The 144,179-nt window shown below is 40.5% G+C and overlaps 2 protein-coding genes across 2 annotated transcripts in view; both read left to right on the forward strand.

Annotated features, from left to right (window-relative positions):
- The window catches only part of LOC147242751 (uncharacterized), a 4,028-nt gene extending 3,662 nt beyond the window's left edge, over positions 1–366 (forward strand). The window contains exon 3 of the mRNA XM_086189885.1: positions 1–366. This exon is cut by the window's left edge and continues 825 nt beyond it. The gene's annotated coding sequence lies outside the window, so the exon portion shown is untranslated.
- Positions 367–7,914: 7,548 nt separating this feature from the next.
- Positions 7,915–105,614, forward strand: rngtt (RNA guanylyltransferase and 5'-phosphatase). The gene is made up of 16 exons (XM_086189092.1): positions 7,915–8,369; positions 9,907–10,016; positions 10,106–10,209; positions 10,302–10,390; positions 13,445–13,520; positions 14,318–14,567; positions 16,813–16,922; positions 19,759–19,860; positions 33,637–33,772; positions 37,524–37,595; positions 51,463–51,627; positions 68,730–68,798; positions 84,952–85,052; positions 92,249–92,315; positions 102,612–102,735; positions 104,402–105,614. The coding sequence occupies exons 1-16, from the start codon at positions 8,306–8,308 to the stop codon at positions 104,560–104,562; spliced, it is 1,800 nt and encodes a 599-aa protein (XP_086045218.1). The 5' UTR covers positions 7,915–8,305; the 3' UTR covers positions 104,563–105,614.
- The last annotated feature ends 38,565 nt before the right edge of the window (positions 105,615–144,179 follow it).

Consider the following 144,179-nt stretch of genomic DNA (forward strand, 5'->3'; position numbering starts at 1 on the left):
TCCTGGGGGTCCGATCCACCAGAAACATACAGAGAGTTCTTGAGCTGTGGAAAAGGAGGCTCACAGAAACAGAAAAACTTCTCTTGGTAAGGTATGGCAGAGGGACGGAGCCAAACCTAGGAGATCCTTTCCCTGAACTCCACCTGACTCCCCAGCTTGGTGAAGCCTCCGGCCCACTGCTGGAGAAGGCCAGAGCAACAACCCTCCAAAACAGAGAACAAAAAGACCCTCTACTACAATTGCGTGAAGGTGATCTGCAGGAGAGAACTGGACAAGAAGGCACTGTGCGCATGGAGTGGCAGGCTCGGTGGAGATGGAGCAGCTCCATGCTGGGAAGTTCTCTACACCCCCCCATCAAAAAACAGATGGCAGACCTCCAGTGGAGGATACTACACAATGCCATTGCCTGCAACGCCATTGTCTCTGTCTTTAACCCTGCTGTGTCAAACGCCTGCCCGTTCTGTGGTCACTCTGAAACAATTTTTCATGTTTTTATTGAGTGTGAGAGACTGTCGGGTTTCCTCACTCTTTTAACTCATATTTTTTATTTATTTAATGTACAGTTCTTTGAGAAGACATTCATTATGGTGTTACAGAAAAGAAAATAAGGAAAAAAATGGCAGCTCCTCAATTTTGTTTTTGGCACAGCAAAGCTGGCCATATACGTGTCCAGGAGAAACAGAGTTGAGGAGCGGCCAGGTCAGGATGCAGCCTCAGTGTGGCGCTGCAACGTGAGGTGCAGACTGAGGCTGGAGTTTGGTTTTTATAAAATGTCCGCTAACCTGCAAACTTTTATTGAGACCTGTTGCCATCATGGTATTTACGCTATTAAAGACAACAACATTTTACACTTAACTCAATTTTTAAAAAACTAAATTATTGACAAATTGTAGAAAAATAATGTTTTAAATGTGTTGTTTTTAATAGTGCTTTTAAGTTTAGAAACTGTACATGTTTATGTCTCAAATAAAGTTGAGTTAAAAAATCAAAATCTTCTGTGAAAAAGCTGTATCCTCACATTGACTGCATCTTATAGACTAATAAAGCACAACAAATACCTGAGAATCACGGAATAATATCGTTACTCAAAGTGTTACATTTATGATTAACTCGCTTTTCCAATAACCAAACGGTTTAAATCGCTATTTTACTGTATCACATGAAAAGTATGAAACTTTTTTTAATTAAGAAGCAAACACAACTTAACATAAAGGCTCTCTTTAAAATGAGATGTGTATGTGAGATTTTCAGACTTGTTTTTAGAACCAAACTCTCCTTGATAACGCAAAATAAATTGCTTTTATGTTCCATATTAGGAGCTGTGCTTATATAAATATCATGGTGTGAAAATTATGAGAGTCTGCTGTCTCGTTCATTTACTGGAGTTGACGGTATTATCATGTGACACCAGCGTTAGGAAACATATCAATTCAATCAATTCAATCTCCACTTTTTTATTTTAAGTATTTAATTTTTAAAAATAAGAGGCTAATTGATACTCTAAATTGACTGTAGGTATGAATGTGAGTGTGAATGGTTGTTCGTCTCTGTATGTTGGCCCTGTGACCCTCCCCCTCTCACCCGTTGCCGCTGGGAAAGGCTCCAGCCCCCCGCAACCCTTAACAAGAATAAGCGGAAGACAATGGATGGATGGAATTTTTAAAAATTATTTTTGCAACAATGGCTGACAAAAACTATTGTGGAAAAAATTCATGCAATTTTCCTGATGTCCAAGGGGTTTGTTTGCTGTTGAAGTTTCGGCTGACAAATGTGAAAAACAAAAATCTGAAAGCCCAAACGCTGCACGGTGGTGCAGTGGTTAGCACTGTGGCCTCACAGCAAGAAGGTTCTGGGTTCGAGTCCCGGCTCGGGCAGGGGATCTGTCTGTGCGGAGTTTGCATGTTCTCCCCGTGTCTGTGTGGGTTCTCTCTGGTACTCCAGCTTCCTCCCACAGTCCAAAGACATGCAATTTGGGACTAGGCTGATTGAATACTCTAAATTGACCGTAGGTATGAATGTGAGTGTGAATGGTTGTTCGTCTCTCTATGTTGGCCCTGCGATGGACTGGCGACCTGTCCAAGGTGTACCCCGCCTCTCGCCCGTTGACGCTGGGATAGGCTCCAGCCCCCCCGCGACCCTTAATGTGTAGGAATAAGCGGAAGATGACGATGGATGGATGAAAGCCCAAACTGCAAAATGAATTGATTGAAAGACTGGTTCAGAAGTGCTGGAACCCAAATGCACTGCATAGGTTCAAGTCAGTGAAAAGCAATATATTATTTTATCTGAACAAATAAATACAGTCCTGGGTGGCACAGTGGTGCAGTTGTTAACCTTCTTGCCTCACAGTAAGAAGGTTATGGATTCTAGTCCTGGCTAAGGCACAAGATCTTTCTGTGTGGAGTGTGAATGGTTGTCTGTCTCTATGTGTTGGCCCTGTGATGGACTGGTGACTCATCCAGGGTGAACCCCACCTCTCACCTGAAGGCTGCTGGGATAGGTGCCAGCCCCCCGTGACCCTTAACAGGATAAGCGATAGAAAATGGGTGAATGGATGGATTGAATACAGTCCAGGAAACAAAGGAGAAAACACAGAGATATGAATGCAACTGGAGGGAACATGGAGGAACAAGTCAAAGAATACTCAGCTTCAGCAGAAGACATTTCTTCTTTATTAGTGAATTATCACAAAGACAACCTCAAGCCTTTTGTAATTCACCTCAGAACTCGAGTTTATCAAATCAAGGACTTCATTGTATTCACACTCAAATTTCAGGGATGCCAGAATTCTTTCTATGGGAGTGAGACCAGTACGTGGGAGACCGAGCTTGAGACAGATCAGCAAGCTACCAAGCCTTTAGCCAGACTGGTCATTGACTTGTCACAGAGTTTAGTTAGAGAACTTTTTTTTTTAAAGCCTCATCATGTATGTCATCAATGAAAGGGCGTTAAGAAATACTACAGTACCATCAGTGAAGTTACGGATATGATATGGGAGCCAACCCCTGCCCAAAAAAACAACTTTGTTTCTATTGAAAATAATCCTTTTAACAAATTTTGAGCAAACTAAAATGCCATGTAGAACACGATACAGATACCAAAACCTGCCCCTGAAATCATCCATTATAGTAAAGACTGTCGCATCCTTTACCGAAAAGATCCTGATGCTTTACATAAAATATTTTTACGAGTCATTGTAGAAAAGTTCATGATGCTCCTTACAGGGTAAATTGTGGCACCAACGGTGAGAGAGACTGCAGCTACTTCATGGGATACAACATTGCACCACTTCCAAGAAAGATCAATTTTTGGCCTTTAATCTTGAATGTTATCATGCCAAAAGGACCCACGTGGCATGCTGTTCTTCAAAGAATGTTTAGTGGTATCATTCAGATGTTGTTTTGTGGAACCCATCACAGGAAACATTTGTTGTATCCATACAGTAATCAGTGTGCTGCCACACAATCGTTTCTTTTATTCGAGAGTATAAACTCTCATTCAGCCAACATTTTTGATCGTGTGTGTGTTTTTTTATAAACAGTTTTGATTGGTACTTAAGTGTGTTTGTTCATTGCTGGAATTTATAATGCACCTCAAACTGACTGGATTGACCAGACGGCAGGTAAAAACAGTCAGGTGTGTTTTTATGCAAATATGAACTACAGCGAAGTTATTCATTTCCTAAACTGTATTTGAATCTGTTATAAATGCAAAATTGAGGGGCTACAGGGAATAGATTTTTATTCCAAACTATACTAGGCTTACTTTTAAAAGATTGTAGACATAACTTTCATATTTTCTGACACCATAAGATAAGGTAAATACACCATTTGAAATTACATCCTGTGAAATAAACAGATATTTGTATGACATAATGTAACTTAGAGGACTTCGTTACTGAGGTCAGAGGTCAAGAAGACTTCACCACATTGCCACTGGTTTTATCATTTAGGTTAAAATGGCTAAACATGCAGCGTTAATCAAATAGGGGCACCACACACTTGGGTAAGAGATTCAGCACTTTATTAGCAGAGATTTGCAAACAATAATTTGCAGAGAGTGTATTTGCACATTAAATGGTTTAGCATTTTTGTACTTGGGGATACCTGTGACGGGCTTGAACAGGTTTGTGGTTCCTGGAGAGGGGGAGTCCGGTGGTTGTTGGTTTCCTCCACCTGTAAGAGAGTGTGCCCAACATAATTGATTAAAAGTGAGTGGGTACTGTGAGGAATCAGTTCATTTTAAATGGTTCTCCTGTTGTGAAGTAATGTTGGTAGAAAGTGCTAATCAGTGAATGTACCTGTGGGTGTGTGAAGACTTAACTGTCTGTCTGTTCCAGGGCACACCACTCAAAGGACTCCTCCAGGCATAAGAGCCGCTTTAAGAGTGTTCCGGGAGGGACCGTGTGTTATTTAGGAAGAGGGGTGTGTGGAGCCAGGAAAAGGTTTTGGTGATGTAAATTCTCAATAATGTTTTAGTGTTGGTAAAAGTAAATATAAACATAAGAGGGTCTTCACCTGAAGTACCTTCAGGCTCAGGCCCTAATAAATGTATTTGGGGTATTTTATCATGTATAGATTTTTGGAAGGATGTGTTGTAGGAAAGTTTGTTTGATCAGCACTGGTTATGGTGGGTTCCTGTCTGTTAGTCTGTCCCGGGTAATCAATTAGTGGCACAGGATTAAAAAGGCACCAGTTACCATCAACCTGTGGCTGTCGTTGTTAAAGAAACTGGATGTAATACAAGCAAAAGCTCTGAGAGTATGCTGTGGGGCCCTCCGTACCACCACAATCCCAAGCTTTACTTGTCGAGGTAGGAGAAACACCCCTATCATTGAGAAGAGAGAAACTAGGAATGCAGTATGGCGTGAAATTGAAAGGATATCAAGGTGAACATCCAACAAAATCTGTGATGAACGATGCTTGGGAGTGGGGAGCGGCAAAAGTTAAAAAAGAAAGTTTTGTGTTTAATATGTGCAGAAAATTGGAGAAGCTAAGATTGGGAAAGGAGTGGCCCCTCGTATCCTCTGGCCAATTGTACCGCCATGGCTCCTGCCCACTCCAGAGGTAGATTTTAGTATTTTGAATCATATGAAATCTGTTCAGAGCATTGCTTATAAAAGTATGGTGAAACAAAGGTCGGAAACTAATTGGGGAGGTTTTCTTTAAATTTATACAGACGGGGCTAACGATCCTAAGAGTGACAGAGCTGGTTTTGTTTTTTTTCATTCCAGAATGTGACATTATGAAGCTCATCCGAATGTCTGAGGGGGTGTCAGTCTGTACAACACAGTTGACTGCAATTATCTGGGCTCTAAAGTGGGTGGAGGAGGTCAGACCTCCTTGTTATCTGCTCTGATTCAGCATCCGTCTTAGAAACTTTGCAAAAAAGAAATTTAGGTGCCTGGCCAGACCTTGTGATAGAACTATTGATTCTGTTGTATGGGATTGAAAAGGCTGAGTGTGATTGGGGTTTCTCTGGGTGCCTGCCCATGTAGGGGTGGATGGAAACGCGACTGCAGACATGGCAGCTAAACTGGCTCTAAGAAGAAAGACTGATTTGCTGGTGTGTATGGGGGTGAGTGAATGGCGATCTGTCATCAAAGACAATTGCACAGCACTGTAGCAGAAGCAGTGGGAGAATGAGGAGAAAGGACGCCATTTTTTTCTCCATTCAGAACAGTGTAACCATTAAACTACACTATCTTGGAAAAGGAAGGAGGCAAACTGTAATTATGACAAGACTCAGGTTAAGTCACTGTGGACTGGCATGGGATCTTTCAAAGATGGGTAAACACAAGGATGGACTCTGCAGGATCTGCAACAAACAACTGCCGGTGGAACACGTCTGGATGGAATGTCCATTATATAAGGAGCAAAGAGGGAAAATGTTTCCTGTGGTATCAGATACAGGTATAGGTCATGTATCTCTTCAGCACCTTTTAAACCCATCAGGAAACCAGTCCATAATTATCAATGCAGTACTGGATTTTATTTCAGCAACAGGAGTTAATTCCATTTGAAGCATTTCCGTGATTAACCGGTGAGAGGCAGCAATATGCCACAAGGCATCTGGCCTGCCGGAAATGAAGAAGAAGAAGAAGAAGAACCTGTGGCTGTCATTTCACTCAGGTAGTCGTCAGGATGTTCTGTATTAGGTTCTTCAGGCAGTCACTAGGATAGTTCAGTGGGGGCGGGGGGGGGGGGTCAGGTTAGGTTTTTATGGGTGCCAGCACATGTGGGGGTGGGGGGGGGGGTGAGAAGGCGGATGAGTTGGCAAAGGGGGCATTGGTGAAGAGGACGGTGGAGATGAATGTGAGGGTGAGGAGGGCTGAGGTGAGGGTGATAGTGAGGGAGAGGGTGATGGACATGTGGCAGGGAAGGTGGGACAGAGAGAAGAAGGGTAGGCACTTTTATAGGGTTCAGAGGAGTGTGCGGGCTAGAGGGTGTAGGGGTGGAGGTGGACAGAGGAGGGAAGAAGTAGTGAAGGTGAGGCTGAGGATGGGACACTGTGGGCTGAACGGGACTTTGAAGGTGTTAGGGAAGCACGACACTGGGCTGTGTGAGGGGTGTGATGAGGAAGAGTCGGTAGAGCACGTACTTCTGAGGTGTGGCAGGTATGAGGTGGAGAGGAGGGTGTTGAGGGACAGGTGGAGGAACATGGGGAGGGGTGAGATCAGTCTGGAGGGAGTTCTGAGGATGGAGGATAGAGAGAGTGTTAGGGTTCTTTTAGAGTATTTGAGGGAGACAGGACTGTTTGATAGGATTTAGGTATAGGGATTATGTTTAGGATTTACAGGTAGAATTTAGGTGTAGGGGTTAGACGTAGGGAAAGTTGGTGTTCCGTAGTGGGACAGAAGAGGGCGGTAATGCTCCAGGTAGTTGGTTGCCAACCGCCATAAAACCCCAGTAAGAAGAAGAAGAACCTGCGGCTGCTGGTAAGAAATCCTGGGCCTGACAAGACTTACGTGTGACCTTAAAAATAAAAGAAATTATGTCAAAGCACTGTCTCATCTCCTTGCTGTTCTCTGACACACCACTGCTACGATCATCCTAACATATACATTACCATGTTTTCGAATGTAATTTTGTGATAAAGGGTTAGGGGAATTGGATGAATATCTTCAAAATGACAAAATTAAAGACTTTCACTTTACTGGTCTGATCTTTTTTCCCTTCCTTTTTTGCAATTTAGAATGGTAAATACTTTCATTCTTCATGAATGTTTGGTATCAAGAATTAAGCGCGTACATTTGGTTATGTGGCGTTCACAAGAGTGATTGTCGATGTCTGTAAAAGGTTGTTCATTCATCCATTTTCTTCTGCTTATCCTGTTAAGGGTTGCGGGGGGGGGGGGGGGGGGGGGTGGAGCCTATCAAGCAAGCGGCAGGGTTCACCCTGGACAGGTCTCCAGTCCATCGCAGGGCCAACACATATAGACAGACAACCATTCACACTCACACCTACGGTCAATTTAGAGTATCAATCAGCCTCGTCCCCTCTTGATGTCTTTGGACTGTGGGAGGAAGGTGGAGTACCAGAGAGAACCCACACAGGAACAGGGAGAACATGCAGACTCCACACAGAAAGATCTTGTGCCCGTGACATTCAACCCTGTAAAACCATAAGACAATATTGTTCTTTTAAGCCTTAATCACGCAAATAAATGTTAAACACTCCAGCAAAGATTAACTTTATTATCATGCCTTTGCCAATGCAGAAAAATGTATCTTTTTCAGCAAAATACTATAAAACAGTTACATTTACAGTACAGTTCAATTTATTTCGATACCTGAAAACACCACACATCACTGCCATCTGTCTGATGTGGAAAGGCATCGCAGAGATGTGTTCCTTCACAATTTTGACGTTTATGTCGTTCGCTCCACACCTGCAGGGGGCAGCATGCTTACAGACACTAGCACCCACGAGTGAGAAGGCAAGCGAGCTGGCCTGTTTACTGTTGTGACGTTTTGCTAGCTAATTTGCTAACAACCTGCCTGTAAGAATACCTGGCTTACAAAACACAAGCCTAATAATAATTTGGGAATGCGTTTATGCTGTGAGTAAACACAATATACGTTTCGTTTAAGTGTCTGATGGCACTTCAGAAAGTAAGTCGAGCTTAAACTGGTCGGTCGATTCTGCTACATCAACTGTGTCAGTAGCTGCAAGGCCTCAAGCGGCGTTGGATGAGTGAACGACAACCGTTTATCACGGTTCTCTCATTATTGGAGCGTGAAACCACTTGCGATACGAGGTTTTAGTTATTACCAACGACACCAAGCGCTAAACCTCTCCCGAACATGTCACACAACGGACCGCCTCCCCGATGGCGGAATTGCCCTCGAAGAGGACAACCAGTAGCAGGTGAGATAATGAACGCATTAGCTGGATTATCCAGTTTAATGTACATACTCTACCTAGATATGTAGCTACAACATGGGGCAAGCCTCAATTCCGGAAGAACATAACTCAGTGTATCTTAAAATTATGTGAAATGTATTTATTTCCCCTGATATTAGCAACAAGGTCTCGTTTATCTTCAAGAGAAATAGCATTCTAAGTTAGCATCACAACATGATTTCCGAGCCGTTTCAGTCCAAGTGGAAATTATTTTCTCTCAGTTTAGCGATTATTTGTGTCGTTGCAAAGTTTAGGGAATGCCACTATATAATCATAGAAGTTGAAAATGTCTGTAGTTGTACCGGTTTCAGTGAGCTAACCTCATTTGCTGACTATTTGAATTGAGATTATTACTCCGATACTGTTTACTTGTAAATTTAGCTGGCTGTAGCACGAGCAAAACGAAACACGTAGTCATCCCAATTATGTGCGATACTTAAGTTTGTGTGTCGTGTCGGATTTCGCTTATTGATGAAAACACAGTGGCTTTGAGAGTCACCAAACAAACTGAGCCAAAGCATGTTTAGCCCTCACTAGCTGCTTGTTCGGCTCACAGTCACTCTACATCTGATGTTGTTGCTGGAGTCCAAGCAGATGTTTTCTTTACAAGCACAGCTGGTGGCATTTTAAGATCTGGACATTTTTACCCTCAGAAACATAGCCAATAGATAATGTATTTTGACAGTTTCAGAATACTTTATTGAATACTAACAGATTTTGATGGGCGAAGTATACATGCTCTTTTAAACCAACACAACCTCAGTATTTTCTTGCATTTCCATTTTTCACCCTTGCTCACCGTGGACCCTTGAGGATCTATGGGGGCAACGCTTGGTCCACCACAACAAATCCCTGACTGTTGACCCCTCATGATTCAAGGCTAGCTCCATGTCATAGTTTACAGTGTCCCAATGACATAGAACTCCCATCGCAGTTAAAGCCATACTTTATCCTATAAGTGTATTTTGCCTTTCTAGTTCTGACAAATAGGTTTCGAGAGCTATAAAAGCAGTTTTCTCAGCACATCTTTGTGACTCCAAAGTGCAGAGCGAGTCAGTCATGTTTATTTTGAAGCTATCCAATGGTCACCAATTAAAAACACCAGAAAAAACTACCCAAAAATGTTCGTTAAGAAACTTCTCCTTGCATTCCTTTCAAGGATATTTACAAAGAAGAACAAGTAGTAGTGAAATATCACTTGAAGTGCTATGAGATGACCTTTTCATCTACGGGATCTGTTCTAGTTTTCATGAAGCCCAATATTTGACACTGTTGTCTTTTACCTTAGCCTGACGCATTTGGAAAATAAATACACTGCGAATGTGTTTGGATCTCATCTCAACATATCTGCATGGATGATGAAATGCTTAATCAAAAGATGTAAATGGTAATATTTAGGGACCTGAAAGAGTGTAATTAACTTCATCAGATCATGACGTGCAATAAAGTTATCCCATTTTGATACAAGACAGTTGCTTATTTATGTGTTGTATTTCTCCAGGTAAATTCTTGCCAATGAAAACAATGTTGGGTCCCAGATATGATGACCAAGTTGCTGAGGAGAACAGATTTCACCCAAGCATGCTATCAAATTTCTTGAAAAGTTTAAAAGTAAGTAATTTTACAGTTTTTGAATTTCTGAACTGCTTTGCCAGATAAGTGACATCTTTCAATAGAAAATGCTTATTTGTTTTCTTCAGGTGAAAATGGGTTTGCTTGTTGATTTGACCAACACAACTCGCTTTTATGACCGCAACGACATTGAAAAAGAGGGAATCAAATATGTAAAACTCCAGTGTAAAGGGTATGAGCAAATTCACTCATTGTCCTCATTTATTTTGTTGTAGTTAATTCACTGTTAATGTTCTAAGACCACGGTTGCTCTGTTCATTGTAGTCATGGAGAATGCCCTTCAGAGGAGACGACTGCCATGTTCATAAGGCTTTGTGAACATTTTATTGAGAAGACTCCTACAGAACTGATAGGTGAGGTGCTTTTGTCCTTATTTTGTCTCACAATGTTACTCATGCCAGATTCTGATGCTAAACAAGGCCAGAATTTCAAGAGTAAGTCATGATGTAATATTGTCACAATTTTTTGCAGAACATGGCACTGAGGTGACAGTTTGAAAGATAATGATACGTCTTAGCTTACAACTTGAACACACACACACATACACACGTGCCTCTGTATGCATACGGTAAACATCTCATCAAAATGGCACAAGGGGGGAATCAGTTTAACACCGGCAAATGTAATAACACAGTTGTAACGTTTGGTATCATTCTATTCGGCCATTTTCTGGTTTTGTATTTTTGCTAAAAAGATGTGTTTTGTTAGTTAATTTGTCAAATTATGTGGCTTCGACACATTTTTTTTTTTGACACAGTGGTAACAATATTAATGATCTAATGGAGTGTAAAGTCTGGTCTGTTTCTGTGTTGCACTTTGTGCATAATACCATATTTATACTGAACTGAACTGAAAGTACTTGAAGTGAACCCCATACAGAACCTTGTATATCCTGGGGGACAATGTCAGTAAATTCAAATAAATAACAGACTTGGCTGAGCTCATACTTGCCCTTGGTGGGAGTGGCTGGAGCCTATCCCAGCTGACACTGGGTGAGAGTGCAGGGTTCTCCCTGGACGGGTTGCCAGTCTGTTGCAGGGCCATTAGGAGCAATTAAAGGCTCAGTATCTTTTTCAAGAATACTTCGACATGGTCGCAGGATAAGTCAGGATCGCAACCCTTTGGTTGCTAGACGGCCACTTTACCTCTGAGCCATGCCACCACTACAATGAGATTTCAAGTTTTATTTTAAAAAGGTTCACTTAACTCTTCACTTTCTTTATGTTACTGTTGCATTTTTGAATATCAGACAGATTTTTAAGCTCCATGTAGCAATTTCCATAAACCATTTGCGCACTTCAAAATCTGGATACATGTCTTCCAAAACAACAAACATGCCTTTTTTTTGACTCTGTCAGGATGTAGGAGTTTTGCATTAGTAACACACTTACACATATCCCAGTGAAAATGGTCCTTGAGTGAAAGGATACCTTGGCAACCAACGGTGCAACCATGCTCATTTTTTTTTCTTAGTTGCATGGATGTTGTTTCAGCTGTAATTCTTTCAGAATGGATGGATGGATGGATGGAGTATAGTGAGCAATATCACTGCGTTTATAATCATCAATCAAATATGCATTATTTTTCATGCATTCCTGACACGTTAAGTCACCCCTAAATTGCTCAGATTTCTCCGCATAGATGGACACCATAACGTCGACATAAATATTGTTTCCATCATAGGTGTGTAAGTTGTCACATTTCAGTACATTACACTTAAATTGACAGGAGCATCTATTAAGCATTACTTAGCTGAATATGTTTTCTCTTACTTTTAGATAATTGTGTTGATATCAGATCTGCATGGTATAAAAATGAGTTGTTTCAAAGTCATTTTCAACCTCCAAGCAGGACTTGTGCTGTTTTTGTTGAAGATCAGCATGCTTTTCTCCCCCCCTCCTGGCTTGTTTAAAGCAGTCATTTTCATTCACTCTTTTTTTGAAAACATCTCGTTTGGGATAATATTTGACTGGGACACCCATCGAAGTTGCACCATTACCGTAGTGACAGCAGGGGGCTCTCTAACACCTCCCTTAAGTATCATGCAAGTCTATTCAGATTAGCTGCGTTTACCTAAAAACTGTCTGGCTTGTAATTCAAATTGCTGGAACATCAGAGCAGAATGTGTGAATGTCATCTCAGCAATGTCCAGTCCTTAGCCAGCTGGTGATTAGGCTTTGTTATTTCTGTGCTACACATGTCCAAATTAGACAGCTGGGCTGGTAAATGTGATCCCCGTCCTCTGATGTTAGTTCATTTCATCTTCATTAGTGTGTAGCGTTGCCAGGCAAATGTCCAATGCTGAGGGAGTTTGAGAGTAAGATGGCTTCATTTAGGGATTCACGATGATATCGCTATGTCATCGATATCCGTAGATATTTACTATTTTTCTTTTTTCTTCTTTTAAAATGGCAAATATCGAGTCCATTTACCTGGTTATCAAAATGCACAAATTAGAGATAAACTTAAAATGTGTGTTTCTCAATCATGCATACAAAATTAAACTAACATGAAAATACAAAAAAACATTTGGGCAGTTTTCAAAAGTGTTATTTAATGAATTAAATTACAGCAAAAAAAAAAAATTGTGAACATGGATGCATTTCATTTCTTTTTTTTTTTTCTTTTCTTTTTTTATTTGGTTAAATAATCACACCAGCTAACATTGTGATATGATTACCTGTGCAACACTATTGATAAATATTGGCTATAGGTCATATCAGTTGTAAAACATCAGCATGGTCTCTGCAAGAAATCCAACATCGCATCTCTCTTGCTTTATTTTTTGTAGTTTGTACACTACCATGCCACAATTAAAGGTTCTCTTGTGCTTCTTGTTTTGGTCTTCTTTAAAAAAAAATTTGTTAAATTGTGTGCAAATGGTTAACAAACCTGACTGAAGTCTTCATGGTGCTTATTATGGCCTTGGGAAGCCTTTCACCTCCTGGAATTCAGATGTAGCCATACGCTACTCTCATAAAAATGAAGTGGACATTTTCTCTGTTCTCATTTTTTGTCCATTTCACCGCCCACTCCTCCCATAATGTTTCATCCAGTCAGTCTTTGTGTTCAACAGCTGGTGTGAGACAGATTTTTGATGCGGGTGTATAAACAGGATCACTCCCCCCTGAGAAGTGCAGGATCTGTCTGTGAATCCTTTTTGAGTGTGCGACTTGATGCCCTTGCTCGAAACATGGACTCAACCTCAGAGTTGTTTGAATTACGCCTCACTCAGATTATCCTTTGTTGCTTTTACTCCTTGTGTTAAGCATAAATAGGTGGATGGAAGATACGTGAATGGACGCATGTCCTCCTGTAACACTCCTGTGTCATTTGATGGAAATGTAAATTAAAAGTAGAATTTAAAGTTTTTGACATCTGTGTTGCTTTTTCTCTTCTTCCCGAAGGTGTTCACTGCACACATGGCTTCAATCGGACTGGCTTTCTGATATGTGCATACCTGGTGGAGAAGATGGACTGGAGGTAAGGTTTGACCTCCCTCCAGCAGTCCTACTGCTGTGAATGCAGTTTCATTCCATAATCTTAACAGTGGATCAGGGGACATCTAGCATGACCGCACAGACCATAGTAGTTAGCATTGTCACTGTAGCTAATAACACTGTCTTCTCCTTACAGTTTCTGTGTGTTTGATGACACGACACCAGATGTAACATTGTCAGTATCAGTCAACACTGGCTACATAAAGAAGCAGAATGGTTAGCAGTGACGTGACAGAGACGTTAAATGATTTACAGCAGCTGGTGGGAGGGCGGGGGGGGTGTCTTTACTGAGAGGTGGAGCAGCAGTCTGACAAGACAGAATCCCTGGAAGCTGCTGTAGACAAGTAGGCTGAATAAAACCCTCCCACCGCCCACTACTTCCTGTGTAATGAATATTCTCAGAGCATTAGCCCCTCATCCTTAATCACGCGTGCAAGATAATGTGACTATCAGACATCATCCATGGATGATTTTTTTTTTTCCCAGTGAGCCATTGAACACGTCTCCTAATTAAAGGATTAATGCAATTGTTTTTTGTGATTGATAATCAGCTGGTGACAATTTACTTGAGCTTTGTAATGTATTAAAGTTTTCTGACCAACAATCCAAACTATTAAAATATTCCATTAGCTTTTTATTAATGATAAACACATCAAATGAAAAATCTAGCAAAACATGGACTTATGTGCACATTGCATCAAATATATACGTTAGTTTAGTATAATAGTTGGCAATGGTGGTGACAAAAAATAAAATCCTGTGTTTTCTTCCTCTTATCAGCATTGAAGCAGCTGTAGCTGCTTTCGCCCAGGCCCGAGCCCCAGGGATCTACAAAGGAGACTACCTCAAAGAGCTTTTCCGTCGCTATGGTGATGAGGAGGACACACCCCCTGCCCCTGCACTTCCTGATTGGTGCTTTGATGACAAGGATGGGGAATTGGATGACGATGGTAATGTGGTTGGCCAGGAGTCGGGGCCAAGCTCCTCGGGGTCAGCGCCTGGCAAACGAAAGAAAGAGAAGCTAAAACTGGTAAGCATCAGGAAATGGACTATTAAGTAGAAAATGTCTTGGTCCCTCTCTGCGTGACGGGGGTCTCATGCAGTGATGTTCAGTCTGTAGAGAGGCCTGCATAAGTCATGAGACTTTCATTTGAATTCTAGGAACACATATAGAGAGAATATGCCACTTTCCATCCCTCAACCTCAAGGTGAGGTGTGATTTGATGAGATAAAGTGAGTCTCCCTGTCTTGGTGTAAGCTTTCATCAGTGTGGATTGGTGTAATTAGAAGTGCTGGATGATCTCAAATGATTAATACTAAGCAGATGTTATTATCTGCACTATATTGGATAGTTAGACTAGGAAAAGAAGTCTGAAGCATGTTCAGCAGCATCAAGAGATTACTCAAACAGCAGAACATAAGCAAAAACAAAAACAAAAAAAATCTATCCAGTGTATTGATATGTGTATCAGAATGGGGACTGGATATTTATCAGGGCTGACTAAAGCCCTGAATCAAAGCAAATCCAATTGTTCGTAATGCGATACAGCAGATGGGAGGGAATAAGCCAGACGAGAAAGGTCTTAAAGACTGTATAACTTCAATATTATCATTAAAGAATACTGTCTCTTGGTAGAGTGGTGTGCTATAGAGTCTGACTGGTTGGGGCCCCTGGGCTGTGATGAGACGACACGTCATTAAATCCGCTTGGATAAAACATGTTGAGTTATGAAGAAAAGTTAAAAAGGCAGCTTTAATCCCTTATAAATTGTGATCAGCCTGTGATGAGTGTAGAACATCTGTTTACAGTTGGAGTATTTGCTGCCATTCATCCTGTCCCACAAAGTTGTTGGTATTCTTGCTATAATATGGTCAAAACATAAAGGAGGAGAAGCAGAATATACAGTATATAGCCCAGCATGAGTATCAGTGATAAGTTGAGATGGAATGACATTGTTTTTGAAGGACCGATCCGATTACAATATATTATATTATTATCACAGTTATTGTTGTTGGCATTATGTTTGTGGTTGCACCATTAGGCTGTAGTAAACCACACAACACTTCATTTCAAAAGAACTAAAAAAAGACCCAAAAAACAACAAAAAATATTGTCACATGCATTGAATTGAAATGTATTCCAAAAAAACAACAACAAAAAAGTTATTTGAACTGTAAAGATCGGCGATGTCCTGATGTGAAGGTGCTAATCCAGATTGAATTCCTTAGCTTGAGCTGGACCATCAACCGTTCTTCTGATTTGTTAATAACATCAGTATTGGCACTTGATTCCAATGTCTTTTGTCTGTTGATAATCTGTGATTATGATTTACTGTCATCATGTGTCAACTTTCACATGAATCATTGCATCTGGTGCTGATTTGATATGATTTTTACGTCCCACAAATTAATGTTGTGTGAACTATAATCTTAAACAGACCAGGGCTGCATCTAACCCATCTGGATCCTATAAGACTGAGTATAAATATGAATTTAACATTATTTGATGTGATTACATTCATCATCCATTCATTATTTGTTATAAAGTTATGGGAAAAAAAACTCCTCTCCTTTTGATACAAAAAAGTGTGGTTCTAGATCTCTATTTACAAAGTGACATGACACAGCTGTTGTTGTGATTTGGTGCTTTATAATTAAAAAAAATGTTTTGATTGTTTTCCAAAAAAAATAAATCTGGAAGCACTAAATATTTAGTTTGAAAAATGACTTTTGATGCAATCCAATTTCTGACAGCTAACAATGAAAATAATTTGCACTAATTGCGCTTGGCGTGACGTGAAGTATACTATGAAAGAGCTACTTCTGTGGTAGATATTCTCATGCGATAATCATTTCTGAGGCTTTGGTGGGGAAAAAAATGAACATGAAAAGATTATATCAGTGGAGAGAAAAGTGCAATTTAGAAATATTGTCAATGAGAAATAAAGGATTGTTACACATGTCGCTTCCATTTAAACGAGGCTGTATCCAGGGAGAGAGGAGGTAGTGCTGTCTGGTTTCCTGTTATTTGAAGCAGATGGGCAGTTTTTTAAATATGAAATCCTTTTGGAGGGAATCGCTATGAAAGTTGAGATGTCAAAGACAAAGCCGGAATCACGATATTCCAACCAGTTGTGTATACACAGGGGCATCTATAAAGCAAAGAAGCAGCTGCTCGGAAAATTCTCAGCTGCACTGAGAAGTATGTGTAGGAGGGAGGGTATGGATGTTTGTTCAAAGTCCAACCTTCTTTTTTCTTTTGTTTTTCCTCCCAGGGTGCAGTATTCCTTGAAGGCGTAGCAGTGAAAGGCGTCACACAGGTCACCACACAACCCAAGCTAGGCGAGATCCAACGGATGTGCCAGGAGATGGCCGAGTGGGACAAGTAAGTACCTCCCTTTACCTTCTTCATACTCCTCTGGGAAACTGTGTGTGTATGTGTGTGTGTATGTATAAATACACGCATATGTGGGTGTATTGTGTGTGTGTGTGTGTGCGTGTGTGACTCATTTGTCTTCAATCACCTTTTTTTTTTTCCCTTTTCTTTTAGATCTTGACACTTTCAGACAGTGGAAGAGTCAGGAATAGATCTCTTATGAGAGAAATATGCCACTGCAGCTTTTTTAATGAAATTCAGCTTGACTGCCTTACCTTCAGCAGAAGGAAGTCAATAGCATTTCCATTTCCTGCCGCTCTATTGCAAGTTATTTCATTTTTATAGCTATGTGAGTGCTTGTATATTACATCCTTGAATGTTATGTTTGCTACAAATGACTTTTCATTTGTTTGTGGACCTATTTAGCTTCTACAAACATAACAAAAATATGGAAACCTTTTATTTAAGGGATGTCACTGTCATGTTGCTCAATTTCTTGTGATTGTGACTTTGGATGTCCATGAATACAGATGAGCTGCTGTTACTCGTAGTGACTAATTTTGATGAAAGCTGGAAAAAAAACAAACCTTGAACTTTTCTTGACGATGGCAATCACAGAGCACATACATCTGCCAATTTGAGATGAGGTCATCAGGTGCGGAACAATTTCAAAATGTAGGCGCTTGTTCCTCAACCTATATTCTATCATTGTCTTTCATTAAAATCCTTGCATAATCTGATTCACTGTTTTAACAGACACACCAATTTTAGTGACTACCTTATTGGCAGAGGTAATGAAGTAGGACTTAGCAATGAATATATAAATATCTATAAATAAAAAACACAAGCGTATTCAAGAAAGTTTGGACTTTGAGTTTTAGCTGCAGGGGCTCCTGATATTTCACAAATGATTGCGTACTAACATTCAAAAAATATTATTGTAACCAGAAGGCACTTGGAGTTTGACTCTGCCAAAGCAATCTCAGCCAAACCCAGTTTATAAAAAAAGTGCCATTTTTTCTCTCTGCACCAATATTTAATGGGATTGTCCCCAGCCCATCCTTCTCTGCTCCAAGTTTTGTGAAAATCAGCCACGTACTGTGGGTGCGTGATCCTGCTAACAAACACCAAATATCACACAGCCACAAACGGCCCAGGAACTGCAGTGCACCAAGGACTGATCTGAACTAAGACATCTTGAGGTCAAACCAAATATTTTTTTTTCAGGTACTTTTTTGTTCTGACTGAACTAAAAGTCAGAAACCTGGACGAAAACTGTAGGGGCAGGCACACCTTTAACAAGTAGGTTATACCGAAGGTATTTTCTTGATAATTATGGCGTGCCAAAGGAAAAGCAGATGAAGGTTGAAAATTTTACAGTTCCGACAAAGTCCATGTATTGGTTAAGACCAGCCATGACCCTGACTATTACTGGAGGTTGTATTGTGACGGTTTTCGGGGACTGGGTTGTTCTGGGGTGCCAGCCAGGCATAAAGCCTGACAAGTAAATGGTATTTGATTATTTTGACTTAATTTTTAGTTTTTGGTTTTTTTTGTCGGTCACATTTTAGTCGCCCTCACACACGCACACAAGGGATCATCAATGATAAACCTTGATGACCGAAAATATATCAACCCTGAATATAAACAGCAAACAATGAAACCTTCCCTTCACCAACTTGCAAGTACCCAGCCCAAAACAACAGAAATAGTCAAACAACAACAATATAAATTTGTTTTTAACACAATTATATTTCTCTTTTTTTTTTCAGTTCAGTTCGGAGTCAGTTCAGTAGTTCTTTTGACTATTTGTATTAATCCCAAAAACAAAGAGAGGGGGAAGAAAGAGGAAAAAAAGGATTATAAAAGAATCTCAGTCCCCCCCAAAAAATTAGTTAATCCAGTCCCCCCCCCCCCAAAAAAAAGGAAGGTAATCCAGAAGGAGTAGAAAAAAATAATTCAGTTCACTCAAGGAAATTAATCTAATCCAACCAAAAAGAAAAAAAAAACCCACACTCTCATACAAGAGAGAAAAAAAAACAGCTCTTATAATTAAGTAGCCAACCCAAATACCACACACTCTCACTGGCAGAGATGCGTTATGTGTCAGTCAGTTAGGCAGCGATCAGTTAGCTGTTAGCCTACTGGGGAAGCGATGAGCTAGGGTGGTCGATGATTGGAGATTGTCGTCGTTAATCCACCGGCGGTGGCCGCTTGGTGACAACCTTGGGTTAAGAGCCTGATCCCAAACCAACGGCGATCCGAACGAGGGACTCACGACCCTGACTGACGAACCTAGCCACTGGATGCAGTGCTAACGCGTCCGTTAAGGTGCTTTCTCCAGTTGATCGGAGCATCATGTTTAAACAGTCCCCTTCATGCAAATGGGGGCCTGGATTGGCCATCCTGCCAGCAAATCAGGAGTGACGTTACACCCGCCAGCCAATCCGGGGTTACGTTACAATATGCTGCATTCAGCACAACTTTGACATTTGGAAAAAATGAGCTGTTAGATTTGAACAATACATTGAACGCTGTCTAAATCAGAAATTACTGATCAGAAACTGTAGTATGGGCGAAGAGCTCAGAATTCTTAGGCTCGACGTTACTTACAACAAGATGGCCTCAAGAATGTTAGAACTGTTACAGTTTAATGTCATTTTTGACATTTTGGCTAACAATTCAATGTTTGCTTTGTGTATTATTTCAAAATTATTCATACATTAATTTGATTATTGTTGCTTAGAATTGTGACTCCTGAGTTGTCTTGAATGTCGCAACAGTTGTTGCTCAGTGACCAGACATTCATTGTGTGTTCATTTTTAAATTTTTTTTTTTTTTAAAGATCTGGTTTTCCTGGTGCCCAGCCTGTTTCCATGGACAGACAAAACCTTCACTTCCTGAGACAGCAGCGCTACAAAGTCAGTTGGAAAGCGGATGGCACACGGTAGGTCAATTGTTAAGGTTTTGTTAACCATAAATGACTTCTTGTCCATAATTCAGGACTGGATTTGCCCTTTTAGTCTCTGACTGGACAGATGGCTACTTTTCCCAGCCATTAAGCTTATTTATGACTCAGTAAGTTTGTGTCCATGGGAGTTATCCAACAGAGATGTGTGTGCAACAGAGGTGTTGATGTACCTCTCTGGCCCGTTCAAGAACATTGAGTGGAATAATGACATGGCGTTAGTGTCTTGTCTGTGCTTAATTACTTCCCGTGGCTAATTATCCCGGAATGATCAATGTACAGTCATGGAGATGTGATTTATAAAAAGGCTTCACTCAGGCAGCCTCAGACTGTATCTAATCCTCCCCCATGTAGAATAAGATATGCTACAAGATTATTTTTCTTTCTTGTCACTTATCTGTGTGAATTTGTTTTCTCTCTAGTTTTGTGTCTTCTTTGCCAAAAGCTAGCGCAGAGGGGGAAAGAGGTCTTCAGTATTCCAGTAGTCAGCTGTGAGGCACCGACTCTCTCACTGGTGCAAATGTGCAGTATGAGTGTGAATAATTAATGATTGCAGTCAATTTCGGAATTTAACATATCGGGGCATAATTTCCTGTGAGATGGAGTCTATCAGAGCACAGATTTGGCTTCTGACCAAGAGGTTACGAATGTGTGTAATTGGCTGACATTACAGTGTTGTTAGAGAGTTTTGTTCTGAAATTACAGTGCTCTCTCTCTCTCTCTCTCTCTCTCTCTCTCTCTCTCTCTCTCTCTCTCTCTCTCTCTCTTTCTTTGTCCTTCATTTTTCCTCCATCTACTTTTAGTCTCATAGAGTAGTGTTATCACATATTTAGAGAAACGGAGAGATGCAGGAATCCAATATGCTGCATATGAGTCATCACTCAACTGTAAGATATATGTTATATTGAGAATATGAGTAACATGGGTGCTTTAGTTTATATTGAGTCAACTCCATTTTGCTGCCAGACATGCCCTGAGTGCAACAAACTGATATTTATATATTTCTGAAAATTTTTCCATCTAGTTTGAGAATCAGTTAGTTGACTTTTGTCTGTCACAGAAAAAAAAAAAGTCGGCTCCATGTTGTTTTCCATCCCCGTCAGGGTTGTAGTTAACCAAAGAAAACCTGGGTCAATCAAAATAATGTAACGTCTCCAATCAGTCGTTTGCGTAGCTTAATGCTACCTCCTATTCCACCATACCTTTAGGGGGAAAAAACACAAAAACGCAACAATGCTGTATCCAGTGCTTAGAGGATAACTTCTACACTTCCTCTTAAGCTGAGGTGCATTTAGAATAGCCTGCGTTTATTAATTATTATATGTCAGCTTTTGATTTTCAATTTCACAAAGGAAATATTTACATACACATCTTTATTGTGTGGGGAAAATCCCATTTATATAAACACTTCGAACCGCCATCACATTTTTTTCATCTCACACACCCACTAGTGGCAGCTCACGCACCCCTGCCACACTTAGAGAATCTCTGCTAAACAGCATGTCTGACAAGAAGCTGCAGGAATTTTCAGAAAGAATGAGCGTGTTGTGTAAACTCTCTTTGCATTGTGAGCTGCATATGGTTAATACTGCAAAGTCAGGGTTGGGGGTAAGCTTACATTTATAAGCCTATGTTGAAAAAGAATGCTCCTTATTTTGCGAGGGACTGGCTGTTCTGATGCTGCCGGTCTGATGTTTCTTTCTTCTATTGAGCTAAGAAATGGATCACAGCTCCTTTTCAAGAGCAGCACCTTATTAGGGCTTTGTCTGAGCTTGTATGCAGTTTAATTCATCCAGTAAATTGCAACAGCCCTCTACTAGTTTGGCTTTTGTGTGAAATTGAATTCGCCCAAAAGACAGAATGATGAAAAGTAAAAAAGAAAGGAAGAAAACACAATGTAGGAAAAATCTGTGACACGAAAATTCCACGAGTGTGGGAGTTCATTAAATGTGGAGAGTATGTCGACTTGATGGACAACAAGTAGATATCCATTAACGTATTTGTTGGTCTCCTAAAATCTCTAATTTTGAATAGATTAAGACTCAAACAGTGATTTATGATCCTTTTGAATACATTTGCTGAAATTAGTGACTGTATTTATATTTTTCATGAGATTTATTGATTTTGGCTGCGCAGAGAACTTTCACACTGAGTGCCCTGCTCTCCTGCGTGTTCTAACTTTTAAGACCTGAAATGAGTGTCCTCAGTAAAGTAATGCATGGTCTAAATGCGCTTGGATTTCCTTCCTTCTTTTACTTTCAATTGAGTAATTTATTTTACGCAATGGAAATTCCTCACAGTCTCAAATAGACAATTCCATTCTTATTTGCATTCTCCTCTAATGGCCACTGAGCAGCGAATCAAGAATTGTAACTGTTGAATAAGTGTGAGCATGTAGATAGAAAACATAGTGCAGCCTATTAAATACAGAAACTGTCACATTGTCCTTAATATTTGCCACGAAGGGGGGTTTTGGATCACCAAACAAGGTGAGCTCCCAAAAAGGACAGAGATGGGTTGAGTGGTCTTGGCTCTACCTCTGTTACGGCTGGATTTGTTTGTGCCCTTTTTTGGAAGGGGAGGGCCAGAGGCCATTTATGTCCTTGGGACTTTCACTCAACAGTGCTGCTCAACTTTATTTGGGAAACTTCTCTGGGAACATGAGGAAATTATAAAACAGGTTTTCTTTGACCTTTCACATTAGACCTCCTCAGAGAGGGAGGGTTTCTTCATTTTTAAGTTTTATTTTTATTTCTATAGCATCAAATAAGTTATCTAATTTTTATAGCAAATTCAGACAGCAATTTGGCAAACCAGTTTAGAGGTGCATTCCCACTGCCTAGAGGACTGGACTCTCCCATTTGATCTCACAATGTTCCATTTGGCAGCAGCTTCTGTGTCAAGTGCAGCAACCTGAAGGTTAATTTCGGTACCATTCTGGTCTGATGGCTAACCCAACCCTATTAACTGTCTAAAAATGGCACAGCTGTAAGTGCTAAATGAATTGTTAACACCCCTTGTAGGTGTTATTTCACATCTGTCAGTGGCTCTGTCAGTTATTTTGTGAATTTCTTTCCTGTTTTGTAGATCTCATCTCTTATACACCACATTGCTCCATATATCCAGCTCCCTTTTGATTTTAGTATTGTTATTTAAAATTTGTGGCGCTTATTTCAACTTTTTGCATTTGCAATTAATGTGGGATGAATTTCAGCCCACAAATGATGCGACCGTGTAACACCGTGAATATAATTGTTCATGAGATCTCCTGCTCTCCTAACGTGTCTTACCAAATGTACCGTTGGGATGAGAAATACACAAATTTTTAATGTGGTTCAGTTGAGCCTTGTCTCATTGAAGTACAAAATCAGAGGCTGTTGAAGAGACGGTCTTAACGTCTCTGCTTCCATTTCAATTCATTTCTTCCTTCGTAGACAGAGTAACAGGCTTTTAGGAAATATGATGCAATTGGTCTCTCCTTGGTAATTGATAAAGTTAAGGAAGGGGGCTTTGTTCATGTTAACTTAGGTTATAGCAGCGTGACACTTTTTTCATAGTTGTCTTTGTTTTGCCTTGTTTTATTACTTTTTAGAGTTCATGTCAGATGCTGCTCCATTTAGACATGCAAAGTCAGAGTTGCTTTTGGGCAAATTGGCTGAATAAGCAAGCAGGGGTGTTCATTAGTAGGGATTGGACATTTCGCTCTGCTGTCGTGATTTGTGATTTGACTTGGCTGATATGAGAGATGCCGTTTTCAGGCCAGTTCATCTCTCACAAACTCATTCAGTGTGTTCTGAAATCCTTTTTCAAACCAATGGTGATATGCCCTCTATGGTATAAATTGACTTTCAGGCAAGGCAATATGCCCTCAAGTGTATCCATCATTCCTCCCTGTTGAATTTTGTAGCTTATAAGTGAGGTCTGAGAGTTACTGCAGTGAGCAGGAATGAAGTACAACAGTATATCTGCCTTCTGTTCTTTGCATCATACACTGTGTGTTGCTTTTGATTATCCTGTTAACGCTGTTGTCTAAAGCATGATACAACCTGGAATCCTTCGCTATAGTGAACAGTCCCTCCCGTCGACTCACCACTAATGATGTGCAAAGCTGTTAGATTTGATCTAAGTCCTCCCCTGGAGCTCAGCTGCCGTCAGTCATGCTGCAGGACTTGACTTGGAAAGACGACACAGTGGCTGTCTGTGCCTCATTAGGGCTGAAGTGCTTGGTTGGAAGGGCTCAGGGATAAGGATCAAATCGCAGGCTCACAGCATCTACCAGAAAATAGGAGTGCAAAAAGGTAGCAGTAAGGGAGGGGAATGTGTTTGTGTGAATAAATATATTTTCCTATTGGTCATAGAACGTAATAAACTGTCTGCTGTTATAATAATTTCAGAGAGAAGGAGAGAAATGACAAGGACGGCATTTGACAAGAGGACCAGCAGTGGTTTCATCGCATTAATGGTCTCCTCCTGCATTCTGGGGACCCTTCTTGACGGGGTTAGCCACGGCTAAGTGGCCAATTAGACAGCAGAGGAATTACTTCTGCGCAGTACTGACCTGTTGTGTTCTCGATGGTTGACAGACCCTCTCTGTGATGACACCAGCCCTATCTGTTTGATCCTCCCAGACACAGACACCTACAGAGGGACAAAAGATAATATCACTTTGCATTAGAAGACCGTCTTGTCTGTGGGGGCAATCGTTATTGTTTGAACTACTCAGATGTTTGCAGTTCTGTTTCTTTGTGATCACATGTCTTTTTTGGTAAAATATGTGTTTTTTAATGTCTTTTTATTTGGTTTATTGCCATTGTTTCTATATTTAAATGCTAATTTTATGTCTTTTTTGTAGATTCATGAGGGCATTTTTTTTGAAAACCAAGTGGACTAAAGATCCAATTTGTTTATTGTGTTGCAATCACAATATTGTACACAATATTTACAATATACAGGGCTTCAGACAAACTTTTTGTACTAGCAGCGCAGTGGCCCCTTACTGAAACTTTTTTTATGGGCACGAGCAGAAAATGTAGGTGATCCAAGTTTAAATGAACGGGTGATTTTATGAGCAAGGATGTGATTCCACTAGGTTTTTCATTCTGTCTAAGTCCTGGACTACACAATTACAATATTTTTGGAAACGCTCATTTTCCCCTCCGATTGGGCCTCCCAACCACACAAACATGGCGTTTTCATCCATTTAAACAGAGATTTTTTTTTAAATGGATAAAAAAAGTGGAGAGGTAAAAAGATATCCAATTGAGTGGCTCCCTGTGGTTATATTAAACGGAGCTGGTGCTGATGCAGTGACGTCAAGCGTCAAGCTGTTCGCACACATGCATTGAAGCAAAACGGAAGTTGTCAACAATGGCGGACATGTACCGTGTTATTTATGTGTGCTTTGCACGTCTCGGTCTCATTTCAGCTCTACATGCCAAATTTATGTTGCATCAACTGCACTCCACCAACACGCAAAGGCATCGGGCGTTTTTCTGTTTTGAGTCACTGGCACCTTTGATTACAACTGACTAAGCACATGCTTATAACGTTCTTTTAATGACATTTTGCTTATTGCCACCAACTGGCCTGGCATGGCATCGCAGGCTTTAAAGGCGATTGTATTCAGTTTGGGCTGTTGATGTGGACAGAGGTTTTTTTTGTTTGTTTTTTTAAACAAGGAAGAAAATATCCAATTAAAAAAATATCCACATACGTAATGTCGACCCGAGTGAATTACAGAAAATGTCAGGTTCCTTCTCCGAAGAATGAACCAACCCTTAGTTAGCATAAGCGGACTCAATTCCAACTTTTCCAATTGCTGTGTTTAGTTTATGTGTGTGTATTTATTGAGGCATAGAACGGAGCAGCTAATAGTGTGAAAAAAATGCATTGTGTCATCAACTGCAACGGATAGCATGACCACTGACACACGATGTGTACGTCCTCTGTTTAATGGCGACAAGAGTAGTCAGTAGTAATCTTGTTACATCAGTCTATTTTGATGTCCATTTCAGAGTATTAGAACAAGTAAACAAAAGGCAACGTTCTCCATTCTTAGACAGCTGCAGAAGAGAAACCGACCTATGCATAGTCCTCACTCGCCTTTTTGTTGATCTTCTGCAATTGTAATTTAATGCAGTCGCCATGACAGTGATAGTGGGAGAGGATGAAATGATCTGTGAGTCCATTCACCAAAAATAGACAACAATTGTCATCAATTGTTGAAGGTAAATATCGCCCAATTTTTTTTTACAATGTGAGGAATTCCTGCTTTTTTAATCCTAACAATTTAATAATGCCGGTTTGATTTTTCCAGGATATTGTGACTGATACTATTTAATGATATAGACAACACGTTATTGTACTTGGCAGAATAATCAGAAATTTAAACAATGTGTTACACAATCGGACAAATGCTTTCACAATTGATTATGATGGGCACAATTCTGCTTCAGTGCTTGCTTTTGACAGCTTGTGTAGTATTCTATACACACTCTCATTCTTGGCACCATGTCAGGTTTCCCACTTTGAATCAGCTGGTATTGATGGCATATTTCTTACATCTAATCCCTTTGTGATAATGGTTGTGAGTCACAGAAGGAATGAGAGATGCATAGCTTTGTTAGGGGAGCAGTAATCTTGAGGTCATTTTTCTCATCAGACTTTGCTCTCCCAAGAGGTGTATTTCCTGTCAGTCTGGGGGGTTTCTTGAGTTTGTCCACCAGTAAAGCTATCTGTCGATTCCCATGGCATAAATCCCCTTGTATGTTAAAGTAGCAGGATAATTACCTTCCATTTTGAAGTGCATTGATGAGGATACTTAACCTTTGGAAATATAGCAGGACTGTGGTTGCTCGTTAGGCCATTAGTTCATCCTGCTTTAATCACCACTTGGTATTTTACGTTAAAGCGCAGCAGGCAGCCTGCAAAGTCTAATTGAGTTTGTAATGAAGCCACCAGATTGCTTAACATGAACATTTGTCAAAAGCCTTTAAAAAAGAAAAGGCTGATTATTATTGTTCACAGCCAAGTCAGGTACATTGTGTTACAACGCACAACAGCATGCCTTGAGGACTCGATACTGACAAGTTTACGCCAGTCTAAGTACTTACAAATTGACCAGAATGCGATGAAATTAAATCTTAATAAGTGCTGCAATATTGATTAAAATAATGCATCATTTGATCAACAGAAAAGGTGATTTGTTAATTAGGCAGGCCATTGATGCCACTTTGTAAGGGTCTTGCAAGAAGCTCATTTTTTGTGCTGTTAATACTGTAAAGTATTTGAAAATTAATTTTTTTTGTGTTTGACAGAATGAAGTACATTCGTTTCTGTGCAGAATTCCCCGGCAATTCAGAAGCTGAACTATGTCACGCTCCGCTGTTCGCTTGCATATGGTTTCAGATAACTCTAAAGTTTGCTTTTGTAATGGAGACATTTCTCCATTTTCTAACATTTTATTGACTGAAAAAAAGAAAACTTAGATGTTCATCAATCTTACATAATTGGCCAAAGAGGCTACGTGGATACAGAATATGAACATGGTGTCATCAAAGTCAGTTCTTGCATTTTTCTTTGCAATTGGCAAAAGTATAGCAGGTCTTCCAGAACATGCTCTGTACGATCTCCAAGAGCCTCACCCTTATCTCTTTAATTGAAATAAACTGCTTTAACAAATTTTTCAAAATGTGCTCTTTGATATGATGTCATCAGATCAGTTTCCAGATAAATATCAAAAGTTCTATCATTTTATCAAGTTTCAGCAAAATCCATTTACAACTTTATGAGCACAGATTGAAATGATTTAAGAATTCTGGTAACAGACAAAGAACCAATCCTGGAGATAACATTACTTCCTTGATGGAGGTAATTAATAGATTTACATGTGCCAGCATCATGTTTTTTATTACAACAACAGGCTGCTGCCCAGCTAAACTGCATAATTTTGATCTTACAACGAATACTTGTTGCTGTGCTGGGTGATCTACCGGTGTGACCGGCAGGGAGGAGAAAGGTAGTGAGTGGGTCTGACGGATCTGAGAATATAGCGGCAGAAGGACTTGTGAAGGGGAAAAAAAAAAAAATCTGACTGCCCCTGTCGAGGATTATTTTGGCTTTGATCCAGATGAAAATGGTTAAGCAGCTGACACAGAGGAAGCTGTGTGCACTATTTGCCTTAAACAGGTTGTGGCTTAAGACAGAGGAGACCGTTCCACCGTGTTCTGGCTGCGACGCCGTTTACCTTTATCTTCTGTGTAGTGGAAATTTCCACCAACAACCTGTCAGACGCATCACATTTTGCAAGTCCAGGATTATAAACTTGCTCAGATTATGTTGACGTGGTGGTTCTCCCATCAGTTTCCATGTTTCTATCATGTTAACGTAGAATATGGTACTACATTGGGTCTGTTTTGGCGATGGTTGTCTGCCCATGGTGTTTTAATTTGAAAGTTGACCGTATCTACTATGCTTGTCAGATGGGGGCTTCCTGTCTGTTGCAGTCTGCTCTGACAGATAGTCATTCTAACCAATCAGAAGTGTCCACTCATCATTTGTCAGTCAGTGCTAACCAATTAGAACTGACCCAAGGCAACTGCATACACGCCCACCAAACTACAATTTAGCAAGCAGTGCCGAAGCAGAAAAAGGAAAAAGAAGATGCTTTACTGTGGATCCCCAAATGGTGGCTCACCATTTCCTTGCTTTATTAAATCATCACTTAAATAAATAAAAATATATTTTTCTGTGTAATTTTTGATAATCCAGCTCTGGAACTTCAAACTTTGCTACCTTGCTGCCGCATCCCGAAAGAGAGCCAAGACGAGATAGACAAGAGTCACAGATAAGTGGCCAACATGAGACAAGTACATGGCGACCACCCAGGAGGTGTTCTGGTACATTGTTGAGCATAGTCACCTGCGTTAAGGAAGCATGTGCATGTGGTTTTGTGCGGTAAATGGAGCAAATACCTGATTGGGTCATATTTCCTGAGACTGTGGCAACTATGAAGAGTAAATCTGAACGGAGGATGATATAAGAGCCACGCCATGTATAAGGGAAGCTGAAACTAATCCCGGTCTTTTATAAATTCAATAAATCTTGATACATGCAAGAATGAGGACGAACTCAGAAATCTTATTTTTTTTAATTATTTTTTATGTTTTTCTACATTTTACCAATTAATATTTTTATTTTGTTCTCATTTTTATTGTCTTTGTCAAAGAAAGTGACCATCACTTTCTTAAGTCTTAAACTTAAATTCTTATCCTTGCCGTAGCATATAGAGTAGGTAATAGTTTGATGGTATCTCTGAAAAATACCCGATTTTTTCCCTCAATTTTTCAGACCTATTAAGGACCATTGAATATTCCCTGAGAAATAAATGAAATATTCAAAGACAACAGTCACGACATTACTAGTATATATATATATTTTTAATAAAAAATAGAAACCTTGCATGAGTGTCAGTTTGTTTGGCTTATACATTCAGGCTTGATTTTAATGAAATACACCTAATTCCATTTTGTTTGGCCACAACTTTAATATTAATGTTATTTTCTGAATTAAGTTACTAGTAAATACCTCATCTGTGGTCGTCCGCTCATCCCAATCACAGTGAAACATCCAATACACTGACTAGATCAGAGCTGCAAATGATAACTGCTGTCACAAACGATCAGGGGAGATATCCTCATCTTGTCATCCTCATGCTCACCACCATCCACATCATCACCCCTTCACCATCACCCGACACTCTGAGATTGGGCACCTTGCCCATGTGACACAATCCTTCAACAAAAAGGTGACTGCCCTGTGTTTGAAAATCACGACTAAATTGGATACCTGCCACGCCTGTAAATTGAGGCTAAGTGACAGAGAACCCATTTAGGTTTAAAAATATCTCTATGTATAATTATAATTTGATCTGGGGGCAGTGTGATGTCTGTTTGATCAAATGAAGTAAGGGAGAAATGGTGAAACTGGTACACAGACGAGCCATTTCAACAACACGTATTTGCTCTTGTACTTTACTATTAGGTGTCAGCTGTGGCCTTCTCAGGGAAAAAAAGTTTGGGAATTCTTCGACTCGATATTAATTGATTAAACTTAATCACCAGAAGAATAGATCGATGATTTGATTGCTTAAAATTGTAATTGGGTTTAAAATGACCTGGATGACTGCTGAGTTTTATAATATTACAAATCAGCTCTTGGTACGAGAGCTCTTAATGCTCTGTTTAGAGTTTACACATTTGGAGATTATACCTAAGAGTACATCGGAGATCACTCATAAAGTGTGCTCGTGTTATTTAACATTCCTCCTCCACTGCTGTAGAGAAAGAGGAGTAACTCGGGAAGATAAACGTGTTACACTTGTGCTCATTCAACATGGCACACCTGCAAGCATGAAGTAAAGTCTAACTATTATTAGTAGCTGAAGCCTCATATCTGGTCCCATGCTGGTAAACTGGCCCCATTTGACAGGTATTTAAAGTCCAACTGTTTCTGCTCTCAATATTTTGTTCTCTCCGTCAAGTGTGCTCATTGATAAAGAAGTACTTGTCCAGCAAAATTCTATCTTTGCCCCCCCCCCCTTTTTTTGGATTGATTCTACTCAAAACATTTTTTCTAATCAACGGCAAAAGCTGGATTATCCACAATGTAATGGCCAAAAAAAAAAAAAAACAGTAAAAATTTTAGTGTTTCACATCCTAATCCAATAATGACACAGGGTGTGACCCCTAGAAGATGGTAAAGAGCTTCAACATAGAGTGAACAATTCAAACTTAACATTATAGGCCAACTGAATTGGATTTGTTTGGTCAAAGGTGTTTCAAAGTTAACTTTTTACAGGATTTGAATTTATGGAAGACTGTGCAAATTGTTTTTTCTTTCATGTCCACTTCTAACTAAGTCTTTATCTCACCTGCAAAGGCTGGCCATGGATTAACTGAGCTTTCCTCTCATGCAGACCATTGGCAATGTATGCATCGTGAAGATAGAGTAATCTCTTACAAGCTAAGAGTTGGGCAGGTTGAAAAAACAGGCGAAGGCCATTGTTATTTCTAAAGTGAATTTAACATCAAAGTCACATGGCCCCGGATAGTTCATTTTGTGTCAGACAAGGACTGAAATTGTCGAAGTGTGTACGTGTTTGGAATTTAGTGTTTGTGTCTGTGTGGTTTTCAGTGAAATCAAACCTTGCAGTTGTGAAAGTTGATGGGCAAAGTTGGCATCTTGCTTCCAAATGCTTCTCTCCAAGTGCTTCCCAAGTGCAGCAAGCTGCAATGGAAAGTGGTTACTCTGATAATATATTTTAATTACTCTTTGTTTTTTCCCCACATTTTAATGGACATTATAAAAGCTCTCAGGCCTTAATTTTCAGTTTGCTTGAATTGAACGTGCTAATTTGCTCTTTAGAGATTTACAGCCTACTTGTTATTTTGCAGTTCAGAATGAAACTTGAATCTCAAACGATCCTTCTCGTCTCCAGCAGTCTGGATTTAGAATATGATCACAACAGTAGATCCTTCCAATAATTAAAAGAAATTGTATGCAGCATTTTATTTTGCCTGGAGAAATGACATTTGAATAGAGCAGTTACAGTCAACGGTCGTTGAAAAACTATGATTCAGTACTACGAATTAAAAATTGCACTAAAGTGTATTCATAAATGTGCCACATCTATCAATTCCATTTGCTTTTAAAAACTTTTATTTAAAAATATTCAATATAAAAGTTGTGATGTATAAACACCATCATGAGAGAAACAAACTTGTATGAGAAAACAACCATTTCACACATCCTGAATATTCATGCCTACCTATCTTCTTGTCGATCAGATGAGGAAAACTACATTAAGCGTGACCGTCCACCTGTGCTGCAATTCTATTGTTTCTTATTATTGCCTTAAATTATTCAAGTATTGAGTCCCTGGCCTAGCAGATTACTTCCATCAACTCTTTTCTCATAGTCTGTGTTGAGAATGATTAGATAGTGTTGATGGTATTGTCACTTTAAGAAATGGGTTCTTATTTAAATGTACAATTTGTATATTTTTATATGCAACATCATCACACCCACAGAGAGTATTTTCTGTAATATGTCATTGTGGGTTGGGTACCAAACTCAGAGACAGCAACTGATTTACTCTGGCACTTCGGAGTACTGATTCCCCACTAAATGAACTGAAGCTGAACGTTGATTCTGAAGAGCACATCCGGGTGAGAGAGGCCCCTTTCCTGCTACCACCTGTGAGCATCATGCTTTTGTTGCATTGCGAAGGAAGAGCTTTACATCAGTATTCACTCCTGGGTTAAATTAACAAGCTGTTGACACAGTTATTAATCATCTCCAGCTCTGGTCATTGTAGAAGGGAACACAAAGCTGGGTGAACATGATAATTTGCGGAGCTCCACAGTCAACAATATGAAGGCAATGAAAGCTGCAACTTTTTTTTTTTTATCTCAACCAACGCATTGGCATTCGAGCAGCGGCACACTCCAACATCATTCATTCAACGAAAACCTTTAAATTTCAGACTGGAGCAAAAAATGCAACAAAAAACACTGTCACTGTGTTATTGTCACTCCGTTGCTGTTTTCCTTTGTGGTGACTACATTTGTGACATCAAACATGATGAACCTTGAGAAAAGAAAAAAAAAATTGACACTCCCCTACTCGCAGTAGGAACAGGGCCATTCAGTTTTTTCAAGCAGGTTGTCTCAGGTTAAAAAGGTGGGCAAAGTGTATCACTGGAAGGGAGTGCGTGAGACACTGCCATGTCAACTCCTGCACTGTGTCATAGCTCATCAAAATCAAGACAACCGAAAGCAGGCATGAGTTACTTTTTCACTTTTCAAAAGTTGATGAAAAGAGTGGTATTTGCAATATTTGTGACCATCGCATCTAAACTAAAGCCTGTCGTCTCATAAATTGAAAGCCAAGTGCATGCCAGCGGCAGCCTCAGGCAGCATGGAAATTGAGAAGTTTTTTACTATTTGTTAATGACTGAAATTACATTTATAGTGATGGACCAAAAAAGTATCAGCCAATATTGGTTCAAATGGGAAAGGTACCCAACCCTAATATTGTAGTAATATACCTGGTAGCCAATAGTGGGGAGTTGCAAGTAAACATGCAAGTACATTATCGGGCTGACTGGAGAAAACTGATAATCGTTTGGCTGAGTATTGGCTTTGATGATTGTTATTTTTTTATATTGACAAAGATATCGGCATATCTTTATCTGCCATATAGCCATACATTATACATTTATTAATTTTTTTACTCAGTAATGCATAAATTGAAGGGAAAACTTTTTTCCCCCAGTAAAGTCTGTAAAAATTTGATCGAACAATTTGATTTTTTTCATCCAATTCAGTAGACGCCTGGTGGGAACTTATTACACTTTTAATGTTCATCCAAAATATTTGTTTTACTCAAGTAGCATTTGCATTTTTCAGTATGTTTAAATTTTACTCTTAATGCACCTTTTAAATTTATTGTTCATAACCAACTTTTAAACTTAAAAAAAGTTGTTGTTTTTTTTAGTCGTATGAATAAGTGTAAGTAAAATTTTCCCCAAAAAGGGGTTGCATATGTGACAATTTTAGTTGCAGTAAAGACCCCTATTACTAATTCTGAAAAAAAAAGATGTGTTGATCCTGATTGCGGGCCATATTGACAAGCTCAAATAAAAGTTACAAGTTTGTATGTACAGTGACATCACGGTTCCCTCTCCTCCCGCAGGTACATGATGGTGATCAATGGGAAAAATGAAGTATTCATGATCGACAGAGACAACACTGTCTTCCACATAGCTAATCTAGAGTTTCCTTTCCGGAAGGATCCAAGAGTCCACTTATCAAACACTCTATTGGATGGGGTGAGTTATCTTCCATGTACTACTCTTGTGTCTTTGTAATTGTTATGTCTTGTGCCGTGCCATGTTACTTCGATATTATCTGAAGGTCCGACCCTTAATTAAGACCCTCCTTTGACTGCAATTGCGTGCCTCTCGCCTTCTCCAACCTTATGATGTTCCCACCCTGCCCTTTGCACTTATGCAGTCTTGCAGGTAATTGACATGAGTTGCCAAGCCTAAGGTGAAAAAAAGAACATTTTCCCAAGCTCTCAGTTAAGCCACTCAAATATGGTTGACAGGAAAATGATCATCCGTGTTCGAGAGAAATATCTAATGGAGTGTTTTACAGTTTTCTGTCTGTTCCCTTTTGCTCCACACTGCGGTGTTGAAATGCTCAGCCGTGAGCTCCACAGGGTGTTGGCAGGGTGCTGGTGACTTATCCTCACCCTTATACTTTTATTGGCATGTTTTTGTGATGCAGGGCACACAGGTCCCAGGTCTCCTCAGCAGCAGGTACACATACATGACTCATTAAGGCAATCATATAGGCGAGGAAAGTGCTGCATGCCCATGTACTCAGCAGAGATCTGATTAGTTACGTCTGGCCTTGTTTTTGTTTATTGTAGTACTGCAGATAACAGATAAGTGGTCTGCTATTCTTTTTGTTTGCCTCTTGTCAGAGTTGACCAATTTTATGTAAAATAGGTATGTACTTCCTCTTTGCTAGCTGATTGATGTGGTGATTTTAGTTTCCTCACTCTGGCAGGACATCTAATTGCAGTGTTTTTGTGTTCCATTGAAGGAGAGGTGCGGATGTGTGTTCAGATTGAGACAAGGTTTGTTTTGACTCATGTTTATTCGTCTGTTGATGCTTCTGGCTCTTAGTTTAGAGGGGCTGTGTTTTGCTGTTTATTGTGAGCCCTGATGAGGCCCAGCTGTGCTGTGTGATACGTTTCATCTTAAGCCCAAAGGCACTGGTCTTTGTCTTTACATGGTCTTCTGTAATACACTTATAATGAACTATACATCCAATATTAGCTGACTGCTTAATGTAGATTGAATTTCTGGTAGGTTCCGTTGGTCATGTAAATGCATTCCATCCATAGCTGTTTGTCTGCATAAGGGCTCAGTTCACCAGATACATAACAATGACAGCCTTCTGAAATTCTTTTCTTCCCTCCAACCTCTCCTACAATAGGATGGTGGGCTTGACGTGTGAGTTAGGAAGTGAAAGAAAGAAATTGGGAGCAACAGTAGGAAACTGAAGGGCTGAGCTAATCAATGCGCCATGCTTGAAACATATTCACTGTGTCCACATCTTCAAATGGCTGCAGAAAATTAAGATTCTATAAGTTGATGGATTTCGGAAGGCATTGTTTGCTTGGATGGATAGAAGAATGAATATAAATGAGAAGCACTGTAGAGGAGTTGTAGTGTACGGGCCATTTGATCTGTCAGTTCATCCTCAAAGCTTAGTAGACGGTTGTGTCAAATTTGAATTAATTTGCTTGAAGCATTCCTGAGATATCATACAAATAGGAGGTGACCACGACCTTTGATCACCCAAATCTTTTTAGTTCATCCTTCAGTTGTGCCAAATTGGAAGTAATTTCCTTAAGGGCTTCCTATTATCCCATTAACAACAATGGGATGGATGGACAACCTGAAATAGGGGTCGGTATTGACCATGGCTTCATGATACATATCACAACACTTGGATCAAGATACAAATATGATATCCTGATGTACAGAGATATTCTACAGGAACAGATCTGGTCTCTTGCTAGGTGAGTTCACAAATAGGTTTTATTCCCTGAATATCCATTTTGCTGCCATTTGATTTTCACATTGCAATTTTTTTTGTCAGACTTTTTATTTTTAATTCCCTCTTTTCATTTGGAAGCCAAAGTGCCTCCGATCAGCATTTGGAATTTTCTCTGCCACATTGGCTTCTGACTGGCCACTTCCTTGACTGCCTCACTCACTACCAGAGGAAATGCCACACAGTCAGTATTTTCCCACCCCTCACCTAAAAGGTAATGCCCCTGGCTTGTCGCTATTGCCGGCAGGGAGGCATATGAATATCTAAAACTAGAGAAAATTGCACACCAAACATATACATTACATATACTTTGGAACTTTAAGCTGCCGAATCATTAGAGAGCGTAAGAATATTTACAGTTTATTATGTATGCTGTAGCAAGATAAATTAGACCCACCGTAGTCTAAGTACTGAGAAGTGGGAAAAAAAAACTGTGTGATTATATTGATAATTGTTAACTTGAACTCACGACAACAGTTCTAGATGTAGAAGTCGTCAAATCCTGTGGTAAAGTACTTCTTAAATTAATATTAAAAAGTCTCTCCTTCAGAAAGTTGCGCTCTCATTAGTTCACGTTGACCTTTTCATGTACGACCGGATTCAACTTGATTTGTTTTATGAGATATTAAAGAAATACCATAGGTTTGTTTTTTGGGTTTTTTTTTTTTAAGATAATTGGCCTCTGCTGGTATATTCATATTCACCCTGCAGATTTAAGTTTTTTTAAAGACTCAAAGGGATGTTTGATCTAGTTGAGATGTTTTCTGGACCGACAGGTGGGTCTGGTCGTCACAGTTGGCTGTGATAGTCTTGCTCTGTTCACCTTGGCTCTGTCTCAGTCCACCTGACTTCATCTTCACCACTACTTTGATATTGATGACAGGACCGTGTTACCCACATGAAAAACATTTTAACCTCATGCCTCTTTTAAGGGACATGAGTGATGTGATAAAAGAGCATTAATCGTTTGGGTCAGGAATGCATAAAGCTATCCATTAGTATTTTTTGTAGTATTAAATCAGCAAATTAAACTCATAATTTCATTATCTTTATTAATCTAACCACTCTTGTTTATTCCTCTTACCTGACCATAACACAAATATCCTTCCTCATTTGATTGAAAAAAAAGAGGATCTTTCAGTCTCTAAAACACACAGAAGCTCAGCCTTTAAAGGACCTCCCACCTGCTTTTACCTGTCAGTTACAGCACTGGAACACAGTATTTGATTAAATGTTTAATGAGAGAAAGAGAATAAATGAATGTAGTGCTGAAAATGCTACAAGTGAAACATCAGAGCAGGGACTCTTCTTTTAGTTACTACACAGCAGTGGTGATGAGTTTTCGTCTCTGTGGTCACTACATTGCGTGGTTGTGTAACAGTTCTTTGAAAACTAATCATGTCTCTGCTAGGTGTCCTGCACTACTGCTGCACCTGAATCTCAACTTGAGAGGCTTGCATAATGGATGTGCAGTGCTATTTCTGCTTCATGTCCCTCTTTTCTAGACCCCCCACCCTATTCCCCACCCCCAACACACAGCGCTGCACGCACACACACAAACACACACACATGCACGCGCACAAACACACATGCACAGGCACACGCACACACACACACACACACACACTTCCCCAATTTCTTGCTATGTATCCCTCCCTTCGCTGCAGGCATGTGCCTCTCTGAACATCTTCCCCTGAGAATTGTCATCCTTTAGTGTCCCATTGTTAGTCTTCATCCTGCACAGCTACCCTCAAAGAGAAACTGTTTCCAATACTTGAGGACTACTCATAGATAAAACTTTTAATTACATATACTTATACTTGTAATATGCATGAACTGCTCGGGTATACATCTTTAGCTCAAAAGTGTGTCTGTGTGAACCCACTAAGTATACACATCTGACTTTCTTTCCCCTCCCCTCTCTTGATCCGACTTTGTCTTTCTCTGCAGGAGATGATCATTGACAAGGTGAACAGCCAGCCTGTCCCCCGCTACTTGATATATGATATCGTCAAATTCAACGTGAGTTGTCAAGCCATCTGAGACTGTATTTGTTTTTGTTTTTCCATCAATTTGGAATGCACTGATTCACTTTCTCAGTTCCAAGGACTGCTACAAAATATTTAAAACATATCTATTTCCAATTATTTTGAGTGAAATTGTGATCTGATTTTCAATTTTATAGAGAATGTTATTTAAAAAAAAATATTACTCTCATTTAATAAAAAAAATAACAGTCAAATATTTTTGTGGGAATTTGTATGACTTTGATGACAACAGGCAGGCAGCCCCTCCATGATTGCCACAAGGGGTAAAGCTTTGCTTTAAATAGTGATGATGTCCATTTTGCTTACCAACTTGCAGACATTATCCGGCATAACAAATAGAGTCAGCAGTTTGTTATTGTTAACAGTTAGCCTTGCTTCCTCATCCTGTTGCAGTGCTTCTGATGATTCTGCTCCCATTCAGTGTGTGTGTGTGTGTGTGTGTGTGTGTGTGTGTGTGTGTGTGTGTGTGTGTGTGTGTACCCCTGGCAAATTTTGACTTAATGTAACTTTTATTCAACCAGCAACTTTTTTCTTGATTGGAAATGACACAGGAGTCTCCCAGAAGATAATAAGACGATGTACAAGAGGTATCATCGTGCAAAATTTATTTCTCAGCTTTAATTTACATTTGAACAAAAAGTGGCGTGTCCAAAATTAATCATACCCTTCTCAATAGTCAGCAGAAAAGCCTTTATTGGCTATTAAAGCAATCAAACACTTCCTCTAATTGCTGAACAGCTTTGTGCAGGTCTCCACTGGTATTTTTGCAAGGGATGCATCGATTGATTGGCTGGTGACCGGAAGGACTGGCGACCGGCCAATCAGACAGAGATATGCCGATTTTTATACCAGTCAAATTCACTCACGCACCACATGATCAACAGCACACAGCATCAGCAGCACACATGCAGTGTTGCCAACTTGGCAACTTTCTCGCTAAATCTGGCGACTTTCCTCTTGGCAACTTTTGTTATGAAAAGCGACTAGCAACAAATTTAGTGACTTTTTGCGGTCCTGGTTTCTATGAAAAATACGTATCGCTGCCATCTTCAGCGAGTGCTGCCATGAGCCCCTCCCCCATCTTAAAGCACTCAAAGGCGGTCAGTCTCACTCAGAGAAGTGTCACAGAGCAACCCCTGCTGCAGTCAGAGACCTGCACTGTGTCCAGGCTGCAAATGAATCATGCATGCGCGAAGCTGTTAGATCCAGATGGCCAACTGTTCAAATTAGGTGATGTCATTTAGCGACTTTGAGCGTGTTTGCAACACTGCGCACTTGTAGTAGAGCACACCTCGTGGATTATTGTACTTTCACTTAGACTTGAAGAATTTGTCTGTTCACCTGTACTATTTCTTTTAATTGGAATCGGCTAAAATCGGTATCAGCATGTCAAACTCGAAATGAAGAAACGGAAATTGGAATCTGCCCAAAACATGGCAATTGGTGCATCCCTAATTTCTGCCCATTCATCTTTTGTGATGAACTCCAACTCTTTCAGGTTGGAGGATCTCCTTGCCATCACCCTGATCTATAGCTCCCTCCACAGATTCTCAATTGGATTCAAGTCAGGGCTCTGGCTGGGCCACTGTGAAATGTTAATGTTTTTGTCTGCTAATCATTTCTTCACCACTTTTGCTGTGTGTTTTGGGTTGTGGCTCACGTTGGTGCCCAAGGCCAAGTTTTTCTGTAGACTGCTTGACATTGTCGTTGAGAATCTTGATATATTGCTCTTTTTTCATGGTGCCATGTACTGTAATTAGGTTCCTGACTCCATTGGCAGAAAAACACCCCCGCTACCATGTTAGACAGTAGGGATGTGTTCTTAGGGTTGAAGGCTTCTCCTTTTTTACACCAAATGAATACGTCATTGTGGCCAAACAATTCAATTTTTTTTCATCTGACAATAAAACAGAAGACCAGAGGTCTTCTTCTTTGTCCGGATGAGCATTTGCCTAGCAGGTTTTGTGTGCCTTATCTGGAGAAGTGGCGTCTTCCTTGATGTGCGTCTGTGGAACCCAGTAGTGTGCAGTGTCCTTTGGACTTTCTGCCTGGAGACATTGCCACCAGCAGAGCCCAGATTGACCTTGCTGGTGATCCTTGGATTCTTTTTCACCTCTCTCACTATCCTCCTGGCCAACACAGGTGTCACTTTTGGCTTCCAGCCACATCCTCTGAGATTTTCCATTGTGTGGAACGTCTTGTATTTCTTGATGATTCTTTGCACTGTAGCCACAGGAATTTGAAAAAATTTAGATATGGCCTTATAGCCCTTTTCTGACTTGTGAGCAGCCACAATGCACAGCTGCCGGTCTTAAGTGAGTTCCTTTGTCTTAGCTATGACTGTCCACAAACCAACTGGAGAGAGCTGCTGTTTTTCACCTGTTGAGTTGATTAAAAGCTGTTCCCAGTGAATCAGGGTAATTAGGATGCTTTAGGACAGCTTGGACTATTTGGAATGGTATAGAACATTGGATTTTCCCATTGACTGTGAGAGTTTGCAAAGGGAATGAATAATTTTGGACATGCTATTGTTTGTTCAAATCTAAATAAAATGAAAAATAATTAAATGATTTTTTTCCGCATACCTCTTGTACATTGTCTTATTGTCCTCTGGGAGACACCCTTGTTCTTTCCAATCAAGTAAAACTTGCTGTTTAAATAAAAGTAACTTTAAGACAAAATTTGCCAGGGGTATGAATAACTTTGGACTTGATTCTATATGTCTATCTATACGCATACATACATACATACATATTTGTATGTGTGTATATATATTTATACACAACTGTTCAAAAGTTTGGGCACACCTTTTAATGGTTTTTCTTTATTTTCATGACTCTGTTGTAATTCTCACTGATGGCATCAAAACTATGAATGAACACATAGAACTATGTAGTAAACCAAAAAGTGTGAAATGACTCAAAACATGTTTTATATTTTTGATTCTTCAAAATAGCCTCCCTTTGCTTTGATGACTGCTTTGCACACTCTTGGCATTCTCTCAGTGAGCTTTATGAGGTCATCACCTGAAACGGTTTTCCAACAGTCTTGAAGAAATTCCCAGAGATGCTCTTTTTTGGGCTTTTTTGTCTTCACCCTGCAGTCCATCTCATCCCAAACCATCTGGATTGGGTTTAGGTCAGGTGACTGTAGAGGCCAGGTCACCTGGCGTAGCACTCCATCACTCTCCTTCTTGGTCAAATCCCCCTTACACAGTGTGAAGGTGTGTTTGAGGTCATTGTCCTGTTGAAAAATAAATGATGGTCCAACTAAACGCAAACTGGATGGGCGAGTTGCTGCAGGATGCTGAAGTAGCCATGCTTTTTCAGTGTACCTTCAGTTTTGATCAAATCCCCAACAGTGTCACCAGCAAAGCACCCCCACATGGTCACACATCCTCCATGCTTCACGGTGGGAACCATGCATGTAGAGACCATCCGTTCACCTTTTCTGTATCGCACAAATACACAGTGGGTGGAGCCAAAGATCTCAAAATTCTGACTCATCAGATCAAAGCACAGATTTCCACTGGTCTGATGTCCATTCCTTGTGTTTCTTGGCCCAAAGCAGTCTCTTCTGCTTGTTGCTTTTCCTTAGAAGTGTTTTTTTTAGCAGCTATTCGACCATAAAGGCCTGATTGGTCTTCCTTTCCTGGGGCGGTCCTCATGTGAGCCAGTTTCGTTGTAGCCCTTGATGGTTTTTGCGACTGCAATTGGGAACACATTAAAAGTTTTTCAATTTTCCAGACTGACTGACCTTCAGTTCTTAAAGTAATGAAGGACTATTATTTCTCTTTACTTAGCTGATTGGTTCTTGCCATAATATGAATTCCAACTTTGACAAATAGGGCTGTCAGCTGTGTACCAATCTGACTTCTGCACAACACAACTGACGGTCCCAACCTCATTAGGAAGGCAAGAAATACCACAAATGAACCCTGACAAGGCAAACCTTTGAAGTGAAAACCATTTCAGGTGACTGCATCATGAAGCTCATTGAGAGAAGGCCAAGGGTTTGCAGCTGTGTCAACAAAGCAAAGGCCGGCGGAATCTAAAATATGAAACATAGTTACAGTTATTTAACAATTTTTCTTTGCTACATAATTCCAGATGTCTTGCTTCATATATTTGATGTCTTCAGTATGATGCTATAATGTTGAAAGTATTAAAAATAAAGAAAAAAATATTGATTTAGAAGATCTGTCCTAACTTTTGACTGTGTGAGTGAGAGAGAGAGAGAGGGAGAGAGAGAGAGAGAGAGAGCGTGCAATATCATTGTCAGATCACCCCATCAATACTTTCACCCCACTTTTAACACTGTGGACTCTTAGACCTTTCTGTTTTTTTGTAATGTTTTGCTATCAGCAGTTGGTAGCACAAGTAATCCCAGAAAATTATTGGTCTGTACACCAGGAAACTGCATTCCTCAGACTTGCAAATCAAAAGTTTTGGTTGGGTTCCTTGAAGGCTATAGCTGGCAGTGCTCATTATAGCTTTGCCATATTTGCACAGAGATGACAAAATTTGGTTGGCCTTCATACTGGAAGGAGGAGAATGGCTTTGCTTTACTATACACCCTCTGCAGATCAGGGGCTGGACTGTACTTGACCCATGCTGAATATTACCTGTTTTGTTTTTTTTTACCACAAAAATGGGATACTTTAATCACTTTTTATATCAAAGTTTAAATTTGCTATACATCTGAATATGAATATTTTTGTAATATCTGTAGTGTATGTAGTAAAAGTGAATTGCAAGGCCATATTTAATGTCCCACTGTAGTTTGCACTAAACGTAGGCTAAGTGAAACCTAAATTCTACCTGCAGACAGAGTTTTGGTTGGAATAACAAAGGTTTGTACCAGCCGAAATGGATTCAAAGTGGATAATTTGGATGATCAGGAGGAATAAAATATGCCAACTACACTGCAGTTTCAAGGCTTACACACTCAATATCATTGTTGTTTTGTTAGCAGATGTTGTAGGCTAGACATAGCTGCTTTTGGCTGCTAACACCATTGTAATATTTTGGTAAGCTTGGGTTTTGCAGCAGAATAATTAAGATGAACCCAGATTTAGAAGTAACTAATTTCAAGGTCACATTTAGTGTGGACTGAACAGCCTTAAGGGACGTATAGACGTATGTCTCGCTGGTGCAATGGACTGCTGGTCTGTAAAATATACATTAACCTTGTTAAATTATTTCGATTTTGCCATTTTTCTTTAACAGCCTGAAGAAAGCCATAGAAGGCTGTTAATTGCACCAGTGCACATCACTTTCAAACTGTAAATTAATTCACCCCATTAACCGATCTGCATTTTACTAACAGCTGTCAGGTCGAGGCACAGAGACAAATGAGTCTACAGTTTGCCCTTAGCAAGCTTCTGCTTTCCTCCTTATAAAATCTTGATGAATACCTCAGGATCAGAGGACCGTACAAGCAAGCAGCTCAATGAAGAGTCCAGTAGTGACAGGAGCATCTTTGTAAGATGGTGCAGAGATTATCAACACCTCATGACTTCCTCAGGCCATTGCTGATGCGCTGTGGTATTGATCTTCAGTTGTCCATTATTAGCCTTCTCCATTAACTGTGGTGAGCAGCTCCTCGGCACTGAGGCTCCATCCTGAGACTGAGGAAGGAAATGCAGCAGGAGGCAGAACACACCACCTGCTTTCATTTCTGTCCTATTATGATACTCTGGTTGTTTGGACAGTTGAGTCAGATGGGTACGTGCATGTATGTGCTTAATTGGAACATAGAGGGAGGTGTGTGCCCTCTTGCCATGATGGGTAATTTAGGTGTTTCTGACTTTTATTTTGAAGTAAATAAAGGAGTGTTGTAAATATATTCTATTGTCTTTCTGACAGTCATTGGCAATCTTATGGATGTAATACAACAGGCATAAAATAAAATTAGTGCCATACAAACCACTGGGGCTGCATGTAGCAACACACTGCAGATTTTTATTTTAGCAAGGCTTTCCTTAGACAGCTTTTCTTTTTAATCACACAATAGAATTAGTCATTTAGATTTATTTTTAGAATTAACAGCAAATGCTAAACATTTTCTCAGTAACCTGCAAAAAAATCTCTTGTGCAAAAAAACGTGTGCATAGTAAAAAGCCATTTAGTGCTTGCGTGATACACAGTACACTGTACATTCCTGGTGCATTGCAAGGGCAAGCCTACAGAATATATTTATGTATGTTGTGTGGCTGGCTATGCTGTATTATCTTTACTACAACGCATTTTTTCTCTCTCTTCCTTTAAGAGAAATTGTTGCATCTTGTCGGTCACTGTTGGCTCCTGCTGTTGCACCTGACACAGTTCTTGAATACATCAGGTTCTTCTGATGCACCTGAACACATCATCAGTGATGTTATCTGAGATCATCAGATGTTTCAGGTCTTTCAAACATCAGACATCCTACTCAGGCGACCCAGCCACAGCTGATCAGACTGTGACTTGTGTTCAGGTGGCATTCACTTGTCCCCATGGTTCTCCTCTCCGAATCCAGAGCCATCTCGATGCTTTCTCAGCTGCTTCAGTGATGTTCTTGATGGCTTTGCTCCTTGCTGTTCCTGTGATGCTCAGGATACTTAGGGCTTTGTGGAGTGAGTGCCCCACAAATCCTCTACTGCCAACTTCGATGGGCATGCACCTTGCCTTCCAGCCCTGCGCAAAATGACCAGGTGTTCGTATTTGGTCCTTTTCCTTTCATGGGCCTCCCCTCAGCTCCATGATTATGATGTTCTTCGAGCTCTCTGAAACCAGAAGGATATCTGGCCTCAAGGCGGAGCAGACAATGTGCTGGGGAAACCTGGTTGTGGCGCCAGGTGTAACGGCCCCGTCTGAGCGCTTTTGGGCAGCAGCTCAGAATGTGTTCCACAGTGCCTCTTGCTGAACACAGTTGGCAGTTCGGGGTCTCCTCTTTCCCCCAGGTGAAGAGGTTCGCTGGGCTAGGTAGAACGTCATAAACTGCCCGGACCAGGACACAATGTTATAATCTCAAAAATGTCAACAATGACATGTGATTTTAGTTTGCTAAAAGTCATTGTTTTTTAAACTGTTTTATGACAGTGTCTTCTTTTTACTTCTGCTTGAGAAATTTGTCTGCGGGTACAGCCTGTAGCTATCTTGGACTTTCTAAGCCAAGAATAGTCTTTAGGCTGCATCATTCCTTTTCGAACTACAGTAACATCTCTCTGATGATGCACTGTCACCACACTGCAGTTACCAACAGTTGTTGAATGTTGTGAAGCTGCAGTACAGCAACAGCTATGCATACACATACAGCTACAGTACACATATCGTGGCAGTAGTTCTTTTCCTTAATAGGATAGAGTAGTATGAGTCAGTAGATTAACAGCAACACCAAAAAATAAGTATGACCTCATGATTTTGATCGTCTTTCATGAAACCTCTACAAGTTCAGTAAGTCAAGAAATTACTAGTTGCTCAGTGAACAAAACCTTTGTCATATTAACAGCGATGCAGCCCTTCTGCTCTTCCTCTCACCCTTTTTGTAAACCAAGAGTACATTGCAATAGTACATTAACCCATTTGGGCTGACAACATTTGGAAAGTCCATAAGAGCAACATGATCATTATTCAGTTAAGGTTTCACAAAAATACTGTCAATTACAAGTGACAGCAACAGCAGTACTTGTGGAATTAATTACAAGACAATATGCTTCTAACTTCTCTTTGAGCTACCACCTTATCGCTGTGGAGGATTTTGCGTGTCCCAATGATCCTAGGAGATAAGTTGTTGGGGGCTTTATGCCCCTGGTCGGGTCACCTAAGACAAACAGGTCCCAGGGGATGGACCTGACAAGGAGTTGTTGAAAAGACCTCACTGATGAGATGAATTGCAACCTTAGTTTGAGTTTTCACTAGTCCAGATGTGGGTTACCCCCCCCCCCCCCCGACTGTTGTTTGCGCTTACGTGCCAAATAGCAGTTCAGAATAACCCCCTCCCTTTAGGGGGAGTACTTCAGTACTCACATGGGGACAACATTGAGACCTAGATGATTGTGAGGAATAACCCCCGATATGAACCCAAGCAGTGCTTTGTTTTTGGACTTCTGTGTGGGTCACAGATTGTCTATAACAAACACCATGTTCAAGCATAAGGGTGTCATCATGTGCACTTTGTACCGGGACACTCGAGGCCACAGTTTGGATGATCGATTTCTCGGTCGTGTTCTCGGACTTGCTGTCATGTCCTGGACACTCGGTTGAAGAGAGGGGCAGATCTGTCAACTGATCACCACCTGGTGGTGAATTGGCTAGGATGGTGGGGAAGGATGCCGGTCAGACCTGCTGGTGACAGGCCCAAACATATTGTGAGGGTGTGCTGGGAACATCTAGTGGAGTCTCTCATCAGAAGGAGTTTCAACTCCCACTTCCAGGACAGCTTGGACTGGTTGGACTCCACCAGAGCTACTCTTTGTCACTGATTCTGTTCACAACGTTTATGGACAGAATCTCTAGGTGCAGCCAGGCTGTTAAAGGGGATCTGGTTTGGTCGCTAGAGAATTTGGGAGAATCTGGTGTTTGTGTGGTCCTGCTCGCTCGCTTCATCAGGCTGTGACCTTCAGCTCTTGCTGGATCGGTTTGCAGCCGAGTGTAAAGTGGCTGGGATTGGAAACAGCACCTCCAAATCTGAGCACAGGGTTTTTGCCCAGAGAAGGGTGGAGTGCCATCTCCGGGTTGGGGATGAGATCCTGCCCCAAGTGGAAGAGTTAAAGCACCATGGGATCTTGTTAATGAGTGAGGGAAGGTGGATCGTGAGATTGGTGCGGTGTCTACAGTGATGCGGAATCTGCATCGGTCCATCTTAGTGAAGGCTGAGCCAAAAGGCAAAGCTCGGAATCTACTGGACACTCTATGTTCCTACTCTCACCTATGGTCATGAGCTTTGGGTAACGACTGAAAGGGTAATATTGCGGGTATAAGTGTCCGAAAAGAGTTTCCTCCGGAGGGTTCTCCCTTAGAGACAGTGTGAGAAGTTCTGTCATCTGGGAGGAGCTTGGAGTAGAGCCGCTCCTCCTCCACATTGAGAGGAGTCAGATGATGTGGCTTGGGCCTCTGGTCAGGATGCCCCCGTGGGGAGGTGTTCAGGGCACATCCGAATGGTGGGAGGCCTCAACTGTCCTGGGAATACTGCGGGATCGCCTGTGAGGAGCTGGATGAAGTAGCCAGGGAGAGGGAAGTCTGGGTTTCTCTGCTTAGGCTGCTGCCCTTGAGACCCGACTCTGGATAAGCTGAAGAAGATGGATGTGCTTCTTAATTCCTGCAGAATAAATCATTCCATGTGTGTTGTGGCTCTGTGACGCTAACGGATAAACAGGATATACGGCTATAGAAAGTTGTTAGCCAAAACAGTCAATGCCAAGAAAGCTTTGATGATTTTAATTTGAACCTCTCAAGGGAAGCTACACATTAAGCCTCTGATTTTGTCACCAGTGTATATAGTCATTTATCCATCCAAAATTAGCCCTGACTTTCACACATCTTTAAACACTATTCCTAATCTTTTCCCTTGGAGGAACTACTTTTGCCGTATTTTTATGTTCTTACTTGTTACTGCAGCCTCACGCTGAAGAATGCTTGCAGTCTGCAGCACTCTGCTTTTAAAAATTTAATGTGCATTTATATATAGAATCTTTATGCACTTAAGTTGAATTTGCACATAAATGCGGTTATGTAACATTCTGAATTGTGAAAACTGAGTCTTGCCATCTTTCATGTCTTGAATTGAACCGTCAATCTGCAGACGTACAGTATTTGTAAGTCTTTGTAAAAATCTTCGACTAGTGTACATGTATGAGTGGAGCTGTACTTTTAAGCATCGTGTTATTTTCAGTTACTGACAGCAGGTCAATCTTTATCCATAAGTGACTGAAGTTTTTATTGACTCTTGAAGGCATTTTCTGTTTCAGCGCTATGACTATCAATTATTCAAAACAATCTTTACTCCCATTAATGTTTGATTAATAAGATTCATATCTGCTGTGTTTTCCTGTAGAGCTGGCGTGGACAGCACATGCCTTGAATCATCCACACTTACATCTTGCTCTGTCCTTATGACACAGCTGACAGATGGTGTGGAATGTGTGGGACATGATACCAGCTGTTGTTCCAGGAGAATGTTGCGTGTATTTTGCAGAATATAAAACAAGTCTTCGAAGTAACGTCTAAATAAGTAACTTTATTTGGCTTGTGACCTTGTTTTGAGGTGCCAAATTGTCCTTATACTGTTGTATGAAGGTTGCAACAAATGCACAGAAGCCTAGTCATGGCATTATCAGTTTATTACAGCTCATGTGTAGGCAGACTATTGCCTGCTTACACATCCATTAGACTCAAAACAACATGAGCATCCTAATCAGGCCACCAAAAAAACAGCAGTGCAATGTTTTATTTCAGATTTCCTGTTCTCAACACAGCTCGAAAAGGAGTAGATAGGGTTTATTGGAGAAGAAAAAGAAGTCTTTTTTGTCTCATTGCACAGCAAAAATTTGCCCTCTGTATTTAATCCGTCCTCTACGGGGCAGTGAGCACAGAAACCAACTCAGGATCTTCTGCCAGGACCTTGGTCAGGGACTCTCAGGATTTGAACCAGGGTCCTTCTTGCCATCAGGCAACAGTGCTAACCTCTTTGCCACCATGCTGCCTAGGGGTTGAGGTAGAGATCCATTGTAGAGGTCTTTTCTTTTGTCAATGTGGTTCAGCGCATCTTCTAGATGGAGAATCTGACAGCAGTGCAGCTCCGATGCTCAGTATTTTACTGATGTCACTAAAATATAAAAAAAAAAATTAAATACTTGAAAAAATGAAACACACACCTACAGCAATTTATATCAGTTTACATGTACACCATAATTATAACATTTGCATTGTACTACTTTTGTCATGAGACAGTCTTCTATTGCCACTACATTTTTCAACAATAGAACTTCCTTCATATTCCTATGTATGATGCACACCGTTTTACTCCACAGCCGTGCCTTCAGATTCAAATAGCTCATTCGTAGCACTAGTACTATGTCACAGTAATGCGCCTATAATTGTTATAAATGTCCTAGATATGCCATACATTTAATATGTGTTGATTCTGTTAATTTATTTATTATTTTGGTGGCTGTTCATTCAGGTTGGTAAAATATGTTGCTTACAAAACAAAAACAAAATCAGAATCCTGTTCACCGCAGTACAGTGCTGAGCTTCATCTATTGGGTTGTTTGCACAGAAGATGTGCTGACAGAATCTCTTTAAATCTTTCTGCTGACTAACTGACTTGAAGCTGGTGAGTAACTGAAGATGTATCTCATACACTTAAATGATACTTTCCACATGGCAGTTCATCCACACAGCCTGATCCTGTTTTTAATTTCCTTGAACATCTGTATAATTCGCAATACAATACAGTCCCTTAATTACATCTAATTTTGAATAGTTATTGGCCCTTCACCTTCTCATCCACTGGGAGCAAAAATTATATTCTTCCTCCCATCTCTAATAATTCAAAAAACAAAAAAAACTCTTGAAGGAAGAAGTAGCGTTTACCCAGTAGTTGACATTAGAATACAAGCACATTCATGTCACACCTTTCTGCTCAGTGCCCCTTGGTTTATATTAGGAAATATTGATCCATATTCTAACAGTGTAAGTAAAGCTTTACTTGTATATATGTTTATATATAACTAGAAAACAATTACATAGTGCTTCTCAGACATCCAGAAATATACTTAACAATTAAAAGTAAAAACTGCAAATGCACTATCATCTTTTTTTAATCTGTTAGCCCTCAGTGTTTGAAACAAAAATGATGAAACATGAAGTTAATATTAGATATAGAAGCACACTAAGAGAACCATTTTGTTAGAAACTGAAATCATATGTTTTGATTGTTTTGTCTTTTCAAATGCATCCGGTTGTAATATATCATAGTAGGTATCAGTATTTTTGCCGCTGATACATCCACAAACACTATGAGCAAATGATTTTATCAAATAATCCATTTAATTTTATTGATTTTAGTTGTACTAGGGAAATCCTAATTGAGTTTGTTTTTTTTTTGTTTTTTTTTAAACCCAGTTGACATGAGAGGACAGCATTTTTTTTCCAGCTCCCCAGACGATTATCTTTTTTCCTGCCATAGTTTCTAGCACCTTTGAAAACCATTGCAGAATTGGACTGGTGCTTGAAAAGTTGATGGCGCTTGTTCGAACTCACCCACAGAGCTGATTTGTCAGACTGGAAATGTGAAAATATGTCAGGCGATACTTGAAAGTGTTGGTCATAGCCAGGTGATTTAAAACAAAGATGCTTCCTTTTATCATTTGTCAGTGGCAAAAAAGAAATGGCATCTTGGTTACTGAGTCTGAACTTCTGTTTTTCTTTTCATTTTTTTTCTATGATGATTAAACTGGATATATGTTTAATCACCTAATTTATTGAGCAGTGTTGCTTGGGCGTTTGAGTTATCATATAAAGATTCATTATGGAACTGGGGCAGGATTTTTTTTGCCCCTTGTCACAGACATTCCACCAGATGGGTTAAGCAACACGTTTGCTTGGCCTTAGTGGCCTTGTCATTTTGAAAGTCAGTGCTGGCTCAGGTCACCAGTGCTTATCTGTTCAGAGCAGCTTTGTGTGACCAGCCATGGGAAGAATGTGTTGTCATAGTAACAAAGGAGAAAAAAAAAAGATTCTGGTGGACTGTGTACTTTTGATGTTGATTTTTCACATGTGCTTAGCTGGTTTCAAAGTCTTATTTCTTTGTGTTTATTATGTTGACCTGCATACTGCTCAACTACAGATGAAATGCTGTGTATAGTGACTTAAAGAACTGATGAACTCCGGCATTTTTGGATATGTGAAAAGCTTCAGAGACATTCACACAGACTTTTTTCTGTCGAGAATGAACCAGGTTTTCAACCGCTCCCTGCAACTCTCATTCTTTATCCAACAATTTAGGTCACTTTTTACATGCCCATTGCAGGACTATACCAGTTATACTTGAAATCTGCCAATTTACTTTATTGATCCTTCTATTTGAACGTCTAGTGCAATGTCCATTTTTTGAGGGGCTATGAGTTGTGCGACATCACAAAACCCCTGACTCTGACCTTGATCTCTGAGGTCAGACATTGTCATTTGGGGATGTGAATTAGATCTTTGATGGGTCATATCCCACCGCTTAATCTGTTGCTGTGCCCAACCATTCAATTGAGTATGATATTAAGTCATCCTTTAGAAGTATCATTAGCTTGACGAACAATAAATACTACAACAGATGGTATGAACCCCACAGTGCTCCGGCTTTCAACTGTGACTATGGGATAGCTTGAAGAAGCAAAAGCAACCAAGAGCCTCTATCTATAGCTGAACTGTGGCCAACTGTGTTTGGAGCAACCTACCCATTAAGTATCCCCAGAATCTTTGCATCAGGATATTTATTGCTTTTTTAAAGGCAGTGGGTAGTTGCGCCATTGACTTGATCCCTGCCCAAGGTGAAATAAATAACTGTGAAAAAATAAACTGCTATTGGCTTGATGCTTTAAGGCATCCTCTGTAAAGCTTCAAAAAAGTGCCTTAAAGATTAACTTTATATTGTATGGTTCTAATCTAAACCTGGAGAAATCATGCCATTGCATTTAGGAAAAAAAAAGACTATTCAGGTATTATTTTGCCTTGTTGCTTTGATACATTTCAGGAATAATAATTGTTCTATTTATTTATGTGTCAAGTGCAACATAATTTTAATCATCACATTAATTGTCAGTGTACATTAATAGTTGACTCACTTTTTTTTTTGTATGTGTGTTACAGGGACAGCCTGTTGGCCAGTGTGAGTTCGTTACTAGGCTGGTATGCATTGAAAAGGAGATCATTTTCCCACGGTTGGAAAAGATGAAGACTCAACAGATTGACAAAACCAAGGAGCCCTTCAGTGTCCGAAATAAGCCCTTCTTTGACATCCATGCAACACGCAAGGTAATCTGAAGAAAGAACCCCCCCAGTTCCTTTCCTTTTGCAACGGACTAGTTAGAACATGTACTGTTTTCAAATAAAAATATACCGATAAGACATGACACAAATTCTACAAATTCTCCTGTCCTATTTGCCTCCCTGGAAGAAGTGTACACCAGGCTAACAGTTGGTAAACTCTGCCAAGGTTAATTAGCTTGAGAGCGACTACGTCCACAAGCACACCCACAATTGGTGATCCGTACTATGCCTAGCCGCTTGTCCCCTATAATCTGGTTCATGTGACTATTGTGAATACTCTGTACTGAACCCAGACATTGAAGTTTTCCCTGGCCCATGGAGGGCTACACAGCTCTGTTCACATCTTAAGTAAAAAAAAAAAAAAAAAATCAGTTGTGCCAATATGTCACTTGATCCAATTAATTCTTCGCCTTTCTGGCCTGGACATGACTGGAGGGGCATGTCTCTTGGATACAGCATCATGTTTGTTCATGGCAAATCAGTCTGAATTCAGTATTTAGTCCACCATTCTCCAAGAACCACAGTTGTTACTGTCATGGCTGCCTTGTACCTGCTGTACAAAGCCCAGAGACACCGGAGGGCCAAACAACATCTCCCCCACCTCACTGGACACTGCTGCATTATGTTCTGGCAGATCTTGTCCATCCTCTGTTGGGTGCACAACGTCCTTTCTCTTTTTTCTATGTCAAAAAAATAAGAAACCGTAACTGTAAAGTATTGAACAGAACTGTGAATTTTATGTATTGTTGCACCCCTAATGTGTGTGTGTGTGTATGAAATATTTGAAATCCCTCTTCAAAGGTCTTCACTTACACCCTAATAACAGTTCTGTGGGAGGTCATTGATTCAATATTTTGGTCAAGATCAGTTGGAAATCTAGGCCTGCTACATTAACAGCTGAGGATGGAGTGATTATCTTCCTTTGCCAACATTGATATCCAAAAGTTCTTGTCTATATGCGTCATAAAATTCATAAACATATGAGTTGCTCTGTTACCCTTGCTGTGATCCCCCACCCTGTGATACCCATTTCTCTATAAGGGGTCACCCTCACCCTTTGGGGTCCATGTTGATAAAGATATTCTAGAAATGAAGTCACTGGGACTTCAGTGGTTTCTGACTGCTCTATTGTGCTGGTCAGTGGCCATCTGCTCCCCATACAGTCATATCTCTGTTTTACAGAACATTAAAAGAGGGGGCTGGAATCTGACTCTTAATTCCTTGCAGTACAGCCCTCCTTTTCATGGCATATCGAACACAAGGTCTTTTCGGTACAGTGCACTCACTGGCTTGATTTGTATGACAGCTTTTGTCTGTTGCTAGGCTGATGGTTTCCATTGCTGACACATGCAAGACCCTATTTCCCCACCAGTTGTGTCCATTTATTCTTTTTGCTTCCGCCACTTGTCCAATTATCTTACAAAGACCCGCTTTTGTCATGCACAATTTGCACATTGGCTCAGCCAGTTAATATGTTTGTGGAAATTCCCATCATTCAGGGTGCCTGTGGGTCCTTAAAAGGTCGCAAATTAGATTTTCAAAACTTGAGGTCATTACATGTCAGTAATGTTTTGTGTATACAGTATGCATATCAATCTGATGGGCGAAATGGTTGAAAGTGAGGCTTCACTTTACCAAGTACAGCTAAGTGTAACATCAGTAAATAAAGTAGTCTTGTGTAAAGGGTTATATCAGGGTTCCCATGCTTCCTGGAAAGCCTGGACTAGTTTTCCAGTCATGAAAATGCCTAGAAATTGATTTAAAAAAAAAAAAAAAGTACCCAATATCCCTGAAAATAACATATTTTGTCCTGGAAATTTATTATGGTATTTCCTTTCACTTTGAACTGTTACTATGCTAGCAGAAGATGAATTTTCAGTGTGGCCAAACCAATGTTGCAGTTAGATGAGAACTGTGGTAAACTGCCGTCATTTCGCCAGAGACCAAAAGGGGCTGTCCACCAGTAAGATACAGTAATAAATTAACGTACACTTTAGATTGAATACTTTTGTCAGGGAATATTTTACCTTGTACTCTATAACCTTTGATAATGTCCATGGCAAACAAAGAAAAACTTACAGCCCTTCACCCCAGATGAGTTGGTGTTGGTGTGCTCAGAAACCAAAAGTTAGCATGTTATATAAGTAGCTAACTGCTAGATGGCCCAGAGTTTGAACCAAGTAGCTACATGATTTGAAAAGAGGGGAAAAGATCCAGTGTTATTACTTTTATGAAGAATTAGGAGCATCATTTTTATGAGTGTGTAGAAACTGCTGCTGATGCCGCTATCAGAAGCTCAACGTTAAAGAATGTTTTAAATTACACATTCAAAAATTGCCCTTAATCTTCTCAGAGGCTGATAAAACCAGGTAGCAAAGGACATGATTCAAGATGATGTGTAAAGCCTTTTGAACATAAAATGTAAATCAGGATTTTTTTTTCATAGTAAAGAGTTAATATTCTCACAAGCCGAGAACTAAAGTCCCTGAATTAAACATATTGGCTGCTTATAAACTACCTGCTTATTGAGATGAGAATTGCCTCGGTACCTTTTTTTATGTCACGCCCTTATTTTATGTACTACATTATGGACAGTAGTATCATGAAGCTGTACTGATAAAATTCCAAAGATACCTTTGTGTGTTATTTTTGCTACAAAAGAATTTTTAAAAAAAAAAGGTGCAACAAACCTCAGGTTTATTTCACTGACGAACCATATTTTAAGTTTTATCTTAGATAACAATTTTATCATGATTATTTTTCATGTTGTATTATAAGACCATTTTACGAGTCACAGAACACTACAAGCTCATATCCTTTATAAGTATAAGGTGAGAGTGAGCCAGAGACAGAAGTTGTTGCTAACTCTTCTTGCCAAACTCGACAGCTTGGCTTGGCTTGTGAGAAATTCAGTGACAAATGTCCTAAACTGAACACATACAGGTCCATGCATGGTGATGTCATCACTTAATGATCACAATTTATTTTTTCAACCTTTTCTTTTTTTCATCTTAACAGAAAGGCCCACTGTGCTTGATTCTCTGCAATGGATGGAACCTTGACTGTAGCATGATACTTACGATCCCTCAAAACAAGCAGGTCATGGACACATTCGAGTCCTTCACAATCTCATATGACACCACACAACCTTTTTAAAGTTTAAAAATAAATAACTGGATGGAACCTTTTTGGTACTTCGTTTGCCCTACTTTTTTATCTTGAAAATGATGTCCCCCTTCAGTCTTTACATAATATTTCTCCAAAGACTGACGAGGCCCCTCACAGATGTGCACCACTTTGTTTTTCTGAGGCAGAATTAACAAGTCACTTTGATCTTAATGTCCCGATTGCAGTCTTGCGAGTAATTTAAAGGTACCATCTTGAATCGCAGCATATGTTTGACATCTTGTTCATCTCTTCTATACAAATCTGGTTCAATAAACCAGGAAACACAAGGATTTAGAAGGTCAATCCCGTCTTATGTGATCAATCAATAGAAACTCCTTCCCTTTAGGAAAAAAAACTGGAACAGAAAAGGTCTAAAGAAAACTTCTCAATCTCGGAAGTATGATCAGCTGGCCCTCTCCATGTTTAAACTTTTCATCCATGCCAGCTTGAATAATTTTATTCATAGCAAAACACGTTAAATATATAAAGCAAGTAAGAATTGGAGAGATTAGACGGGAAAAAACATTAAATATACAAAATCCCAAGAGGCTTAAATCATTTCTGAAGACATTACTGTATTGTACTGCTCTGTGTGCAAAATTCTGTTGTGATTTTACCATCACATAAGGCTTGCTGTTTTTGTTTCCCCTTTCATGCTACACTTGTGTCCGAAAACTTTTATGTCAATGTACTTTTTTTTTCATAAAGGAAGTTGGTCTAATAGTCTGTAATTGCACTTATCTTAAATATGTGCAGCAGTGTTTGATTCAAAATACATGAAATGTCTTTCCTGTTAATTGATCCTTGGAAGTTCAGAGAATAGTGTATTTGGCAGAGGTATGTATTCCTTTCAAGAAATTAGAAATCTTAAATTCATGTCAAGATTTCAGGTCATTTTCTTGCTCACTGAAGGCAGCAGCATTGGCAATTTGCATGGATAATCCATCCATAATGTTTATATTCCCTCTGGGATTATAGAAATGAATGTTCCAGTTGTGGGGCTGCTGAGAGGTGATGGCAATGCTGGCAATTTCCATTGAAAGTAGGCTTAACAAGTGAAAGAAAATCATCCAATTTATTTTTATAAGGATTCATATCTTTGGATATGATTTTGGATATGCAAAGTTTTTTTTTTCACCATCAAGTGTGGTTTTTTGTGGGATTCATTGTTGTCACACAAAAAAAACAGTGAGTGTGTTTTGTAATGGATAAATAAGGATTTTTTTTAATGTTTTCAGTTTAGGAAATTATACATTCTTCAAGTTAGCATCGTTTGAAATTAGCCTCATATTTTCAGAGTATTCTTGTAATTAAATGTCACTCATAGGTGACCCAGATCCAGTCAAATCAGAATTAGGTCCCGTCAAGATTATGAAAAGAAATTAGTGTTAATTTGTCTTTGCCTTCACATTAAATCTGATACCCTTTGCTCATTTATCATATCTCCCAAAGAAATTTGTTCTAAACGGAAAACCCTCCTATATATTGATGAGAGCGCTATCTGCCGTCGAGCTCAGGGCATCACCCTTTCATTTCCAGCCCGTCCCAGGAGTCCTGATAGAGGGAAAAAGTCTTATCTTGAAATACTTATTTCCAACTGAAATTGCATTTAAGGATCCACAAAGTACGTTTTTGGATACTTCTGTAAGATTGCGGTCTTTTTCATGGTGCCTCTTCATGCTGAGTGAGATTAAAGTTGAGATTATGTACCTAATACAAAATGCAGAAAAAGAATTGAGGACTTCTCAGAATGTAAACTGTAAAGTAGACTTTGGGGCCAATGCATCATAAAGTCACAGTTTTTGGTGAGTTGAAAGGGCTTGTGTTTGATCCTCACAATTGTATGATTGCCAGCCAAGTGCTCAAATGTTGATGTACAACAAATAGGGGCGCAAGATGTATCGGTCATCACATCGGTATCAGCCTGTGTTTGTCATGTTTTTATTCATCGGCATGGGTCCGATGTCACCATCTTCTCCTATGTGAACAGCTGACAATTTAGGCCTATATGTGCTTGCTGCTGTGGTACAGTGAGTGTGTGGGGGCAGGTGTTGGTTAGGCGTCGTCGTGTCTGTGGTCTGTGTGTGAATGTGCTGGGAGGGGCGTAAGGCAAAACTTGTTGAGCACCGCGCCATCGCGAGATATGACAACGCGCTGAGTAAAGAGGCAAGAAAGAGACAGCATGGCGGCCGTCTGGGCATATTTCACATTACAAAAAAAAAGATATCAGAATTCCAATATTCAACAATTGCAAGTGCGAAGTTATGAAAGGAGGAAGTTGTTTTACATATTTTATATCGACATCGAAATATACATAATTTGAACTAACGTCACACAAAAAATAATAATGTATTGGAGAACTATTTATGCCCTTCCTTCATCATGAATTAGTACATTTTCTGTCTCCAGTTTACAAACTTTATGTTCCCTTATAGGTCATACTAGTGTAGGCTGTGTAATTATGGCCTAAATTATCTTTTTTATCAATTAATTTATCATAACTATTATTATTATTTTGATTGTAGTGATGGGTGAAAATGGGTGCAAACTAGTGGTGGCCCCAAAAGGGTGATATTTATTTGCCTAAAAGTGATCAATGTGCAGCAGCAGGCCCTTTCCCATGATGTAACTAAATTTTATTAACAATAAGAAACATTCATTTGTGTCAGACAGTGAATATCTGTCTTAATATTAAGCAGTGTATTGGCCATGTAAATTTAATCGCAGGAGGCCAAAATGGTGGTCACGATTATGCTTGGATTAATTGCTCAGCCCTACCCATTTCCATGCAGAGTTTGTGGTTAAGCTCAAGGTTAATTATCAATAATTATGTATTCAAGAAAAAGATGTCACTGGTTCACTGCCACTTGTTGTTGTCTTGTGGCCCTCAAACGGCCGCCGCTTGTTAAGCTGTTTGGTGGTTGTAGAATGAGTGCAGGGATCTCAGCCCAGCTCCTGTTGCAGTAAATACCCACCCTTTTAAATCCATTCAGATTCTTTTTTCTCCTCATAGCCGATGGCACTCTCTCTATGTTTGGGTTTCTTTATGAGGTGTCACCAAAGGAGATGAACTTGTACCGGTCAGTCACAGATGGCGTTCAGGTTCAAATGATTAAAATGCTGAGCCCGACGCTGAGGTGAAAAATTTGAATGGTTCACAGCAGCAAAGCCATCAGCAAGGTTCATCACTTTCATCCAACAAAGGCAATTGCTTGGGTGTCAAAGGCCCAGGTTTTGATACCAGAAGTTGTGTCGAGTAACTGCAACCAAAGACATAACTGATGTCCTGGGGCTTTTCATCCCTGCCTGACTCACCCATCTCTCCACTGGGTTACATCATTATTAGTAGTACTTCATTCCATGTAGATGTCCATTTCTCACAGCTCTCCCCTTACCATCTATCCCCACCCATCAATGGGAGTCCTGTTTTTCTGTCTGAGCAAGTTTGTAGTGACAAGGCCAGAAGAAAATATCTCTCCCTCAACAGCATGTCTCATTAGCTGAGTACTGTCAGTCTGCAGGCTCATTGATGCTCACTGACCTCACACCTCCGCTGTCTAGTCTCCTGCTGTTGGAGATGGAAAAGCAAGACCCCAGGACCCCATTTTAGTTGCCTCTTTTATCTTGTTTTTAAAGAATGAAAAATCAAACTATTGTGTATAATCTGAGGTCTTTTTGATTTAATTTGTGGCGGTTTCATGCCTTCTGTTTTAACATCAAAACAATTTAATCTGTAAATGACGCTTTAAAAATTCTCCTTTATGTGTATTGGATTTGACAGCGCTAAACAGCTCACACAATGAGGTCGTGAAATGGAATACTCTTCTTCATTTGTATCTCCTGCCTCACCCACCCACAGAGGAAAGATGCTCAATGGCTAATGTTTGTTTACCTAAATTGCTTTTTTGTTGTTGTTGTTTTGTTTTCCTCAAAGATATTATACAACATCTGATGCTGTATGGTGCATCTATATAGTAAAGGTCATATTCACTGGAGAGCAAACCACAGAATACTTGTAGGTATTGAGTGCAGCAGTTCTTTTTTTATGTGTTCTGCTTGTGCGCCCTCCATCAGCCCGGGATGTCTGTTCACTCAAGGAAAGAAACATACATCCTTGGTTCAGGTCAACAGGGCTTCAGTGTTTGTGCTGCCTCTCACCTCAACTCTGCCTCATTTGCTTCCCATGGTGATGTCATGGCATCCCTGCCTCCATTCCGCTCAGCATTTGGTCCTCTGAGATAATTGGCTCAGCTGCTACAATGACAATACCAATCCATTTTCTTCTTCAAGAATAATTTTTTCATTCATTGTAATCATTTCTGTGCTTTGCCCACCCACCCCCTAGTTTTGTTAGCTTGCTCAGACTCTATTACTTGGGCTGTTTTCCCGGGGCTTGCGTATTTCTATCGTGCACGTGGTTACATTGTGTCCTTTTTGGTCTGTCAGAGTCTGCACATGCTGTTTTATTTTGAAAATCGAGTCAATCCACTGTCTTCCTGTCTGGCCTCCTAATGGTGTGCAGCCTGATACACCTTCTTTCAAAGGTTGACAAGTCCCAATGTAGTTGGTATTTTAGAAATAAGAAAAATTACTGTAATATACAGTAGACATTTTCATATGTTTATAACATTTTGATGCATTGTTTTCATATAAATTGTAAGGATTTGTTTGTTAAAATCTCTTACAGTTCTGTTTCCTTTAGTAAAAACACACAGTTTTATAAATTTGCATTGTGGAGCTCAGCTTCTTGTTAAAAAGGAAATAAAACACACTTTTTAGGTAAAGCATGAGGGTAACATGACCCTTTTCCTGTCTTCAAGGTATTGATTTATTCTTCTCCTTTTTTCTAATGGGTTGATGGCTCCCATCAACTTTCACATTAAGGGAAGCAAGTTCTTCACACACACAACTAGCGAGTTCATCAGGAATTTTTTTTCTCTGACCTACCACCAACTCCTGAACTCTGTAGGCCAGGGTAGACACTGTACCCTCTTGTAGTGTCTCTCAGGCGTCCCAGTTTCAGCAGCATGTGAAGAGCTGCCTACTTCCTGGTTGTTACAGCTTTAATCTGTCTGCATCTAAGTGGCTGAATGTGTCTTGAGAGTGTGGGCTGTGCTCGGCTTGCTGAGCATTTATCTTTTCTCTATCAGAGGCAGTTCAGTGGTGTGTGTACCTGGCAGTTTCGTAGCTTTAGCAAAGACTCCATTGTTGTGCTGTAGCCCGATCTTAAAAGTTGATTTGGGTGTCATTTCCTGCATCAATGTCCATTTCACTTTTCTCTTTGGGGGATCAAAGATTTGTTTTGTCTCCACAGGTCACATTTATGTTTCAGGTTATGTGCTTAAACACTTGATTTAAGCCCCCCTGGGTGTTCCACTAATACATACACAAACAAAATGCAAAATAATGCAGTCATTCTCTCCAAAATATTCTAAGATCTATCCTTTGCATTTCACAGCAGGTTGTCCTTATACCTCAATTCGATTTCACACCGTGCCTGGATATCTCTGCTCACTCTTGGCTGGCTGTTCTACTTTAACGCCATCCCTTATTGGTTTAATCCTCCAAATGTTAATGTCTCTCGTCAGCTTTCCCCGTTACAATAAAAATCGGTGCTTAGAATTGAATCTGGCATGCATGATTTAAAAAAACAAAACAAAAACTGGATTCATCAAAAGACAAAAGATGTTACACTTACTCAGAGTGCATAACCTTGTTTGACCCACGGGCCAGCCAAAGGTGCAGCAGCCGTGCCCCGACACTCTGATGTGGGCTTTTTGTTTAATAGGGAGCTGCATACAGGTTCCATTCACATTAGGGTTGAAAGCAGCCTTCAGCAACAGCAGCCTTGTGGTCTGCCTGGAATATCAATTCATCCTGTCTGCCTTTGATTCAACCCCCACATCTAAACCTCAGAGCAACACGGATGAGCAGCCAGCAGGAAAATACAAAAATGGAAAGTGTATAATATCAATTTAGGTGTGTGGTGGTTTTGCATGGAAAAGGAGCCTCAGCACTGATGTGATCCTGTGCTGCTAGTTTATACTTCTGATTAGTTTATAGAAAAGCAATAATGTTTTACATTAATGATGCCAGGGGCTGATGGATTTTCACAAGTTCTCACTCGAGAAGAAGCTAGCCACGAAAAGACAATTTCGAGCAAGCATTGTAGAATATTATATATATTATTTGCCCATAAAATCACAGGTTACAAAATCAAATTTTTAAACAAATTGCACAGAAATATGGTTTGCAAAGTTGTTTGGAGTGAGTAGCTGTTCGACTCCTGAGGTAATTATGTGCAGTCTTCTACCTGTCCCTTTTTTCCATTTCCTGTTACCTTTTTGCACCTAATCATATTTATTTTGGTCACAATTTGTGTGCTTGCTGGTTTGCTTGGTTCTGGGTAAGGCTAAAAAAATTGATCAGAATATCAAAATTTCGCCGACTGCAGTTGTCAGATTGTACAAAGGCGATGTTTAAGGCTAACAGCTTTGTTTGGCTAAATCTTTGTAAGAAACAAATTACCTCAAAATCAAAACATCAACATTTTGATTGGGGTGTCAGTGAAAATTAGACTTTCGATATGATGAACATTCTTTCTAATTTTGCGAATGGTGTGGCAATATGACATATCATACTTGCAATTGTATTTTTTTCGTCACTCATACAGTCCTAGTCCCAGGTTAAAAGTCTTTGTATAAGGCTTTGCTTTAAAGTTAATGAATAGAGAAAATAAATTGGAAATTTTCTCCGGAACCAGAGCCACTCTAAACGTGGGCAGCCCTCACTGAGTTTTATACATGCCGGAATAATAAGTTCAATTAAAAAAAGTACATTTCCATCATATTCCATTTCTTTCAAATGTCAAGTTTTAATTGGACCAACAAAATAGTTCAGCTTTTTCTGAAGCTACTCCCCCAGCCACAGTGGAAGCTTATTTCAATTGCATTTTCAGTCACCAACCAAATCTTGTGATCGTTACTGAGTGCAAGAATGGAAATTGTCTGAGTTTCACTCTCATGTCAGATAAATAAGTTAGCATTTCAATGCAGCTGGATACCTGGATACTTGACTTACGAGGCAGTTGCATTTGTAAGATCACCCAAGAATCCACATTGCGTAGCTTCGGGGCTACGAGCTTGTGTCATCACCAAAAGAATTGTCTGCACTAACATCCAGAAGAAGTTAACGCAGATGCTTCTGTTACATCAGTGTCATGTGAACAGAAGAATATTTCTTCTACTACAGATGAGCAAATAAAATCACTGAAGGCTCCCTCTCCATGGTAAAGCTGGTTCCACTTCTATTACCAGCTGGCTTCAGCTTCTGCGTGAGTTTGTTCATCTGATTGGTCGAAGTTAAAGCGTGATTGTTGCTGATAGACAGAAGGTCCATCCTCTAACCTGCCAAGTTGTTGTTGGTTGTTTTTTAACTATCTGCCCTTTTATATTTCGGGTTTCTCAGATGGTTTTGTGTAACAAACTGTCTGAGGGGTCAGGTTAGAATGTGAAATAGGACACACTAGCTTGTTAGCTTTGGATACAAGTTTTACCTTTTAAACAGAAAGAGGTCAAAAGTACCAGAACAGCTTTTACTGTGTTCAAGGATGAGCTTCGTCCAATTTGTCTCTGAAAATTATTGTGTGTATTCAGGCCAATTTATTAATTACTTAACTGAAACACACCCATTACTCTGTGTTAATTATGTATTTTAGTTTATGTATTTATGGTGTGTTAGTTTGTTATTTTTATTCTGACCTGAAAAATCCCATCAGTCTGTCAGCAATTAGCCAACAGAAATTGATTTTTCGCTCACAGTGTGATATGTGCGTATTGATTTATTTTAGTCACTGACCCTGTTATCGTAGTGACATTGATTTATTTGGTGGTGCTGTCTGCACTGTATATGGTTGGATTAAGAGATTAAATCTTGTCGAAGAGATTTAGAATTGAGTTGAAAACTTATTTTGCATTACCTTCATTTCATCTTTTCATTCTGTTTAGTTCAGCCCAAAGAGTAAAAGAAATAGACTTTCATAGTCAAGATTAAGTTTAAAAACCAGAACACATCACATGAAATGCATTGTTACTCAGCAAAAACTAAATGCACAACACAATTTGAATGTTTTATGTATATCTGGAACATCTCAGCATTGAACACAAACTGACCCAAAAGTGATAAAGGTTTTTGGTGTTTGTTTCACAAATCAAAAGGAACAGAACAAATTTATTTCTCCTTCATCTTTTTTTGTCATCATTATTTATTGAAATGAGGCAGCAGTGGTCAGCACTATTGCCTCACAGCAAGAAGGTTCCGGGTTCCAGCCCCGGCTCCAGCACAGGGTCTTTCTGTGTGGAGTCTCCATGTTCTCCCTGTTCCTGTGTGGGTTCTCTCTGGTACTCCAGCTTCCTCCCACAGTCCAAAGACATCAAGAGGGGACGAGGCTGATTTATACTCTAAATTGACTGTAGGTGTGGCTTTGAGAGTGAATGGTTGTCTGTCTATATGTGTTGGTCCTGTGATGGACTGGAGACCTGTCTAGGGTGAACCTCGCCTCTCAAAAAGCCTGAAAGCCGCTGGGATAGACTCCAGGATGGATGGATGGATGGATTTATTATTGAAATGAAGAAAAAACAAGAATAGGTGTTGGGTTTCCAGTTGAGCTAATATAAATTCCTCTGTAAAAGGAAGACCACATAGCACTGAAGGTGAATGGCATCCTTCACTGTCCTGATACGTCCAAGCCATATATCATCAGTCATTGTGTCCCTTTGTGAAATGAGCCTAAACATGAGACTCCGATCCAACTTCCATCACCATAACATTGGCTCTCTTGAGGGGAAAGACACTGCTTAGTATGTTAGTGGTTGATTTGTCTCCCTGAGTGCTTGAGTTTTTCGTCTCTAGCCCGAGGTGTGTAATGAAGGCTTGATTTCTTAATGGGGCTGTGCTTTTCGCCCCCACCCACACAATCCTGCATCAAGCACAGCTTTGTGTTTCCGTCCACAAGAGGTTTACCTTGAAATCAGGCTTGCTGCTACCTCTCTACATTATTGCTCCAAGGAACTTCCTTACTGTAGGTGGGTGTGTGAGTGGAAGTCTTCTTTCTGCTCATCTCTGCATCCAAGGTTCACTGTGCTTGGCGAAAGTGGTGGGTGGATGTGCTAAGATGGCAAGAGCACTGAAATGGAACTCCTAGATCTTACCGCCTACATGCCATTCCCTCATAAAGGCACCCGTTCTTTTGAGTCTAGCTATCTCCCTTCTTCATGTCAGCATGATTTTCGAGTTTTGTGTGATCTGTTATGATCTGTTATGACATCATTCAGAGGAGCGCTGATGTTACTCAGGGAGCAAACTATATTCTATTATCTTAGGTAAATGTATGCTGCACCCAGCGAATGGCTCAATATTTCACATATGTCCTCGGAACTCACTTTTTGAAGAATAGTAATGTCAAGCTGGTGAGCCATGATTTGCTTTCAACTTGTCCCAGTTTTTGCTTCTCCTCTATTACCATTTTGTTTAAGTTACACAACTAAATCTCTCTAAAAAAAAAAGAGAGAGAAAAGAACTCTTAGAGGAGAGTAAATACTGTTCCACAGGTGCAAACATGGCAGAATATGGCTTCCTTATTTAATCCGTACAAATTATCAGTTATAATTGTAGAACCAGCGCAGCTAATTTTGTATTCACAAAAAAAGTCATGCAACTGTTATACCATCAAAGCAGCGTCAAAAGTGTTATATCTGAACAAGCAACGTGATCCAAAGGGCAAAGGGTTGTAGGTTTGGAAGAGAGATTGTCTTCTTGCTGTCTCACTTGCCCCATTTCTATTCTCTCCACCACAGCCCTCATTGATTTGAGTTTTCTTAAGCTTTGCATGTCTCAGGTGTCTGCTTGCAATCAAAAACGAAGGTGGATTTCTCACATTGTGGATTCTTAAGAGGTTATGGCAGTTGTAGTCTGATTACGTTTTCATTTTAGGAGCTCTGTCCACCAAAGCATTGTTTCCTGATACCGAAACACCTTTTTAATTGTTTTCAATGGGAGCACTGCCTCTCTACACGATGCTACAATCAGCAGCAGAGTCTGTTCTGCACTGAGCATTTGCTCTTAATACCTGAATGCAGTGATGTGAAAAATATATAACTTCACAACCTCACAGTGGAGTCCAGTCCATCTTTTCCCTGTGTGAGCCAACCTTTCTTTCCAAAGTTTATATCAGTTGAACTACCTGCTATGAGAGGGCAGACCATTGCCTTGTCAGACTCGGACGCAATCCTTCAGCCAGTCAACGTTACAAAACGTGACACCATCACATGTCAAATCCAGTTTGAAGAACAGTGAAAAGGTATTTTCTGCTGAGGACCTCCACTGTTACTTCCTCCTGTTCATGTGGAATTTCTTAAGCCTATTTCAACAATAATTACATTTAAATTAATGTTTATTCGACTAACGTCGGTGTTAACATTTTCTGCATTGAGAGAGCCCACTTCCTACCACTCTGTTTTGCCTGCTGTGTCATCAACTTCCAGAACGAATTAGCAGCTTCATTTCTTTTGCTTGACACAAGAGCAGTTAGAACACATTCATTATTCGCTTTAAGTACTTTAAAAATTTCCATAGTGGTTCTCGATAGGCCGAGAGCCAGAAGTAGTTCCAGGGCTCTACTCTTGAGCTTGTGAGATGATGGTCTCACCAGGTTAGCACTTGGCACAGAAAAATTGTGCATCTACCTTCGACTTATTGAGGGGTGGCCTGCATTCATCAAAAATTGCTCTTGAATCCAATGCTTTACTGTATGATTGCATAGGAATGGCTAAGTGCTTGAGACCTTGGGTTGTATCGACTAAACACAGCATGGAGTGTTGCATTCCCAATAGATTTGACTGAATAGGTACGACATTTGCGTATTTGTATCTCCATTTATCTAAAAATGTGAGCAAATGCAGTATGTTTGAGCATATTATGTTATCTGCTGTATCTTATAGTTGATTTTGTTTACTTCAAAGATATTTTTGAGGAAGACCAAGTGTCATCATAGGTGGTTTATCTACTCAGCATCTGAGATATGCCAGATTCATGCATTAGAGATATATTGTGTTACTTTTTGTTCATGCTTTTTTGCATTTGTGACTGAGCTTCTAATGCCTGTACAGTGCCAGGACAGATGATGATCCGTCATTTCCTGCGTCGTGATTGTGTCACGGCTCATCAGAGCTCTGATTGACCGCTCCGCTAGCTACTCGTCACAAGCGCGAGGAATGTCCAAGTTGGTAATTGAAATATCAGAGCTGGAATGAATGGAGAGATGCAGGCATTTTTAATTCGATTTTTATGTTGAAATTCTGCAACACCACCATAAAACTGAACCTGCCATTATGTCGTTTTTCTTTTTTTCTTTTTTTTTAATACACTGGCTCAAACACAGCTGGTGTGAATCGGGCCGGGCACGTAATTTAACTTTGGATGGCATGCAAGCGTTCCATAACGAATGATGTGAAGCGTGACAGTATCGCCATCTGGTGTGAGGCTATCTCACCGTTCCAGTGCTGACTTCGGCTGCTGCGAGCTTAATGACGGAACATTCCCCTCATTTTCTGCGTTCTTTTTAAACACAACAGCATGGCGCAATAACGGTGCAATATTCTTATCTCGAGCAGGCTGTGTAGAAAAGGCTACTGTCTGGAAGATTCTGGAGATGAGATACGATGCTATTAAAGACCTCTCTGAGTGCAGTACTGCTGCACTGTCGTATTATTCTAAAAACATATTGGTTTCTGTTTTAGTTTGTCATAATGGGATTGACATGATACCCGATATCCACTATAGTGTTCACTAATGCATTCGCTCTCTAATTTATCGACCGAGGCCATTTCCTGCTCACCACAAATATATCTACCTTCTTTATGAACAAACAGAAGCAAAGATCAGTTCAAGTTTTCAGTAGGTTATCATAAAAATGTTATTGTTATTCACAATATCTTATTTACTTTTATCTTAGTAATAGAAGCAGAAGTTTTGTAGTACCCTGGACAGACTTTTAGAAATATTTTTGAATAGTTTCTTATTTCCTTTTTTGGTCGTTCAGGAATGAACTGTTAAGCCTTCAAATGTCTCTAATCAAATGCCGTGTACTGGAAGTATGATAAGTGCTATTATATATTTATCGGGCATTTAGGATCGCATTACAGTTGAAAATCTAAGACTTGTACATTTTAGGAGTCAACCATCATGGGCCTCTTTGTTACCTGTGCAGATATTTTAAACAGCAGAATGGTCAGTGACCAATAAATATGATGCAGACAACAATTGGGGCTTTTTTTGCACCTGATTTAGAATACACTGATTTAATTATACCAGTCAATGTAATGTTGTGTTTTGCTTTCTGACAGCAAAGAACTTATTTAGAAATCTAAGCATCTATTGTTTTGTTTTGTTTTTCCTGAGAGAAAAAAAATTGTAAACCCAAATAAAACAAAACATGGTTTTAGTTACTTAGCCTTGTGAGCGTAGGCATCGGCCAGTTATCTGAAAATTGCAGTCAATCGTCCCATTATTAGTACATTTACTGCTTAATTTCCTGCTTTCTGAGCAGTAGCAGCAGGTTCCTCGCCATGCCGCAGCAGTATGGAAATCAACCTGCTGCTGATTGGTAATTCATCTTAAAGAAAGCGAGACGCATTAGTCGTGCACTGTCACAACCATCCCTAGTTTTGTTGTTGTAAACAACATTTAGTTGAATAAGCCAGCAAATGCATTTTCATCTCATATCTTCCTTGTTTTTCAAATATGACTGAGGATGTTGTATTCAGCTCATATCTTTCCTGGTACAGCGCAAAAGCATAAAAGTCTTTTTATTTGATTCCACCATCTTGCAAATTTGTTACTTGTTTGGAATTTAATCAAAATGCACCTGCTAATTTTTATAGTTGAGCCAACTTTGGCTGTATTTACTATACTTTCTGTCTTTTTTTTTTTTACAGCACAGTGTTGTTGATGATGTGCTTTGTCTTGCAGAAAATGCGATTGTATTGTAAAAGAAGCTCTGTTGTCTCGGAGGGATCCTCCACTTAATACGGTGTCATAGGTTGATTTTAGGGATGCGCGGATCGGCTGTTACGCCATCCCATCTGCTTCTCCCCATAAGTCAACCGGGAATTATTTTCTTCATTTTATTACCCTCATCTGCATGGACATTTCACTCCACTTCTATAATACCTCTTGAATTATGCTGAGCAGCATCTGGTCTGCATGAGATGTGCACAGTCTGTAGACAGTTGCATGAAATACCTCTGCCTGTATGTCTGTTTTCCTTCAGAATGTTGCAGAATTCATATTTTTCCCATTAATGATATCTGGTTTGGATCCCCCCTAAAGTTCATTCTCAGGATGTTATTTTTCATGACCTGTGGATTAACTGCTGGGCCCACAGTTATAAGTACCATTTGCGCATCACTAGCTCCTTTTCTCTGTAACAGCTGTTTGGTGATAATGGAAGTGATGAAATGCATTCTTTACGCTCATCTGGAACGAAATGATTTGCTGCTGATCTCATTTTCAAGCTTCTCTATCAAGTTCCAGCTGTACAACCGTTAGTCATATGTTATCGTTCATGGAGATTAGTGCTTATTTTTAGGACCATGCAGTGTCAAAAAAAAACACTAAGGCGTCAGACTTTTGCTTGTAACCCACCAGCATTTATCTGGTGAAAAGCCTTTCAGTTATGTTGTAATTCAATACTTCCTTTACTTTCAGAGGGTCAGATGTTGTAGGCAGTGTCAATACTATTTACTTTACAAATCAATGTCCTTTCATGTTCCCAGCAAGAGCTTCCCGCTACGCATCTTGTCATTTATTAGTTATGCTAGACTGAAATGGTGTCTTTTCTAAAACGTATTTTTATCTTTCAGCTACTGGAAGGCAGCTTCACATCCCAGGTCAGCCACGAAGTTGACGGACTTATCTTTCAGCCAAACGGGGTAAGCCTTCATCTCGGTATGACAGTGTGTCATTTTTCAAAGCCTTAGCTTTTTTTCTCACTGGTTGGTTGGTAGTTTTTTCTTCCCAGTGAATGGCTGCATAAGAACTGGACAGCTTGTCATACCACCCGCTGTTGACACTAGATCAGTCTTACCCCTCTAGTATTGTAAAGGAAACCACACTCCTACATGAATTCACAGAAACACAAGGCTCTCGGTAAGATGTTGCACAGTCACACAGACATGGCAGACGCATGGCACTTTGTGTTTCGACATAAATGGCCTTGGTTGCAAGACTGATATGCCTGGTTATCAGTAACACAAAGCCTATTCCTTCTCTTCTCCTGTGATGGACTCATGGATCTATAATTCATTATGTTACAGAAGAAATATCCCATCACACATAACGTGAGAGAGCCTGGAACTCTGTCTTCTTTTGGTCTCAGCTCCATGTCTGTATGACTTCAAACCATTTTGGTCCATTGGCCTGAGACACTTTTACTACTTCTAATCATCAACTTTTGGTATCCTTTTCTTGGACTACACCCATTTCTGGCAGGACCAAAGGCCAGCCCCCTAAGCTCTATTGACCAATAACCAAGTTTCTCATTGGCTGCTGCTTTTTGAAAAGAACCAACACAAATTGATGTGTAGTACAGCTCAAACACAACAGCCAAGTAACAAACTTTTTTTTATAGCTTAACAGTACACCAAAGTATGTTTCTGAAAACTTCTGAGTCGTGAACTTGACAATGTAGTAACAGAATATTGATTTATGTTTGGCCAGAGTCAGATTATTTGACTGGAGTGGATCGCCATGATTGAGCACTGATGTACTGGGATTTTGCAGCTGCTAACAATGTGCTTTTTCAGATAACAGCCATGTTGGCACATTGGGGGGGACGTTAATGGAAGAACAATATCTGCAGAGAGCTACTGTGTTTTTTTATTCAAGAACTTGAAACATGGATAAAATTCACAGTATCGGCCAAAGCTCATTAAAGTACAGTAATATGACTAAACACAGTTTACGGCTGGGCTCACAACCTCTGAGAATTGCAACTCTTCCCGGAACCCCCCCAAAACTGCACATGCACATTTACAATACGAGAAATCAAATTCACACTGGCAACTCTTGTGACAAACTTTGCCAAAAGACGCTCCAGCCATGTCAGAGGTTGGCCTAGTTTAGCAAAGCCTCTCTGCAACACATCAGTAAAGTTTCATGACTGCATCTTACACATTTCTGACACATTTCTTGTTTTAGTGTGTTGTAGTAGTTTTTGTATATGTGCATTTATAGATAAAATGCCACTGGGCCTTAATGATTGTCATCTTATCGGCCAGGTGTCTGATGGCAGTCAACAAGGTGAATATCGACCAAGACTGATATGGCTGATGAATTAGACCATCCCTAATAGATACATTTTCAGTTCTGTACTATGGGGAGAATATTGTGAGTATAAAGTACAGCTGATTATTTTACCTAATAGCCCACCTTGAACAGGAAGAAACAGCATTCTCATTTTCCCCCCTTTGGACTGAAGCTAACACATTTCTGTGTTAAAGAATTGATTTCAGGTACAAATTCTTTTTTTTTCTGGACACCTGAGTTTTTTTTACTATGGAAATATCGAACCTCTCTTTGATGAAACCTTAACAGCCAGCAGGAGACTTAACAGCTGCCTCATGATGGCGTTGTGGACTAAAAGCATTTTACTTCTCTGGCCACAGCCCAGATAGAGATGTGAAATCAATTTTGTCTCAGCAACTGTGGTTTATTTTACACCAAAGACTAATCAAGCATCTTCTTTGTCGGGAATACAATCGAAGACCAACTGGTGTGTCTGTTTGCAGCACAAGCAAGCAAACTCGTGTTGTTTTTGATCAAGACGTCAGCCCAAAACACTCACAATAATGATTCTGATTTCATTCTGCAAATACAAATCCAGCGTGAGAATGGCAGACTCTGCAATGGTCAACGACATTGACTGTAGAGAGCGGTATTTGCTGAATGCATTAATTTGCTGTTGATGAAAACCAATCTCCCTGTATGAAAGCTACATTCTCATGAACATAGCTGTACGGAATTATTGATCGTTATTGATTACTTTTGATTGATTGGGCATCCTGACTGTACAGGTATCTGTGTTGCTCACTGCGAAATAGGTCTTGGTTTGCACCTGTCAACTGTGTCATGGCTTCCTCCCTAACTAGAAGGTTCCATTAACTGGAGAAGTTGAATTACCTGTAGGCGTGAGTCACTGTTTGAATGGTTGTGCTGGCCATTTGCGTCAGCTCCTCCTGTCAGCATGCCCAGGTTGCAAAATTCCAGAAATACATGCTATATTTGCCTTTCACATAGAGACATAAATATTAACATTTTGTATTCTCAAATAGATATTCATGCAACACCCTAAAATGTCATTTTTTTCCCCAAAAAAGGAAATAAAAAGGGGTAAAATTCTGAAAATTCATTCACACAAAAACATTACCCTTGAACACGCCAAAAACCTTCCTCCCTGTCGTAACCCTGAATTCACTGATGCAAATGTTTTTTTGTTTTTTTTTAATTACTGGTTTCATATAAACACAAGAGCCAAAAGCACATGCTCTAAAGCTTATACGAAGTGTGCCCAAACATTTATGTGTATGTGTCAGAATAACCTATTGGGTAATTCTAAATTGTTTCAATCCTGTGGCTCAAACTCGGCCCCTGGAGCAACCAAAGCTCACAGAGCTTGTTTCTTCCTCTCGTTATTGAGCATTTTTCAATTTTTGCCCCTTCACTAGTTGGACAGAATTATAACAGATATAACTGAGAATATAGCCGTCAGGAAGCAACTTCCTCGGGACAGCTGGAAGGGAGGTTTATGGGTATACAGAGCTGCAGATTTCCAGACTTCCATTTTGAGTAAAGACAATCTGCCTCTCAAAGCAGACATCTCTCCAAGGCTCTTTGATGCATTACTGTCTTGCTCAATATGGCAACAGATTTGTCTTCTGTCTGGGGTGCTTAGAATTCTTGCCCCATTTTCTTTTTATTTCTAATACATATCTATCTGTTCACCTTGTTGTTGTTTTTTCCATGCACCTATTTGATACGTTCAAACTTGGGCTTGAGATGCTCTGTCCCTCTTTAGGAGGAAGGATGTTAACCACATGTAATGTTAAGGGTCCTATTTAAGTGATCTAAAGCGCATGGTCTAAGGTGCACATCGCTAGCAGTTTCAGGGCATGTTCTGTGCATTCACATCAGTTTGCTGACTGATATTATGTCATCTCCCATTTTCTTCGAGAGCCAGGAGCATCTGCCCCTCAAAATACTGTTATTAGTCGACAAGTTTGAGAAGCCATTTTATTTGATGTGGAAAAAAATGCTCTCACTTGTCTGTGAACGATATTTCAGAAGTTTAATTCATTCTCCGCTTTACTGAAGGTTCTTCTGTCAAGTCAAATTTTGAATTCCCACTTTTCAGTTTTGCTGGTTTGATGTCTCGCAATATTTTCTGCATGTAGAGGTGTTCATGCACTCATGGAAAGTTTGCATCCACTAAAAGCCTCCTGTCTGATATTCAGAGTAAATAATTGAAGAGACAATAATACTTAAGTACAAACACATTGTAAAAAAAAATCCCCTGAAAAAATCCTGACACACTGATCCTGTCGGACATCTTTGCGCTGGGAACAAGGAGTAGTCCTCAAGTCCAATGTGTCAAACTCTGCGGAAAAGGATCCTGTATTAGCTTATTTGGGAAAGATCATTTAAAACTGTATCACCCTTTTTTTTTAGCTGAGCTTCAAGCTAGAAATACTTTGAGGAAGAAAAAAAACAGATTATTTTGGGAGATTCTATTGAATTTCCAAATTGTAAACAATCCTAACCTGTAATTGGTTTTCCGATCTAGAATTGGTTGCAGCTGGATTTAAATGCTCATAATAATGCAGCATCATTCAGGCTTTCTATGAAATCTAATGTACCAGGAAATTATATGATCTTATGGAGTACATCAAGAATTAGAAAAGTGTCTGCAGGTTGTTTCATATTTACAGGTAATAATAAGGAAGTATTGATTGCAGCCTTCCGGGTGTCTACAGCACACACAAATGATGAGCCAACAGTGCTTTTGCAAACGGTGACTTTAGATGTAAATTTTGTCTTGATAAAAGTCCTGACATTGTTTGGTTTAGCGATTGAATTCCCTTCTTAAAATGCATGCAATTTCTTGACCTTTAGCTTTTGTCATCGGCTTATTGATTGACACAGCATTGTCTGCCTATTCAAATAAGCCATTATGAGTAAATAATGCAGAGCAGTGAGTGTTATTATGTTGGATTGTGGATTTAGAACCCATGTGTAGCTTTGATGCTGCCCGCCATGAATTGGGAGGCATACTGTGTGCTTGGTGAGTTTGATGGATCAAATGTGATGAATCATTGGTCAGACAAGTTGTTGAAAGCACTGCGGTTGTCTTTTAGGGTCGTTAGGATGTACGAAGCTTTTGTCAGACTGGCTGAGGAAATTACACCAGAGGCATCCATGTCCCAGTCATCTGTCAGGAACATACAGCTGCCCACGGTTGGCAGTTTCCTGATGATCACTCTTCAATAGCGCTAATAGAATCTCTATAGGGATTTTACAGATGTTCAGTCAAAGAGACAAGTGATTGCATTGTCGAGCCGTTGTTCAGGCAAATCCATTTTGTTGGCAGGTGCCTTTCTCCATCTCCCTGTATAGTTCTCATCTTCGTGTAAGGGTACCTACTGTTCATTTCATAAATTAAGGCCCCCAAGAGATTGTTCTATGTGCCCTACTTAAGCTGTCTGTGTGTGATAAGAGATGGGACCCAATCACCTGTCAGGAATATGCTTTAAACACCAGGAATGTGACACATTTCTAATGCAAATAGGCATCTAGTGTTAATTAAAAACAATTAAAAGCAGCGCTTTTGAGAAACATCTGATGATTGCTCTTTTTGTCACACTCCAGTCTAGAGAGTCTCAGGTATTATGGTTGTTCACAGACAGTACTAACAGAGCCAATGATGCTAATGCTAATAATACAAATAAGAATAGTAATTTTTTTTTTTGTAACAAATTCACTGCATTTGCAAGAGCAGAATTGATCACGTGCATCTAACCACAGCCAGTGTGACAGTGGTCTGAGTATCACCAACACAGGCCCCTCACCCAATTAAGCTCAGCATCACAGACAAGTTGAAACACTGATTAAAAACCCTTTACAGCTGCAAGCCTGGTGGTGGAAGGATGACCAAAACAAGATAAGCAACATTGCACATACAATAGACATGAGGATGAATTGATGTTTGTTGCTGAAAATAATCTGTATTGTATTGATATCAAGATGTCCGATAACAGCGTGAAAAGAGGTCATACCGTATAAAAGAAATTCACATTGTCCTGGATATGAGCTGAGCAATTGCTGTTGCAGCCATGATGTTATTAACTACAAATCATGAGGGGGATAAACAAAAAAACGCTTTGTCTTAATTGTGCCCTCAGTTTTCCCAGTTGTGAGATTCTGTGGGAGAGATTCCCAGAGCAGAGCAATCATTACCCATTCCTCTCACAACTTTTTTTTTGGGGGGGCCTGTGTGAATCACAGTATTCAGGTTATGAAAAGTAGAGCCCAAATGAATCATCAGCCCACCAGTATAAGTATGACTTGTTCTGGTTTTGCACAGACTTTAGTTTTATAAATTATAGATTCATGGTTCATTTCTAACTGGTTTGAGAAACTGACTTTGTGAATGTGGATTTACTCTGTTGAGTGTTAATTTAAGAAAACGTCTCGGTTTACTACATCACCAGTTTATACATGTTTGTCTATTAAAATGTGGATAATGACACAACAATGACAATTCTCTCAAATAGTGTGAATCACCCTGCAGTTGCAATGTCAGTCAAAATAATTGCAGTTTCAGATTTTTAAGTCCTTTTCAGAACCACACTGCCGAGCCCTAATATCTAGCTTGCTAGCCTTTTTAGCCACTACCCTGACATGTGAGTGAAAGCTTGTGTGCGCATCTGTAATAGAAATGCAGCTAATGGTAACACTGCATGTATTATTCTCTCCAAATCATGTTTCCTGCGACTGCATTTCAAGTTTCAAAATCTGGTTTTTCCACCTGACATGACGACATGAACAATGAACATTCATACATTAAACGCAGGCTGCACGGTGGTGCAGTGGTCAGCACTGTCGCCTCACAGCAAGAAGGTTCAGGGTTTGAGTCCCGGCTCCAGCACAGGATCTTTCTGTGTGGAGTCTGCATGTTCTCCCTGTTCCTGTGTGGGTTCTCTCTGGTACTCCAGCTTCCTCCCACAGTCCAAAGACATCAAGAGGGGACGAGGCTGATTGATACTCTAAATTGACTGTAGGTGTGACTGTGAGTGTGAATGGTTGTCTGTCTCTATGTGTTGGCCCTGCAATGGACTGGTGACCTGTCCAGGGTGAACCCTGCCTCTCATCCGTAGCCGCTGGGATAGGCTCCAGCCCCCCGTGACACTTAACAGGAATAAGCGGAAGACGATGGATGGATAGACATTAAACGCAGGTCACATGTTCACTTGGCAGCACAATTGCTGCTTTACATTAATAGCATATGATTGATAGCCGATGAGGTAAAGTATTTTGACAAGCAAAAACAGGTCACATCTCAATTTTCCACTCCACAGGGTAAATATTGGGCACATAATCAATTTGCGGTACATGCATTGTCATAAGTAGGTGACAACTCCACTGTATCACAACATGAAATGTACTCCACCATGGCAAAGTGCTGCAGTAATGAAAGGATAAATATTATCCTCTTTTTGTAAGAATTGATTTAAATCCTTGTATTCAGCTTTGAAAAACACAGCATAATTCAGGCTCTTGATTCTATGAAATGTGATAAACAAGTAATTATATGATCTCATGAAATACATCAAACATTGGAAAAGTATCCTTCCGGAGGTAGTTTCATATTTACAGGTAATAATCATAAAGTATTGGTTGCAGCCTTCGGGGTGTCTTCAGTCACACCAATGATGAGCTATCAATGCATTTGCAAACCATGACTTTTGATGTCAATTTTATCATTTTGCACACGAAAACTAAAGTCCTAACATTATGAGGTTTTCGTGATTGAATTCCCTTCCTAAAATGCATGCAATTTCTTGACCTTTAGCTTTTGCCATTGGATTATTGATTGACACAGTAGCTCTTGTTTGAAACATCCTTGATGTCTGTCTATTCAAATATGCCATTATTAGTAAATAATGTGGAGCAGTGGGTGTTACTATGTTGGATTGTGGAGGAACTCTTAATGTCACCCCCAAGAGAGAAGACTCGATGTTCTCCATGGAAACACATTCTCCATGGAGGCATACTGGAGCTTCATTTAGTTTCACTTCAGAAATAATAATGTCAGACGATAAAATTAAATAACATTCTGTGTTGGCTTGAGAGGTGTTTAGTTTTCAATTTTTTTTCTTGTCTATGAATTTCCCCTTGTAGTCAGGAAGTCTTTTAAAGAGTAATTCAAGATCCCTTGAAAATCCTTTCTTTGCCAACCTCCAGGGGTTTAACTTCTCACCTTGCTGCAGTGATGTAACTCACCGCTCCAGTGTTTGGGGCAGTTAAAGGTATAAAAATCTCATTTCTGACCCTAACTAAGCACACAGCCGAGATGCTGGGTGAGTCAGAGGTAAAACAGGATTGAAACCTTCAATCAGACAGTGACTAAAATGGCCTTTCATCCTGACGCTAGGATCAAAACCGCTTGATTTTTTCCCCTGCAGAAGGTGTCTGGCCTGTGGTCATCCTCAGCCTCAAACTAAATATTTGATAAGATGTCAGCTGTCAGGCACACCAGGCTCCTGTTAAAGGTGTATTCACAGCAGTTTAAGGCAACAGAAGAATAAGCACTCTTTCATCACTGCTCCTACCAGCAATCATTAATGGGTAAGGGACACAACAGCACCCACCGCCTTGTACTCAAATCATTTTTCAAAGTCATTGATTTTTCTTGATCTCTACACAATCTGCAATCTTAATCTTTTCTTGTGTGAATGGGATTAGAGCGGCCTCTGGGTTAATCTCAGCAGGGTCTCACGACTGTGACCATTAATATAAACACAAAGGTTTCCACCGCAGCAGCCTGTGTGTTATCTCGCCGAGCACACACTGTCCTCGGAATATATTTCCTTTATGAAGCTAATGTTGAAAAGGTTCTGAATTTATAACCGAGCCATTTCTACAGATGGCAGAATTACTAATGGGAGAGCGCTCTCGATGGTGGTCGAGGGATTTTAAAAGACAGTTTATGTGTTTTCTAATCAGATCATTTCTGCTGCACTCGCAAATCAGAATGGAGTGTGTGTTTAAATTTTGTTGTTGAAATGAAGTGAACCATATTCTTAAAGATAGGCGAGTTCAAGAGGTCACACCCTTGTTATTTACATTCTGTGTCACATCAGCATGCTATTTAACTCCTGAATTTTTTTCCTCAATCTCGTTTCTTAGAATCTTTTGTGCCACTGTGTTTTTTTTGTTTTGTTTTTTGTTGTTGTTGTTTTTTACATCCACACCAAAACACCCTAAAAACATACACCATAATACTGTGACTCCTGAAGAAATGGGCCAGTGTGTCTGAGCTGTAACAGAGACAGATTTTCCCTGGAGAATGGACTTACTCAGCCTTTTGTCTATAATCCCCAGCACACTTAAACAATAAGTCTGCCTCAGAGTTAAAAAGCTGCTATTGAAATGAGACTCGCTAATATTACAATCAAAGGACTTATTGTACAGCATTTCTTGTGGCAAGTTTCAGTTTCGTCAATGGAAATATACTTCCCTCACTTAATAAGCTCTTGTTTATAATGGAAGGGCTCCATTCAACAACCATCCACCCAAGTATTTAGTAATAACTGTGTTGCAGAGTTCTCCTTGATTTTTTTAAAATTTGTTTTTCAATATTTCTAAAGAACAATATTTTGTAAAATGAAAGATTTACTTAGTTTGATCATTTTTCATATGTGCCTGCATATGAAAAGTTAATGCAGTTCCTCTCAGTCCGCAGCTTTGCACTGCATTGAAAAATGATATCTAAATATCATAACCCCTACATTTTTTTTTGTGATTGTCATTATAAGTTTTGGAGTAATTTCCCACCAAAGATTTCAAACAATAGTAAGAGGATGTAGTATTTCTATCCACGTCAAAACAAGCTACTCACAGGAATAGTTATTCATTTAAAATAGCATTTACATAACTGTGTACCTTTGATGCAAGACATCCATCCATTTTTTATACCACTTATCCGTCAAAGGTCACGGGGGGAGGCTGGAGCCAATTCCAGCTGACACATTGGGCGAGAGGCAGGGTTCACCCTGGACAGGTCGCCAGTCCATCGCAGGACCAACACATAGAGACAGACAAACATTCACAGTCACACCTACGGTCAATTTAGAGTATCAATCAGCCTCGTCCCCTTTTGATGTCTTTGGACTGAGGGAGGAAGCTGGAGTACCAGTCGCCAGTCCGTCGCAGGGCCATCAGAGGCAATTAGGGATTCAGTATCTTGCTCAAGGATACTTCAACGTGGTCAGCGGGGGGAGTTAAGATCCAACCAGCGACCCTTGCTAGACAGCCACCCTACCTCTGAGCCATGCTGCACCTTGGATGCAAGATAATCAAAAATAATCATAAATTCAGGCCAGATCTACAGTAGCTCGTTGTGATAAATGAAATAAGAACGCATTCACAATATGTTCTTTGAAATCTTTTTATGGTAGCGCCTCAGTTAATTGTTTTCCTTGTGTAGTTTCAGGAAAGTATCATAGAAGGCACAATGTTAAACTTGACCACTGGACATCAAAGCGTGCTGTTTTTCTGTTGTCATGGCAACAACATCACACATAGCCCGCCTTTCATCAGCAGCCTCTCAACAACATTGCTGCAAAGGAACCTAACATGACTTCCAAAGGTATATATGGTTTCTAAAAAACTCCATGCTTCTAAAAAAAACATTTTGACATTAGATATAAATGTTAAAATGAATTCATGGTTCATCAACACATCGAATCTGTGCAACACAGCTAATTGCACTGCAGAAGTAATAATACAATTACTAACATAGACAGTAATTGTAATTGTGAAGCTGAAAAGTATAAATAAAAGACCTTTTTTGTTTTAAAAGAAGGGAGATGACGCGCTTCAGCCGGCTGCAGAGTGCAATAAAGCTGAGGATACTCACAGATTTTTAACTCCCCCAATCAATTCCTTATAAGCATGTTGTTAAAACAAAAATGATGGCTCTTACCAAGGTAAACCTAGTGGTTCTCAAAAATGAACCGCCCTCTCAGGTGGACAGACGAGTGAGTGGAATCGCAGGGAGCATTTACTCCTGTAGAGTCACCAAAAAAACTCTAGACTTCAAACACAATGGTCTCTTGTTGACTATTAGAACAGTTCAGCAACAACAACAACAAAAAACTTGTGTGTAATTTAGGGGGATTTGACTCATTTGGCCATAATAGATCAACTCATCACTGCCGTTTAACCAGTCGAAGACGATCAACAATGTTACAAAGTAGCTACTTGTTTTCTTCACATACATGATATTACAGTATATTTTTGTTCAAGACAAATACTTCAGCCCATGGATGCACTAGTTTTAACCCCCCCCCCCCCCCCCCCCCCCAAAAAAACAACCTGTCACATTCATTAACTGTAAAATTGAAGTGGATCACATTTTCAATGGATTTACATTTCATTCATTTTAAGTAACTGGTAACTGTCTTTTTTTTTTTTACTTGAGAGGATATTTTGGGGAAAAAAAGTGATTGTGGGGACCCCCCCCCACCCACCCACCCACTGACTTATAAATGTCTGCAGAATTCACACAGCACCAGCAACATATTTTTAGCCTGAAGCTAACAGAGACTAATTGCGGCAAGCCAGCGAACAGACAAATTCTGGAAAATGTGTGGTTCAACGCGGTCAAAAACCAGCATGACGACAGCTAGTGCATTCTGTTGAAGTCATTCAGCCACTGAAATCAGCTGCTCATATCAGAGTGTTTTCTGAGTATTGAGCAATCTGGCTGGATAAATAAAACTTGGATTGTATTGGATGATGCATTTGAGACTAAATGGATGTTTTGGACAGTTTAGCTGTCGTTAGTTGTCATCCTCCATCGGCTTCAAACTCAAAATATGTGTCTAGTGTTTTCGGAATTCAGGAGTCACCTAGAAGTCATCTTTATAAGATTAAGAGACCTAATGGTGAGCCATTAAAAGTTATATTTTAGTTTTTTATGAAGTATTGCTTTAATATGTGCAAGAAATATGATGGCAGTTCAGTACCACTTGTGGTTTATAATGGATGCTGAGACATACTGCTACTTTTGTCAAACCTTTGGGTTTATCATGAGAAATCATCAAAGGCTACGCAACTCTTTCAGGAGAAGACCAAGGAAACCAAAGTTGCAGCTATGCTAGTGGCGGTAACAGCATGTTAAAACGAACAGAAAGAATTATTGCTAAATCAGTGATGATCCCTTAAATATACTATAATTACACCAGCAGCTCAAGATTTCACCTGTGTGTTTTCTGTCTTTTCCTCCCTGTTTTTTGAAGGAAAGTGGAAATGAAAGAGGCCGTATTTCTGTCTGTAGAAATATTGTTGTTCAGGATCAAAACCACCTGAGCTATTTCAGGATTTAAAAAGGGCAACAAAGCTCTGATCTGCAGCCGTTCAGTAGCTTGTCATATTCTCCGTTTGCTGCTCTAGCCGTAGAATATATCACATCACTTCCCTCCCCCATGTCTTATCTCCCTGTATTGACATCAAGGAAGGGCCGTGGTTGAGTCCCTCCACTCACTACAACATCACAATAGCAACTCTCAAGCTGTTTGTTTGATAACCTGCCAAACACTGACAAGAATGACGATGGTGGTTTTGATTGGCCTGTCTTTAATATCTGTAGCTGTGATGTCGTATTCAAACTAAAAAAAAAATGAACTTATGGAGAGAATATAATGACAGCTTACAGGAAAACACAGAAGAAATGTAGAAACAACAAATTTAGATGCTTCCATTTGGAACAGAAAGGTCACTGAATGAATCTCAACCTTAATCATCCCTCTAGTTGAGTCCCAGAGACCCGAAGCCAAGCCACACTGACACTCCTCCAGTGACTTGGGGCACTTTTTGTTGGTTTTTACATGAAAAATTTCATCCACTATTTAGACATGCAGGTGAAAGTTAACACATTTTTAGTGACTGTTGCCCCTTGCTTTTCTCAGTTTTTGTCTCTGTCAGCAAAAACCTTCAGTTGAAGATAAATCAGGAGAGCTGCATCGTCAGCGGTGTGAATTCTGCCCGGGGTCAAGTCATTCTGCTATTTTAAAAATTGATACAATTGAAAGTTGGGGTTTTTTTTTCAGAAGACTGAAACAAGAAATAAGAGGACAGATTTCTAGGGGCGGTAAAAGTAAGGTGCAAAAAATATTCCATACAAGAGTAAAATAAAAAGCTAGCTGCTCAAGAACTGTTTGATCCGTTTAATGAGAAATTGAGTTGACTAACAAGTTCATCATGGCCTTAAAAATAAAGTGCATGCCTTCTTGTCTTCCTGTGGGAGCTACCATTGCGCCCCAACACTGCAGAAGGGTTGTTTTTGTGTTGTACTAGCCAATAGCGCTGAATTTGCACAACATCCTCCGCATGATGGAGCATACACACTGGAGATCTGCTAACAAATGTAGATAAAAATTTAAAAAAAATATATCGTGTTTTCTCTACTGCCTAAACATTATCAGACCAAATGGATAGTCATTATGTGGGGGGCGGTATGACAGGCAAAATGCTTTTTTCTCGGTGTCATTCAATGGGGCAGAACCACAATCCATGATGGTTGAGGAAGGACATAAAAATCCAAGACAGCATTTTCAATGGATGGCCCTGAGTGCAGGATGTGCCATCAAACATTGGGACAAAGGATTTAAACTGGGATAAATCTCTCCCCCCCCCCATTTCAGGGGTCAGTTAAAATTCAAAAGCATGTCTCTACATGTGTTGGAACTTGTTCTAAATGATTGGTCATTCTGAGCAATCTGCTTTCTGTTAACCCATTACAAGGAAAATGTGCTAGGCACTTGAAGTAATAGACTGATATTCAGCAATTGCAGTAATTTGTTCATTATCATAAATGGCTTTTTAATTGTATCCATCCATATAGATTCAAATGTAGCAGAGCATACAGCCTTTCGCCTTCACTGAGCGTCTCCTCCAGTTTCTGTACTCTGACTGTCACAGTCCCTGCATCACTAACTTGAAACAGCAGGCAATTTATATGCAATGGAGCATCATTTCATGGAAATGAATTTGATAGATGTGCTCTTGAATTCAGTGTCGAGTTTGAAGGTCTGTTTTCCACCTCAATCATAAAGCCCTTGTTTTCTATGGCCACTCATTTATTGACAGTATTAATGGAAGTGGAACCGGCTGCACTTTTACATCTAGGAATTAATTTGAAGGGCACCGGTTTATTTAATCTGGAGTCTGATTGGCTTTCTAGCATTTTGCTTCTACAGTTGTGTTTGCGTGGATTCATCTAAAACAAATTTCACTTTGGTTGAGAGTGTAACATGTAGAGAAGCTTTCCCAGTGATAACAACAAGGGATACTTGAACAGTTACTGGCTTGCGTTGTAAAACTTTCCGCCTTTATATATGTCATCTCCCCCAATGACGCTATCATTTTTATTTTTCTGTCCATTCAGCTGATCTCTAAAACGGTTTGATCACTAAAAGTGTGTATCTGTTTGATTTTGGTCTACATAAGTGTAGTAAGAGGTTATTTTGATGCCAGCACACCACAGCATAACTCCCAACATTGAACGCTTTCAACACCCACGTTTTCAGAAGAAGAGATCGAGGCTCTTCAAAAGAGACATGCTCTGTTTCTCTGCTCTCCGTCTAACTGCACTGAAAAGCCTTTGTGGTGTGTGGAGTCTCAAAGGCACATGAAGGCCACCTCCCACACTCAGAGTTCCATAGCAGACGCCTCACTCTTAGGTTCCCTTTACTTCACAACAAAAATGTTCAAGTCACTCTGCCACTGACTCAACCAATTTATTAAGTTAGAAATTCTCAATTTTGCAGTAAACAAAGGCCCATTTCACATTGACGTATATTCAAGCAAGATTTGGATCGTGACTGAGTATATGGTTATTACTGATTTTAAACATTGTGCCTCCATATCAACTACAGCTGTGATTTGCATTCCTATTGTCATAAACATGGTACCATATCTCATACTGTATCTCACAACCCTCAGGCAGTTTCTGCAAATTTGGCACAAGCATCCACTGGGACCTGAAAAATGACCTCAAAAGATTTTGGTGGTGAAAGGTCACAACTTGTATTAACAGACATGCAGTAACCTTTCAGTTTTACCTCAAGTTACGGGGTGTTACGAGCTTACGTTGGTTTCAGCAAAGACATTAAATCACTGAAAATACTGTCCACAACCAGTGCTTCTGTCAAGGTTAATGCAAAGATCATACAGTAAGTTTTCAAAGATACTATTTATAACACTCCCCAACTCAGCTAATCCTTTGAATCTTGCATGTAGTTTGATCGAATTAGATTCATCCCTGTCAATCTTGACAGGGATGAATATAATACTGCATTGTAGTTGTTTGCTTTCAGGAAGTGCGCTTGTCACCTTGGACTCAAGGATAGTCACCTGTCACCTGACCATCGTTGAGTCCCAGGTGGGCAAAGTCGCAGGTGGCAAATTTAAAGAAATATTTTCCTTGTGTTCCTGAAATATTACAATCATCTGGCCCACACCTTTTGCTGGCTTGGAGGCATAAAAAGCCCTATTGCTGTTATTGTAATTTTGGTTTAAATATCGTTGAATCCTCAGTGGTGCACAGAAGTAAATGACATCACCTTTTTCCTATTTGAAACAAAAACACCAAGAAACAGACATCTTAGATGTGAACTAATGAAACTGTTATAACTTATGAAGGAAATGGTGTGTCCCTGCGGGGATCCAATCATTTATAGTACAAAGCTGGATGACAATTGAGTGGCTTCAGTTGTAAGACCCACTGTAAAAATCACGCTTGTCACCTATCCACCCTGCCTGAATCAGCGTGAACATTTGTGTTCAGAATCGTCTGATATGAACGTAATTTCTAGAGCTTCAACATCAATCTGGGCTGCTACATTTTGAATTAATTTTATCCAACAGCTTGCCAAGTCATACCTGTTTTTTTTTCTCTCAAGCCACCGCCATAGTGGCATACGTGGGTGCAGCCAGGAACTCCTGCTTTGGTCACGTAGTGTGACAAGGCAGGATCTCCTGAGGTATCCTGTTTTTGCTTTCCACACATCTCCACACATTGAGTAGACTTCTGTTACTGGGCAACCTGACAATGACAGAATCTGGTCATCTGTTCCCGCCTCCGCCCGTCATGCCTTTACATTTTTTCATGTTACAGTGCTCTTGTTTCATGTCCTCTTAAAAGTCAGGCACGCATAAATAATCAAGGCAAAAGGAGGACAGCATGTTTTGTTCATCTCACATATTGATGCAGTTAGGCTCCAGTGGTGATTTGGAAAATTGTATAATTTTCAACCATTATTTATAATTTGCCCGGTTGTAATTGCATGCATTCCTTTTCTCCAAATGTGTAATTTCCACCTCTGTGTATCTCATTTGAGATGTTTGAGTGTGTGAAAAATGTTCTCAATAAAATGAAGATGTTTGCACTTTTTCTTTTTTCCTCTTGATCAAGGGGACAATTTTTTTTAATTTAAGATCACTTCAGCTGCTTGTCTTGCTCTTCTCGATGGTTACATATAAATAGTGTTTACTAATGGAGGAACAGTTCTTCAGGAATAAGTCGTTTTCATCTCATTAACTGTGACGGTTGCTTAGAAATTCTGCTCGGCTCCAAAATTACCCTGCCATTAAGTCTCACTGGGTTGATTGAAAGACATAATGACACATGCAGCTACGGTGTGATCCTTCTTGAATGAAAGCAGTTAAAATTTGTATTTATGCCAGCAAGTTTCTACATTGTAATTTTTTTTGGGGGGGGGGGGGGCGGCTTTTTTGTCTCTGCAGAGATATAAGGCTGGGAGATGTGATGACATCCTCAAATGGAAACCCCCCAATCTCAACTCTGTGGACTTTCGCCTGAAGATCACCAAACTCGGAGGGGAAGGGTAAGTGGCTGTTGCCAGTGAAACACTGTGCCTGATGATTCTAACAGCACCTTTCATGTTCTCACACACTGGAGAACTCATTGTGTTGCTGTGTGTTGCTGTGTAAACCACACTTTGAATCAAAAAAAAAAATCCTTTAAATTTTTTGGACACAAAGCTTTCTTTTATACCCAACTTTCTTAGACATTTTTTCCCTCTCTTTTTGCCATGGGGAGTTCATCATGAAGAAAGATCCATTCCATCATAACTTCTCTACTCTAATAATTTCTTATTTGCTTTAAGCGCACACCACAACGTTCCCCTTTTTCTTTAATTATTTTTGTATTATCTTCTGCAATATCAATAATTCAAATCCACTGGTGCCTCTTACTCTCGTCTTGCTTAACTTAAGAACTCCATAGAATAACGACAAGATACAGGAAATTACAATCAGCTCTTTGCAGGTAATTGGCGTATGCATTACTGATTGTACATGTGGAAATTGTCTGCAGGCCCGACACAGTAATAATCTAATTTGATATGACAAGAAAAACTACTTGCATCTGTTATATTATGCACAGTAAGTGTATGCACTTTACAATAGCTTTGTCCTGTTGATTTTGCTTTTGTTGTTGTTGGGGACCGTCCTGTTTTGTTGATTGCACGAGTGGTACGTTACTACCTTTGTATTGGAATAACTTCCTCATATATTGTAACTTTGCAAATGAATAAGTGGGATTCTGGTCCCGTCAAAGCTTGTTTTTAGCCTGCCGAGCTGCATTTCTTCCCTTTTCGGTTTATACAAGTTTGTCACTTTGCTACTCTCTGACAGCAGTAATAGAGCAGATTGCGGTCATTTATAAATTTTTTCCCAAACTGCTACTAAAATGTATCCTAAGTGATCTTATCACATGTTGACAGTTTTATCTATACACCTGTAAAGAAATGAGTGACCACTTCTTCATTCTGTGCAGATAAATACTTAGATTATCTGTGTTTGCAAAGACTAAATACATTGCTGCTGTTAACCAGCCGCAGTACATGTGTGTTTAGCGCAAATCCTACAAAATTGAACATAGCATGCAAATTTTTGGCTGTGGATTATACAGACCATCACATCTACCCCTTTAGAATACAGATATTTTCAATTCTATGTGTGCAACTTTCCCAAATGGGAAGGTTTCCATTTCTCAGCTGCCTTAAAGCAGGCTAAACAGACTTTGACTGTAAAATCTTATTTCTGTCCACAAAAAAGATTTAAAAATCAACAAGAAGAATAATTTTGAGTTCTAGCAAACAGACAGATTACAGTAAGCTTTCTGGTCATGCAATCTTTTCCTTGGAGAGCAAGGTGACCTCAATGACTTTCCCCATCTCTGTGCCTGCCATCTTCACCAACAACAGACTGGGAAGATCACAGTCGGGCACAGTCGCTCTTTCTACACCGAAGCCAGCCGGCGTGCTACACAGCTTCTTGCAGACTATGTGTGGGAGAACACAGACCATTATTGTTACCATCTAAGAATGTTCTGATATTTCCCCGAAAGATTAATTTGCTGGCGGAGTAGCCCTCATTAGACCTCATTCAGTCTTGATATAAGCTTTCAAATCTCTCCATAGTTACTGTCTGAGAGGGAAAGAGAGAGAGATGGACAGCCATATCAGAAGCTAACAACTGTTTATTTATCTTCCCACATAATCAATGCCTGAGCACGTCTTTTCCTTGCAACTTTCATTATCTTCTCTGAGAAAAAGCAGAAACGCTGGCTGGGATAATTGTATGGCAAGAAGAAGAGAGGTAGTTAAAAAAAAAACTAAATGGGAAGATAAAGAAAGTCGAGAATGCATCCCAAAGTCCCCTACCCTGTGTGGAATTGAACAGTCTTGAGTATTGTATCGATTGCTTAAATTATGGATAATTGAGCCAGCATTCTTGCTGCAAGCAGTAACTAATGGTTATGTCACCATTCATTAGGTGTGTGATTATTATGTCCCACAAGTGGACAATGGTACCGTCTTAACTGGTTGGATCGGCTCTCTCGAGGCTGGAGTCCAGGCTTCTTATTACAGGCTTTCCACTGTGTTGACTCAAGTGTCAGCATCCCAGCATCCCAATCCATATTTTGTGTAAAGGCTCTACAGTAAGACTTCATAATAACATACCCACCCCACCTCCCATTACAGCTGCTGGAGACACACTGCACATGCACGTCAGTAGATTCATGCATTTCTTATTGTTTGTTTTTCTCGATATTTTATTGCTGTGCTAAATTTTGGCAGCCGTTTCAGATTTAAAAACTCAAACTAAATGTTTTGTTCTATATTCCAGTCACATTTTTTGTCATTTTCTTCTTCATAGTTTTATTCTAGGTTCGGACCGCAAAATCTCCAAAGGTCCACTTTCAGTGAATAAAAAGTTGCGTTTGGTAGTCCATCCTACAGCTACAGAGTTATCAGGCCTTCAACAGGCAGTTGAACATTTACTTTGATGACAAATTCAGATGAAAGAACATTGTTGTGCTTAATCTGTTATGATATAATCTAGCCAGCTGAGGGTGGTGGGACATTTCCATAACAAACACAGCTTGTCACAAAAATGAGAATAGCATGCTCATCTTAAAGGAAATTCCACCTTCAATTTGATACAGTATTGCCTGTAGCTTCAGGACAAACCCTCTTCACTTCAAATCTGTATCTGTCCAAATGCACGAATGTTGCTTGGGGCAAACAGTGCACACGACTATTTGTATGGAGTGTATGGCTACTGAGAAATATAAATAAACTTTTGAGTACTGCCGCTACTACCCTCCCACTGCATTCCTCCATTCACAGCTAACATTACTGCTAACTTTGTACTCTGTAACTGCATACTCCATCAATATATTTGAATGTGCAACAGAAAAGGTTGAAGGAAACTCAGAATTCGAAAGACTTTCACCAAAAAAAGTTTTTACTCTCCCCTGAGGTGGTCTTTTTGTATTTTTTGAAGAATAGATACTGAATGTACAATTGCAGATGGAATTCCCTTTGAATAGGCTCTGATGTAGCTCTCACACTGTTTACTTCAGAGATATTCCCAAACTTTGCCCTTGTCTCCAGACAGCTAGCAACATGTCAAATACAAGATGGCACTAATGAACACTTATAATTTGTCTTTATTTTTAGAGCACTTTTCTAAACAACATTACAAAGTGCCTTACAAGTTTAAAGGCGAACTGATAGAAGTAAAAAGTTTTGATATAGAAAAATAAGTGGATAAAGACAATAAAATATCAAAATGATGATATGATGCAGAGGGTACTTAAAAGGCAGTATGACGTTCAGAAAAAAAACACAAGTAAAACCATGTTTTTAAAGGTAAATTTTTAACTGCGATTTAAAGGCAAATATGGAGCTTGCCAGTGTGATCTCCTCAGGTAGGATGTTCCAGGGAGCCATCACCGAGAAAGCCAGGTCACCGTTGGTCCTCAGCCTGGACTGTTTAAAGGTGAGCAGAGCCTTGGCTGAGGACCTCCGGTTGCAGCCTGGAGCATATGTTTGAGGACGTCTGACATAGTCGTAAAAGCTGTAATTTTGTACAAGCTCTGCAGATTTAATAGTTCAATCATTTATATCAATTATAAATAATTATAAATATCAATTATAAAAGCATGAATAACTGTGCCATGGATACTCTTCGATGTTGTGTTATTGTTGTTGATGGCTTAAACAGAGAGTGTCGTGGCTCACGACCTGGGCCTACAACCTTGTGTCACATTGCATATCCTGCTATCTTCTATTGTATAGCCTGGTTTATTTGCTCAAACTGCTTGATAGAAATGTCTGTTCACATTTCCTCTTTTGCTACATTTCTAGAATTCACTTGACATTTATTTGGAAACACAGTTTTTGTCACACTGCAGTAAAGAAAAGCCTGATGTTTTAAGTGTCACTGCTTGCACTGAGAAAATGTTTTTTGAATATTCAGCAAAAACAAGACATATTTTTTTTTGTCGTCGTTGTAATTTCTATTTGATACTTGCACAGTTCTGTTGTTCAATCTCATTTGCAACACAGTCAACAGACCATCCATTTTACCCACAGTCTGAAATGACTCATACCCACTAAGAAGACATTAGCGAGCATATTAATGCAGTTTCGGTTGGAAAGCAAGTAAGTAGTTGAAGGCAGGTGACGTATAGAATCTCTGCACAGCATTTTTACGAGATGCATAGATAGATTGTGGTAAGAAACTGCACTTGTAATTGAGAGTAAGTGGATGTGAAAACAGCCTCAGATTGTAGCTTTTCATCTGTCAGTACAAACAAGAAGGATTCTGCTGAACAAACATGGGGCCTATGTTTGGACACTGAAATCTGTGATTGGATTTTTCTGTATGGACACAAAGATTTCTGGAGGTGGTGGCGCGGTGACCTGGATGTCTCCACTCAACTGGGCTCTAAGGGTCCATTTCTTCTGCTGTTGAAACGAGTTGTTATGATTTTCCCCCTGACATTCACCATATTCTATAATTACTGTTCTTTGCTATTCACACTTAACTTCAGTTCGACCAATACTAACAATACATTCATCCATCTCTAGATTTTTATAAGCTAATATATTTGTGGCTAATCCTCATATGGCAAGTGAAGAGCATGCACTAAAGTATTTATAGCCTCAGCTAACAGTAAAGCTCTTTCCCAGATACCCTGCGTACACAGGTGCACCCTAGACAGAAGTAGATGTATCAAGGCACACCAAATGTCCTTGTCAATACAATGCAAGTTACTGAACTGACACCCCTGCGGGTGTACCACCATCCTTTCCAACTTCCCTATCCTCTCATCGGTGTTCAACCCCATTCCTTCCAGCCAGCCAGCCTGTAAATCTTTCATAAGACTGAATAATTTCAAAACACAGCTGACCAATGCAGTTTTGACATTTCTCGGGAATAAGTGGTACTTTTGTTGGACTACATTTGGCAGTGAAATGATAAACATTTGGTGCAGTAATAAATAGTTACAGCACCACGATGGTGTATGTGGGACTGATTCATAATTAAATACAATGCCCGTGTCCATCATATTGAGCAGTATGCTACCCATTGTATTGGTGTGGCTCATGAGTGTGGCTGTAACTCATAACTGCACCAGGCATATCACATAGCAGTTTATTTTCTTCAAACTCCAAGGAGATTTCAAGATGGATAATCAGGGTACTCCTGTTGTTAACAGGGCCTGAATTTTTCCATTTTTATCAGCTTCACTCCATTTATATTTTTGATCAACTCTGCCAACATATAATTAGATCTTGGCGTTTCATCGACCCATCAGCCACTACTTAGCCTTGGAGAATGAATAGGACAAAAATGGTTCAGAAGGACAGAATGGACTCCCCATTGCTCTTTTTTAGAATAGCCCTTACACTAATTTGAACTAAAAATGAAAAAGCATTGATATAGCACAGAATAGCATCTAGCGCTAAGGCATTTTTTCACCTGCCTAGAATTGCATCCTTCTATCTTTTAGTCAAGAACGCTTAACAAGGATGAAATTCTCAAACTGTGTGTCAAAAAGTCAGTTGTCTGCCCCTTCAAATTAATGTACTCAAGTGACTTGTGTGCTCCAATATCCTGTCAAGGTTCCTTCTAGGTGAAATGACCCATTAAACTGTTTCTAAATTGCAAACTCTAAAAGACTCTTAAAATAGTAACGATTCAAGTGACAGTCATACACTCATTTAACAGCAACTCTCTTCCTGAGACTCCAAAACTACTGAAGAGCCTTTACTGAACCAATGATGGCGTGTGCATAGACACAGCAGCTCGGAGCTCTGCATGCACTGTCTGAATGACTCTGCTTGTATGTGATGGCTCCAATGTCATCTTGTTGTACTTTTTGTATAACAACAATAAATCGACTTGAACTTAAACTTGAACCAGAAGTTGTGTTATTGACACACAGACAGCCCCTGTGGCAAATGCCACATATTGTACCACTGCCAACAAACTGATTGGCCTTGTACGACATTGACCTAGTCTCTATTGGGGGGGGGGGGGGGGGGGGGGTGTCAGTAGTTTCTGTCATGTCAATTGACAAAAAAGAACAATGTGTTTCAAAAATGATTAAAGCACCCCTTTGTGCCTGAGGCAATGTGAGGCAGTTGTGAAATGCTTTTCCATTACACGTAAATTGTAAAAATCCATTATACAGCATACACCCATTCATACAGTAGCTCGTTTTCGTCATTGTAACAGTATAGATGGTGAAGTTTATGCTGACATGTAGTAGCCTTTGTAATGAAATATTAACTAAGAGCCTCTCTGCGACTGTTTGAATCAGCTTAACAGAGGAAATCACTCTTGGACACACATATTAGTCAGAAGTATTATTACTACCAATGACGACGATGGACTTAGTGTTGTGAGGTCTTGGCACTGGATTCCAATGTCGTCCATTACTGGTATTTGCGTCTCTGAATATCCACTGCTGCTTCCTTCCTGCTTGTACTAGCTATCATTACACAGGAGGGGGCTGAGGGGGTGGAAAGACCATTCCCCATTTCAGCTCAAGTAAAAATCTCTCAATGAGGTGCATGAGACAACATAATCCCACTATTGTTTAACTGCAGTCTAAGAATAGTTAACTAATATGAAGCCAGGGCAAGTGCTCTTGTCTTCAATCCGAGCTTTATTTAAACGGGCCACGCCTCACATAGCAACAGGCACATGGCTCATGGGGGGATTGTGGTGCAGGGAAATAGGGAGCAGTATGTTATTAGGACATCTGTTTAGCATGATTCTGAGGGTGTTTAAGCCCCACATCGAATCATACAGAGATGCTGCCTGTGATAACCACTCCCACGGATGGATGGATGCATAGATAGATAGAACTTTATTGATCCCACAATGGGGAAATTTTTTGTTACCGCAGCTCAATTACAAGAAAGCAAGAAACACCAATTAAAGTATATCAAATATATACCATGTACTATGACCTTGGACTCTTAAATGTGCCTGTATGTAGTTTAAGTTTCTCTCTTAAGAAGATGAAGCTTCTCACAGAGACAGGAGGACTCCGGAAGGTGTAATCTCACATTTTTTCCTTTCTGTTACTAGCTGGATAATGGAAGCAGTGATGTAATTTCTTTGTACTGTTGTTACCACTCCGATACTGTTGTGTTGAGCTCCTTCACTGAGGGTGTTGCGAGTGTTAACCATGATCTTTTTGTCTTTGTAGGTTGGTTTCATGTACTGTCGGCCTGCTGTACGTGGGGAACTATCACATGCCCTTTGCAGAGATGAAGGTGAGAAAATAAACGTGTTGCTTTTATGGATTCAGCCAAAGTTACCTGTGCTCTTGCAGCATCCCTTTCACGTGTCACTTTTTTCCCATCTTGTTAAAAGCTCATCGTATAGTTTACATTTCAAAAAGGTTCACTTTGTGGCATGTCTGCTTTTTTAGGTTGCTTTTCTGTTTGGTTGCCCCGCATGAATTCTTAAACAGTGTTTGGGGTATTAATTAACATGAACTGCAAAGAGATTCAGGTCTTTGCTCTTATTAGAGACCAGCCTTTTATTCTAATTTGTTTGCTTTCTTATACTTTCTCCCCTTTTTCTAAACGACTTTAGCTTTAAATTGCTATTCTTTCTCAATGTTACAACAGTCAATTCATTTTCTGCACACCCACCTCTCTCGTTAACACACTGTCAACCACTGATGAATTCTTGACATTTTAGTATAGTGGAAAAATAACTAAAAACATCATTTGTCATTTTATGCTGATCCTCTCAAGTAATTAGTCTAAAAACAATGTTGTATTCCTTAAATTATTTACACTACTTGGGCTAATTAAAGTTACATACTTTGATTTTAAAATGTATTTCTCTTTTTATTTTTTCATGTGAAAACAATTATTTCTGAGAATGTCACGAAATGTTCCTCAAAAGTGTTATAAAGTCATGGAAATTTACAGTAACTAACATGTATGAGCTCTGTGGTTCTCACTACCATACCATAGTTAGTTCATCACTTATTCAAAAGACAGAAGATTAGTCTGGTTGTACTTTATGTAGTGGATTCCAGGGTTTCCTACAGAAAAACACTTGGGCCTGAGGGCAAAATTTTGAACACTTTAAAGTCTGGTGCACTTTGAGGGCAAAATTAAGAGGCTTAATCAATTAAGGACTTTTGTTCTTATCAATTCTATGGTCTAGTTAACAATTTTATCTTTAAGAATTATACGGATATAATGGTGATTACACTCAATCGCCAGGCCAGCAATACGCTGCGGGAAACCCTTGATTATTTGTCGTCACCTAGCAATGTCGGGGTTTTTTTTTCCAGGCATGAATATGAACCTTTCATTTTTGGCAGTCACGCTGAATGAGCTTTAAATGTCACCTGGTAGGTGGTTGTATAATAAACCAAAAGAATACACAAGAGAAGAATAGAGTAACATAGCATATAGTCAGTATACACCATATCAGTCTTACTCTGCCATGGTAAGAGTAACTTTGTCATACATAAGAAAAAACTAATTAGTAATCATTAGTGAAATTTATTAGTTGCCAACCTAGTATATAAATAAGTACTACTTTGTTGTGGATAAGAAGAACATAATTAATAGATTAATCTGTGATCAAAATGGTAAGCTGTGGCCATAATGTGCGCTAAATAAGTATGATTGTTTCATAGATAAGTATTATGCTGTCTTGTTGCAAGCACTCCACAGTTTTGCCACAGTTGTGTTAAATTAACTCTGCTCTTAACAGACATTTGATGGGATTGTACTCACTACCTATCATCGGACCTTGACCCACAATAATGCAGACCCAGTCGAGTGCACCCCATCATAATGCCTCTACTCCGATCAGTGCACTGTCGGAGTTTGCTTGTCTGTGTTGAGAACAGTTTTAAGGGTCACATGACTAATTTTGTATTTTATTTGTATCCATATCTAACATTTTTATTGAGGTTTCTGTTGTTACGCACAGGAAGTTTCCAGAATGCTCTTACAAGATATGGAAATTTCCCCCTTTGTCAGAATCTCTCTTAATTTTGTGTTGTTCCTGAAAATAGTCACAGTCATGGTTTAGAAACACAGTAAATGAGAGGTTACGCTCCCTCTGGTATTGTCACTGTGTGCTTGATTCCCAAGTATCAGCCTTTGGCAGCCTCTCTTAACTTCTCTCAGGGAGACAGAAAAAGCTGAAGCCCTGGGGTTTTTTTCGGTCTGCTTGAGTGTTGCTATTTTTGTTTTGAAATGTGTTTCATAGTCAGTCCAACTGACAAGTGCAAATATGCTTAAAACTGGTAGTGGCACCCCAGTGGAGGACATGGTGGTGTTTGGTTTTTGGCTAGTTCTGAGATGTTCCTAATACAGCTAATATGTTGTGCCATCTCTGAACAGTCAATAAGTGCATGGTTGTGGCCACCACAATGCCTTCCTCCTGTTTCTGATTGTAATATTAATCTGTGGATTAGATGTCAGTTGAAGCACTTTCAATTTCCTGCTCAATGTCATGTGAAGTGCAGAAATGAATGTGGAAATAGGTACTTTTCTTGTCTGGAAGAGTATAATAATTCTCAGGGAAAAAAAGTACTTCCTGACCCAGAGATTAGCTTTTCCATGAGTTGCCTTAGCCAAAAAACCCAGTGAGTTTCTTTCATTGGATTTTTGATCATTGTAGAAAATCAGCTCTTGGGTTAAACAAATGCTTGAGACCGGTGCACTTTATTCAGCTAGATAATCTTCACAAATGAACATTGCTTTCACGGTTTTTGAAGTGTCACTGTAAATAATATCCTTACAGTAAAAAATGAACATCATGCTATGAACAAATGACACCTCAGAGTTCAATGTCACAAAATTGCCTTTGCACCTTTCAGGCCCTGTTAAAGCGATCTGTGGTGGTTGTTGGATTGTGTTTATGTATGTCAGCAGCAGGCATCCACCGAAGCTCCTGGAGGGGAAGCAGGGCTCAGAGGAGGTGGCAGCAACTGTCGACATGGGTTTGGGCATCAATAGATATGCATTGCAATGCCACACATCTGATCATCTGTCTGATGCATCCTTTAAATAGCACTTCGCACATAGCACCATTGACCAAAGACCAGCCTCTTCATGGTCCATGGCACAATTGTTTTCTTGTGTTCAAAATAGCAATGCACCATGGTTGCGCTAGACCACACCTCATTAACATACGGTACTTAAACACCTGCTAGCACAGACAGAGCACAAATTCATTTGTTAGTTAAGGGGCGAGGAAGCTTGACATGAAGAGTCGTGTGGGTCAGCTTGAAACTTAACAATGGTGCTCATGTTTGACTGAGCACCTGCTTGCCCCATGCTTCAAATATGACCCATTATGTTTTTGGTGTGATTGTGTTTAATGTCCATAATCAACTCTGCAGTCTCATTTAGCCATATGCTAGCAACTGGCATTATAAAGTCACAAGTGTGATATTTAATGGCATAGCAGTGGCATGATAAGTTGATGTGAACCACAGAGCAAATGCCAAACATTGAACCAAAAACCCACTGACTTTGAGGCAAGGGAAAGGGATGTTCAACAGTGCTAACGCATTTTCAGATTTAGGACTTTTAGGCAACAAAAACAAAAGCTGGTCATTTTCCTTTAAAACCTGAGCACAGTCATTGTTCACCCACACTGGCAATTTCACTAAATTTGCTTTGCTTATTAGACATCTTGCTGGACTGAATTGGTGCACAGACGACTTACATGACCTGCCACGAGCTATTCTGTTAGTTTAGTTCCACCATAATTTCAACAGTTCTCATTCTTATTTACCAAAGAGCTTTGTGACATCGCCAGATTCCCGGCATAGCTCTTTAACAGGACTAATAGGCCCTTTTGACAGAAGCTGTGAGAACACAACATTGCGGTGTAAACACAAGTGTAATTAATGAAAGTGATTGCAGCCATGTTCTTTTTAGTGTCAGCCATTCCAGTGAGCGAGGATTCACTACATCAGGCCCCTGGCCCACCTAAAAGGAACAGCGACATAGTTAATGTTATCAGTCACTCCTGTTGTGTTTACTCTCCTGCCTGTCAGCCAAAGTCATTGGGAAAAAACTGTTATGAGTTTTTTTATGTTGTGTTAGAGTGTGCAGGGCCCGCAAATGTAAACACACAATTTTATGTCAGTGTTTTTCTCCTTTTCACATCGAGAGTGCCTGAAACTATGAGGAGTTTTCAGTCCAGAGATGCCAGCTGTTCTTGGTGACTCCATCAATCCAGATCTGACTCCTAGAAATGGTAGAAAAATGGTAGAATTTGCTCGAGCCTGGTCAAAGTAATGGCAGTTGATTAACCATTTAGATGGAGTTTCACTGCTTTATGGAGTCAGCTCCCCGTTCAGTACTATATATGACTTGGGAGTACAGCTCATTAATCATAAATAATTTAAAGGGAGCCTGACAGATCTAGTCACCCAAAGACAGAGATTGAAGCAACTTTTTTTCAAAAACTAGTAGCTTTGATTAAGCTGGCTGTGTGCGCTTCACCTTTCGAGCACTGAAAAAGCCTTTAACTGTGTCGCCAGCGATGATTTCCCCACTTTGTCTGACTCCATCTACACCATTAAGGAAGTGAAGAAAATGTAATTAATACAGGATTACATTTTTTGTCAGTGTTTACAAGGCTTTTGTTATCGATTCATTTTTCAGCTCTGCTCTTGCCTGGATGTGTTGTCTGTTAAATGACATTTGTGGACGAGGGGTACTGTCAACACTACTGATGCTATCATCTGAATTATTTAAAATTTAGAGATTTAAAACTCAGTCTGTGGTTTCCTCAAGTCACCAGGCCTGACAATACATCTCCTTCCCTCACATTTACCTTCGTAGAAATTTATTGTCTCATTTTTCCCTTGGAGATCTTCTCAGTTCTAATGTGACAGTCGATGTGAATGCGGGGGATAATTATCCGTATTATACAAATTGACGAGAGACTTGCAGTGATGTCATATAATAGCATTTCAAGTCGCTGGACTCCCATTTGTTTGTGCTGCCGCAGCTATTTAAGGCCACATATAGTTTAATTGTCCTTGTAATTATGTTGCTGTAGAGAGAATGTGTGTGGTGAATTTTTCCCAAATGTTTACAATTTATACTGTTTAATGAACCATTCAGTTGAATTGTGTGTAGTTTAGATATTAATGAGCCTCATAGAAAGCCATCAAATATTCTGCTGTGTAAGAAATAAATGTTAGTATTTGATACTACATCATTGTTCCTTCTAAGGGCGTTTGTGCGTCTCGTGTCCTCCCCCTGCTTATATATTCTTTCTTCCACTTTCTCATTATTAAAATGGACCCAAGTGCTGCAATGTCGCAGACCTCTGGGCCGGTTCTGATTAAGACTGAAATTAAACAAAGGCAGGGTTAGTTGCCAAGCAGGAATACACAAGCAGAAATTACAGATTGATGAATGCTGGCTCATCCATCTATACAAATCTCTTCTAGTGTTTTTTAGCACACCAATGTGACATAAGCATTTAAGTCGTGTAGCATCTAATCCAAATAATGCCATACTGGTTGAAGGATCTTCCATGAAGGAAAATTTTCTTGCCAGGTTGCTTTTTTGCTGACATTATTATCCCGTATTTTAAAGAAACAGTTTGGGGAATAGAGACAGACTCTCATGTCTGATGATATGCATCCAGGACTGGGGGCTGCAACCAAAATGGTTGCATATGTGACCTTATTTTGAGAATGTGCAGGTCAAATTTTCTACCGAGTGGCAGTCATGTAAGTGCATGTTCATTACTATTTTGGTAACGCAGAAAGAGCTTCAGCCATTTCAGACGAGAGCGGTCCTTTTTCCATTCGCTCGCACAGGCTTTCTCTCCAGCTTTAGCATTCTCCTCTGTTCTTTGTAACAGGGCACGGCTGTGTTGGGTTCTAGTTGCGACACCAGTTACATCTGTCCTCCGCACAGCTGCCATTTCCACCAGCAGCACTTCACCGGTGATGCGTTCTGCCGACCGAGCTTTGTTAACTTGCTCAGATTCTGCTGATTTGGTTGTCGTCTCCCTGTTTATGTTTTTCTTTCATTTGCATATAGAGTGAGTAGTTATATTGTGTCCTTTTCTTATTGTTTTTGCGATCATGAGTTTGCATATGGTCTACTATATTTAAAGCTTACCGTATTCACAATGCCATTCCTGTGTGAACTTCCTGTCTGGCTCGATCTGCTCTATACAGATTGATGCACATCCACCAAAATCTGGCTCACCAAGTATTTCTCGTGAAGTCGCGCACTTAGCAGGTTTTGGTAGAAATTGCAGCACTGACTAGTTGTTGCAGATTTTCTCTGGCTGCTGAGTCGCAACCGTTACATGATGCCTCTGCATGTGCACACACGCCGGAGAACCAGCCGTACGTCATATGCATCATACGCATTGCAGGGCACACATGGTCATTAAGTAAGATGTAATTTAATTAAGTAATTTGGCAGCTATCAAGTTTCAAGGCATTCTCAAAGTTCCACTTACCTATGTAAATTTAGACACCTTTTTCACATGTAAAGTCATTGATTAATACTATGCTGTTACACACACACAAAAAAGATGGGACCAATCATGTGCTTGGCGACCAACTGACAACGTTAGTAGCACCAATGCTACAACTGGAAAAGTAAGTCCCAGAGCCCTGCTATCATAAGTGGATGCTGGGGCGAATAATCTATATAATGGTACTGTAATCTAGAAACAGATTATGCATATAAAGACAGAATCTGTCTGGGAAAATGTCAGGACAGGGGAACTTCAGGTGTTCTGTTGGAGTAGCTTTGACCAATCATGTTGAGTGAGCCTTGGTTGGGTTTACGTTAACCGTCCATATGGAGTGCAACAAAGACAGAAAACATGGGCCGAAACACAAGTTGGGAAAAAGGGAAAAAGCCATTGTAGGGATATTAAACTGTTAATGGAGCGTAAACTGGCTACTTTTGCAACTCTCTGCCTGATTTGTCAACTTTCAATTCCATGCAATTGTCTGAAGTTGCTATACGGACTGCAAACAAATATGAGCGGATGCTGCAAGGAAGTCTTTGACCGACATCAGCTGTTTCTTTTACAAACCGCCAAAATACTGGCCCTGTTCCCTGAGGCTACGTCGTCAGACATAGCTTACTGGGTCCTTTTGTTTGTTTTTTTAACGCATGAGCACTCTGTTAGATTTACGTCCTTAAAATGTAATGAGCGCGTTTCTTCAGGTTTGAAATTTGAAGTGAGCCATTTCTTAAGGAGTTGTTTGTTTTCCGGTTTCAGGAGCCACTCTGACATTTGCATACAGAGCTGATCTGCATCAAAACAGAAATGTAGAAAAATGGCAATTTGGTGTTTGGTTTCTTGATGAGCAGTTTATCCGTCCAGCTTACCTGGAAACCTTTTTAAAAAATGAACCTTCTAACTAAAACCATAAATCAGTGTTTTTGAACTGCTGTGTACATAAACATAAGCCGCAAGTATTTGTGGCATTGTACATCCATTGTGTGTTCTGAACCAAGTCCTGGAGTTTCAACATGCTGAAAAAGAAAAATTATGAATTTTAGAAGACAGCTTTTTTATACCTTTATTTATGCATACAAACAATTCACTGTTGCAAGTGAAGCGCACAAGAGGGCCTGGGTGAAAGTTATTTATTTATTCCAGTGAAAATAATTTTGGTTGGTGCGAGGCTCTAAATAGACATTTCTTTAAAAGTTGAAAAAAAAAAGTGTAACAACCAGTGTGGGTGCTTTTCTTTCATGTTTGGATTGTTTCTAAATCTGAACATTGGAAGTTTGAAGGCAGAAAAGCAGAGCTCTTGTGCTCTGCAACACTGGATGAAAAACAGTTTGGCTGCCAAAGTCCCTGATAACCGGTGGCACACACGTGCTGCCATAATGAGACAGATTTGGATGGATTAAGCACCAAGTGGTGATGCAAAATGGCAGCCAACATGTCACCCTTCACCAGCAGGGAGAGATCCCTGCCTGGAGCAGCCCGTCCCTCCTGTACTGTCCTTGAGTTTTCTGCCAGCTTGCTGTGCTCAGGTTTAAGAGTCTTCTTTAAATCATCTTCCATTCTTCTCCAAGTAATAACGCTCTGTTTTACTTTTGTCTTCAACATAAGATAAAAGAAAACGATGACAATGATCAGGCTCATTAATACGTTTATATGTGTTAAGGTCATTCTCTGAAATGCCTGCATTTTTCCAACTTCCTTCCTCACACTTGTCTTGCTTCCTGTGCGATTTTGACTCCCACTGTGAGCCCAGATGCCTCACACTCCAGATCACACAAGCTCCTACATAGTATTCTTGCATCTTGCCAAATTCCAGCATTTTCCTGGCAACGCTGTTGATTCTCTGACCTTGGCTGGAAGTCACATGTTCACACCGAACCCCAGACGACACCCCATAGACCAGGCTTCGTCTGTGGGGTCAAGGTTGCAAATTGCACATGAACGCATAATAATGGCTCATTATATTTCTGTGTTGGTTTGTTTCAAACCTAGAGGACCGTCTCAGTGGAACTTGATAAACAACAGATGCCCAAATGTCTTCTTTGACTCATACCTGATCTTCAGCATCGTGTACCATTTTGATACAGTTCGTGTTGCAGTGTGCTCAGTGTGTTTACTTGATTTAAAATTTGATTAAAAAAAATGATGAGGTCGTTATTCTCAATAGGTGGAGCAGAAGTTATTGAGCTGCTTCGAGGGCCGTATCCTGAAGACACAGACAATGTGCATCTTTTTGTGTGTCTGTGTAAAAGTGCACCTGGTTAGCTGCAAGCATTAAGTGGTGCAGCAGCAGCAGTCTGTTCATTTGATGACTTAACAAGAGATTAATTTATTGTGCAAATCAAACAGAGGTAATTCCATCTGTTTATGCTTTGTTTTATGTCTGAAACCCAAAACAGTGATAATAAATGAATCTAGAAAATTTTAGAAAAGCCTTTAAAAATTGCTTCACGAATACCTGAAAAATGTAGTACTTGGAGGAAACGTTCTATTAGTTAATATTGTTACTGTAATCGATGATGTATCTAACAGTGTAGCTTGTCATTAATGAAGTTTATGTTCGCTGGTTAGACATGAAGACATTGATATCTTTGTTTATTTTTCATGCGTAAATAGACAGTTCACATATTCGTGGTCATGAAGCTCTTCAAAGGTGTGAAAAAGTCATGGAAATGTATCGGTAAAAATGTGCGTGAGCTCTTTATAGTGGGCGTCACTATTGACCCTTTATCAGTCGTATATCCCATGACAGCTTCTTTCCACACGTACGGTATCCAGTAGCTGTGTGTTCAAAATAGACCCCGAATCATTGGGGGTGAATGGATGGATTGAGGAATGGACATGATCCCATGATGGTACCATCAACAGGGTTCATGTTGTCTTGTAAAAACCTGGAAAAGTAATCGAATTTGAAAATAGCACTTTCCAGAACTGGAAACATTTTTGTAAAAAGGATAAAGCCAGAAACTCGGGATGAGTCCTGAGAGATTGCTTCACGAATTACTGCAAATAAGAGATGTACTGAGAAAACAGCCGCTGTTGGTTAACATTGATTTACTTTAATAGATGTTAATGTTGCATCAAACCACTTAGCTGGACAATAAATGTAGTTGAATAACGCCGGTTAAATTTTAGATGCATTTCTATTTTTTTTTTTTTAAGTGTTTTGGACTTTTCAGGGAATGTCTTGGTATGAAAATGTACCTCAAAAACATGGAAAACTTGTTTAAAAAATTGTGTAAGTTTATTTTTAAACAGTGTGTGAAAGAAACCATAGCCAAATAAAAAAAAAACACACAATTCTCCCTGAAGTAAAAGGAGACATGGAAAGTAAACACACGGGAGGGAGTTAGAGGAGATGGGAGTTCAACCATCCACCAAAAAAAACAGCTGGTAAGGGAATCTTGAACAAACGGCAGGTTAGAAAAGTGCAGTTTTTACCAGATGTTTTCAGCATTCTCACCAGCAGGACGAACATGGAGTATGATCACCGAGGCTTTATTCATCAGTGGAGACTGTGACCGTCCTGCTGGAAAAATAAGGGGAACATGTAGTGGAAAGGTTTGAAGTAATGGAATAGTAAGAAGCAAAAACTGACAGTGACCACAAAAAAAAAAAAGGCTGAGAACAGAATTAGCAAATGATGTCAGAGTAACCTGAGAGGAAAGGAACTGCTGCATGCTGACCTCTTAAACTCCAGAGACCCCATTGGTCCTCAGCTCTGAGCGTGGCCAGTACCAGGTTGAATGCAAGGTAGGGAAAGTTGCTCAAGTCTGATGGGAGATGAAGACAAGCTCAGACATTGGTGATATTTTCAGTCTTCATCAATTGGCCTGAATTGTAACTGCAGTGACCAGCTGACAAACTGACCCGGGATGTTGTCCGTAATCAACACAACATCTGGGTCAGTTCGTCATCTGTTGCATCTGAACCTGAACTTCTCACTCACTTCATTTCCCTCGGCCTGAACCTACAATGCACCAGACAGCGTATTGATCTCACTGATGTAAACTACATTATCAACAGAGGAAAACACAATAACACTGTTTCTTTCTATCATTTTCCAGGCCACTAAAGAACTGAATCAATATGACAACAAAATCATTGAGTGCACCTTCGCCAACAACACCTGGGTCTTCATGAGGCAGAGGATAGATAAGAGCTTCCCCAACTCTTACGACACAGCCATGGGTGAGAACCGTTTCTTCCTTTATCGCCGTTCATGAACGTGACAGACTCACTTCGCTTCACCTCGATCAGCTAGCGATTAACGGCTCAGTTTCTCTGAGTTTCACATCAGCCTCCGGTTTCTGTGCTCTGTGTGTATTTGCCATTAAGAATGAAGCCAGGACACCAAGTTTTCTTCTCCTTTCTTTCAGTTCACGGAACTGTCGTGTTCACCTAAGACAGGGAAATTCCAGCATGAGTTGTAACATAATGTTCATTCTACTGTTGAGAATGTGTCGTGTCCACGTTTCAGCAGTCAGTATTTCTACACCAACAGTGGATCAGATGACGATGTTTGATGTGAGAGAAGTATCCTGTAATATTTGTTGTCTTTTCAGGTTGAGTTTTTGTTTTGATTTTGACAATCATCTGTTTCTGGAACATCAGCATGAATTAACAGTCACATGGGGGCATTTCCATCTATCAAATTCAAAAGATGGTGGAACTCAAACCAAAGCTTTTAGGGGAGTGGAAATGATCTGTTTGACATTTGAAACACTGCTCACGTGGATATTCATATGTATTTTGTATTTTGATGTTTTTCACATATTTTTCCAGCGGTACTCGTGCACTTTTTTCCTAATACCTAAAGAATATCAGCTTATGCGTCTATTGCAGTATTACCCCAAATATTTGCATCCAAAAAATTCTGTATGTGTTGAATGGTTTTGGGTTTTTTTTTAGATCCAATGAATGAGGACTCTACTCATATTCATCAACATTTTGATCAAAGTTAACAATGTTTTAGGTATAATGTAATACGCCATGTGTGCTCTAAAACAAGATCATTTCTTTTTTGAGTGTCAAACAGCCCCACATCTTGCACAGAAGACACAGTTGTAATGACAACAAAAGTGGAAACTAGAGAAAGACTCCTAAAATTTTCCGTGTACTATAGCAATAAACCTTGTCTGTGCCAGCACTTGTCCAAATGCTGACTTTACAGAGCTCGGCACAAAAACACATAAAAGGACAAATTGAAGCCATAAAAAACAAGAAGCACCACCAAGAGAAAATACATCTAAAGAAATAATTGAACTGATCGAAAATCATTTAAAAAAAAATACAAGATGTTGAATTATTGAGCTGTAGAGCCTCAGGTTTGTTGGTGTGCAGCCTGGAAGCTACGCTGGTAAAAAGCATGTTTTATCAAGACAGGTAGCATTGCATTACATTATTTAGCATTGACTGTACCCACTGAGCATTTATGAAGCCCCCCCCCACCCTCTGATTGCTGTCAACTACATCGAGTGAATTCGTCAACCAGGCAGACAAATACCGTTTCTGTTTAATTTATTCCTTACACTTTTACTCCCTTGGTGTTGGTTTTGAAAAACACGTTATCACTCTTTCTTCTATGGGCGCATGATCATCTGTGTTGTTAACCGAACAGCCAACATTTGAGGAAATCCTCCTTGGCGTCCACTCCAGAGCCAGAGAAGTAGATGAAGAAGCCAATGAATGAATGGTAGCGATTTGGAAGTGTTAGCACATCATTGGCAGAAAGTCATCAGGCGTGCTCCCTTTCAGGGAACAGTAACCTGAATTCAGGCTGGTGGAAGAGGCTGTCATCGTGTCTGTGGTTGCTTCCTTCCTTGTGGGTGATTAGTCTTTTCTCCTCTCTCCTCAGCTGTGTGCAAAAGCATCCAATACCCGGTCACAAAGGAAATCCTTCTAAAGTTTGTGGACAGCTGTTCTCAGGGAGCCCATGACCGGAAACGCCCTCCAGACCCAGACGCACAACTGATGCCCCCTCCCCCTCCAAAGAGACCCAACCGGTCCCTCCCGTAGCCCTGGGGCTGGGCCCCTCTGGACTGCTCCACAGTCGCTGTACATGTACATCACCAGCCACCGCCAATGCACCCCCCCCCCCCAAAAAAAAACATCAACAACAAAACAAAACATTTATGACATCGGCCTGAACACAAGGACTACAGAAACCCCATCAACTGACTGTGTCAATGTCATTAATTTACCTTGTAGACTTATTTGTAGCTTTAATTGCTGGTGTTCTTATTAAATTGAAAAACATCATGCTTAATTTAAGTCCGAGCTAATTGGTAATTATCAACAGGAGCATTGTTTTGGCTTCAAGTAACACCTGGGAACGCAGACCTTGTTTATGTTTTGTCAAGTTCCTAATTTGTACCGAAGGAGGAGTAAACATCATCAAAGCTCAATCTACTTGTTGATGCTTTTGTTTACGGATCTCATTCCCATCTGCGTCGCTACGGGAGTGTGGTGTTTATGTTTCGCTGACAGACTGCATACAGTCAGGGGATTTTTCAAGTGTTTTCAGGTGTAGAAAACTTAAAACAAATAAGCATGATAATGAATGCAACACAAGCTTTAGTTCTATCAACCTTTTGACTTTATCGAGCTTGTACGTTGTTCGTGAAATAGTTAGCGGAGCTGTTCAGAGTAATAACAGGCGGGACGTTCATTATCACTCCAGTAACCGTATTGTTATATCGCATGTGTATTTGAACGCTGTACATCTTCGGTCATAACAGTGAGAAAAGTTTCAACGCAGTGAATAATAAGTTTTCAAGGTTTCATTGTTTAATTTACCGAGTGGATGATGAAGTGGTGGACTGTGGGATGATGTTTCCATTCCATTCAAATCAGCTTTTATGTGACGTTGGCCTGCTGTAGTGCTGCAGTACACCACTGCCATGATAAACCATTGAATGAAACAAATCACACATCTGTTTATCTTTGGTTCTGAAAAACTAATGGGTGGAGATCTTAAGTAAGGAGGTTCTCTCCCCTTTTTTTTCATATGACATACTTTTTACACACATTTCCGTGACAAAAATGGCTTTGGGACCTATATTAAGCATGACACAAGCTGGTGTCTGGTCAAGTGCAAGCTTCATTGCTAGTTTCAAGCCGGCGCAAAATAAAGTTTTCATGCCAAGCGTACTCATCCTTGAAAAATAAGTCCGTTCAAAAGTCTGTTTCCAGATTAGCAGCACTCACTTCTCCATGGTTGAAATGCGTGCGCCACTGAAGTAGCAACATGCCAAGTCCTGGCACTGCTTGGGCTTTAAAGGGAATGACACAAGGCACTCTGATTGGTTTGAGTGACGTCATGCCTGATACACACGTATAAATAATTGGGTGTCTAATGAGTGCTCTTTGCGTCGTGCACCACGGTCCGCGCTCTGATTACACGCCTTCTAAATTGCAAATTAAGACTGAACACGCCCCGAACGCATGGCGCACGAATAGCGCCATCTGCCTGGTACCATAGATAGCTTACATAGGGCTCTTTGAGGTTCAGTTATTGTTAAATCTTCTTTTGTCGGTTCTTAATGAGTCATTCAGCTTTGTTCAGGTTGACTGCAAGATGCATTTCAAAGTATCACATCCTCAGTTTTCTACATTACTGCTCACAGCTACTTTTCCATCACTTAATTATAAGCCGGTAATTATGAATTATCTGCTAGTTGCACATTGTGTGAGACGTCAATGATCAAATCTGCCATTCCTTACTCATAGAATGTTCTGTCACAATTGAATCTGTTGTGCCAAGGAACTGCTACACAACTGGTATCACCTATTTACTCCACTGGCTCTATGAAAGTTGCCACACAGACTTACTCATTCTCTTCCCTCTTTCCCTGACTTGGATGGGAAAGTTGCTAGTTTTGCTTTATAGAAGAAGAGGTTAGCTCCTGCCAAACTAGCTAATGTGGGGCATGTTATTTTACACGCAGCAGGTGTCTTGTCCAGTTTATGCTTCCCATCAAAATGACACCAGATGCCCACTTTCAAAATACCATTTGCTTTTTTAAAATTACCTACTGCTGTTCTCTGCCATATCTCCTGTAAAATTAGCTTTGCATGTAGCTTAACCTGGTCCCAGCAGCCAGTTAACTCAACAGCTTCATTGCCTAACAAGGGCAGAAAATGAAGAATAAATGTAATAAGGCTTATTGCCGATTATGTTATGCGTTGCAATGCATCCCAGAATTGAGACATTTTCACACTACTGGTCTACTACTAATGGCATAGCGTAATACTCATACATGCTGGCAACTGACCATGAACAAAATATTTCAGTTTTAAAAAGTATAAAGATTAAATCTATGGAGGCTTTACTGTAAGCTCCTAGATCGTATAATCATTCCTTTGGCTATTTCCTCATGAAACCATGGTTAAAATACAGATGAAATGTTTAGCCACCACTTGAAAACTTTAAATTTTATTGTGTAGGAGCAGCATGATGCACTTAAAAATGTTGCCACATCATCTCTGTATGCAGCTTAGTGCCATTTTTATTTTAAAAAAGAAATCTTCAAAGAAATGACTGCTTTGCATGAAATGGTAACTTTAGAAAGTCTAGCAAAATAACAAACACTAATCCATCAGCTTTGATGAATGCGCTTCAAAAAAAAAACTGTGATACGGCCTGAAGGAATGAGGTAGGTTCACTCTGAAAGAGGGAGATAGAGCTGGAGAGAAACCGAGTCTGTTAAAGAAAACCTGAGATAAGTTCAGACTTGGTTACCATGGTAGCTGATACAGAGTTTAAGTTTACCTGTCCTATTGAAACTAAAAACCCATGAGTCTTCAACATCTGAATTTTCAACAAAGTCCATTTGCATTCATGCCATCTTCTGGAATATTCTTCTGTTTTTTTACTCCAACCAAAGTTGTTTTATTTATAAGAACACACCAACATTTTGCCAAATGCATTTATTGTCCAAAAGCAGATCGATACCCTTCTCTCCTCTCTGTTAGCATTTTGGAGCCTCGGGGTCTCTCCCTTACCAGTCAAAGTTGTTTGGATATGTATCTAACAGAACAAACTCTTAGCTTCAGCAGAGGTTTTTCATAGTGAATGTTGAGCACAACCTTATTCTTTTAAGCAAGCAAAGACATTTAGGGAGAAAACTATTTTTTTTACTTTTAAGATGGCTTTTCCTACGAGCATTCATACCAGCTAAGCTAGCGGGGAGATGAGAATGTGACCCAATTTCTGCAAATTAATCACAAAGCTGTGAAAAGAATCACATTACAGACAATTGAAAGGGGATTCAGACTAAATAGCCCCACATCACAAGGTACCACCCAGACTTGATGATAATATAACATGAAGGTTCCTGTTGGGGCAACTGTGGCCCTTTTAATCTTATAGCACAAGCTTAATCAACAGATATAGATTCTCCTTGGAGTTATAACCCTGATTTGATTTGATGACATTTCTGGTCACCAATGATAGCAGCAAACATGATCTGATAAAATAGAACAGCAGAATCTCAATTGTCAAAAGCAAGCATGGAGCAGCTGGCAGTGTCACCAAGCAACGGTAGACAGTCTCCCTTCAGGCTAACATTAGCTAGCGAATGTCACTGCTGTTGGTGGTTAATAAATAGCTCACTTCCAACTCTCACTGGAGAACCAGTGACCATTTTTGCATCCAAACTGGTTTGTCATTTGTTTTTATGATTCCACGCCAGCAAAAGCCATAAGCCAGAGTTGTTAGGTGTTTTGGGTTGTCTGTCCATCTGTACATCCCATTCTTGTTCACATGATTTCTCCGGAATACTTCGAGGGCATTTATGCAAATTTGTCACAAACATCATCTGGGACTCGAGGATAAACAGAAAGATTTGGGTGAAGTTACAGTGTGGGCGGCACAGTGGTGCAGTGGTCAGCACTGTCGCCTCACAGCAAGAAGGTTCCTGGTTCAAGCCCTGGCTCCAGCACAGGATCTTTCTGTGTGGAGTCTGCATGTTCTCCCTGTTCCTGTGTGGGTTCTCTCTGGTACTCCAGCTTCCTCCACAGTCCAAAGACATCAAGAGGGGACGAGGCTGATTGATACTCTAACTTGACCGTAGGTGTGGCTGTGATGTGTTGGCCCTGTGATGGACTGGTGACCAGGGTGAACCCTGCCTCTCGCCCAAAGGCTGCTGGGATAGGCTCCAGCCCCCCCCACGACCCTTAGTAGGATAAGTGGAAGAAAATGGATGGATGGACAAGTCACTGTCACTTTACATGAATAACAATATATCTCAGGAATGCCTTGAGGATTTTCCTAAAATATAGTACAATTGGTCCTTCCACTGGGACTCAAGGATGGTTTAAGGTCAAGGTCACTCTGACCAGCACACCTTTGTTGAGATTTACAGCTGTTTTTGTATACAAAGTGTAAGAGAGTGAATGCAGGGGGCTTCCTCTGCTCCCTCTGGTACCATCATCTTAATAATGAGATCCTGTCATGTGTGAAGTTCTTTTATTTTGAAATCTCATAATGTGTGCATTTTTGAGATTAGAGGAGAGAATATCTTTAAAGATTTTCCTTTAGTGTGTGATGCAACCAGATTTAACAGTCAGGATTCAGAAATTCCAGTTGTGTGTGTCCAGCTTTAAAAGTAGTAAAGAAGGGTCACTGAAATGTATTGGTCAAACTGCTTATGAATGGGGACTGGCAGCCCACTTTTTGTCTGATTGTCTCATTAGTACCTCTGAAAATGTATCCATTATCAGTTTGAAGAAAAAAATGTAGATGTGAAGATAATGTCCTTTTTGGTTGACTTTCTAAGTAGTTTTACTGAATTGTATTCGTGATCTAGAGCAGAGATCCTTAAAAATACATTCACCCATCAGTTTTGATAAACAAGGGAGGAAAGAGCAAATTGCTATGTGTCTCTCGCCTCGCAGTTTCAAATCCTCTGATATTTCGTTATCGTCTTCCGACCCTCGTGTGCCAGCAGGAAATCAGATTCTGCCAAGACGACCACCACATATCAAGGTGAAGCATCCCAAAAAAAAAAAAAAAAATTACCACCACTGATAAAACTGATGTTTCAGTTTTCACACTCCTCAAAACTTAGTGACCCAGTGTATCATTGTGCTGCTAAAATGTCCCCTGCAGGGTGAGACGACATGTGACATGATGATGAATGTGGTTTGCCTCGAGCAACCATTTTCACCCGCTGTCTTGCTGTTGACCTCTGACCTTTTCTTGGATGGCGACAAGTTGAGAATCGGATATTTAAAGTATCCTCCTCATTTCTCCTCTGTTTCAATCCCAAAGGAAACTCCCGCTGCGAGGGAACATTTGATTACTTTTTCCTTATTGTTGCCGACATTTCTGCCTGTTGCCAGGAGTGTTGCCCGTCTGCACTGCTCATCACCCACTGCGGTGAGTGTGGAAGTCATTGCCTCGGCAGCGTTCATGCTGCATGTCAGTAACAAGCTCTGCATTGAAATTCCTGGTTTGTTTCAGATTTTATAAACCAGTGAAATAATGTCTCTGATTTATTTATTGTTTTATTTCTCTTCTATTTCTGCCGACGATGATCGATCCCTGAACATTTGTGGAGCTGTTTTAAATTGTGCTCCCGTGTCGCAAAACGACTTATTTTTAGGCTTCGGAATCAGAACTTGTGCGTATTTTAAGATTAAGGTGACAGCGGCGGTTAGTCATGCAGTGTGGAGAATTTAGATCAGAATGTTAGTCACTGGAGTATAGCGCAGTGGAACAAATCAAGCGTGCACATGTATATTTTGAGTTCCTGCGTGCTGATGCCGGAGGCGACTGTTCTTATAGCAGAGATGGATGAGCTGCACTCACGGGCCTCTCTTCCCCCTCTGGCTGCACATGAAAGCCGACTGATTTTCATGAAAGCTTCGTTCACCTTTCTGTCATGACTCTGTTTCGCCGCCGAGACATCGCCATCCTCGCGCAGCAGGTGCAGCAAGAATGTTTCTGCATCTTAGTTTTCTGCTGAACTTAATTTCCATTCACCTAAATTCAGCTACCTGCTGATCTAACAACAGCTGGGCTTTTATTCCAAACCCCCCCTTACAGCAAAATATTCTTTCTTCACAGGGGATTTTGCATTATTCTGTATGAAAACATTAATGTCCTTACAAGATTGTGAGCAGAAAACAACACCCACAAACACATGAAAAAGCAAATCCCAGAACATCAATATGGGTATGTTTGTGCCCTGGGGTGCAGGAGGCGAGAGGGTGGGTGCTGTGACTGAATGGATCTGGAAATGTAAACACACTCGGCATCTTTGCATGAGCACAGGTGGTGCAGCAAAGATTATGAGGCTCACTCTCTGTCGGCTCAGGTGTCGGAGGCGGGAAGCTGGAGAGCTCCACTGCGATATTAAATCAGCAGAAACGATTTGCAGGCCAGTATCACCTCAATATTATCTGCGCTTTGAATAACATATTTATGTCCCTCTCTGATCGGTGGTGCAAAGACAGGCTCTCAGTGCTGCTTAGATGTATGAATTCACGATACGAGGACATTCGACTCTTCGACAGCAGTGAGTCGAATCATCCGACGGATTGAAGTTACAATCTTCACTCTGACAATGAAGTCCGACCTGATTAATGATCTGAAATGAGATGTTTAATTGCAAACATTTTTCAGGGCTGGAGTCAGGCAGGCATGGCACCACACATCTATTATCGCATATTCTCCTTCTCATAAGCGCCTCTCAGGCCTGATGCCATGTGGCAATGTATGACTCCCATTTGAGGGGGAATGGTAATAATGCTCCTGCACTCTTGTTTTCATCAAAAGAAGCAATTAGGAGGTGGTTGTTTGTGATGGCAGAGAGTCTTTCCGCTGGCATCGTTTCCTAGTGGAGCACGGCGAGGTTGTTTGGTCACGTTATTGCACCCGTTCATCCGTCTGTTAAAGTGCAGTTTATCAATGAACTTTGCTTGCTGTTTCACTTCACTTCCAAAGATTAGCAAGAGAACTTGTGGTTTAGCCGTTAAACAGCAGTACCTGTAGCACTGATGTGAAGTTAAGTAAACAAAATATGTGGATAATGTCTTGTCTTACCAGGAGGATTATCTTGATTTTCAGATTTTATTGGGTCTTTCAAAAGTGGGTTTTTGCCAACTTAAAGATAAACAACACCCTTGGCTTATTACTCATCGTCTAAATCATTAGGAAAGTGACGCCAACAAAGCCCTGCCAGGTTTGCCATAACACATTAGCCTGTTGGGTGGTAGTGATAACAAACTGGTTGTAGCTTGAGCCTGCCCTGTACCTCGAGAGTTTGCTCACAGTGCTACATTAACAGAGGACAGGTAAACCTAACCCTGATTGGCTTGCTCCAATGTGTGAGGGTAAATCATATGTTAGACAGCAAGCACATACGGGGTAGCCATGCTACACTCACCTGTGTAACCAACTAGCTGAGCGAGCCTGGTTAAGCTGAGGGAGCTATTAGCTTCATCACGGGACAAAGGTGAGAACACGGGTTGGTCAACTGGGGTGTATTAAGGGTGGATGCGTACCCCCAATACAGTTCAGTCTATCAGCTACCAGCAGAGGACGTGTCGTTGGAGCTTCCATAGTTGATCACACCTAGCTTAACTACTGTAGCGTTCACTTGTGCCAGGTCCTGTGCTGATGGATGTACGCACCAAAATTTAAATGGAGTCATCAGCTTATTGTAATTTTTCATACATTTTTTAAAAATCTTTTTTTTTTTATGCACACTTGTAATTATGCAAGTGCACAATTAACATTGACAAGACGAGAAAACTTTTAATTCTCTCTGTCTTTCAAGGAAAGGTGTGTTATTCTTTTAGTTTTAGACTTTTCTCCTTTTTTTTTTGGAAGATATTTAGCAATTCCCAATGTTTTTCCACCAGGTGAACTTCTAGCCAAAGCTAAGAAAATCAAACATAAATTACAATAAAATAGATTTCTTCCAGTGCATTTTAATCCATTTTTTCCTCTTGATTTTAAACCCACAGGTCAGACAGGACAATCTTTCACACCTCACCACTGTTAAACCATTCATTCCGATGTTCTACGAGGTTTAAATGACGGAGGGACCTTTTCTTAGTCTTATAAGCATCTAAGCTTCAAGGCCAAACTGCACAAGCAAAAAAGAAAATTACAGCTGCAGGTTGAATGTGTCCCTCCTACCCCCCACTGCTGACATTCTCACATGCACCAATGTTAATGGACTGAAGAGAGATTAAAGAACATTTCATTGTCAAATTTTCTCTAGTTTTATTCTTCGGTTGCCAGCAGGAAGAAAATAAAAATGATTGACTTTAAACAAACTTGACACTGGAACTGCAGAAGACTTATTGGTAAAGTAATTTGAAGTTGATTACGGAGTGTTAAAGGAAATGGCACTGTGCGGCGCAGGAGCCGCCCTTGAAAAAAAAAAAAATTCAATAAAAAAAAGTCCTGACCTTTTCAGTTTTAATGCAGCAATGTCGGAGTATGGTTGCAGTTTGTTTTCCTGACAGGCTGCGTCTACTCACAGGCGTGTTAATGGAGCAGATGCTGAACAAATGATGCAAACACAGCAAAGGAACAACTGACTAGGTCTGAGGGAGTTGAACGTGTAAATTTCGGTGCAAGTAAAAATATTTAAAGTGTGAAATCAGTGAGCAGAAATAATTTCTTTAACATCCATGTAAGGAAAGATGTTCATGCTCCACCAGCTATTGTCCTCTACCCATCTCATTTGCTCTTTTTTTAGTCAGTAAACATCAAGAAAGTGCTGGATTAAACTGCTGCTTCCCACTTTAATCAGGATTTAGAGTTAATATACATAAGCACGCACCTAGCAGGGCTGCAGCCGGACACATTTGGTTCAGTGTTGGGTGTGATGTTGATTCAGTGTCACTTATGTCTAAATCCATGTGTGCAGCATAGAAACTTATTTTTATATTATTTTTTGAGGGGGGTGGAATTAATGAACCAAAATCTGGTATTTTCCAAATGTCCATGTCCACACACCATAGAATCCTTAATGTTTTTAGACGAGTGATGGAAATTCTGGCTCCTTTTGGTCAGTTCATTGAACTCTGCTCTTCATTTAGTTCTTTTTAACTACTTCTGTTTAAAATATCTCAACCAAATTGAGTGGTGTTTTGAAGCACTGTTGGTTTGTGCGTACGCATCGCTCAAATCCATCCATCCATCCATTTTCTTCCGCTTATTCCTGTTAAGAGTTGCGGGGGGGGGGGGGAGGGCTGGAGCCTATCCCAGCATCAACGGACGAGAGGCGGGGTTCACCCTGGACAGGTCACCAGTCCATTACAGGACCAACACATAGAGACAGACAACCATTCACACTCACAGTCACACCTAGGGTCAATTTAGACGCGCAGGGTTCTCAAACTGGTCCAGTAAAGGGCTCCTGTGGCTGCAGGTTTTCATTCCAACCTAGCAAAAGCAACACCTGATCCAACAATTAAGCTGTGTGGACACAGCTCAATTGATTTAAGTAGAATCAGGTGTTGCTTTTGCTGGGTTGGAATGAAAACCTGCAGCCACAGGAGCCCTTTACTGGACCAGTTTGAGACCCTTGAAGAGTATCAATCAGCCTCATCCCCTCTTGATGTCTTTGGACTGTGGGAGGAAGCTGGAGTACCAGAGAGAACCCACACAGGAACAGGGAGAACATGCAGACTCCACAGAGAAAGATCCTGTGCTGGAGCCAGGACTCAAACCCAGAACCTTCTTGCTGTGAGGCGACAGCGCTATCAACTGCACCATCGAGCCGCCGCATCGCTTTAATGTTCAATGTAATTTACATATCTAGAGTACCATAAAAATATTATGTTAAGTATTAAAAAATACCCTTCTATTTATTGAACTATCACACTCAAAAGTTGAAACAGAATATCACATAACTAATGAAGTAAAAGCATCCGATATTTTAGCCTTGTGTCCCCAACCCCCCTACCTGCAACCTGATGATATGATCGCTCTCTGCCATCAAGAGTGGTCGATGGCATGCACACAGCACATGAACACGGTATTCAGTCGGTTCATGTGTGTTTGGTGGAAAGGTCTTGCTTTTAACACAAATGGAAAGAAAGAAATCAGCTCTCCGGAGAGCTCCCATTCTTCGCACTGACATTCTGCTCATAGAGCAAACGCTCATGGCTGACATATCACTATGTGTTGATATTCTGTAAGTAAATCATTGAAGTTTGACATCAGATCACATCCATATTTACATTTTATACTAAAATGTCTGGGCGGCACTGTCGCCTCACAGCAAGAAGGTTCCTGGTTCGAACCCTGGCTCCAGCACAGGATCTTTCTGTGTGGAGTCTGCATGTTCTCCCTGTTCCTGTGTGGGTTCTCTCTGGTACTCCAGCTTCCTCCCACAGTCCAAAGACATCAAGAGGGGACGAGGCTGATTGATACTCTAAATTGACCGTAGGTGTGGCTGTGAGTGTGAATGGCTGTCTGTCTCTATGTGTTGGCCCTGTGATGGACTGGTAACCTGTCCAGGCTGAACCCTGCCTCTCACTCGAAGGCTGCTGGGATAGGCTCCAGCCCCCTCCCCACCGTGACCCTTAACAGGATAAGCAGAAGAAAATGGATGGACTGAAATGTGTGAAATTCAGTTTACCTCCATCCAGCGAGTAGCAATGACATGATTTACCTTGCTACAGTGATGACATGCTCCAAAAGCACCAAATGCATTGTTCCAGGGGGCAGCAGCCCTCTAGTTTTAGTGGTTTCATTCTGAATCTGTAAAGATCAGTTGCAGTTCATTTGGGATTATTGTTCGAATAAATAATTCAAACATCCTCCAAGACAAGCAGCTCTGACGGCACTGATACGAAACCTTTAGCTTTCCAACCCTGATCAATAGCAGATTGCAGTTTCAGCTCCACATCTGGACCCACAAGCTCTTCAGTCGGTCTACTGGTGGTATCTAGCATGATGCTGCATCTTTAATTGCTATGGTGACCTTGATTGTGCAGACAATACTGGTAACATTGATCCCTGGTAGCAGGTAGTATCTTCCGCTTGCTTCTTCGTTTTGTCATATTTACTCATTCATAACGCCACTTCGATCACGATTCTATTTTTTTTTTTGATAAAACAAGACTGTTTTTCTTCTTAATGACAGTTTTGAGGACATGGGAGACGGTTTTGAGAATCTAACACCTATCCTGTTTTCTTTATGCTTTCCACCGTTTCTCTTCCCACATCTCCCTTAAACGCAATTTGCAGTTTCCCCTCCGCTGGGATCTGCCAGATCCACAGAACATTATGCTCAAAGATGCAGCAGAGGGCTTTGGAGGTGACTAAATTGGATTTAGTGGAGACGAGGAAGGAGGGGGCAGCCTTTGTCACAGCAAAAATAATTTTTCACGTAGTATAGCCGAAGGGCCGTATGCTCCTGCTGCTGCTGCTGCTGCTGCTGTTTATGAAAATGACGGCGCTAAATGCACATGCTCAGTGGGCTTAACCATTAACTTTATATTTTCCTCCAGAAAGTTTTATTGTAACAGAGCCAGAAGGTACAGTCTCATTTTAGCACACCTCATTGTGTTCAGGGGAAATAGTGACAGTCAGGTGCGGGTGTGTTGATGTGAGTCCGATGAGAAGCTGGTAAGGAAATGACTTTTCATGAAAGTTGACATATGGGGAAAACATTTTTGAAGAGTCTGTGAGTCCATTTTCTTTTATATAATGCAGAACTGCCTGCAAAACTAAAAATAATACTCTACACTGAAACTGGAACAATACTGTACACTAACTTTCAGGTGAATATGCCAGACAGTGCCAGACAAGCAGACAGATAGCCTCCCCTCCTCTGCTCCTCCTCCTCCCCCCACCAGACGACCAGTTAGCTTAGATGCTATGAAGGAGTTTGGCAATAGGGAAAGCTCCCTTAAACATTCTGGGTATGAATTTGACATTTGTTTTTTCACTGTGTTTTTTAATCGCAAGCCTAGCTCTATTAATGCAGGCAAAGACCAAGCGTAGGCTATTTGATTAATTTTGAGATTGCTTTCTCTGCTGACCCACTGCTAGCATTTGTAGCAGCTAAGCTAACTAGCAGGTGCCGGCGAGGGTCTGGGTCTCCTTATCCTCACACAGAAGGGGTAGAGAAGGGTATCTATCTGCTTGTTTAACACAAAAAAATTAAGGAAACCAAGCATATTTCCCAAAATGTTGGCATGTTCCTTTAATTCTCTTTACATTATTGAATGTGAACACAACAATGCTCGCCTCAGCCCTTCACTCCTACTCTGTTCAAGTATTGCTGATTTTAATGGTGAAAAAGATGACAACCTATAATCACAATGAATAATCCATCCATCCATTTTCTATACCACTTGGGGGGGTGGAGCCTATCCCAGTTGACATTTGGCGAGAGGCGGGGTTCACCCTGGACGGGTCGCCAGTCTGTCAAAGGGCCATCAGGAGCAATTAGGGCCTCAGTCTGTTGCTCAAGGACACTTTGACATAGTCACTGGGGGAAGTGAGGATCGAGCCAGCGACCCTTCCGTTGCTAGACAGCCTCTCTACCTCTGAGCCATGCCGCCCCCACAATAAATTATCATTTCTCTAATACACCAGCTGTTTGTGGTCATATTAAATGAGGTGGTCACTTCTTCAGTTCTTAAACAACCGCAGCTCATAATTACTCTTGTTTATTACCCGGAGCAGCTAACTCAGATTATAAATCCAGTTTATTTTTGTTGTGAGGGTCAGCTTTCATTTGCTGTGATCACCTTAGCTTCACCCACCTCTGCTGTTGTTCTGATACCACCTTGGAATGTATAGATGAACGTGTTCAAACATATGAGACTGTGTGGTTATAAATTTGGGGCTGCACAAGGACGACGGCCACAAGCGGCCGCGATGATTAAATGAATTCCTCACGGACCCTCTCAGCCGTGCGGATATGGAAACTATAAATGAGATTTACTGTAGTTTTGAAATGTCAACCTGTGAAACTTTGGCTGATAAACTGTGTTGCTCACGGCTACCGAACAATAAAGGCTAATGATTTATGTTCAGACAACTCTACCAAACCCCAGATGACATTCAGTGTTTTTGAAATTCCTTCTTCCTGAAAATAAACACATCGCGAGAGAGCATTTAATGTCTGTGATTGCTCGCAAAGCCTGGAGATTCTATGTAAATTTTGAAAAGTTGTTGCTATTCTGGGCTGCTGTCCGCCCTCCGCCCTGCCAACAGTTTTTTTTTTTGTATTTCTTTTTTGTTAGAAAGTAAATCCAAAGAAAATTCTTCATCATTCTATCCTGAAGATGTAAAATCTCTCCAGCTCTGACTTCAGCATGACTGTGACCCAGCACTGAAGAACAGCCATGAGCAGAAAAAAAACAGGTGTTTATTTGAAAGTATTCAGAAGCCGAATCAGAAATCCTTTATTAATCCCTTTGGGGAAAATTGTTGGATTGCAGTTCTCCATTTCATAGTAAGGAGGAATAGGGAGGAAGTAACCTATCGAAGATATAGATGAAATAAGATAAATAGAAATGTAGCACAATCTCAAAAATAGTAATCAAAACAATATATAATGAACAAAAAATAGAAAATCAAGAAGATAAGGAGGTATCTTTGTACTTATTTATATTTTTCCTCAGTGAATAGGATATTTGTTTTATTGCACAATTTTAACAAGAGAAACAACTCCATAAGATGGGCTGCATCTTAGAGGGAGGAGTTAAACAGTTTGATAGCCACAGGCAGGAATGATTTCCTGTGGCGCTCAGTGGTGCAACGTGGGGGTATGAGTCTCTGGCTACAAGTACTTCTCCTGCTGGCCAGCATGTGATAGAGAGGGTGTGAAGTGTTGTCCAAAATGGTCTTAATCTTGGACAACAATCTCCTCTCTGACACTGCTGTCAGAGAGTCCAGCTCCCCTCCTACAACATGGCTGGCTTTGCGGATGAGTTTATTAAGTCTGTCAGCATCCCTCACCTTTAGTCGGCTGCCCCAGCACACAACAGCGTAGAGGATGGCGCTGGCCACCACAGGCTCATAAAATATCCGCAGCATTGATGTTGACCTCAGCTGCCTCAGAAAATAGAGGTGACTTTGGCCCTTCCTATAGAGGGCGTTTGTGTTTTTAGTCCAGTCCAGTTTATTGTCCAAGTACACCCCGGAGTACTTGTAGTCCTCCACCATCTCCACACTGGTCCCATGGATGGAAACGGGGGACACTGGAGCCCCAGCTCTCCTCATGTCCACCACTGGCTCCTTGGTCTTTGCCATGTTGAGCTGCGGATGGTTCTGCTCGCACCAAGTGACAAAGTTGTCCACCACAGACCTGTACTCAGTCTCTCCACTCTTGTTGATACACCCAACTACTGCAGAGTCATCAGAAAATTTCTGAAGGTGGCAGGTCCCGGTGCAGTAGCTGAAGTCCGTGGTATACAAGGTGAAGGGGAAGGGAGAGAGGACGGTCCCCTGGGGAGCCCCAGTGTTGCAGATTATACTGTCTGACCCACAGTGCTGCAGGCGCACATACTGTGGCCTGCCTGTCAGGTAATCCACAATCCAGGATGCAAGGGGGGTATCCGTCTGCATCGCTGTCAGTTTCTCACCCAGTAGAGCCGGTCTGATGGTGTTGAGGGCACTGAAGAAATCAAAATCATGATCCTCACAGTCCTCGTAGGCGTGTCCAGGTGAGCATAGACACGGTTGAGCAGATAGACAATGGCGTCCTCAACTCCGAGTCTGGGCTGGTATGCAAACTGGAGGGGGTTCAATCGCTGTCTGACCGTGGGCCGGAGCTGATCTAGGATGAGTCTCTCCAGGGTCTTCATGATGTGCGACGTCGGTGCCACAGGTCTGTAGTCCTTGGAGCCACTGGGATGCGGCGTCTCCACAGAACAGGGACCCTCTGAAGACTCAGACTCAGGCTGAAGACATGGTGAAGCACTCCACATAGCTGGGGGGCACAGGCTTTGAGGACCCTGGGGACCACCCCATCCGGACCTGCAGACTTGCCTTGCTAGTTATCCCACTAGATGCAGTTGGCGCCGCTTCAAATGGCTTTAATGGAAGCGTTCAAACAAACCCCTTTCATTAAAACAGCTGTAATTTATTTATGCATTACTTTTAAAGCTGCTCCAATCAAAACATCCCATCAGCACAACTACAGCCTGAATCAGAGGAGAGATACTGGAAGGACAGGCAAAAGCTCCAAACAAATTATTCACATGTAGGTTTAGGCTGTAAATAATGGGAGTGGAGGGTTTGTGACAAAGATACTATCAGGTTCTTCAGTTCTCAGGGGCGAGTCAAGGTGAGAAGGTTCATATCTGCAGAGAATGAGGATTTGCCACAGCTTATTTTTTGTCAGTGTTTTTACTGGCTTTCATAGAGTCATTCATCAACTCAGGTGTTTTTTCTGTCCCATATTGTAAATGTATTATATGCACATCCTCTATGCTGGTACAATTTACAGACATTTCCTTTTTGTTCCCCTTCCCTAGTTCACTTATTAAAGCTTAGGGGGAAAAAGAATCCTGTTGAGTTACAAAACTTTAAACATAACATGAATAATTTCAAACCTGCGGCACTCTGCACTACAGTCTCCCTACAGAAGATGTAACACACACACACACACACACACACACACACACACACACACACACACACACAGTAGCATTTTATCTCAGAGATTGTTGCGCTGATCCACTAATTCAGTTGATGGTTGAATGGAGTGTAATTAAATTTGAAATACTGTTGCTTCAGGATCAGCTTCAGAATCAATGACATTCCTGTCACCATCAACTGAAACTAAGGTGATGAGCAAGGCACACACCATGAACGTCCGTCTGCTAGCTATGTAACTCAGTATTTTAGCATTCAGCTCCAAGCACTACGACTTGCTTTGTTAAAAAGGAAAACTTAAAATAGGTGGATGCCATGAGCTGCGTGAGTATAGTTAGAATATTCACATATTTCTCATTTGGAATGGTTAGAACAGTCTTTTTTAACAGAGTTTTACAATACATACCTGAAATAAGGTATGCTGTTTGCATTTTCAAACCAAAAACACAAGTTTGCACTCATCTGCTGTTTAGTTCTTTTGTAGCCTAACATTAGCTTGTACTTCAAGCAATTTCGTCTGAGCTTTAAAAATTATAAACGTTTAGTTGATTTATTGAGAATATCCTGCTGAACGAAATTCGTAAATCTATTATCCATCTATTGCCGCAAACCTTATTTTTTTGTAGTGCTTAAAAACCAAAAACAACAATGTGAACAGTCTGATTGACTTTTGAATGAGGGAACTCATGACAATGCTGACATCAATCAAGGGGTATGTCATCCCTGTGGGTCTAAAATTGTTGAAATTTGTGTGGGCTGGAGGCTGTTGTTGAAATCGTGACCCTTTGTAGATCATAATCAGATTTTAAGCTATTGTGTGGGATGTTATAGACTTTCTGTAGGCTAACTGATCATTATTTTTGTGGCAAAATACAACCCCTGCAAAATGACTCACGTCACTGTCAAAATTCAATCCCTTCGTTCTGACGGCCAAATGCACTCTCGATCACCATCTCATGTGAAATTCTTAAAGACTGACCTGGATGCACTTAGCTTACAGAACATTGTTTAAACTCTGGCTTAAGTACAAGGGACATCTAGCTATGTGAAAATATGATGCTCTATAGCTTTAAAGACAAATCCCAGGGTGTTTTATTGACCAACATAACCCATAGATACCCAGTGCTTTCAAAACATACCGGTGTAATTGCATTCTCTGTAGTAACCAAGCAAATTGATACTTCTTCACGATATTAATCGTACGAATTCGTAAATATTGAAGGATTCATAGAAAAAAAGACAGTAAATTCTAGGAAATCATGTTAATATCAGAGAATTACACGCTAACGCAAGCTTAAATACATGTGACATGCTAGTATAACAAACCTGAGAGATTTGCTTTTGTTAGTTGTTTCGGGTGAACGGCTACTTTAATTCATGTGCAATTAATTGGAAAATATGAGTTTATTCCAGATATCAATTAGAGGTCCACTTGGCTCAAAGGGAGTAGCAATTTTGTGACACTCTCTGAAACTGTTCTGACAGAAAATTCAATGTCGCAGCAGCCGCGTGTGGCTGTGCTCAGACTGTACAGCTGTCACCACAGGGATTCGTTTTTTTGTTGTTTTTTTTTTCTGTGAGCTCCGCCTCTCCTCAGCTTCCAGCTACACTAATGACAGGCCTCGTGTCATTGGGAAGGTGTTTGATAGCCAAGGATGAATTGGGGGAACTCCAGGCTTCGTTTAACCATCAGTGTGAGCTCTGTCAGAGCCCTACTCATCAACGGATGCTTTTCAAAAGGACTGAAACACAGGCACTTACCAGTTGATTGAACACACTGAAAGAAAATGGAAAAAAGCCCTACAACTTCTACTATATCTTCAACTGACACCATATTATAGATATGCCTGGAAATGTGCATAAATACCAATGAAGACATTAGTGAACACAGTAGAAAAAAGTGTTAACAGTCCTGCATCTGCCCCAAGTGTAATGGGGATTTCTGTAGCTCGCGCTCCATCCCTCCAACTGGTTTCATAGAAATCAGTCTTGCAGTTTCCGTGTAGTTCTGCTGACAAACAAACAACAATGAAAGCATTACACAGTAATGTGTCATGTTTTTCTGAATTTTTTTTTTATATTGTCAATTACAATTCAGTCACTGATAATAGTAATATATTTCAAATTGCTTTTCATCAAAAAGATATGCCTGCCTTCAATCAGACTTGCAGCCAATTTGGCTCGGAGGTTCTAAAGAAAATAGATGTAAATTGCACCCCAGCTGCTATTTGTAATCATGCATTTTTCAAATCCAAGAGCACAAAATCAAGTCAGGGTGTTGGAGTGAGGGGGTGTTTGTAATTGATATAATGGAGCTGGGGGAAAAGCTTTGAAATGAGAGCTTTAGTGAGGAGAGCAGAGGAAAGCCTTTGTGTAACTGTTACACAGACTCTATGTCTCTTGGTGCAGAAGCAATATAAAACAGCACTTCTCTGAGTTGATGCTTTATATTGTGAGGATTTAAGTGTCTGGATGGTCCAACAATATTGACCTTCAGCAAATCAAAGAGAGCCAACTGACTCCAAATAAACAGGGTCAGTGTTGCTCAGGCCCGGAGTGGTTTAACAGTGGACAGCATTAATGAATATCTCTGTGTATAGGAGGACATTCTGGGATTATGGAGCTTCCTCAAACAGCGACCAAACTCTGAAAATAGGTGTCATACAGTCAGGCTACTGAATATCCGCACTGATTAGTGAAAGATTCATCATCATCATCTGATGAGGGAGACATATGGACTAGAACTTTCGCACCTTGGCATCAGGACAATCAAATTGATAGCAGTCAGGGCCACTCACTTTTATATTTATGGCCAAAGTCAGTTTAACGGCTTAGGGTCCATAAATCTGTGTAATACACTTGAAGTTCATTAAATTCAGATTGAAACCTCTGCAATCTCTGATTCGTTTGAAAAGCGTCTGGTTTTCTCCAGTATTGGTCTTGTTGAGATCCCTTAGGGACTTGTGCGTCAAAAGGAGCCTGTTAAGGTGGTTCAGGTATCTAGTTGCCGGCTGGGGCACCTCCCTGGTGCAAGCACATCCACCCAGGAGGAAGTCATCGGGCATTCTTTCATTCATTCATTCTTTCTTCGTTCTTTTGGTGAAAGAGTAAGAGGAAGATCTCAAGATGAGCAGTTGAGTCAGAACACGTCTCCCAGGACAGTGCAAGACATGCATGATTCGATCGGAAAAAAAGCTTTCCTTTGATTTATGTTGGGTTTTTTTTGTTGCCTAAAATGGCTAAATACATCAACGTCATCCCCTGAAAACAACAGTGCAGCTACACCTGTAAAAAAAAAAAGAAAAAAAAAGTTTAAAACAGATTAGGCAACAGAAACACTCAAGTTAGAACAGAAAGTGTATAGTTTTAGCATGGCAGTCAGGTGTCCTTCACACATCTGTCTACCCATAGAGACACCCACACACACCCACACACACACACCATCCAGTTTCTGACATAAAAGTTAAGTAGACAAAAATCTGTGAGGTGCATGGATACTGAGCTAGACTACTTTTACATTTTAAGGCCATTAAAATCCCTCTTTCATTGAACTTTGCCTTAAATCATATAAGGAGTCACAAGTTTCTTTGTTTTGAAGGGATATAAGCTAAAAGCCTGGGAATGGCTCCACACGAAAACAGGAGAGTTACAGGGAAAATAGACAATTAATAATCAGTCTAGTTTGTAGATCGCAAATTTTGTTTCAGCTAAAAACAGAACTAGGTGTCACAGCTCTTGGCCACCCACGCCCTCCTCCACCTGTTTCCCTTTCCCCTAATGAGCACTTAAACCCCAGCCTTTCACCCTGTTCTCTACCAGATCGTCTCACACTTCATGCACTCCAGAAACCTGCATTTCTGAATCCTGCCTGACCTGCCTACACGCCTGCCTTCCCTTCCTGTCCATCCTGCCGGCCCTACGTAATCCCTTTCCCATCTGCCTGGTGTGCCTGCCCCTACGTCTTTGGATTTCTCTCTCGGCCTGCGCCTGAACCTTGGCCACACTCCTGTCTGCCTCCCCCACCCCAAGGCTGTTCAAATAAAAATTAATAGCACTCCAGCTGATGCATTCGGGTCCTGCTTCATGGTTCTTGTTCGTACGATCTGACCAAGAATGGACCCAGCATTGTTAGAACCCATCCGTGCAGTGCTCCGAGTACAAGGTCAGAAGATGAACACCCAGGAGGATCAGCTGGGATCCCTGCATCGCCGGAGAGATGACTCACTGCCAGGAGGTGTTGTTGGCCCCTGTGCCAGAGAGACCAAATGCTGCAGCCGCTCCAGTCTCCACTCCACGCCAGACTGCACCTTCCTTCCCACCTCCCAATTACTCCTCTACCTTAACCACTTCCCCTGCGCTTTCTCGTCCCGAGCGCTTCTTGGGCGACTCTGGAGATTGTCATCCCTTCCTCACGTACTGCGACCTCCACTTCGAGCTCCAACGCCATCTCTACCCCACAGATAGATCCAATATTGCTTTCGTCATCTCCCACTTGTCTAGAAGAGCGGAAGCCTGTGCCACTTCTGAGTGGAGGGTCAGAGATTAGATCCTCCTTCCCAGGAAGAGAATGGATGTTTATCCATGGTGCTTGTCACTAGGGGGGCACTCAGAGTGCAAACCACGGCTGAGATTACTTCAGCTTAATCTCAAATATTTAATTGTTGAAAAAAATCAGCAGGGGCTTCCAAAACAAAGTATATGATTAAGTAGAATACATCATGCTGGCTCAGAGATGGAGTAGCTGCCCAGCAACCGAAAGGTCACTGGTTTGATCCTCACGTCACAGTATCCTTGAGCAAGATACTGAGGCCCTAACTGTTCCTGATGGCCTCTCGCCCAGCGTCACCTGGGATAGGCTCCAGCCCCCTGTGACCATCAACGGATAACCGGTATAGAAAGTGGATGGATGGATGGATGGATGGATGGACATCATGCGGCTAAACGACTTTTTTTTTTTTATATCTGACAGAATATGACCACATAAAAATCATCTCTTATGCTTCATTGATACATTTGCCAACGAAGATTTTAGTTGCGTGATGCTTTCTCTTATCTCACTGCTCTCTTCTTGCATTTATTCTACAGCCTACCATCCCCAAGTGAAAGGATGCAGGTCATGCATTAGTTTGAAATTAATGTTATGAATTTAAGTTCATTAAGCCTGTCATTTTAATTGATTATTGTGCAAACTTAACCTACAGATTAGATCTTTATAATACTGTTACATTTAATTATCCTAGCTAGCCACTAATTTTGATAAAATTCAGCCTAAAAGTTTTCTGGAAATTGTAGCTTTTGCACAAACCAAGATTATGTGGAGTATGTAATGGAGTATATTTTAGCATGACAAAGATACTATCGTCTGAACAAGTATTATTGGAGTTTTCCTTTTAAAACTTGGATGTCTGACTATGGCAGTTTTTAGCAAAATAAAGATAAAGCGCATATGACATGAAATTGCAATAGGACAGTGTAAACAATTTTCATGCAATGTGACATGCTTAATATTTATTGTCCTTTTAAGTCTAATTTCATGGTGCATCTGTTGTCCGGTAGAGATGACAATAATAATGTGAACAAATGACACCAACTTTGTAATCCAAAAACTCCCGATGAGGTGTTGAGCAACAATTTTTTTTCATTCTATTGCGGCTCATCAGCATTGAAACTCTCGACAACCCCAAATGAGGCAATTGCACTCTCTCACCTCTACTCTGCATTTGATCGGTCTGATACCTTACATAGAGCATCCATTCAACTAATTTAACTGCATGTTCATTGTCTAAAAATGTTATTGTTGTTGTTTAAAGAATTAGACGCACGCATGGATTTACTGACCTGCATCCAGACATTCAAACTTGGTGTTGAAGGGCCTTGAGGATTTAAACTGCCAGTGGCCACTTGGGAAAATAAACCCATTTATTATATCAAAAACATGTATGATTTTATTGATCGGTTTACTGAACTGGAACATGGGGTGGTGACATTAAAGGTCTGGAGAGAGATGAAATGAGGGTATACATGAATGCATAGGACAGGAATCAGGACCAGATGGAGTTGCGATGACGGATGGCGGCCATGTTTGTTGATTTGACTGCATGGTGTTTGCTGAGAGAGAGGAAGGAGATAAGTAAACATATCGTGGGATGTGAAAGAACAAGCAGAATCAGAGTCCTGTAATACAGATGATGTGATGTGTTTGCTTTTATTCTAAACTTAATCTCTTGCCTTTTTACTACCAGCAGACTCTTATCTCTGACAACAAGGTATTGACAGTGCCATGCTTTATCTCCTGATGACGCTTTAGATAACGAACACCTCAGAGCTGTTGTCTGGTCCAACTTAAAGGCTTGAATCTTTAATTGAAGCACGATAATACCTGTTAAGAAATTGTTTCCTCACTCCCGGCTTCTTTGGGTCCCGGTTTATCTCACCAAAAACAGTTTCTACAGCTCAAATCTATCACACTGAGCTTTGGGATTTTCAAACAAAAGAAACATAGAGCTTTTAAATAAATTAGACTGTGTTTTAGCTTGTAGATACATGAAGGTGTCGTGAGAGTTGAGAATGTTTTTTTCGAATGCCCTAATCTTGATTTTAAATAAGCACCCTTCAACTTTTTCCACTCCTCTTCAGCTCAGGCATATTGTGTCAAACGTCCTCCTCTGCTTTTTAAAGTAAGAAAAAGTGACTTTAATGTTTTACACAAACTTAAAAAGATGTAAATAGCAGGAGGGGGAGATGACAGTCTTCCCTCTCTTCTCTGAGCTTGTCCATCACATCTACAGCCGCTGTCCCACACCATCATCACACAACTTCATCTTCAGCCTAGACAACACCTCCCACCCTCTGAGTCTGCATGTTTTAATACAGCAGCACACACAAACACATGTTCACACACACAGACACACACACACACACACACACACACACACACACACACACAATCTTCAAACATCTGGAGTCACTGTAGCATTGAATCTCTTTATCCATTATTTGCTTTTTCAACTTGCTTTTTCTCAAATTTGATTTCTTTGTCTTTCTGGGCTTATTTTTATGTTCATAGCTAAAAAAAAACAAACAAACTATTATTTTGCACCTATGTGTTTCTTAAGCTCTCTGTTCCTTGTATTTGCTGCAAAATAATATCAATTATCAGGATTCTCAACAGAATCCGACATGCGAGCCTTGCCAGCTGTCATTTGTCTTGTACATATTGTGCTGTATTTCACGCCGGGGTGTTAAAATGACAAATGGACACAGATCTGAACACTCTGTTCAATCAGTGACATACTAGAACATTTGCACCTAAGACACCTCTAAATATAGGCAGACAGTCCAACTAAGGCTATCATGCAAATAATTCAGACTGTCTGGTTCCACATTAACCAGGGCTGGATGGCGTTTTTACCACTGAACACCAGTGTTGTTTTCGGCAGGCATTTTAGATTTAGTTTTAGTCTTAGTCTTTTGGACTAAATGCTTCTTAGTTTTAGTCACATTTTAGTCATTTCTATCCTTGATAGTTTTAGTCTAGTTTTAGTCGACGAAAACTCAAAGGTTTCAGTCAAATATCAAAGATACCTATAAATACAAGATATATGTGTATGTCCTTAATAGGCCAATACAGGTGTTAGAATGAAGCACACTGAAACTGATCTAACTTTCAAAGGTCAGTTTTTTCCCCTCTTTTTCAGGCCCAGACTTGTCTCTGTGTGTGCATGTGTGTGTGCGTGCACGCGAGGGGCTTTTAGTGGGTGTGTACTAATGATGGGGGCGTGACCATTAGGACCAACAGCTTCAGCTGGCTCCATTCTGATGTTTGAGCTCTTGATTGACATTGCACGCATGTTATACTTGGCAGAAAAAAAACGCATGTTTTGAAACTTTGATTGTCCACCCACTAACAATTTAGTCTCGTCTCGTTCTAGTCAGACGAAAATGTATACAATTTCGTCACATTTTAGTCTTGGCTGGGCTATGGTGACGTTCGTCTTAGTCTCATTTTCGTCATGGAAAAAAGGGGCCTGATGTTGTCCTTTTTGTTTTCGTCACGCTGGACGAAAACAACACTGCTGAACACACATACTCATAGAAATATATGAAATGACTGCAACCTCACAAAATCCCTGCTTCTAACCTATGAGTGGTGGTTCATGTTGTTGGTTTCTAAACTTTATTGAATCAATATTCACTGACAACTTCCAGAAAAATAATTTGGATAAACAACACTTGTTAGGAACCAAACAACAATCTTGCATGACAGCTCCTAAAAAAAAACCTTCATTTCTTTGTGACCTTTAGTTACTCCCCCCCCCCCCCCCCCCCTTACTAATAAGTCCCGAAAGACTCTCCAGCTGGTCCGAAACGCTGGTGCCTGTGTATTGACAATCCAGGCAACACGGTGTTGCCCCTATTCCCTAATCCTAACTACACAAAGAATATTAGATGAGTAAGCAAATTGGAGGGACAGAATAAAAAAATTGTAGGACAGAGTCCTGCGTTGCTGGTTGAAATGCATGAGAACGTTAAAGACACAACCATGCTAGAGAGAGGGGAACCTTCAATGTCGGCTGGCGATGAATAGGGGTGAGACTCTGTTACTGAAAGAGCTCACAGTCCCTTATTATCCAGCTAGAACCCTTCGATCCCTGGATGCAGGGTTACTTGTGGTTCCTAGAGTATCTTAAAGTAGAATGGGAGACAGAGCCTTCAGCTATCAGGCTGTAGAATTGTAGAACCCTCTCCCAGTTTGAGTCCAGGATGCAGACACCCTCTCTATGTTTCAACATAGACACTGATAAAAAAACAACCTAGAGCAGCAGTGAGGGTCAGCACAACAGTGCTGGTTTCCATCTCTATGTCAGGTGACTCATTTGAAAGCAAAAAAAAAAAAAGGAATCATGAATTACATAGATGTGTTTCCATCAATTAATTGGAACTGATGCTAGTTTTTTAGAGGATGGCTGTACAGGCAATGTACCCTAATATGGCTGTAAAAAAATGAAATATAGAAGAGACTGAAGTTACAAACTGGAAAAAAACAATGGAAAAATATACATTTTATGCATATTTTTTTCGTGGATGAGACTGAAGAATGTTTTAGTTTCCTCATTGGTCTGTGGTATTGTTGGCAGCTATCTTGATGTATGTTATGGGCTGCGTCAGCAGAAATAGCCATCATATGAGTTCCCTGTCGCTATCCATCCATCCATCCATGCATCTATCCATCCATTTTCTTCCGCTTATTCCTGTTAAGGGTCACGGGGGGCTGGAGCCTATCCCAGTAGCTACAGATGAGAGGTGGGGTTCACCCTGGACAGGTCACCAGTCCATCACAGGGCCAACACATAGAGACAGACAACCATTCACACTCACAGTCACACCTACGGTCAATTTTGAGTATCAATCAGCCTTGTCCCCTCTTGATGTCTTTGGACTGTGGGAGGAAGCTGGAGTACCAGAGAGAACCCACACAGGAACAGGGAGAACATGCAGACTCCACACAGAAAGATCCCGTGCCTGAACCAGGACTCGAACCCGTAACCTTCTTGCTGTGAGGCGACAGTGCTGACCACTGCACCACTGTGCCGCCTCCCTGTCGCTATGTCAGAAGTAATTCCACAAATGTGCATTCATGTCCCTATTTGCACATGAAATCCTGTGTGCAAAGCTAACTGGTGCATCAACTGGCCTCTGTGAGTCTGAGTTCTCTCATGCACACACAGAGGGCAGAAGGGTATTGATCTTCTTCTCTGCATCTTGGGAGGACGGCATATAAATGAATTCCCCAAAAAACTTGGCTTGTTCCTTTAACGGTCTTGGATGTGACACGTGCAACAAAATAATGTGGTGTAGTGACGGCGGTCAGTTTCCTTCGCTACCTGATAAATCTGGTATGGTATAAGAAATGGGAAACATTTTTTGTGTATAGTTGCCTGCCTTGCCTGCTGACTTTCCCATTCCTAGTAACTTCCATGGCTGCAACTTTAAACTCTGCTCTGCTTAGTTGCGCTTCAATCAGTAATATTTATTCAGTACTCAAGAGCTGAATTTTGTTTCAATGGAAGATTTTCAAAAACTAATTTGCGTTATTCTTATTTAGAGACTTCTTTATCTTAGTACAGTTGTTTCTGCAGTGCCCCACATCCCCCAAAAGAGCAATTAAAGTTCCTTACCATCTTGTCCTCATCTGCATTTCACCAGAGAACAATCTGATTTTAATGTAGATGGAGTGTGAAAGAAGTCTGCCTTCAAAAATTATATCAGGACACTGTCTAGATGCAATATGCATACCAATGTCAGTTGATATCAGTCCAATTGAGCCTGCAGGTGGTAGTCTTAATGGTGCGTTTAAGAGTTAAAGCTGCAGGCAAAGATATAAAGCAGAAAAACCACCTCACCTATAAAGTGAAGTGGCAGCTGTGGTTCAAACACCTCGATCATTGCCTCTGTACGGCCAGATAAACTCTGCTGTATTTTAGTGAACTCTATCAAATACCAACTCCTTTTAGGCTCAGATAAGAAACAAAAACACCAGGTGAGTTTAGAGTTTGATTATCTCTGTTTATGTAAGGGAACTGTATGTGAGAATTAGACAGAGGCAGGAAAATGGTGATCGTAGAGGTGCATTAGGTATGGTAATGTGATAAGAGCAGGGATATTAGGTGGATTACTCGACATTAAGTGGTACTTACTTTCTTCCTCTGAAGTTTATTTTGATACCTTTAGTCTAAATAATGTATATCAGTCAATTAAAGTAGCAACAGACAGTTAATCTGCAACTCATCTTGCGTCAATTACTTTATTCCTTGGTTGTCTTTGATATTAAATTGAACGTCTTGGTTAAAGAAATGTGAATTACCAGGGACAGAGGCAATGATGTAAACTATCAGGGTTTATCCTAAATCTATGGGGGATATTTTCTTCCCATTATTAGCAGCTCCATGCATGACTTATTTTAGCCATTTGACATAATAGGATGCTTAAAAAGAACTTACATCCTTCTTTTGTTTCAATTTTTTTCTCTTTACTGTTTTATTTTGCTGCAGTCAGCATATTATTTGACAGATTAATAAATAAGGAAAAAAAACATCAAAAGTAAAGGAATCTTTTATTTTACTCATGTTTTAGCAATGTGTGCCATTAAATATGAATTGCTTTTTTTCTTGTCGAGCCATTGTAACCTACACAGAACTACACGATAAACTGTTTTTGCTTCCAAAATCAAAGAGGAACAGAGACAGCATATGAAGTAAAGCACATTTTGTTCTACAGACCTGCGTGTACTCAGTTTCAGTCAACAACAACAACAAAATTGTGACATTCCAGTCCCTCGTGCTCAGTGTTCGTTAGTTGTGTTCACTGATAAAAACTGATTTGTGAGTTATTTTTTGAGTAAATTCTAAAACAAAACAAAGAAACACACACAACATATTATTGTGTGTGTTGACAATGTTGCCGCACAATGCAAACACTCTTTAACAGTGCTGAGGAAGTCTGGCCTACAGATGAGACTGATTGCTGAACCCTGCGGCACCTCACACGCTGTAGCACCTTTTGATGACCAAAGACAAGACCTGATTTAAAGAGTCTCAGGGGAAGGATGCAGGACACGAGTGTGAATGGCTGCTGCCCCTGAGTGCTCACACTCCAGCTGGGATCAGATCTCCATGACCGTAGCTTTCCAGAGGACTGCTATTTGACAACATGATGTTGCAGCAACAGCACCTCATTCAAAGGATACGGTTGCCATGACGCCCAAGCTTAGCCGTGGTTCATATAACAGATGTGTACTGTTTTCTACTAATTTTTCCATTATACTTTGTATCCTCACCGTTTTCAAAAGGAGCTGTCGAGCAGTATTTGTGCATAGCTCAGTAACACTTGTTGGATCATGATGTGCCGGGCTGGAATTTACACCCACTTCAGCTGTGCTGTGCATCAAAAGAAGCATCCTTGCACTGGCTGGATGTCCCTGGGATAATTGGCACAGAACATCTTGTTATTGGCTCTATGTTTTTGGTGTGACGCTCTGTTGTCAAGTCTTTCCCTGAGGAAAAAAATGATTATGTTCTCTGGCATTGTCTGTGTTCAACCTTGGCTGTGTCATGTGACGAGGCATTTCGATCCTCACTGGTTGTCATGCCAACAGTATATCTAAGGCAGTTGTGCTAGTTCACTGAAGAGATGGGATGGGGGGCACTTCAGAGATAGACAGGTGTGTGCATCCACCAGTAAATGGAGCTTCTGCAAAATTTGAACTGAGGTCCAACAGCACCCGTGGAGCCTGTAAGGAGGATTGTAGAGAAATGATTAACAAACTCTGAGCAACAGCTTTTTAAATAGGTTTAGGCTGTCTGATTCTCTGCAAATCAATTCCATGTGACTTTTCATCACTTTTCACTGGCTGTGCATCCTTAATTACTTCAATAAATCTAAAAATGATGAGCAGTAATTTGTTAAATACAGCAAAATAAATAGGATTAAAGCAGGTTAGCCAACATGAATATTCTCTTAATCTATTCACTGCGTGAGTATTCTCAGAGAATACATTCTGTGATTGACAGTTTCATTATAGTTTAAGGTTATTATGTAATTTGACTGATTTTCACTGAGTTGCCAGTCTGGCATGACCCAGATGGTAAATATTATCTGGCATGTACCAAGGCCACATGCTTATGTTTTTCTTGATCAGTATACTTCCATGGCAGATATACACCATGATTGCTCAATCAAACTGAAATGGGCCTGATTGGCTCGATATGTACAACTACTGTGTTAAAGGATTATACCAACTTTTTGGGAGGCACAATTATTGTTCATTACTAATGGACAATCAGATAGATACCCATCTCTCTGGATGAATTACAGTTCTCCAGACCCCCACTACACAGCTGACTGCCAGTTAGCTTAGCTGCAATAAACGCTAGCAGTGGGGCCGTAGAGAAAGTCGTCTGGAAAATCATCAGATATCCATCCATCCATTTTCTTCCGCTTATCCAGTTAAGGTTCGCGGGGGGTGGAGCCTGTCCCAGTAGCTACGAGCGTGAGGCAGGGTTCACCCTGGACAGGTCACCAGTCCATCACAGGGCCAACACATAGAGACAGACAACCATTCACACTCACAGTCACACCTACGGTCAATTTAGAGTATCAATCAGCCTCGTCCCCTCTTGATGTCTTTGGTCTGTGGAAGGAAGCTGGAGTACCAGAGAGAACCCACACAGGAACAGGGAGAACATGGAGACTCCACACAGAAATATCCTGTGTCCAAGCCAGGACTCAAACCCGGAACCTTCTTGCTGTGAGGCGACAGTGCTGACCACTGCACCACCGTGCCACCTATCATCAGATATGATTTTCTCCAAAACAGTCTGTGCTGGTTTTATTAGAAATATGGCTTTGTGCAAGATTTAGTGTGGAAAAAAATGTGAAAATTATGAAATTGTGTTATTTTATCAGATATAAGTATACTAGAACTACTTTCTGGACCAGCACTTCAAAAGCCACACTGTAACTTAGGTCAACAAACCAAAGACTTTGGTTGCTCATCCTGGCCAATTTAGTCAGAAAGGATGAGAAGTATTACCTCTGGACAAACCAAGACCCTGATCCTGAAGCTTTGGAAGCCAGAGAGTAAGGTGAGATGCTGACGCAGTCAAAGTAGTTCCAGTAATACACCTGTGAAGAAAACAACATCTCTTTACTTTTAATGTTTTTTCCCAGTTAATGTTAAATACAACCATAGTTCTATTAATAAAGGCCAAGACCATTTGGATTAAAGAGTATTTGATTACTTTTGAGATGGCCTTCTCTACTGCCCCACTGCTGGCCTTTGTTGCAGGTAATCTAACCAGCAGTCAGCTGTTCAGTGAGAATCTGGAGCTCTGTATGGTAAGCAGAGAGGAAGGAAAGTAATCTTCTGCTCATCTAGCTCTAAAAATAATTGACAATAAGCATATTTCCCCAAAAATGTTTGCGTTCCTTTAGTGTTAGCCAAGTAACCCCTATACCTTGACCATTTCTGGCTCATACACAGGTAATTTTGTTGCAATTTAGCCTAAGAACAGGAATTATGCTGGAGAACAAAAGAGCAAATTTCGTGCACTCAAGTGTCAGCACTCATGGGAGGAGCGAGGGAAAAATTGGAGCAATATGCAAAAATCTAGGTGGGAAAGTATATCTGTTTTGTGTAAACTGATGCATGAACAGGAGAAATTCCCCAGAATAGAATCAAGAGAGAACACAAATCTGGTTCCTTGTTAAGAGCAACTTTTTTAACCATCTCTTTCTGCTTATTCCACTTAGTGTAGCTTGTCCACTGCATTACCAACAAGCCAATTTTTGGTTGACATTGTGATGGATTGACTGATTGGGTGGGATGACCAGCAAGTGATCTGGACTTCTTTTTGTTGTTTAAAGTTTGTTTTCACTCCTAATAGATCTTATGAGTCACTTTAGAGATAACAAGTTCAGAGATAGTTTTAGGGTGTTGAAACAGCAAAAAAAAGAAGAAAAAAAAGTGTAAGCTTAAATAAGAAATTAATTATTCGTTGTCTGATACCTTAACTATCGTAGCTAATGTATGAGTACGCTCGTCATATCCTTAGACTACCTCTTACATGTTTAAAAATTGGTATTCACATGGCACTATTGTTGTGAGAAGTTAGATTTAATGAGTTAGAGCCTCGGGCATCCCTGGGCCAGATGGGATACAAAGTCCTCTGCTGTGTCCTGGGTTGGCCCCAGGTCACCTCCCAGTCAGCCTAACCCAGAGCTTGTCAAAAAAGAGGTGTCTACTGGGAAACCTCTCCAGCTGCCCTCTCTTCAACCTCACACGCTTTTTGCATGACATTTAGACAGTTTTATAATTTCTCTTACATTTTCTCACGAATCCGAATGTCCCCTCCATTTGGATTGGACAGGCCTCTCAACTCTTTGTGTGCCCTGATCTCAAACTCGAAGAGGCTGACCCTTGTTCAAACAAATGAAAATAGCCTGCTGCATTTTTTTAATCATAATTTTTCAATGAAAGCGGTGGGACAAAATCATCTGCGTGAAAAAAATTGTGTAAAACACAAAACAAGCAAACACTACCCAAAATAATCAGCTGGCAAAATGCAGAAAGAAATCTATCAAAGACAGACATAACGGTTACAGTTTTATCACCGATTCTTTATGAGCGTAAACAGATTCCACAGTAGGTTTTTATGGTTCTGAAAAAAACACGCTGAGTTTCACCGTCCAAGAAGCTGACAAATGATGTCTTACCTCAAGGTCTGTTCAGGAGCTGTTCTGTGGCTCTCACTTTATCTCATGATGTTTCTGCAGTACATGCTCTGAGAGCAAATGTCTTAAGGCAAAGATGTGGCCCTACCTTAACAAATAGCAAAGGTGCTCACATTTGAAGGCGAGCAATGGAATAAACCCTATCCAAGGGAACAATTTTGAAGGTGTTAATCTTGGAACCCATCAGCCATGTCTGACGACTTATTACCTTTTTGTTTTTATATGCAGAATCCGTATATAGCAAATATGAAGGTATGGCAAGGTGTTCTGATCAGGCCCTTATATGTTTTGCTATAGCTCCAAATGGTAGCCTAGCCATTCGCTTCCAAATAACAACACATTTTCCATTTATTTGGCATAGATCCATGCCAAAGGACATCTGGATGGAGTTTGTTGTCATGCTACTCAAATGTTTTTTGGGGAAAAATAAATACATCCTTTTTGAGCTCCCACTAAATGCAAGTAGTATGAATGTTAGCATACTGCACGCATCAGCTTATCCTATAAACCCAGCATTGAGGGAATCATACTAACATAGATGAAACTATTAATAGGGGGTGGTATGGCTCAGAGGTAGAGTGGCCGTCCAGCAACTGAAGGTTTGCTGGTTCAATCCCCATTTCTCCTGGTAACCATGTTGAAGTATCCTTGAGCAAGATACCCTGCCCCTAATTGCTCCTGATGGCCCTGCGATGGGCTCGCGATCCGTTAGCTTGAATAGGCTCCAGCCCCCCCCCCCAAGCAACCCTTAACAGATAAACAGTTTAAAAATGGATAGATGGATGGGAACTATTAACTCCACTGCAACGCTAAAGTAAAGCTTTCAACCAGATAGCTTATTTAGCTTAGCCTAGCACAAACACAATTAACAATTCACCCAATTTTGTCCAAAGGTAAAAGAAAATCTGCCTGTCAATGTCTCTAAAGATCAAAGTGTTCTTTAGTTTTAATCTGCTAGCACAGTTGTTTCTGTTGCTTCCAGCTTTGGTGAGGCAGGCTACTTATTTGCTGCCCTCAGCTTCATATTTAATGTAGATACCAGAGTGGCATCAATCTAAGTCTTGGCAAGAAGGACCATAAATAAGTGTTACTGTAAATCTGACACTGGAGCTGGTGCTAATTAGCTTAGCTTTGTACACAAACAGAGCAATTAACAGCTCCACTTTCATCAGGGGTAAAAGTAAATCTGCCTATTAACATTTCTGTAGCTCAAAATGTTCTTTGTTTTCATCTGTAAAATTAAAAATGCGGTTTTATTACGGGGTCCTGCGGGCTTCAATGGCAGAGCTGAGACGTCCTGGAAGCCAGAACTGCTGTTTGTGTTGCTTCAAGTTTTGGTGAGGTAGGCAATTTGTGTGCTATTTAATGTTGATATCAGGGTAGCGCCAATCTTTCTATCTACCTCTTGGCAAGAAGGAATGAAAATAAGTAAATTTCCCAAAACATCATACCTTCATTTAAAACTGTGGAAGTTGGCAGCTATGGTATATCTGATACATCCGCTCTCAAAGCTGTCCTGTAACATGCTGTACACTTTAATCACATTTATATTCACTCGTTTGGCAGAGGCATAAGAAAAAATCTATTCAACAAGACAAATTGCAAGATGAAATGAAGAAGTGAAGTGTAAGTTAGGCATGTTTGAATGTTAGAAGTATAGAGGAAAATGAGTCTTCACAAGTTTGTTTTAACTTTGTCAGGGATGCCCCTGCTCTGAGAGAATTTGGCAGCTCATCCTGTCATTGGGGAAGCTTGAATGAGAACAGTTTTAACTGAGATTGGGTTGTGTGTTAGGGATGGCAATGCCAGATGCCATTCCAGAGACACAGTGGCAGAAGGAGCATAAGCATGTGTGATTAAGTTCAAGTCGGTAGACCCAGAAGTCACTGTGTAGGCAAGTATTAGCGGCCTCATTTTGATTCAGGCAGATCAAAAATCAAATGTGCACTCAGGATGTTCTGCAAAGCTGTTGTTGTGCATACTGGGAGATTTGGTGTAGTAGTGAGAGCAACCAGTAGCACGGTGATGCAGTGGTCAGCACTGTTGCCTCACAGCAAGAAGGTTCTGGGTTCGAGCTCCGGCTCCAGCAAAGGATCTTTCTGTGTGGAGTCTGCATGTTCTCCCTGTTCCTGTGTGGGTTCTCTCTGGTCCTCCAGCTTCCTCCCACTGTCCAAAGACATCAAGAGGGGACGAGGCTGATTGATACTCTAACTTGACCGTAGGTGTGACTGTGAGTGTGAATGGTTGTCTGTCTCTATGTCTTGGCCCTGTGATGGACTGGTGACCTGTCCAGGGTGAACCCTGCCTCTCGCACGAAAGCTACTGTGATAGGCTCCAGCCCCCCCCCCCCCCCCAACAGTGTAAGAAAATGGATGGATGGATGGATGGATGGATGGATGGATGGATGGATGGATAGTGAGAGCGAGAGATAACCAGAGCCTTCAGATGTTTAGTGAGGGATAGGTGGTCATCATAAGGAGGAGGAGGCAAACAAAGAAGTCTGGACCAGTTTTTAATGATTTCAAGTACTGTGCCATCTACAATCCTGTTTGAGTTCACTCACCACCATGGAGAGCTAACTCTTCCGTACTTGGCCTGTCTGTCTGAATGTTCATATGTCACAGGATGAGCAGCGGACAGCTGAGGACAACCGTGTCTCTAGTGTCACAAAATCAATAATTGATCCTCAAGATGAACAGCCACAGATTAGGATCATCAGGATTACAGGACGCACATGGAAACCTGTCTTTGACAGGACGAACATTTGGTGACCTCAGATTCTGAAGCACTCACTTTGACTTATGTTTCATAAAATGTGTACGAGGACATTTGCAGTGTCATTGGTCCACAATCAGAAGTAGAGGGCTGGCTGTTCATCCATGTGAGACCTCCTGACTTTATTGCATTCCTTATAAATTTAGTAGACACATGGGGATAAACAAATGCTGATGTGCCTTTTTTTCTGCTTGAAAATTGCTTTCCTACAACCTTTAAGGCATCATCTCCTTCAACATCCACCACTTGTTATTTACTGGATAGCAGACTAAAGAATACAATTTCTCTGACATATATTGTATGCAGATTGAATATATTGCACATGTAGATGCACAAAAATTCCCACATGCAGTAAATTCCCACACAGACATATTGAACTTCTCTCTGACAGATATATTTTTAATGATTTGATGTATTTGAGAATGCTTCTTGTGTTTAACAATACTGCACCATGTTGGTTTTGATTGAAGCATGTTTTTAATCAATTTTGATCACATATGGCATGTTAGCACGATTTAATCCAGCTTCATCATAATGTTGGACCCAACAAAACACACCACAACCCTTTATTTTTAGTTTTGGCATGCAGTCGCTAATTAGCCGTAATCACAAAATTGCAGTTTAGGTTGATTGAACTGACGTTTGATGTGCTGATTGTAGTAGATAAAAAAATTTAACGAGTGATTAAATTGATGTGGGAATTACCATTTCTATTTAAGATTACTCCTTTTTTTAAAAAAGAAGATAAAACAAACAAATGAGTATAGAAGACAAAAACAGAAAGTTCAAAAATACAGCATCATCGATGCAGTTTTCACATCATTGATGATCTGAAAGTCCATCACTCATGTCCTTCAATCCTGGAAGTGAGGGAAAAGTTTGGAATAACCAAACAAAAATGAGATCCATTCCCCTTGTTCGTAAAGTCACTGAAAAAGAAATTAATATCATCAATGATGTGATTCAAAAGGCAGATTTAAAAGACATTACAGTTCATTCTGAAGGAGACGTCAGTCTGGACCAAAGACAATGCAGAGGAAGATGTATTTCAAAGATGGTACCAGATTTTATGGCAATTCCATCCAACAGTGAGTGAGAGATTGTCAGACAGAGATTGACACTAAAAAGAGAGAACTGTTATTTAAACGGAATATAAAATCATGAGCAAAAAGTTTTGGTAAGGAGGATTATTTTGCTGAACATTGAGAACCTACTGCACATAACTTGATTTTTCTTTTAAAGTCACTGCATCTCTCATATCTGGTACCTTTGAGAGGAACGTGGGTAGGAGGAGATAAAGTAGTTCCTACTGATCCAACTGCCCTTTAAAACCTTTAAAGTCTTTATTTGAGTCATAAGCTGTTCTGTTACCTACACTACCGACCTCTCTGTTGATCTGTCTGTTTTTGATTTATACATGAAAAGGTGCCTTCAAAAACAAAATATCAAATCAATAAAAGCATAAACAAACCCAGGATTTGGCTGACAATATTTCAATATGGGATGTGAAGTCTGACAAAGACTCACGGACCGACGAGACTTTAAATGCTGTTTTAAGCTCATCAACTCTGCATCAGAACACCTGATTTGTATAATTGAGAAAAAGTCCTAGTAGACTGTAACGTTTCATGAATCAGCTGCTCTTGAACATTAACACACTCTACAATTGCAATATTTGGTCTATTTATAGAGTGCTCATTTGTCACCATATGCTTTGTTCTCTTCACACACAATTGTGAGCAGGTGCTAAATGTGATAAGCTAGCTTTTGGTGAACTATTTCCTGGCAAATACACAGAAGCGTCTGCTAGCTGTATATATGGCCTATTTTCAGACGGCTCATGCACAAGCCTTGTGATGAAGGTAATCTCTCCTTTAGCCTATTTAGTTAAAAGAAAACACGAGCAACAACATTCAAGATTGAGATCAGGGGAATACAAGTAGGACTCAAGGCCTTGATTTAGGAATCCAAGATATGTATTGAGCCTTCATTGACCTATATTCTTACAGATGCTTCAGTGCATATAATGAGATATTTCAGAGGTCCCACTCAGTTTCTCTCAGTCAGGAAAAATGCCTGGATCCTGAACAACATGCAGTGAAGAGGCTAAATCTCTCTTTTTCACCAGCATCTTGTCGAGGCTGAGTCGTAGAAGTGCTTCATAGATTCAACTTGTTGAACTCCTGGATTTGTTTCTACCTGTTCCTAAATCAGATTTCCACGACATCTTAGCGTTGCAATTTGTCGTAGTAACACAACAAAATCTATAGAAATTACTCGTCATCACTAAAAAAGGACACACGCACAAGTCAAGTGCAAGCACAGTAAAAACAACAACAACAACAACAAAAACAAGATGCAACATGGCGGAGAAACAAAGCAGCAGCAGCTGAAGTGCAAAGTGTTTATGAAGTTCTTAGGAAGCGTCAACAGTACAAGACCCACGTCATTTGTAAAACTTGCCACGCCGGGTTTCGCCAGCTTCGCAGCAAGTTGCCTCGCAAGCATTATTGTACTTCTGTTTTTTTACACGGCTTTTAAACAGCAGGTGGTCGGTGCATGTTTTTTTGTGTGTCCTGTCAACAGAATATTGACAAACTTACAAAATAAAAGTTCACCTGACACATTAAAGTCACCTGGGAACTGCTCAGCTCAGTGCCAAGGGTTTAATGTCGAGTTCCTTAATTTTTTTTTTTTGCTAACAAAGTCAGAGCCGGCTTACTCTTGTTCCCCTTAAAAGAGCTGCCCGAGGCTCGAACTGCTGGCTTCGTATCAATGTTCTTCACACCATGGAGAATGGTAGTGTGGCGATTGCTCTTGCGACCATCAGGTCAGGGCACTGGCCTCTCCCTAGCCCCTCTAACTGCTAACTGTCCTTCAGAGTCCTGACACCAGGACTCATATTCAAGCCACTCCAATAGATCAGGTAAGGAATGAGTTTGTGTGCCTTGATGGAACATGGACTGACAAAATTCGACTCTGCTCAGCTGATTACTTGCTTAGCAGGTGAGCAACATGTGAGCTACACTGCAACTCGGCTACTCTTTCGGAACCTCATGTCCTCAATATTTCCACCAGCGACTGTACTTGGAGTGCAAACTTCTCAAACAAATACCATCTCCCCATCTGATATCTGGTGAGTCCAGTACAGCAGCAATATGCCTCGAAGCAGTCTGATGTGGTTGACCAAACTTATCATTCAAGGTGACCTTTGTGTTGGAGATTGGTGTTGGAGAGTTTAAGTAAGCGTCTGCTGTCAACCTGGGCTCTTCTAGTTGTAGGTGATCGACCAACACTCGATATTTAAACAGTTCTGGGACATCTGGGGGTAACAGATTCTCCAATGAGAGCTTAAGACAAGCAAACTCACTTGGGTCATAACGAGAGAAGTTGCAGATGGTCCATAGTAGCTGGACTCTGGAATGTGGAGGTCCTGATGGAAGGCAGTGGTTGTGACTGCATCCATGACCAGCCAGGAATCTGCTGGGGATTGTATCCTAGCTCTCTCTTGAAACCACCACAAGCTGCTGGATGCTTTGGTTCAGGTGGGGGTAAACTGGATGACTGCAATGGAGGCTGAACTGGTTTGAACTATGGGCATGGAGAAGGAACAGTGTTTTCCAGTAGTCTGGTCGCAGAAACAGTGCCATACTGTATATTGACTGCTGAGAAATGGCTTAGCAATGGGGGGTTGGGACAGCCTCCTCCTTAACATATGCACAGTTGACTGTTGCTTGAACATTGCTATGTGGGAGTGGCAGAGGGTGGTAGGTCAGCAGGTAACAGCCCTGTCATTGCTGGATCTGGCTACATGGGTGATGCAGGCCAGTCATCAGGTGCAGCCGGTGACAGTGGCTGCATGGGTTCAGACTGATTTTTATGAGGAGTGGAGGGGGTTTGTAGGTTCTGAACAACACTGACTAACTGTCTCATGTCTGCTCACAGTGCGTTGAGTTCCACCAGATCTGCTGACATGCGGTGCCAGGTCCGCTGGAGGAGGTGTCACTCATGATGAATGTCCTCTAATTGTGTCTTCATATCCTCTGGTGGGTGCCTGGGGCTCAGCGCTGGAAATACAGATGTAAAGTGATCATGAAACCGTTCCCCTAGCTTCCTCTCTGGTGACTGCAGGGGGGCTAGCTGATTCCCCTGGATGTGCTGTGGGCTCCAGCACCATAGCATAGGTCCATCCCTTGAAGAACAGCATCCCGTCTCTGCAAATGGCTTAAAGGGGAATTATCATGATCTGAGGTGGGGAGGGGGTCATCCTGGCACTCCCCTCCTGGTGAAGAGCTCCATCCTCTCTGTATCGCTGACTAATGTAGCCCGTCATAGCCTGCGTAGCGGACTGGGGAATGAAGACGTCGTCTGGGGCATGCGCCACAAACCTTATACTCTGAAGATTGAGTGATATCTGATGCGAACCCAATGATCCAACTTGAATGACCATCAAATGTAGTGGAGACCCTCGGTGTTGGTATTTGGTTCAGGGGGTATCACAGGACGCCACTTTCTGCCAAATTACCAGGGACTCAACAAAGAGGAGGCCAGAAACTGCTTAGCTCAGTTTCAATAAACAGAAAACAACATGAGCACTGACACAATTACAGCCTTGAAACACATCTTAGCTAATCAGCGCACCAACAGATCAATACATATAAACATAGCCATATATCCCTCCCAGCACCAACACGACACCCAATGTGACATCACACTGAATAGCCAGCATGATAGCGATCGGTAAATGCAAGCATATCACATGACACTCAATATGCTCGGTCGGAGAAGAAAACTTGCGGTTATAAGTAGCCTATGTAGCCGCAGCACGGCGAGCACCGCGGCCACACATCATCGGGCTCAAATGTCCACCACAGTAGCTAACACAAATCCAACACTCTCACAATACACACACCCATACTTACATGCTTCATTCACACACAGACCAGTCACCATAACACAAACCAATGACCTGACGGTAACTTCTCGCTCCTGTCATTCACCACGGCCACATACACTGATAACCATCCAAGCGTGGTCAATTATAATAGAAACCCAACAGGGGGCTCTGCTCACACATGAATCGAACAACACCACATCTAGCATGTCTAACATATACAGTAACTCTGGGGGCTTTTCTACACCCCAGCCCTCTCTTCTTTATTCCCCTGCCTGAATGATCATTTAAAATTACTAGAATAAGGTACTGCAGTGTTGGTGTGCGACATTTTAGATTTATTCAAGATTTGGGGATTATTATTCTTTTAGCAATATAGCTACGAACAAAGTTACGAACCTGTGTGACCTTAGTATCTTCAACTTTACCGTTAATTTCCTGGAGTCAACAATTTCCAAGTAGCATTGCTACAACACTTTTCTTGTCCCTTGCCACACATTGGCGCTAGCATTAGTTACCAGTGCATCTCACAAGGTGCTGGTGCAACGTGTTGACATGCATCTGGTATAATCTGCATCATGCTTGCCCAGCTATTTGGTCATTAATACACAGATACTTTGATTTGAGCCAAAAACAAACTATAACCCTTGACAGTTTCCCAGTCCTTCTGGTTTCTTGCTTTTTAATGGTCCCTCTGGAAGTCTTAGGTTGGGTTGCACTTCAGATTTTTTTTTTTTTTTAGCTTTTCTGTAGTTTGTACATAGTTGGTGGCCATCAGTCTCTGGTAGTCTCATGCTATTTATTCATAGCCGACTCTCACAAAGATATAATGTAGTGGTGAAAATTGTTCTATTGAGCTCAATGCATCTTTTGAGGTTGGTGGTTGGTGTAAAGTTGGCAGTTTCCCAACTCACCATAACCACGTGTTGTTTTCTCTGCTGTCTGCAGTTTTTGGCATTGGGGTGACATGAGCTTGAAGCTGAATGTATGTGGCCGGCTCTTTCTCCATTCGGGAATCATTGAGAAATGATGCAGGAGGTAAAAAAAATGTATTCAAGACCCCAACTTGTGAATAATTGAAAAGCA

Source organism: Aulostomus chinensis, chromosome 20, assembly GCF_037954235.1.
Source record: "Aulostomus chinensis isolate RoL2024-O1b breed Wild chromosome 20, RoL_Achi_v1.0, whole genome shotgun sequence".
Lineage (NCBI taxonomy): Eukaryota > Metazoa > Chordata > Actinopteri > Syngnathiformes > Aulostomidae > Aulostomus > Aulostomus chinensis.

Excerpts from the sequence above, each read along its gene's own strand:
- rngtt (XM_086189092.1), top strand. The coding sequence starts at position 8,306 with ATGTCACACAACGGACCGCCTCCCCGATGGCGGAATTGCCCTCGAAGA. Across the intron at positions 10,391-13,444 it reads GACTCCTACAGAACTGATAG|GTGTTCACTGCACACATGGC; the intron begins GTGAGGTGCTTT and ends TTCTTCCCGAAG. Across the intron at positions 85,053-92,248 it reads ACCAAACTCGGAGGGGAAGG|GTTGGTTTCATGTACTGTCG; the intron begins GTAAGTGGCTGT and ends TTGTCTTTGTAG.